The 140,405-nt window shown below is 44.6% G+C and overlaps 6 protein-coding genes across 11 annotated transcripts in view; 3 read left to right on the top strand and 3 right to left on the bottom strand.

Moving 5' to 3' along the window:
• The window catches only part of LOC128784728 (ovostatin-like), a 25,681-nt gene extending 5,075 nt beyond the window's left edge, over positions 1-20,606 (top strand). The window contains exons 7-36 of the mRNA XM_053936582.1: positions 20-104; positions 916-1,027; positions 1,385-1,499; positions 1,703-1,812; positions 2,939-3,097; positions 3,453-3,680; positions 4,002-4,059; positions 4,537-4,682; positions 5,815-5,964; positions 6,506-6,676; positions 6,978-7,110; positions 7,722-7,818; positions 8,330-8,558; positions 9,119-9,242; positions 9,587-9,705; positions 10,149-10,200; positions 10,989-11,072; positions 11,940-12,116; positions 13,084-13,165; positions 13,638-13,794; positions 14,210-14,284; positions 15,238-15,403; positions 15,657-15,877; positions 16,465-16,680; positions 17,243-17,367; positions 17,544-17,634; positions 18,188-18,256; positions 19,195-19,300; positions 19,646-19,719; positions 20,449-20,606. Coding sequence (XP_053792557.1) covers positions 20-104; positions 916-1,027; positions 1,385-1,499; positions 1,703-1,812; positions 2,939-3,097; positions 3,453-3,680; positions 4,002-4,059; positions 4,537-4,682; positions 5,815-5,964; positions 6,506-6,676; positions 6,978-7,110; positions 7,722-7,818; positions 8,330-8,558; positions 9,119-9,242; positions 9,587-9,705; positions 10,149-10,200; positions 10,989-11,072; positions 11,940-12,116; positions 13,084-13,165; positions 13,638-13,794; positions 14,210-14,284; positions 15,238-15,403; positions 15,657-15,877; positions 16,465-16,680; positions 17,243-17,367; positions 17,544-17,634; positions 18,188-18,256; positions 19,195-19,300; positions 19,646-19,686 — 3,698 coding nt within the window. The 3' untranslated portion in view covers positions 19,687-19,719; positions 20,449-20,606. The remainder of the gene's footprint in view (positions 1-19; positions 105-915; positions 1,028-1,384; positions 1,500-1,702; positions 1,813-2,938; positions 3,098-3,452; positions 3,681-4,001; positions 4,060-4,536; positions 4,683-5,814; positions 5,965-6,505; positions 6,677-6,977; positions 7,111-7,721; positions 7,819-8,329; positions 8,559-9,118; positions 9,243-9,586; positions 9,706-10,148; positions 10,201-10,988; positions 11,073-11,939; positions 12,117-13,083; positions 13,166-13,637; positions 13,795-14,209; positions 14,285-15,237; positions 15,404-15,656; positions 15,878-16,464; positions 16,681-17,242; positions 17,368-17,543; positions 17,635-18,187; positions 18,257-19,194; positions 19,301-19,645; positions 19,720-20,448) is intronic.
• Positions 20,607-28,247: 7,641 nt separating this feature from the next.
• Positions 28,248-65,402, top strand: LOC128784726 (alpha-2-macroglobulin-like). Of its 4 annotated transcripts, none has more exons than XM_053936578.1 (36): positions 28,248-28,398; positions 32,436-32,619; positions 33,316-33,472; positions 34,035-34,087; positions 34,785-34,805; positions 37,674-37,842; positions 39,742-39,826; positions 40,541-40,664; positions 41,395-41,509; positions 41,645-41,754; positions 42,160-42,321; positions 42,587-42,814; positions 44,114-44,177; positions 45,412-45,554; positions 45,899-46,048; positions 46,259-46,429; positions 47,161-47,251; positions 48,635-48,761; positions 49,039-49,267; positions 50,304-50,430; positions 51,025-51,146; positions 53,706-53,757; positions 54,395-54,478; positions 54,586-54,762; positions 55,640-55,724; positions 55,909-56,065; positions 56,355-56,429; positions 58,555-58,720; positions 59,527-59,750; positions 60,120-60,338; positions 60,690-60,817; positions 61,167-61,257; positions 61,825-61,899; positions 62,144-62,246; positions 62,828-62,869; positions 64,291-65,402. In XM_053936578.1, the coding sequence occupies exons 1-36, from the start codon at positions 28,310-28,312 to the stop codon at positions 64,314-64,316; spliced, it is 4,425 nt and encodes a 1,474-aa protein (XP_053792553.1). In that variant the 5' UTR covers positions 28,248-28,309; the 3' UTR covers positions 64,317-65,402. The 4 variants fall into 4 exon arrangements, with proteins under 4 accessions (XP_053792553.1, XP_053792552.1, XP_053792551.1 ...); XM_053936577.1 differs by having other exon boundaries at positions 47,161-47,254; XM_053936576.1 differs by having other exon boundaries at positions 47,161-47,260; positions 54,398-54,478.
• Positions 65,403-66,610: 1,208 nt separating this feature from the next.
• LOC128783642 (alpha-2-macroglobulin-like) lies at positions 66,611-95,888 on the bottom strand. The gene is given in 36 exon segments (XM_053934584.1): positions 66,611-66,791; positions 67,193-67,234; positions 67,816-67,918; positions 68,319-68,387; positions 69,602-69,692; positions 70,042-70,169; positions 70,521-70,739; positions 71,109-71,332; positions 72,139-72,304; positions 72,581-72,655; positions 72,964-73,120; positions 74,305-74,389; positions 74,862-75,038; positions 75,430-75,513; positions 76,020-76,071; positions 77,374-77,495; positions 78,134-78,260; positions 78,525-78,753; positions 79,068-79,176; positions 80,900-81,050; positions 81,676-81,846; positions 82,517-82,666; positions 83,331-83,473; positions 83,957-84,020; positions 84,354-84,581; positions 85,894-86,052; positions 86,549-86,658; positions 86,898-87,012; positions 88,467-88,590; positions 89,361-89,445; positions 90,673-90,841; positions 91,189-91,209; positions 91,718-91,770; positions 92,637-92,796; positions 93,798-93,981; positions 95,650-95,888. Coding segments are annotated over 36 exon segments (4,611 nt in total). The 3' UTR covers positions 66,611-66,765.
• A 2,668-nt stretch (positions 95,889-98,556) lies between these two features.
• KLRG1 (killer cell lectin like receptor G1) lies at positions 98,557-110,542 on the bottom strand. 2 transcript variants are annotated; one of them, XM_053934595.1, is made up of 6 exons: positions 110,367-110,542; positions 107,716-107,755; positions 102,949-103,041; positions 102,116-102,267; positions 100,146-100,249; positions 98,557-99,196 (listed from the first exon to the last, which is right to left on the bottom strand). In XM_053934595.1, exons 1-6 carry the CDS (start codon positions 110,376-110,378, stop codon positions 99,085-99,087), a joined length of 513 nt encoding a protein of 170 aa, XP_053790570.1. In that variant the 5' UTR covers positions 110,379-110,542; the 3' UTR covers positions 98,557-99,084. The 2 variants fall into 2 exon arrangements, with proteins under 2 accessions (XP_053790570.1, XP_053790569.1); XM_053934594.1 differs by lacking the exon at positions 110,367-110,542 and having other exon boundaries at positions 107,716-107,833.
• A 733-nt stretch (positions 110,543-111,275) lies between these two features.
• On the top strand, positions 111,276-116,931 carry M6PR (mannose-6-phosphate receptor, cation dependent). Its single transcript, XM_053934593.1, has 7 exons — positions 111,276-111,525; positions 112,952-113,122; positions 113,315-113,487; positions 113,578-113,687; positions 113,889-114,019; positions 114,532-114,658; positions 115,189-116,931. The coding sequence occupies exons 1-7, from the start codon at positions 111,461-111,463 to the stop codon at positions 115,309-115,311; spliced, it is 900 nt and encodes a 299-aa protein (XP_053790568.1). The 5' UTR covers positions 111,276-111,460; the 3' UTR covers positions 115,312-116,931.
• Positions 116,932-117,256: 325 nt separating this feature from the next.
• PHC1 (polyhomeotic homolog 1) lies at positions 117,257-135,176 on the bottom strand. Of its 2 annotated transcripts, XM_053934591.1 has the most exons (16): positions 135,095-135,176; positions 131,154-131,310; positions 130,444-130,554; positions 129,204-129,281; positions 128,672-128,713; positions 128,314-128,463; positions 127,246-127,401; positions 125,824-126,322; positions 124,772-125,502; positions 123,072-123,219; positions 122,771-122,979; positions 122,076-122,190; positions 121,358-121,466; positions 120,518-120,668; positions 119,760-119,991; positions 117,257-119,446 (listed from the first exon to the last, which is right to left on the bottom strand). In XM_053934591.1, the coding sequence occupies exons 2-16, from the start codon at positions 131,265-131,267 to the stop codon at positions 119,292-119,294; spliced, it is 3,000 nt and encodes a 999-aa protein (XP_053790566.1). In that variant the 5' UTR covers positions 131,268-131,310; positions 135,095-135,176; the 3' UTR covers positions 117,257-119,291. The 2 variants fall into 2 exon arrangements, with proteins under 2 accessions (XP_053790566.1, XP_053790567.1); XM_053934592.1 differs by lacking the exon at positions 128,672-128,713.
• Between the last annotated feature and the right edge of the window lie 5,229 nt (positions 135,177-140,405).

The following is a 140,405-nucleotide window of genomic DNA, read 5'->3' as shown; positions in this document are numbered from 1 at the left end:
TTTTCACTCTCTGTCCTAGTGTTGCCAAAGTTTGATGTCACAGTCACTGCGCCAGGAAGCCTTACAATCCTGGATTCGGAGTTCACAGTGAAAGTCTGTGGGTTGTAAGTACCACGTGCAAAGTTGTTAGGAAATATGCTGAAGTGGAAGAAATTCCCAAGGACTGGGGGAAGAGCCTGGGCTTAGAGAAGAAGCCAAACAATATGTAGGGCCCCAGAAGAGGTTGGTGAGGGTTGACTTGGTCTTTGGAGCTTTCATTTATTTGTGTGCTCATCTCATTTTATTGTATAAGTATTTGGTTCCACATGTTGTTGTACAAGGTAGATAAGTCCTTTGAGAGGTTCCCTGGTAAAGAAGGATGTGTCCACTCCCAAAAACCCACATCAGAGGGAGAACTTCATAAAGCAGAGCATCAGTAAATTCTAGTGGGGATCTTATGGTTCCAGCTGTCTAACTCCCCCTCCAAGCTTGGTCCTTCAGAAGGACCTTACTTACACCAACACCCAGATCTTGTAATTTGGAATCCAGAGTTGAAATCTCAATCCCCTAGCAGATATGAGGAGTTTTGCTTTGATTTCAGTGAGCCTGGAACTCCAGTTTAAGCTGAAGATTGGAAACAAGAGTCTTTGTTCAGTAGCCACATCTGTTCATTATGTTTCTGAAGGTATTTGTTTTTGCATTCAAAGTGTAGGTTTGTTTCATAGGTTTAGGTATGAAAAAGAACTGATTTTGAATTCTGAGTTGTATTTTCTATTTTGTTAAAGCAGGAGAGTTAGGAAAAACCTGTGAAATATTCCATGCTCTGGCTTCCCAGCTCACTGCTGTCCTGGATCTATTCCTGCACATATTAGCTTAAGATTGTTTTTCAAGCATTAGCTCACAGACCTCATCAGATCATATTTCCTCTTCCCCTAGGTACACCTATGGCCAGCCAATTGAAGGGAAAGTCAAGCTCAGTGTGTGCAGGGATTTTGATTCATACGGGAGGTGCAAGAAAAGCCCAGTTTGTCAATCATTTACCAAAAATGTATGATACATAATTATTATTCCTCTTCATGCTTGTCCTCTCTTATGTGTTCTTGTTTCTCTCCCTTTGCCCATCACACTTTGCTTTCTCTTTTTGATGCTTCTCTTCACCCTACTCATCTCTTTGCTTGTATGACTAGCTAGGAGCTCAGAACATCTCATTTCTCTTCTCAGCTTCCTGCAGGCCTAAAGGATTGACATGTTTCTTCTCCATGACTCAGTTTCCCATAAACATGTATAAATCATGTTTAAAGTATTGGTAAAAGGTTTCACTTACTAAAGAAGGGTCCTGTGTATTGTCATCACCCTTTGCAAGCTATGATCCTTGACAACAGGATTTGTTTTCTTCCCTGTCCAGCTGGAGACAGATGGTTGCCTCTCCCAGGTCTTCAGCTCCAACATCTTTGAGTTACATCGCACTGGTTACATGAGGAACCTTGATGTGAAAGCCACTGTGACAGAAAAAGGAACAGGTAATCCCTTCCAGACAGACAAAAACAGCAAAAGTGGTGTGGTCAAGAAGGAGAGTAGGAGATAGCTTCTGCTTGCTGAGTACAAGAATGTCTCCCTGAGGAAGGTCATTTTTACAAGCACAGTGACCATCTCCAGGCAAACTCTGCTGATGCTCTGAGCAGGACAAAGTGTATCTTCTCATGACGCTGGGCATGTCTTCCAGGCCTGCAATTTACAGCTGCTCGGGTTATTTCCATAACTCGGGTGATGAGCACCATACAGTTTGAGAACATGGATAGCCACTACAGAAGAGGAATTCCTTACTTTGGACAGGTAAACAAGAGCTTGGAGGGCTTGTATTGAAGATGATTGACAGGCAATCACATAACAACAATGATGGCAACATCTAGGGAACTCTTTGGGGTGGGGGTGTTCTCCCCAGTCTTCTTTCCTCACATGCAATGCCCTACTAGTAATTCTGAATACTGAAGACTATTAATTTATTCTGAGTTTGATTCTAACAGAAATACTTGAAATCAGAACAATTCATTAGCTAGCATTTCTCTAACTTGCATTTTAAACTTGCTATAAATCACTGCCTCTCCCTTCAGAACTGACCATCACATGCCAGCCAGACATGAATAAAAACACTGGTGGATGAGGGAAGAGGGAAAGGAATTTAGGGCACACACAAAAAAATCAAGGAAATAACAACAGTTTCTGTCTCAGAAAGGTTTTTCATTATTTTGTTTCATGACAATACCCATATAAATCTCTCTCCTTCAGTTCTTCTTTTGTGAATGAGGAAAGAATAAGGGGGACCAGTAACACTGAAAGGAGGCGAGACTGTCTTTCAAGGGTGGGGTTTTTTTCCCCTCAGTAAAGTCTATATAACTTTCTTATTTGATTCCCATTCCCACTCTGTTCTTTTTCTTTAAAAAAATAAAAACGAATGCTCATTTCTAGCAACATAGAATTTACTTAATGGGATCTGTTATTTGTTTGTTTGTTTAACACATAAACAGCAGAAGTAGTGTAGACAGAATCAGAAAAATGTTCAAAGCAAAGATGTGGAGAAAAGGTTTTCAGACACTGAAAATAGCAGCAGCAGATTCTCAAGACTAAGGAAGGAAAAAAGGAAGGGAGAAAAGAAAATATATTTTTAAACTGGAAATGTATAGTCAGAAGGGACTGATCAGGAAAGAGATGACACATGAAAGTTCTTGCTCCACAAAAGGACATTATCAATGATGCAGCAGATGCTGAGGAAGCTCCTGCTCCAAATCTCATAAGATAGCTCAGATAGTTGTCAGAAAGCGAAGACAGAAAATTCAGTTGTCAAGTATTGCTTTGAAGGAAGATGAAAAAGTGATTCTGCTGTTTGGAGAGAAAAAGAGTGCAAAATATCAGTATCTACATACAGAAATATGTTCAACGTATTTCACATTCCCTTTTACAGATCAAGCTGATAGACAGAGACAACTCTCCAATTTCCAATGAGGTTATTCAACTATTTGTCAATAACAAGAATACAGACAACTTCACCACGGATCATAATGGTGTTGCTGAGTTTAGCATTGACACATCTGAAATGTTTGAGCCTGAGATCAATCTGAAAGTGAGTACAAAACAAGGTTGAATAGAGACAAAGAGAGAGATAGCTGTTCTCAAACTGAACCCAAAAAAAGATGGGATGAGGTTTCAATTCTGGTAATAAAAATATGCTTTCTTCATCTTTCTTCATTGTGTAAAGGTCTCAAAAACTACTATAAGAGGAGTGAGGAAAATATCTGAGTTGTTGCAATGCAATGGCTTGCTACAAGGCTGCTCTTTTCTTACCAGTTCTACTTTAGATGCAGTTCTTATCTATATTCATTATATGAACTAATCATTCTGATGTCAGAATGTGATGATGATTTCCCTAGTGATATATGTTTGTTTTCCTTTCCTTCCCCACTCCCTCTCCTGTTCAGGCAGTTTATAAAACCAGTGACCACTGCCACTATGAAGGCTGGATAGAGCCTTACTACCCAGAAGCGTCTTTCTCCGTCCAGCGCTTCTACTCTTGGACCAGCAGTTTTGTGAGGATTGAACCTGTGTGGAAAGATCTGAAATGTGGGCAGAAGATGATGATCACTGTGCACTATGTCTTAAACACAGAAGGATACAAGGGAATCAACACTGTGAACTTCTACTATGTGGTGAGTATGAGGTTGTGGGTTAGTTTGCTGAAAGGGCTTTACTGGGCAGCTATCTGGCATTCCATCCACAGGAATTACAGCAGTGAGTGATCTTCATGGTATTCTGTGTCCCTCTTTTCCCTTCCTTTTGCTTCTGCTTTGTGACCAGCAACAAGGTCCCCAGCAGCAGCAGTGGGAATATTCAGCATGTCCTAAGGCTTATGTTTAAGCATTTGAGATCATCTCATTGTAGATTGTCCTGTCCATGCATAATGAACCTGATTGCTGCTTTTTCCGTCCAACTTCTGCCAACCCATACATGTCTTGATATTCTCTGCACAGGGCATGGCAAAAGGCAAGATTGTCCTTACAGGGGAAATTAAAGTTAATATCCAAGCTGGTAAGTTAAGTTGCCAATCCATATTTTTGCATTAAAACAACAAACCAAATGACCAAACACCCAAATGGCTGAATATAGCAGCAATAGGAAGGGCTGTATCTCTCTCCACCCATGAATGTGTCCATGACAGTAGCACTACCACTGAGATCACTATAAGTCAGGTTTAGTCCAGCAATTACTGAATTTGGTATTAGTCAAATAGTGCTCTCTAAAGATCTTTCCAAAGGATGACATAGGGAATGCAGAGTGTCTGCTTTAGAGTCCTATCTGAATATGGCCACATGTTCAAATCTACAATAAATCTGAGACCACCTGGATCAAACCCAGGCCTGTCACCTCCTGGAAAATTGTTCAATTTTTCATCTAAGACCAGATTGCTCCACTGACTGGTTCAGTTACATACCTGTTGAATTTGGCTACTACTACAGTAAATCTTTGATATTCCTTCCTTACTGGTGCCTTTATTTCTTCTAACAGGCCAAAATGGCACTTTCACCATTCCACTTGCGGTCAGTGAGAAAATGGCTCCAGCCCTTCGGTTGCTGGTGTATACCTTACACCCTGACAAGGAGCTGGTGGCAGACAGTGTTCAACTGCCAGTTGAGAAGTGCTTCAAAAACAAGGTGAGAGGCACTATGATATAGCAAGCCTTACCTGCAGTCAGATAAATACAAATTCTTTGTGTATACATCCACAAGAGATTTCCAGTTTTGTTTCTTGTTTCCTTCCCCTTCTCTCTACATTACTGCTTTTATTTCTCATTTTTCTCTTTGGCCTTATATCTTTCCTCTACCACTACCTCCTGACCTTATTGTCAGAAGATATATCTTCTTTTAACATTAAAAACTTTTCAGGAGACTCACATAAATCCCAAAGGAATCTTGCCTCACTTAAACACTACTAATATTCCATTCAGTTTTTAGACTTTCTATCCTTCAACACAGTGAAAACAATTTAGACTTATCCCACTTCATCATTCAATCTATTTTTTTACACTTTTTTGTTCAAAAATGCATTTTAGGTTTAGCAGAAGTAAATACACACAGAAAATAAAGCCAAAATAGCAGTCTAGGGTTTAGGTATTTCTTCCTCTTTCTTTTTATGGTACAATTTCATTCATCATTATAAACTCAGATTTCACCAGTAATATTTTTCTTATCTTTAGCTCCTAAAAGCTAAATTGAATGAAACTGTAGAATAAGACAAACCAAGTGACATTAAACAAAATGTTTCTAGTTGCCCCTCCTATTTTTTTTTCTTCTTATCTAAAACAAACATGAAACAGATTTTTTCCGAATAGATTCAAAATCTGTTTTATATGTTTGCTAACATGGGCCATGGACCTAGGAAAAATATGATTTGCTCACTGTAGGGATTATTACATGTAGTCAAGTCATAATAAGGTTCGATTTGACAGCAAAAGAATAATGATAATGACAGCAAAAGAATCACACTTTGTTTTAAATCACTTGAGGTAGGTTTCATTTAAGAAAGGATATAATGGAAGGGTAATTCCAGGAAGGAATATCCTTCCATAAAGGAAGGATAATTCCATTATCACAGGAATCTAAGGATGCTTATTGCCTAAGTCCCTGTTATAACAGAGGCCTGGTCAACAGCTACAGTGGAGACCAGACATTCTCCTCCAGGCAGATCTTCTGTGCTTTAATAGAAAATCCTTCCACTCACACACACAGTCAGAGCAGGCCCAGCAGCATGGGTTAGCCATGCCAACATCTGTTTGATGAATTTCAGGTCCATTTGGAATTCTCAGAAAAACAGATGCAGCCAGCTTCCAATGTCAGTTTGGTCATTGAAGCTGCTGCCAACTCCTTCTGTGCTGTGAGGGTAGTGGATCAGAGTGTGCTGCTCCTGAAGCCAGAGACAGAGCTGACCATGGAAATGGTAAGCTGCCAAATGCTTTATCTCTTTACACTTCTTCCTCTTCCTCCATTACAGTGTCTCTCCACTTGAGATCATTAGACTGAGTTAGAGTTTTACAGCTTCTGGCATGTGCTGGTCATAAGCCATCTCTAGTAGGCAATAAACAGATTTTGTTTCCTGTGGATTGTAAGACCTCTTCCATCTGACTGGTCTCTGGCAGCACAGCCCTCCAGCATACCCACTACTCCCAGTTTTGTGCTGTCAGCAAACTTGCTGGGGGTAGAGCCTTGCTGTAACATCCAGATCATCAAGGAAGATATTGAGCAAGATTAGACCCGGTACTGGAGTACCCTGGTACATCACTGGTTACTGACATCCAGCTAGACTTTGTGCCACTGATCACTGCCCTCTAATCCCAGCCATTCAGCCATTTTTTAGTCCAGGAAACAGAACATGGTTTCAAACAGGCTGTCATCTCAGTTCTGGCAATTTGTAGTATTTGCTGGTGTAAGCAAGGCGGATGTTTACATACACACAGTTCCTGTTTCCTTACCCCTCACAGGTATACAGCCTGCATCCCCTACAAGACTTTCAAGGCTACGTGTTCCATGGGTTCAATCTAGAAGAAGACTCCCAAGAGCCCTGTGTCTCATCTGACCACATCTTTCACAAAGGCTTGTATTACACACCTGTAATGTCTGGATTAGGCCCAGATGTGTATCAATTCATCAGGGTAAATGTCCTGTACATTACTTAAATATGCTTTAGTGAGTTTCTGCTTATGTAGTGTTAGATACTGCAAACAACCCTATTAGTAAAACTCATACGTGACAAACTCTCCTCTTAGACCTCTATTCTCAATTGATTCCAGTGCCTACTGTGATTTTCCAGCACACACAAAGCACCCAAAAGTCTCTGCATACATGTCTCTGGGCACTTCTGTGGTGGAAACACAGTAATGGGAAAGAGGGAAGAATGGAACAAACGTCAGCTACAGTGTGGTTACAGCTAACGCTGAAATCTGTTTTTTACAGGCTATGGGAATTAAATTTTTTACCAACTCAAAAGTTCGACAACCAGTTGTATGCACTGGTGAGACTGTAAGACGTCAACCATACGTAATGAATGCAGGGCACATGGCTTCTGCACACCATGTCAAATCATCAGGTAATACAGAGGACAGAAAAGAGATTTTACCTTTCTCCTTAAAGGAAGAGGTATTCTTGTTATACGGACATGCACAGTACTCATTAACCACTTTGTTTTTGATATTAAATATTGGCCTGGCATCAAATGAGATAGCTTAAGCTAATGGCCAATGTCCAAAAGAGTCTTTCAGGTCTACACTTCTGATTCATGTCCAGTTTCATGCAGGAAATTGTGGCAATTGGCAGTGTCACACAAAACTAACAGAGTTGACATTGATTCCCTTCTGACCAGAGCTAGTTGGAAAAGACTGTGCGACAGTGTGAACAGTAATCAGAGCTAAGAGCCAAGTGACCTGAGTTCTAGCCCTAGGTCTCATGCTCATGAGAGACCAAAGCAATGTTTTCTTTTTCCTTTGACATCAGGTTATACCTAACTGAGGGATGTATTAGTAACTTTTAATAATATTTGTGTGGCATATATGTATATGAATATTATATATTCTCAGTCAGAAGGTAATGGTAAAACACTTATTGTCCTTCATACTGGCCCATACACATTCAAACCTGTCCTTTCTGGGCATCTCCATTATATGAACCAGGCTTTACTAAATTCTCATTATCTCTTACCAGCTGAAGCTGCTAGGGAGGAACAAGAGAGGACACTCATCCTTGAGACTATTCGAGAATTCTTTCCTGAAGCTTGGATTTGGGATATAATTCCAATTAAGTGAGTACTGCTTCTTTCATATCTTTGCCTTGCTTTAGGAATTGCTAAATATGTTCTCTGATGTCCTGTAAGGTGGCAATCCCTTCCCAACTCTTCTTCATTTTTGGCCCAGAAGACCTAGTGTTTCAGTCATCAGCAGCCCATCTGCCCTTCTCTTTTCTATGATTAAATTACCAAATTTACCTCAAGACACCTGTTGCCACAATGTGTGTACCATGAGTCTTATTCCCTTCCTCAGAAGAAGGACACCTCTATTTAAAATACGGATTTGCAGAACAAGAATTCTGAGTCATCTTTTCAAACTCAAGGATATGATGGGCAGAGGAACATTTAAATGGTCAAAATTTTCTCAAATTTTAGTGATTAATTCCAGGGATTGTATGTGGGATTTCTGCAGGTAGAATAGGGGTAGTTCTGGTTCTCAAAACTTGTTGCATCTACTGAGAAGCAAGTTATCTGAAATTTACCCTTTCTGAAATTTACCCTTTCATCCTTTCTCCATTCCCATCAGCTCTACTGGAAAAGCCAGCATCTCATACACCATTCCTGACACCATCACCAAATGGAAAGCCAGTGCTTTCTGTGTGGAAGAGTTGACTGGATTTGGCATATCTGTGCCTGCCACCCTGACAGCCTTGCAGCCTTTCTTTGTTGACTTGACCTTGCCATACTCTATCATACGAGGAGAAGATTTCCTGCTTAGAGCCACTGTCTTCAACTACCTTGACCAGTGCATTAAGGTGCGTACTTCTGCACACATTCTTAAACCTTATCCCGTCTCCAAAGAAGCTGCAACAAAATGATTGGTGCAGGTGGTTGGATCTGCTCTTGACTGAGGTACTGCTCATTCTAGCTGACAACAGATTATCCTGACTGGATTTGTCCTCTGAAAACAGTACAGAGCAAAGGGAGATCTTGTGAACTGTGACTAGGGCAGATCTGTTAAGCAACTATATCAAGATCCATAGAGAAAGGAGGCAAGTGCTTTGCAGAGTATCATTCACCACCCACAGATATGCGAGCTATCAATTGTTTCTCTGGGGCCTTTTCCTCAAGAATCAGGTGTGCATAGGATGCTTAACATCCTATGTTAACAGTGACACTGTTGAGAGAAGCAAGAGGGAAAACTGTTCAGGTTACATCTGATGGATTATTAGTCAAACATCATCTTCCAAGGCCTTAAATCCACTCTACACTTAACTCTAGATGTAAGCAGAGTCTCACCCCCTCTAACAAAAAAGCACCATTTGCAATATGGTAAAAAAACGTCATCCCATTACATTGCTCTTTGTGTTCTCAGATTAATGTTTCACTGTCGGATTCCCTTGATTATCAAGCCAAACTCATCTCCCCAGAGGATGATGGATGTGTATGTGCCAAGCAAAGAAAGACCTATGTCTGGAATATTTTCCCCAAAGAAATTGGTAAGTGCTTTGAATCTACTTGGTTTTATGTTCCAAGACTGATACTAATTTATATCTCACCTGAAAAAACTTAATCCTTTTCCAACCCAGACAGCTTGGTCTACCACTGTCCTTTCCAGTTCTCTGGGTTAAAGAGCTTCTCCACAGCTTCAGTGTGTTTATCATTGCCATTTTTAGAGATCAGTTCTCTTCCTGTATGGCTCACCTACAGTGACTGACCATTCATTATATTGAACTACTTCATCTTATTAATCAGATTAAATTTCTTACTTTGTCAATCATCCTGCATGGTAAAGGTCCATTTCCCCCCCCCCTTTTTTTTTTTTTTTTTGCTGCTATTTAAGGTAATGTAGTGTTCAGCATTACTGCAGAGACCAAGGATGATGAAGCTTGTGGAGACAAAACTCCCAGGAACATCAGTATTGAGTACAGGGACACCCAGATCAGAACACTGCTGGTTGAGGTACTGCTGGCAGCTCTTACTGTTTGTCCTGCATTCCTTTTCATGAGGAAACTAAAACACAGTGCAACTACCAAAAGCAAGCAAAATTTTTTCAGGTTCCCTAAAGAACTCCTGGTATGGCTCCACCTTCATTTGGCTGGGGCAGGATCTGGCTGTTCAATCTAAGACCAAGTCCACTCTCATCTGATGTCCTCTTCCATGAGGATCAGGAGTGTTGACGTCTCCCTCATGCAGAGGAGAAACTGGAAATGAGGGGCTCCATCTGATGCGATCTCCCTTTTAGGATCAACTACATCATACATAATCTTGTAAACTGTTGCTTCAGTCCACCTGTTTTGTGATGTAGGAGGTTGGGGAAGGGGGTGGATTTTTTGTCACTGAATTTCTTCTGCATGCTTTTGTCTCATCCACTGCATGTGTCTCTTCTTCCCATCTCCTTGCAGCCTGAAGGAATCAGAAGGGAAAAGACTCAAAACTCCTTAATTTGTACAGAAGGTAAGGGTCTTATAAACCACTGTCTTGACAAGAACTGAAAGGAAGTTTGGAACCTGCACTCTTTCCTGCAGTGTTTGTTGATGTTTTGTCTTCCCTTTTCCCCAAAGTTGTCCATATGACAGCTAGTATGAGTGTAACAGTCCAGTTCCCTGCTACCAAATTCCTGTGTGGTATGGTGCATATCACTGAGGCAGCATGTGTGCCTTGCTCAGTTGTGCTCAGATGATGCAGGAAGGCTGCTATGAAGCTGTCAAAGGGAGATGACCTTTCTGTGCAAATTATGTCCTGTGTTTCTTTCACTCATGTTGAGTGCTGTCCTCTATTCCATGGATACCTGTAGCTTACGGCTTTCCACCTCTGGTGGGAATGGGAGAAGGAATGTAATGTTCCTTTCCACACCATCTCAGTGCTGACAGCAAACAGCTCCTAAGGTTTCCTGACTCACCTAAAACAGGCAAAAAATCTGTTCTGACCCTCACCAACCACCTCTACCAATTGTGCCACTGAGGGAATCCCCAAGGGTCACAGATACTACAACCTGTGAGTACCAACCTTACCCTGTTTTACTGTTTTCTATTGAGGAATGACAGTGACTACTCCACTTGATCTGTTTTTCACAATTTTGATTTTGCTGTGTCCCCTTCTCTCTTTGGGTTCTTGGTGAATGCTGTGAGTTTCACTTTATTGCTGTCACTTGTGTGCAATTTTGTACTGTGCAATTTGTACCAGGAGCATTTCACTGTTATAACTAGTATTCCTATACAAATGACAAATCTTTTTCTCCACAGATGATGTACTTATTCAAGATATATCTCTAGAGCTACCTACAAATGTTTTGGAAGGATCAGCCAGAGCCTCCTTTTCTGTTGTTGGTAAATATATAATTAATAAAATATTAAAAAAAAAGAAAATACAGAAAATGTAACATGAAAGCTCTTTCAGGATTCAAAATGTGAGTTTTCACTCCTAGTGTGGGAAACTTTTGAGAAAAGAGACTGATTCTCATCTTGTCCAGCAATGCTTTGCATCAGCAAGATGGAGTTTAAATATTAGTTGCATCTCTCTTCACTATTCTGTTTAAATTTAGTGCATTTGAAAGTCTTTCTCTGAAGCAGCAGCACACTTCTGACTTACGACCTCAGTCAGATTCATGCCAGTATGGCATTTTTCTACACACCCACCTACAAATCAGAGATGCCAGTAGAATCTATTCAGTCTTTTCATGACATGGATTTTGTTACATGACTCACTAGCCATAAAATCCTTGTTTGTTGATGTTGGTGACTTTTAGAAGCTCTTTCCAGAAATCCCTTGCTGGGTCTGTGCTACCTTTCCTAGAAATAACAACTAAGAGGTGGTCTGTGATACATCTGCATTATCAACATCCTTTTGCTGCATTAGCTGTTAATTTTGCAATAAATGTTTGCAATAAATTGCTCTGGCTATTCCCCTCCATCCTCTGGAAACAGAAGTTTCCTGTAAGTTCCTTTCATTTCTAGCAAGAAGTATCTGCTTGAAGTGGCACCAAAATAAAGAGTGTTTCTGCTAAGGGCAATTTAGACTATGTAAGGAAAGGCAGGGAAAGGATTCTTTGTTGGCTGCAAAGCAGAACAAAGTTCTGTTCGGAAGGCTCCCAACTCCTGCTAGGCTTTTATGACTCTGCCTGTGAAATGGAAATTACTGGTAATTTCAGTGGCCACGAGTTGTGCTGACCCCCCCTCTCATCTCCTCTTCCCCAGGTGACATCATGGGCACTGCCATGCAGAACTTGCACCAGCTCCTCCAGATGCCCTTTGGCTGTGGGGAGCAGAACATGGCCCTCTTTGCACCCAACATCTACGTCCTGGACTATCTGAACAAGACAGGGCAGCTGAGCAGGGAGGTCAAATCCAAGGCGACGGGATACTTAGTGAGCGGTGAGAGCTTTGTTCATCCCTTACAACGTGTGCTGAAATTCCTGTTGAGGGCCAGTGAACAGAAGCAGCAGCAGCAGCAGCATGTCTACCCTGGAAGATGGCATCACAGTTGTAGCACAGCCCAGCTGATGCCTCAGGTTTTATCTTTTATATTTTTCAGATTCTGTACTGCTTTAGTGTGTAGTTCTGAGCTTCATATTAAGAGATAGAAGCTCTTTTCACAGAGTAGGTAGACAAAATAATTATTTTTCTAGCTGGGGACTAAGGACAAATTATTTAAATCTCAGGCCCAAGAGCAGAAACAATGGCAGAATGAAGAGGAAAAAACAAGAAGGATGGGACTTCATAATCTAAAGCTATAATTAGACAATTAACTCTAATATGCTAATAGACTAGAATTTATAAAAGTGAGACACTTCGTGACTGGTCGTCCATTTTTGTGACTATTTTGGGTTCATCTTGGGTGGAGCCCTGGCTGGGCTCTTGTGCTGTCCAAGGTGTGTCCATTGAGGCCTTCTAATAAATTCCTATTTTGTTCTTTAACTCTGTCTAATCTCTGTTCTAGGTCAGCCTTCACAAGGCATCACAGCAACCCAAGAATTTGCCCTGAACAAGACATTTTTTACTTTCCTTTATCTTCTTATCTTATGCCTTTTTGCTGACATTCAACTGCCATGTTTCCTTTGAGGCTTTGTCTCTCAGCGCCTTTCTCTTTTCCCACTCAGGCACAGCATATATCCTGATCCTGTATGTTTAGTTGGAGCGTAGAGCTGCTAAAGCTCTGCCTATTCTCTCAGTGTTTCTGCAAGACATGTTCCATACTTCCATTCATAGGATCCCTCAGAGCTCCCCTTCTGCTTGTTAGATATACATTGCCTTTCCATTCTTTCCCAGAAAAATATGTCAGCAAACAAAATAGGATTGTGCTTTTACATCCAAGAACACTTCCTTTTCCATGTTCTTGCAGGCTACCAGAAGCAGCTGTCATACAAACGTCCTGATGGGTCCTACAGCATCTTTGGCACCAGAGATAGAGAAGGGAACACCTGGTGAGTGACTGAGAGCAAAATTGGTTCAGAGATGAATTTACACTCAATTATTATGGTGCAGGTAAGAGGCAGCTTTACTGGCTGAATCAGATGTACAGAGCTGTCTAGGACTGGGAGTTGGGAAGTACTAAAGAAAATGTCTCTCCATCCTCTGCCAGGCCAGGTGCATGAAAAGAAGTTGATCCCTAAAGACCCAGATGACCTTCTGATTCATACTCCTGCTGTCTCCAATGAAAGTCATTGCACTGTGGTGCTCTGTAGACAGGACCAGCCATAGAGTGTGCTGGACATCCTCCCCGTGTCCCATCTAGCTACTAGTCCTTTAACTCTTCTCTCTCTGAGGAGCACACAAAGAGAAAGCAAGCCACCAACATGCTGGCTGTAACTCTTCATACTCTTCGGCACGAATGGGAGGGCCGATTTCTTCTGTTTCTTCCAGTGCTTATCTCACAGCTTCATCTTTCCCTTGCAGGCTCACTGCCTTTGTGTACAGGTCATTTGCACAAGCTGGTCGCTTCATCTACATTGATGACCGTGTCCAGTCTCAAACCCTGGTGTGGCTGTCAAGCAAACAGAAGCTAGATGGCTGTTTCCAGAGTGTTGGGACACTCTTCAACAATGCCTTGAAGGTAGCAGAGAATTACTGCTTGGCCAAATTTATACTTTTTCATTAAGAGTATGTTCTCCTATTACTGCCAAAACCTATATTTCACTCCAAATGTCTGCCTTCTTCCAAGGACTAATTATCCACATCTTATAACGAGTATTTTCAGCTTAGTCAGCTTTCATACACCTACTTTGCATGTTATGTGCACCTGAGATAGGGTTCCAGGACAGTAAGCTTGAAGGAGTGATGTTGTTGGATTTAATAACAAAGGGTTTCTCTGGATTTGTGAGCTATTCAAGAGCTATGCAAATGCTCTCTTTCCCTTTGGGCTGCCTCCAGAACTGTCCATACTCTCTCAGCTGGGACATGGTAATTGATATTTAAAGGCTCTCATCTGTGGCATTTACAGATTATTCCTCCCTCCATGTTGTTTTCAGGGAGGAGTAGACGACGAGCTGTCACTTTCTGCCTACACCACCATTGCCATGCTGGAAGCTGGGCACTCCAGTTTGGTAAGGACACTTACCTGATATTCGGATGGAACTGGTCCCCAGTTGTTGCCTGGGGTCCAGCATCTGCTAAATTGTCTAGGTAGTAAAGAGAGAGAAAGAGAGGGAGAGAGCTCCCAGTGTAGGTGACCATGCTCTGTATCAGCACTTCTTGTTGTGATAGAGAAAATCCCCATCTCTACACCTCTTAAACCACCAGTCTTTGAGCAGAAACTGTACAAACCTCAGAGGGATTAGATCTTCTATTTGTGAGACACAAAATAGTGACACCCTTTAGTTCCAATAAAAAGACTAGACAGGTAGAAACCTACACATGACAGGTAGTAACCTACACACTATGGCTTAGCCTCAAAGACAGCCCAGTCAAGAAAATAAGTTGTTGCAGGTAAATCTATAAAATCTACAAATGCAACTAAAAGATATGTTGGAAAAACAAATGTCTATCAGAGCAAAAGCTGATCTGTCCTTTTCAAAAAGTTGGCAGTACAAAGGTGACCTCAGAGGAGATGTTAGACTTCAATACATGAGTTAGCCTCCACTTTTTCATATCCTTTCTGGGGACACAGAGTCAAACTGTACATTTTTTTGTGGGTGGAAGCCTAGTACAACATCGCAGAATTAAAGTTACACGAAAGTCAGTGAGGATAGAAACCACTAAGTTAGATTTGTTCAAGACAACAAACTCTTGACTATAGAAATACAGAGAAAATAATTATAATGGAGGTAAGCAGAAGGAATGATCTGTGAAATATGTAGACCAACCTTGTCAAGAACACCACTGAAAGCTACTTGATTTATTTGATGTATGCTCTCTCCTGAAGTCATTATACAAGCTGAAGTCCCACTCTTGTTGCTGTGATAGTGACAGGATGAGGAACGAGTTTAAAGAAAGTAAATTTTTGAGCAGGTGAAGACTACTGTCCTGAATTAAACCCACATGCTTTTTTGTTTTTAAGTACCCTGTAATCCGAAATGCCTTTTTTTGTCTGGAGACTGCATCTGAAAAACATATCAGTGAAGTTTACACTCAGGCACTCATGGCCTATGCTTTCTGCTTAGCTGGCAAGGCAGAAAAATGTGAATCATTCCTTGAAGAGTTACAGAAATCAGCAAAAGAAGTTGGTGAGTTTCAGTCACTTGGGGAATATGGGAAATGGGAAGATGGAACAGATCTTACTGATGGTCGAACCTTGACAATATTGAGAGAGTGGGCACATGGACCAAACCACACGAATGATCTGTGGAGTTAACCTGCAGTGCATTCATTGATGCAGGGAGTCCTTTTGAGGAAGAGGCCGGGACGCAGTGAGACTTCAAGGCAGAGTACAGAGCAGTGACACCTGTAATCAATACTGGTTCCTCTCTGTTTATTCAGATGGCTCACAGCACTGGGAGCAGGAGGAGAGGTCTCCATCAGACAAATCTCCCTCCTTCCTTGATCATGCCCCTTCAGCTGATGTTGAGATCACCAGTTATGTGTTGTTGGCATTGCTCTACAAACCCAACCGGAATAAAGAGGATCTCACAAAGGCCTCAGGGATTGTGCAGTGGATCACCAGGCAGCAGAATGCCTATGGAGGTTTCTCTTCAACCCAGGTGCCAAAACTACCTTCCACTCCACAGCTAGTCCTAGGAATCGGGGCACTATTTCAGGGTTCCAGCAGGACTCTGATTACTTAGTCCTGTTTCTCTTTTCTATTTGCTGTCTCTCAGAGAAACCAAACCTTTGTATTAGGAGACCAAAATACTTTTTTCCCCTCTCTTCTTAACTATAGAAAGGTTAAAACCATACAAGACGAATTTGACTAGCAATAAATACAGATATTTGTGTTGGGGATGAGCCTGGAAAACCCCGAGTCACATCTGTCAGATGACCCATGACTTCTCTGTAGCTTCCCAGAAAACACAGGATTCATCACTATGAAAAACTCTAGAAGTGCACTCTTGTGCTTCTCAGTGCTTCTCAGATTTTATGTTCTGAGACCCTTGTATCAGGAGAGAGATTCTTCTACCCTAAAGTATACATGAGAGAATGAAATGGTTCCTTTTGTATGGGAACTCTGGAATTATTCACAAATTCAGGAAGAAGCAACTGTGATGGGTATTGCAACAGTGACTTTGATCTCCTCTGCGCTGGTCATGCTGTGTAGCCAACTGTCTTTTATTATTTTTTTTTCCTTCAGGACACAGTCATCGCCCTTCAAGCACTCGCTGCTTATGGTGAGGCCACCTACAACTCTGCTTCACAAAATGGAGTCAAGATCACTTCCAAAAAGCCTTTTGAGAAGGTATTTTTTGTCAACAATGAAAACAGGCTCCTGGTGCAACAGACTTCCCTTCCAGAGGTCCCCGGGACATACAGCTTGACAATGAATGGCAGTGGTTGTGTATTTATGCAAGTAAATGTCTGCTTTTTTCTTCATTGTGTCTCACATTTTGCATACAAGATAGCCATTGTTTTGATGATGTTCTAGCTGACTTCTCTTTATTTTTCCTAATTGCTTGATTTCCCTAAACCATTTAAACACTCTTTTTCTCATCCCACATTCTGACTCCTGGGGAGTTCTGGCATGGAAAGAGTCTTTTCTGATCAACATCTGGTTTCTTTCTGAGAGGTGACTTTGGGTACAAGCACCTTCATTGTTAAAGAGTAGAAGTCTTATGTGTTCATCATTTATATAAGCAAGCATCTTCCACATAAAACCAAGTGCAACATTGACAGAAAATTCACTAAGTCTCATTGTTTTTTGGTTTCTTTTTGGGGTTTTTTTGTTTGTTTGTTTGTTTGTGGTTTTTTGTTTGTTTGGTTTTTGTTTGGTTTTGTTTTTTTGGGTTTTTTTGTGGTTTTTTTTGTTGTTTTTTTTTTTTTTGTTTGTTTGGTTGGTTGGTTGGTTGGTTTTTTTTTGGAATGCAAAGAAAATCTTTGGCATTCTTGAACAAAGGGTTTTTTTCCTCTTCCAGACAGCACTGAGATACAACATTCACCTTCCAGAGGGGTCCTTTGGATTTCTGCTTTCAGTACAGACATCAAATGCTTCCTGCTCACAGGACAGACCAGCAAATTTTGATATTGTCCTCATAAGCAGGTAATGTGCCATCAGCAAACCAGCTGCACAGATGACAAGGCACGCAGAGAACATTGCTGTGTGTTTTCACTTCAGCTTATGAAGTCAAGAACCCAGGCTGATCAATATGCTGATGGTATCAGCCTGTAAGACACAGTATCCCCAAAGACCGCTGACAGGGCCCTCTGTTGTTTCAGTTACACAGGGAAACGCAGCAGCTCCAACATGCTCATTATTGATGTGAAGATGCTCTCTGGCTTTGTTCCTGTTAAGTCTTCTCTGGATAAGGTAAACTTAGAGGAGTAAGGCGAAATTACTCCCCACAGGGACGGAGAAGAAAACCAGAGGCATGGTTAAGAAGCACTCAGCCACAGACCATGCGAGGCTGCACTGTTCATTACTGGGTGGAGGGAATGCCCTCCAGGGAGCTTTGGACACACAGATTTTCCTATACTTAAAACTAGGAAGGGTTTCATCTCAAGCCTGAGCAACTGGCAGCTGCAACTGGGAGCTGTCACTGCTCAGGTAGGGAAAGGGTGGGAAACCTCTCAGACTAGCTCTGAAACACAAATCACACCAGAGTCAGGCAGAATCCCCCAAGAGAGTTGCAGTGACTCGTGCATTTGGAAAGAGCTCATACCCCCAACTAAGTTAAGTGCTGCTTTTTTGTCCATCCTTTCAATCTATTCAACAATATTTGGACTCTAAAAGTCAACTACCAGCCCTTGAAACTTGACTAGGAGAAGAATGAATACCACAGACATGCAGCAGTAGGGTCTGAGGCAGCATTTGTTTTGTAATGTTTTACAAGTATATTTATCTCCATTTTCTTGTTTCAAAGCTCATTGACAGTCAAACAGTGATGCAAGTAGAAAACAAGAAAAATCACGTCCTCCTTTATCTGCAAAATGTAAGTTCTGGTCACTGTCTATTTGATTTTCACAAAGGATGGAAACAGCATGTAACAGGTATAACCACAATATGGATATACCCTATATGGTGCATTTATCACGTTCTCTTCCTCAACAGTTTTCTACTGTTATCACTAAGCTGCTTACTTCCCAAACTGCATGCAACTTCCCAACCTTTCAAACAGCTTCAAACAGCTTCAACTAGGCACCTATCCTACCAGCAATTAAAAAAATCAAAAAAGTTCATTGAAAAAAAAAGCACATTGAAATTAAACAAAATTCTTTCTTATTTCAGTAAAAAGCAACTAAACACCAGAAAAGTGGTTCCTTTGTGTGTATGTCTCTTTGGTAGGCTTCTTATAAACCTCAGTCTTTCCAACAGGGTAGGAAACACTGCTTTCATTATCCTCTGGAAAGATTTTCTTTGCTTCTCTTACACTAGATCATTGCAAAATTTTACTTGTAATCTAATCCCTGAATCAGAATTTAGTTAGTAAATAATTTGCTCAGGGCACTGTAGAACTAACAGAAGACAATACCCCAGTGTGATGGACACTGTAAATTGATTCACAGTTTCTTGGTGGCACATAATGTCCATATCTGAAATGGGAGGGATTGGAATGCCAGACTTTATCATCCTGACCATTGGATGGAAAATCAAACTGGAAAATTAAACTCAGTCCCTTTGGACAATTTTTCCACCTCTGGCAATAGGATATGTAATAATTACAGAATTAGGTGATACAAGCAGGACAATAAAATCTATTAACTTTTCAGTTCAATTTCACTTTGGACTTTCCAAACATGTTTGGATAATGGCTGTCCTATACCTGTAGTGGGATTTGGAATATGCAGCCTGTCAGTTGCCACCCTTGTCTGCTCTAGATGGTGCTGTACAAATAAAAAGACTGATGTGATCTCTGACCTTCCATTCCAGATCTCACAGAAGAAAAGGAAAGAAATTACTTTCTCGGTTGAGCAGGACTTTGTAGTGACCCACCCCAAGCCAGCACCTGTGCAGATCTATGACTACTATGAAACAGGTATGTCTTTGATTTTAAGCAGTGTGAAGTGTGGGGGAGGGACAGGGACAGCAGAAACAGTGTGCCTTAAGGGAGACCCAGAACCAGCCCTGCTGCAAACAGCACTCCTCTGGACTCCATCAGCACCTGAATCTAGGGCCAGGAGAGAGACTCATTTCACTTTATTGACCTTGGTCTCATGCCCAAGGTGATCAATGGACATGACTAGAAAAATAGGAAATTACATGCACCAGAATAAAGGATATTTCAAGGATCTCCATTTTAAGCATGCATAGGTTATATCCACCTCTGGGGAAAGGCACAAGTGTTCTCCAGGGTAACCAGAACCTTTCTCTTCTTCTCCAGAAGAGTATGCTGTTGCTCAGTACACATCACCTTGCAAATAGGTTGTTGAAGAAATGGACTAAGGATTCGAAAAGGTAAGTGAAAGCCAGAAAATAACCAAACAGGCAGATAAGACAGTGAACTATAAAGCAGTGAAAGCAGAGTGAGTAGAACAATAACCATTCTCAAAGAAATGAAGTGTCCATGAGGCTTCTCAGAGAGCAGACAGAGACAGTGGCCAGATCCTATCCCATGACACCAGTGGAATCCAAATGGAGACCACATTGCTGTTCATGGGAAGAGCTTAGCATCTAGAATGAAAGCTAAAGTGCAGAAAAAATGGAAAGATTGGGAAATTCCTTCAAATTTTCCTCAAAAAGCACAGATACATACCAAAGAACCATTTACCTATGGCCATCCTCGAAAGTCTTCCCTCTAGAGCCTATGCTTCCCACACCCAAGCAAGGTTTTCCACATGGACTAAGAGAAACTTTTTCTGGGACAGTAAATACATTATCTGAGGAGAACACGAGGTGACATGAATAATGGAGGCAGTGTATTAACTAGTCAGAGGCATGATGCTGCCTGGCTGTAGAGGAGGTCAGGTCTGCATCCTGCTCAGCACAAAAGTTCTGCTGGCTGTTGTCTCATGAGCAATTTCTCAGGAGTCCAGGAACAGTTTGCTGCAAGACCTTGGTCCATCTTTTGTCTATTTCACACAGAAAGAACTGTCTACCCTGTATCTTGAAAAAAATGCCTGTGTTTTGTAACCTGCAACTACTGGTTCTCACTGAGGTTATTTTCTTTTGGATTTTTACCTGCAGGAGCACCATAAATGTGAGCAAGTGGTCAAGTGCCCTATTTTCTTCTGTCATGAAGTCCTGGAAAGAGCCATTGCACCTTAGGAATCACAGTGGGACTGCATGACATTAATTGAGCTAGTGTCTGATTCTGTTTCCTTTCACAGCACATCTCTCCAGCTCTGTAGCATAATCATGTATACTTTTCCACCAATAAACCTCCCTTTTACATTGGGCATTGGCTTTTTCTCAGTGTCACAGAACAGACATTTTGATGATAGTCCACATGTCATGACTGCTGGCTGGGGGAGGATGAGGAGAGGAACACGCTTGTCCTGCCTCATCCCTCAGCTACAGCTGGTAACCACTGGCCACTACTGCAGTAGACATGGTGTTCGGTCCCCCCACATGCAGAGATGGCACCCACTGCTCATGGCTGCTGGACAGCCCCTCACCTTTCCCAGGCCAGTGAGAGCACTGCCTTTGCCCCTGTGGCATAAGAGTAAGGGTTTAGGTGTGGACATCACGGAGTGACTCTGCATCACGCTCAGCAGGGGACAGGGTGAGGAAAGGGGCAGCTTGCAGTCCAGGTCTGGTGAGTGCCTGGACCCAGATCCTCCATCTCACCCTGCCAGGCCCTCCAGTCCACAAGTCTAGCCAGAGTTTGTCCAAACCAGGCCACGACGGATCACGGTACCAGCCACCAGCAGAGAGCCCCTCCGTTTTCCCGCACCTCTTGTCATCCCCTACTTCGTCACGCTTGGAGTCGTGGTGGTTTACTGCAAACACTAACACACTAGCAGAGCAGCATCGGTAGGGCTGGGGAAAGAAACACGGATCCTGCTCCTCTCTCCCGGGAGCAGCAGCGGCGCCGCAGCCCTCGCCCATCCCGCAGGGCTCCCAGTGCCGCGGGTCCCCGCTCGCCGGCGCCCTCGCTCCGCTCCGCCGCATCCCGGGAGCGGGGATGGAGCGAGGCGGGCACCGGGCGTGGAGCCAGGGGGACAACGGGACCAGCCGCACCGGGGCCCCAGCAGGAATTTAAGTGCAAACTGCTCAGGTGCCGAGGGCTAGGATGTGTTTCGGCAGGATCCATTCCACAGGAAATTTACTAATAGCTGAGTGCGGACTTGCAATTTTTTCCCGGTGAAAATTAATCATCAGGTCAACGCAGGGTATTCCTCTCCCCAAAACTTTTTTTTTTTTTTCAAAGTGCACTAAACAATTTGCATTTTAGAACTCCACAGGGCTTGCAATGCGGGATATGCATGATATTGATGTTATTAAAAACCACTTTCTTAAATTCCACAGATGAAGAATCTGTGGGACATGAAATAGCTTTGGGTACATTTCTGATCTCCATGCATAATTCCAAAATTAAAACATCACTGGCAGTAGGAGAAAAAGGAGGAAAAAAAGAAAGGCTGTGAATTTTGCATTCCTGACAAAGGCCAGATTGTAGGAACTGACTTGATTTACATGAGCATCAGGCTGGACTAAAGCAAGAGAAATCAATAGTTACAGTAACAAGGTTGAAAAGGAGAGCAGACTGAGTGGATGTGGATACAGGGTGTATATCTTCCTGAGGAACGTAAGGCCAATTAAGTTAAGGTTTCAGCATCTCACATGGAACTCATAAAAATCCCCTCAGGTCTGGCCAAATATGCTATTCTGTTCTGCCGAACACAGTTTCCTGGGAAGAAACAAGGTCCTGGAAAAAAATAATAAAGTGCATTTTTATCATACTTTTGAAATCTTATCTTCCTGCTAGGCCAAACCTGACTATTAAAACATGCAATGCTCATTTCCCACTGCAATATCTTCCTTTGCATGCTGAAAATGTAATGTTTGTTACCCAATTTTATCCTTCAACTCAAACAGATAATTGCTGGTTGCATTCAGATCTAATAAATATCCCATGCTCACACTCTCCCTCCAGAGTTTTATATCTAGATCATGTCTCCCTGGCTTCCACTCCCACAGGGAACAGCAATATTTTTAAAACACATTCCAACATCTTCAAGATGTCTGGAACCTTGGCGTTGTGTTTCAGCTCTCCTTGGCTTCCAATCCCACAGGGAACAGCAATATTTTTAAAACACATTCCAACACCTTCAAGATGTCTGGAACCTTGGCATCCTGTTTCAGCTCTAGGTTTTGTGCCACACACCTGAAACTGAAGCAACTATATTAGCTGTGGGCTGAACAAGCCAGGGGCACCCACCAGACTGAATGTCATTTCTTCCTCTGTCATCTGATAATCCTGAAGTGCCAGGGACCTGGGGAGTGTTCCAGGCCTCAGAAGGCAGAATTTTTTAGACATACAGACTAAGCAAACCATGTTGTCCAAATGTGATAAAATCAGGCTCACTTGCCCAAGAGCTGCTACGAGGTACCATACTGCTGCCAACTCAAAGGCACATGCACTGGCTTACTGTGCTTGGTATTGCACATCTCAGTTTAAAAAAGCTGAAATTGTGCAGGATATTGGACTGAGTCAGCAACACTCCAATAAATGGGAAGCTCCCAGCTTCACTGTGGGTGTCTGCCAGTGTCCTTGTACCTGTTCTGAAGCTTCTGGGTGTCCTATGGGCCCATGCACAGCTCTGCTAGAAGTACATTAAAAGCTGTTCTGAAATGCAATTCTTATTAATAAAAAAGAGTTAACTAAGTATAATCATATCATAGTGTCTTTGACTGAAATGCTCTGTCAAGCTTACTTCCCTTTTGTGTTAAGTAATTCTTTGTACAGTTTAATTGTGCTGTGGGAATTGATTTGCTGCTCATGTGGAGTCCACACTCAAGGATCTGCAAAAGGCTGATGTTATGGCCTAGTTAAGAAGAAGACCTACAATGACCATACCTGCTTTGAAAAGTGAACATAAATGTTTTTACAGTAGAAGATGAGTGTCATCCATAGTGCAGGCAGCAGGATGCAAAATCTAGGGGAAAAAAATGGGTCTCTCCCGAAAAAATAAGCTCTAGTGTAGAAGCATTCTCTTGCTTAGGCCCCTCGAATGCTTAGCTAGGGTCAGACAAAGGAGTCCTCAGCCCAGGGAGTTTAGTTGCTCCCTCTTTTGACTCAAATCCTCTGTGACCCCTGCACTGTCACAGGTAATAGTGCCAAGCTATTAGACAATGGCACAGCACGACCCCGCCTGTATGATTTAGCTGTTCAGGTCTTCTTCTCAGCCAGCACCTGTGTCAAATATGGAGTGTGAGTAATGGCCAACCAATTCAATGATCAGAGAAGACCAGAAATGTGTCAGAAGACCCTTCAGCCAACAAATGACGAGGTCAAATTGCTCTGAGGAAACAACTCAGCCTTGTTCTCTGATTATTTCTTTGTTGTGTTCATTTGTGCCTGGTGGACAATTAGGGAGGTAGGGCTTTGTCTTCACTGAAGTGACCCCCACCATCTGATTCATCAGCCAGGTGACACAGAAGCGTGGTCACATCTCTGGCACCAATGACTGTGAAACACCAAGTGTCAGAGAATGGCTTCCTGAGGAACATCACTCATACATTTGAATTTTTTTTCTTCAGAGCACACTGAAAAGTTTCCTCAAATATTTGCCAAGTGGAAAAGCAACACAGTATAAGCTAATTCTGTAGCTCACAGCAAGAGAAAGCTTCTTTCTGCTTGACCTTGTAAAAGGTGACCTTTTGAGGGTCAAGAAAATCCTAAAAGCAAGGCATTATATTGAATACAGGATCTAATAGCCTCCTTCAAGGGAATGTCTCACTCTTCCCCTTTCTGATACTCCTGCAGCTCAGCACACTGGTCTCCTTTCTGGCACACTACTGCTCCTGCTGGGCAAACCAGGATCTCCCTTAAGAACATAATTTCAGCAGGGCTTCTGGACTCCATGTTGTCACGCTGTGTGTATATAACCTGGCAGCTGGGAGACTTAAAAAGTCCTGTTTGAAAGGGAAGAGAGAGTACATATGAACAAGGCAGTCAAAGTGAAGGGAATAAAAATCACCACTGGCTATGACACTGTGCATGCTGCTAAAGTGCTAACCTCACACATTTTTTCAGCCTCCTACCCTTTGACTCACTGCCCATAGGGAGGTTAAGGCTGGGTTATTACTGGAAGCAATTGCATAACTGTGCCAGATGTTTTCTACTTCACTTGTCTAGAAGTGATAAGCTCTAGGTATCACCAGTTCCCCTTGCTGTCTTGCTGTCAAAGCAAGGTGTGTCCTCAAGGTGTGTGCCAAGGTAAAGCACATCTGGGAAGTCCTGTGCATTGACTGTGGGATGCACAGCTGGCTCTCTCTTCAGAGCCTATGGCTGCTTAGTAGAGGTCTTGCCCTGTTCCCAAGACAGGCTCTGTAGCAGGACACTGTGTTAAAAAGGTTCCTAATAAATGGTGTATTCTCCAGCTGTGTTACACCGTCATGGCTCACACACTTCCTCTGACTGAAATGTCAGCTCTGCCCTGCCTAACAAGTTGGAACAGAACAAAGCAGAGGTGCAGGGGAAAGGATTAAATATGACAATATCTGATTTCCTTGCCTTATGCTCCACTAGGACTTTCTTGTTTGGCTTTCCTATAGCATCCTCTCTCTCAAAAATCCTGGACAAACACACCAGCTGAGCCCCAGCTCCTGTCTGCACTGGGAAAAGACTCATGTCTTGGGTATCAAACATCTGGCTCAGCTGTAGCACAGAGAGAGCCCGATGGCCTTGCATCATGTTACCCAGCAAGGCAGGAACAGAGCTAAGCACAAAGCCCTTCCCCTTGGCCGCCTCAGCTCCCACAAGAAGGCTCTGGGAGACAGGAGAGGAGCGAGAGCCCCTGCACACGTCTGCAGCAGGTGGGTGTTACACCACGGGGGTACAGCATGGGTACAGGGAGGTGGCATTGGCACAGCCTTCTGCTGTCTTCTTTGAGCAGCCTGCCAGAGGGAGGCAGTGATTTGTAGTTTTACTGCTTTATAGCTAGTGAACTTTAAATCTAAATGGAGAAATCTCTGGAATGCCTACACACTATGAGTATCAGGTTTTTTTTTCTACACTGGCACTTTTGCTCATGGCCTTGTGCTATGAAGTGTGGATGGTCTCTGGGGATGGATGTCTCATGGCACCTGTGGGTGCCTATTCTGTTGTTACATAGCCCTTGGGAGAAACACTTTTTCCTTCCATGTGCTCATCATTTCCCTGTATGAAGCACGGCCCATTGCCTTTGCTCCTGCCATTGTGCACCTCTGAGGAAAGCCTAGCTCTAATACTGTTCAACCTGACTTGAACATAACCTCAGGGCTAGCAGAAGCTCCTTCACAAGATGCCTGTACCTGAGGAGAGAGGTAGTCCAGACAATAATTTAACAGCCAAAGAAAACAGAAAGTCTATATGCATTTAATGTATCTTTTTATGTGGTAAAATTTTATCTGAAGAGTCATATGACTCAAAAAAAAGCATAGTTGGTTGTCCTGAGTGCTAATCAGAGACACATTTGTAAATGTTTGGCTTTTTCTACCCCTCTCCTTGGCAAAATTCTGAGTAGTACAAAAGCATAAATTAAAATAGCTTGTCATTTGTTACTGCATCAGGGATTATCTTCAATTCTCTGGAATATCCAATAATATCTGCTAACATGCGAGCAGTTTCCTGTTTACACATTTTAAAATTATTAAATATCGTTCACTAGTTACCTTAGATGGATTTTATAATGGGATTTCAACAATTTATCCTACTGTGTGTGTGCTGTGTACTGTTTCAAACAGACACACTATGGATTTCTCATGCCTGAGGGTAAACAACCCTTTTTATAGCCTTTTTTTACAGCACACTGTATAAATTTCTTCTAAGGCAAGACCAAGTTTGTTTGTTATAACATAGCTGAGAAAGACAGAAAACCTCTAAATACCTTGTATACGGCTTACCCTACAGATGGCCACCTCACATCACACAAAATATGGTTACAGGACCATTTATAAAATTCAGCTACCAATCTGGTTTGCAATTTAATCTACAAACTGTATTAAAATGAAAATAATTCATTGATGGTTTTGCCATGCCTGAATTTAGTCATTTGTTCATATGACACCTCAGAAATATGAGTTATATTTGACAGCCCAGCTGCCCACATCTGGGAAAGGCAGTTCATCTGCTGTCAGGCCCTTCTCTCAGGTTAAATTATTCAACAAGCAACTAAAGTGGATAATCTTTATTCATTCTGACATTTCCAGTTTCATTTGAAGTTTAGCTGGTGAAGCCATTTTATGGTATTTTATTTCATTGTGTATCTTCCTGTTCCTGCTTGGTGCAATTTGCAAAATGTTGATATTGTCTGAGGTTTTTTGATAGGTGACCTTCCTTTCACTGTGGTCTGTGAAGCATTTTGTCTCCTATACAATGAGAAACCCCTTTTTATGTCTTTGGGTGTTGCTATTATTCCTATTGATTTATCTAAGTACTTTTTCCTGTCATACTTTTTTGTCATATGAAATAAATTGCTTTGGGTTTGTTTGCTTTTGCTTTTTCTCAGGCTGGGAAAACTAATATCATAATTTGGATTTCCTTTAAAATAACAATACCGATGTTGGTTTTTTTCTTCTGTAGTATTTTTCTGCCTTTAGCTGAATAGCTAATACAATTTGTTAACTGGAGCTGTTCATATAAGTCTTGGGTTTTACAGTGGGTTTTTTCTCACTTGTCACCACACAAGGCTGATGTAGGCATTAAGGAGAGACATTCCTTTGCTAGAGCTGCTGGTCTCCAACAGGAGTTCTTAGGTGAAAGTGCATGGACCACCTTAGGCATGATACCAGTGTCTTCAAGAAATGTTTCCACAGCTTTTTCTTTTCACAAATGCCTGTTCTTCAAAGCCAAAGGTTAAAGTTCACTTTATTGCTTGGCTTTGGCCTTGAGGGTCGAGCATTGTGCTACAGTCCTTGAGGAGACTGAACAGGATCATACTAGAGAAACAAGTGTCTTTCTTGGGATTATTTACCTTTGGTGGCAGAGGTGCCAAAACTGTTTAAGGGTTCTGGAGCAGACAAGGATTCCCACATATACTACTGCTGTGATAGTACAGAGAGTATTTACACCCAACCACAGATACCTTTTCTTCCTGCAATTGCAGTCAGCAGCAAGCCACTCTGTTTTTGGACAATTGGAAGTTACCTACAAAGCTAAAAAATAGAAACTGAAAATAAATCAGAGGAAACTCTACCAGAACTGGGTTAAAGTTAGTAAAATTACACAGATCAATATCTTTGTTTTCAAGGGAAAATGTGTTTTCTATAGTGGTCATAAACTTGGAGGTGTAGGACACATCAAATTTTTGTGTCATCTTTGCCAGGCAAAGCAGTGAGGACTGTAAGGCTTGGAGGAAACTTTGCAGGACGGGGTATGCTGTGACTGGAATTTATCAATATTCATGATGACCGGTATTAACTTATTAATTCCATCTTCTCATGTCAGTCATTCCAACTCAAAACAATATATTTTAAAGTGCTGATGAAGAGGAATTGTGAAAGAAATATTGTGGAAATTTAAATCAGATTGCTGTGATTGGATGCTGCCCACAGCAAATATTACCATGTGCTGAAAACAGTTCACATCTCCAGCTGTGGATGGGTTAAGGAAAACAGAGTATGAATAATTCAAAGATTTCTAATATAAGCATTACCCAAATAAATACCCTTCCCCCACTTGCAGAGTCTCTGGCCAAACACTGTCCCTCTGTTCCAGCTCCTCCTTGCTGCGTCTCCCTGTTTCCGGATGGGCCCTGGCCCCCAGCCCTTATCTCCTCCAGCCCCTGGGCTGTTTGCAGAGAGGAGTTATAAAGAGGCTGACAGAGCAGGGAGTGGAGGAGAATTACAAGGTGCAGGAAAACAGCAGCACTGCTTGGCTCAGCACGACCTGCTCTGCACCATGGGGAAGGACAAGCTGCCCAGCAAACCAAATATCTTCCTCCTTCTTCTCTTCTTCCTTCCTGGAAATACTCCTCTCAACACAGAACCGTAAGCTACACGTGCGGAGGGGGGGAGGGAGGTCTAAGTTCTCCCTTTTTCCTGAAGTTTTCTTCCCACTAATAACCAAGCCCTGAGTTTCCTGCACAGCTCTGACAGTGCTCCCCACTCCCATCCTGTAATCCCCTGGATGTTCAGCCCTGGGACCCCTTCCCACCACTATCTCTGCCAGTGGCCTTCTTCCACCCCCCCAGTCTCTGCCCACAGTGCCCACAGTACTGCCCTGCAGCTGCCTGATAGTCCAAACCTGGATCCTCACAACATCTTTGCCCAGCTATGTTTCTGCCTAGAAACCTCTCAGGGCCTGGGATGTTGAGGGCATGATGCCGGGATCCAGGTGCTTACCTTTCCCAGAGTGTCCTTGTTTCAATCACTGAGTTACTTCTCCCCATTCTCCTGTTGCTTTCAAGGCAGTTTGTTCCCCTTTCTCCTGCCAGTTTGTTTCCCTTGGCAGCCTCAGATGTACTTGTTCTCAGAGAGGATCTGTGACCTAGATTCTCTTCCTCCGGCACAGAGGCTGGTGCCAGCGCTCTCCCTGGACACCCGCGCCAGGGCTGTGCAGCCCAGCAGCATGGCTGCAACTTGAGCTCTGCCGACGGCCCGGAGAGAGCGGCAGCCCGGCATGGCACAGGCAGGCTGGAGTTCGGCATGCCCACCCCCGCCTTGCCCACCAGTGTTGCTCTGAAGCCTCTTGTCTGGGTGGGAGCAGCCTCCCTCTTCAGACCTTGGCTGCCGTTCCTCTTGCAGTGCTGACAGAGGCGCAGCTCTCACCAACACGGGTGAGATAATAATGCTTGCTGCAGAGATTTCATGCCCAGGAGCACTGCCACAGCGCTGGCAGAAGGTGCAGCACTACTGCTGCCATTTGCTGTGTGGTCAGAGATAAAGTTGCAATTGAAGGACCTTTGACTCACGCTGTACCATCAGTCCCTCAGTTGTCTGCCCTGTTTGGGTGCTTCTGGGGTAGATCAGCCAAGCAAGTCTGCTTTGGGGTCAGGCAGAGCTCTCTGGTCCCCCTACGGTAATCTGATGTAACTAAGTAATTAAGTAATCCTAGTTCATTCTTGCCCAATATCAGGGGGAAAGGGAATGAAACCATGCTGCTCAGACCTATGGGCAACACAGAATCATAGAATGGCCTGGGCTGGAAGGGACCTTAAAGATCACTCAGTTCCAAACCCCCTGCCGTGGACAGGGACACCTTTCTCTAGACCAGGCTGCTCAGAGTTCCATTCAACCTGGCTTTAAACACTTCAGATTAGGGAAGCCACAGCTTGTCTGGGCAATCTCTGACAGTGCCTCACCACCCCCACTGTGAAGAAATGTTCTCCCTAATATCTAATCTAAACCTACTCTCTTTCAGTTTGAATCCTTTCCCCCTTGTCCTGTCCCTTGGCAATAGCCTCTCTCCATCTTTCTTGTACGCTGCTTTTTGTCCCTTAACTGAACCCTGTTCTGGGAGGGAAGAACAAAGAAAGGCTGAGAGGTGGGAGAAAGTGGGAGGGTTGTTGGGGTCCCTAGAATGAAGACAGGAGCCCAGTAGGGAGGCAGTTCTGAGCAGTGAACTGCTAGGTAGCATAAGGGTAGTGGTTTTGCTGTGGGTGCAGGATAGATTAGATGCTGTATACGATGCAGAAAGGAAGCAACCCTTGAACTGAAGACAAAAATTAAACTTCCAACCAAGACTTACTTACTGTATCCTATGCAAGTAGGGGTATCATTTCTTTGAGCAGAAATAGCTACTGCTATTTCTGTTTCAGATGTGACCAGCTGGACAGGGGACACAATCAAGGCTCAGATTACATAGTACAAAAAAACATATTCATCAGGTTAGTGCAGCACTGGAACAGGTGACCTAGATAGATGGTAGAAACTTCATCTGTGGTGTCCTTTGCAAAAGTCCTGTTCCAGGAGGGAAGGTGGGTTTGAGACATCCAGAGGTCCTTTGTAACCAAAACTTCTATGATTTTGGAAGGATGCAGCCAAAGATATTGTTCTCCTACTCTGGTTATGCATGTAAGCTGTTTTACAGTGCAGTGGACAATGCTTGGGAGTATTGTGCATTTGGTCATAAGTGTGAGGCCATAATAACATTTGAACTGGCAAGTATGGATTTGGGCTGATGAAGTTAGCTGCCTTCTTTGGCTGGGTGCTTGTTCCAGTAAGCAGCTGAGAGTCAATACACAGACAGACATTATTGCACCTTAAGCTACAGTATTACCTTCCCTGCATAGACAAACTCACCATTTTTGCCTCAGCCACCATCTCTAGGGTCTCCTATTCCTCCTTGATGCATGTCTCTGTCAGAGTCATTGCCTCTCTTGTCAGAATATCTCGTTGCATGCTGAGGTCTCTTTTGTCAATCCAGATGCTTTTTGTCCTGGAATGTCTATACATGGGGCTTGTGACCACAGTTGCTTAAAACTCTCAAGGTAATTTAATTCATCTGTCTCTTGTAAACAACACATCCCAAAACACCTAAAGAAAAGTCTATAAACAGCATGGTTTATATCTTTGTTTCAAAGGCAGGGAAGCCAGCCTAAGGGGAAGTTCTGCAAGTTGGCCAAAATTTCAGCAGAACAGTGAAGAGGAAGAGAAATGAGGCCAAATTCCCCACAAACTAGGTCATGGTGTCCTTTCTGTAGACTGGAAGTTATTGTCACGTTGCCAGTGCCACTGACAGGGGACAGGGGGAATGGGGGAATGGCATTAGGGAAGTAGCATGGGCTGAAGCTGTGGTAAGAAGGTTGTGGAAGAAAGGAAATGCTGGAGAAAGCAGAGAGTCACAAGTTGTAACTCACTCTCTGGGAGGCTGGAGTTCCCTCCTTTCACAGCTTCTGCAGCAGCATGGCTGAGCAGAGTTGCCAGCAGGCTCCTTGCTACATTTCATCAATGTGATGCCTCGTGGTGAAGGAAATGCAGGTACTGCCTGGAACCCACTGCCTCCACAACAGCTTTAGGACTCCCCAGAAACCTCAGAGCCCAGGCAAAAATGTAGCTCTGGATGGACGTATCTGTATTTTTCCTCTATTCCTTTCTGAACACTTCCAGACAGTCTGTTTGTTACTTATTACTGATGGAGAATTTTCCAAGGCTGACCACCAGTGGTCAAGTCTGAGTGGTAGGAGCTCACTTATTATTTTCCTTTTATGAACAGTTCATTTGCTAGTTTGGTTACTCAGTTCTATCATACAAAAAATCTTTTCCACAAATATCTAAGTCAATTTTTAGAATTTCCTTATCCTGCACAATTATGAGAAAATTGTACTTCTGAGATCACTTAGGTATGTACTGAAGAACAGGGGTCTCAACAAACTCTGGAGGTTTTCACTAGTTCTTACCCCTTCTGTCCTATCTTTCAACCAATTAATCCAGGACAGAATTAATAATTTGATTTATTAGTAAAATGATCCCTTTTATTGAATGGCAGCTTAGTTTAAGGGTCCTCTGTGAGGGACTTTTGTCAAAAGGTCTTTGAAGATGCAAGTACACTTGAGTTGCAATAAAACACTACACCCCAAAATCCTTTGTGTGCTTGTATTAATAAGGTCCCAAAGTGCAAGCATTCACATCTTTGCTCAGCAAGTGAAAGATTTGGAAACCTGGATAGGCAAAGACTGGAGCAGCCAGACAAGTGGGTGGGTTTTTCCCTCAACTGTTTTTAGCTAATGCCTTTGACTCTCAAAAGGAGATTGTGGGATATACAAAATTCAATTAACAGGCTGAAACTTTTCAAACCATCCTTACTCCCTGCTGTGAAACCAAACAAAATATCCCTTGTAAAGTGCTCTCTATTAGCATAGAAATTGTTCCTTCTACTGCAAGCATTTTCCTGCTTTTAGGCTAATTAGTTAGACCATTTAATATGTATAAACCCAAAATAAAATGAATGCTCATGTTATATGCACTGCAATTCACAGGCATGGCAATAGATTAGGCATGCTGATTTGTTAATTTCCCTTCACTTAATACTGTTGCCTTAAAACTGTTTCACATTTCCGATCTTTCTTGCTTCCCTCTCTTCACAGGCAGTACATGGTGCTGGTGCCCTTTCTGATACACACAAATTCTCATGAGAAAATCTGCGTTCAGCTGACCTACCTGAACGAGTCTGTGACGCTGAGTGCCACACTCGAGTACCATGGGGAGAACAGGAGCTTGATTGATGATGTGGTGTCAGAGAAAGATGTGTTCACCTGCATCCCTTTCTCTGTGAGTATCTCATCCTTGTGGGATGCTCTCTTGTTTTTATTGATGTGGCATAGTAGATCCAAACAATCCAGAAATGGGAAATAAGACACACTACAATCAGAGACCCCTAAGCTAAGTCAAACAAAAAATTAATTCAATGTGGATAACTGACAGTGGTAATCTTACGAGGACTAATTTTCCCCCATTATCAAATTCTGTGTCCCACATGATACTTCTCTGCATGCATATGTTAAGAGAAGTCTTTTGGAACTTTGACTGACAGAATGTGTCCCATGTTTGTTTGATATGTGTAAGCCTGAGATGAAAAATGTCAGCGTGGAGTGAAAACTTTAGAAGCTGGGGGATTGTTAAAGACAGTGAGGTCCATGAAGTCATATGGCTGCTTCTGGAGCTTATTCCCAATTTTTTACTGCAGAAGGCTGGTTGGTGAGTAATGAAAGCAACAGATTCATACCCTAATTAATGAATCTAGGTTAATTTTCTTTTTTGATAAATTATGTGATGGAATAAGATCAGGTTCAGTATTTATCTAAGAAAAGTATATAAATGATGGAAGGTAACAGTTTTTTTCTTGCTCCCTGCACTGAGTCTTTTTGTCCCTTTAGGGAACTTTCTGACCCAGCTAGCACTTCTTCCTTCAACACTCAGTGCAATGGGGTGAATCAGTAAAGCATTTATCCTCTTCCTCCTCCTTAGCTTCCAAAATCCAATAGCACATCAGTGGCGTTTCTCACGGTGATGGTGACAGGGGACACACTGCAGTTCAAGAGCCGCAAGTCAGTGCTGGTCAAGAATTCTGAAAGCTTGGTCTTCGTCCAGACAGACAAACCCATCTACAAGCCCGGACAGACAGGTACCAGGAATTGGGCTGGTATTGACTCTGACAGCAAAAAATCTTAAGGGCTCCATTCTACAGAGGTGCCATACTTGTATTAAAGTTTTCAGGTTTCTTCATCGGGGGGAGGATCTAAGGTATTCAGTAAATCTTATTTCTGTCAGCTGAGGTCTAGTTCATGGCACTTTCATCATTCCTAATCTTCATTCTCCAGGCACAGCATCTCAGCCAGATGTAGGCACAGGCTCCAATTCATTTTACTCAAGTAGAGGCACAAAACTGGGATGACTGCAAAGCATAGTCTCCCTTGGCTGCACCAGAATCAACAAAGCAGGACAGGCACTCCCAAGAGATAATTCAATTCAGCCAAGACCTGATTATCCTTCTAAATTTATCTGCCCCTCACTGTCTGCAAGAGAAAGAGCCTGAAGTAATTGTTTCTATTACTTAGAGATCTCAATTCAGAGCCTGTTGATCCATGCAATAAATCTGAGTAATAAATTATTGAAACATTGTCATTTCCCGGTGATGGCTACAAATTTAACAGTGGAATTTCCTTTTTTTCTGTGACACTCTTCAGTTCAGTTTCGGATCGTCTCTCTGGACAAAGACTTCTACCCGCTGAATGAGAAGGTAGAGCCTCAATTCCTTGTTGTTAGCCAGGAGATTTAATTCTTAAATTAACACCATTGTTGTCATCATCCAGAACCACTGAAGACAGCCTTTAAAGCATATGATACTCTCTCACACCATGCTTTTCCTGTTCCATATTCTATCCTAGGACACATTCCACCTGTCTCTAATGGCTGAAAAAAAAAATCCTCCTTTTCAGAAGCATATAAATGTTTAAAACCAGATTTGCAAATCAATGTATCTGGCTAAGCATGTGGGCAGGGCTGTCATTACTGAAAAAAATGTGTGGGACAAGTTTCCATTGGTAGTGACAAGTGTGCAGTTGTTTCTGGCAGTGGGTGAAATCCCACACTTAGAGAGCAGCATGACAAGAACTCTATTTTATGGAACTGGTCAGGGGTGCAAGACCACCTTTTATTTTATTTGACAATCAGTTCCTCGTGCAGACAAGTTCTTTGAAAACTTGTACTTCATCACATCTTCATACAGTGGTAAGACAAAAGGTCAGGGCCCTAAAATAGTATAGAAAAGATTCCTTTAGCCATCAAGAACCAAGGAAAAAGAGCAAGTACAGAAAGGGAACAACCCAAAGAACTTCTAAGAAGTTTGTTCTTCTGCCCTTCAGTCCAAATCTGGAAATTACTTCCCTATGATTAATAGTTCTAACATTGATTTTTCTTTTGCTCTTTCCCCACAGTTTCCCTTTGTCTACGTTCAGGTGAGTGGATAACTACATTATTATTTGCAGAAGAATGTGCAGGCACAGAGCAACCAGTCCCCAGCAGTGGTGTTTTCAGGCTGAGGGGCAAGAGAAAAATCACAGGCATGTGACCCTTTCTCTTTGGTTGAAGGAAGGCTGAGTAGCTGAGCATCAAAATAAGTTCCAATAATGGTTCTTTGATCACAGAATGAGCTGTAGGAGAAAACTAATTAACCATTACAAGCCATGCTGTGAACAGAACTACACTTGGCTAGAGGTCATCAAAATGGTTTATTCCTCTTCCAGTCAGAACTAAGTGTTTCTATCTGCCAAGTGTGGTTGAAATTAGAGACCAGTGTTAAATAAGCTACCAAAACCAAAGAAACAAAATTAGGTAAGTAGATATCCCCTGTCCTCCCAAGCATGTTCTTTTTGTCTGTTTGGTTTGTTTGTTTTTTTGGGGTTTTTTTGTTTGTTTGTTTGTTTGTTTTTTTATGGTTTAACTTCAGTGGCAGGCAAAAGTTAATAGGAAGGATGTTTCAATAATTCAAGCTCTCACTTTTTCAGATGAGAACCCAAAATTTACAAAATTATTTGGGATATCCTCTTTTGAAAAAATTTATGATGACATAGACAGACCCTGAAATTAGTGTGCACAAAATTTATTTTGGTTTACATGATTAATGAGTCCTGTGTAGTCAGTCCTTTTACTGTTCCTTGCTGTGTGGGGTTGCTGTCTCCATTCTGCACCATCTCTGTCTAGAGCTGGAGAGTCATCACAACAGAGGAGGCATAAGGTAGGCCAAAACCAGGCTGTGCTGCTTTTTTGTATACTCTTTTCAGAGTGCTGTCATTCTCCCTTCCCATCAACAACTTCCAAAAAAGAGCTGCAGAGCTGGTGGGCCACTGATGATCTGTGAATATTGGAGAAAGAAGAGTAAGACAGTGGGAGGTCAGGTGGATTCGCAGGCCAAGGGAGCATCTCAGAGTTACCTTGTACTAGAGATGTCTCATGGAGTCTCTTCCCTTTCAGTGAGATGATACTTTACTGACTACAGGAATTTAATGAAAGGAGCAAGAACAAATACATCTTCTGCAGACATACACCTCCAGAAATATGTCTTTGCCTAATAAGCTGAATAATTTCATAACCTTTGTATGTATGTGTCAATGCCATGAAAGCCTTCACTTTTAAATCCCAGGAAGGCCATCTGTGTTTTCAGCTCTAGCCTATAAAGTGTGGTGTTTGTCCATGCTGTTTAAGCCAGCTTATGTAGGCCTTGTCCTTCATCCTCACCATCCCTTCTCCCTTCCTCAATGCTCCTTCTCAGCCCAGTACTGCCCTTTGTTTGGATTTTACAGTTTGGATTTTACAAGGCATTCTTGTAGAGTGGGCAACTCCTGTGGCAGAAAATTCACTGGTTTACTCTAGAGTACTTTCTTCAGCCAGATCAGATCTGTCAGTACAGTTTAGCACATGATTACATGAAATTTGGACTGGACCAAAGGAAAGAGTGACAGGAGTGAAGAAAGGTGACAGCCTAAGCATTAGCACTTCTAATAGGAAGGAAATAAATGTCCATCAATCCACACCCTGGATGTCACTAATTTATCTTAGTGAAGCACAAAGGCAGAAGTTTGTATGAGTCTGCTACTTCTGAACGATTATCCTGACCTATTGCTTATGGAATTTTTTAAAAAATAGAACACCTTTCTGAAGAAGAAAGCAAACTGGTTTTCAGGCCTTCCCTATAGGTACATCACAGGAATGTTCAACAAGTTCACAAGCCCAGCTTGAAATGCAAACATTTACTGTAAGCATTTTCTTGAATTCCTTTTCCAAGGAAGCTCAGTGGTGTCCCTCACAATAAGAGGTGAGCTTTTCAGCAGGGTTGAAACATGATGATGAAGAGGATTTGGTCAGAGCCATGGGATGCATTTTACTGACTGTGCCACCCTCCCAGGTGTCTTCTTGGGCACACGGCCCCCTCTTCTGCCCCCTGACTGATGACCTCCAACTGGGAGAATATCATTCACATCTCCATTTTCCCTAAGCCCTGAGATAATATCTCAGTGAAGTAAATGCACATAGTCACATACCTTGAGTCACACACCTATCTAGAGTAAATAAACTTTTGGTGACAGCCAAGGTACAAGGATGCATTAAACTACGCAGAACCACTGTGCTATTTCAGTGACTTCTACAAGAAATTTGGGGCTGAGAGGGTTAGTTATTGATGGTCAATAATGAGCAATACACAAATGTTGTAGTGGTGAGACTTCAGCTCCAGCATTAGGAGCATGGAGATACAAGGGAGGATCAGCTGGATGCCTATATGTGGAAGTATACTTTCCTCTGTTCCTGTCACCACTCCCCCACCTGACCACTAGCTTAGGACTCTTATACATGTACATTTCTCAGTCCCATAGATAAGTCAGGTGTCTGATTCCTCAGCAGATTGTATACTGGTACTTCAGCAGTCTTCATTCCAGACAGGGGTAAACCAAAACTTTTGCATGCTGTATGGCCAGTCAAAGAAGCTGAATCTTCCCCCTTTTCTCCATGTGCTTCACTTACTTCTGATATCAATTCTGTTCCCTTCTGTTACCCTGCCAGACTGTCTTGCCTAGCTTCTTGGCCCCATCCTTTGTAGGTACAGCTGAGGGGGAGACAACACAAAAGTGTTTAAAAGTTTTCTTGCATGCAAGTTATGCAGAATTGGCAGGTAAGTACTTTCAGAACCTCACAGATTGTTAAATAATTACAGATTGTTAAATAAATAGATAGGTATTTCCCAGCTGGGATGTGCATGCACTGGGCACTGCACTGCTCTGTCCCTGGCACTCTCCTGTACTGTCTTGTGACACTGTTACCCTCACCTGCAGGATCCCCAGAGGAACCGTGTGTACCAGTGGCAAGGGGTGGAACTAGAAACAGGCTTTATACAGCTCTCCTTCCCCCTCACCTCGGATCCCATCCAAGGCTTCTACAAAATAGTTGTGCAGAAGAGCTTCTCATCCCATGTGGAGCACTCCTTCAGTGTGGAGGAATTTGGTAAGGAGAGGAATTTGGCAGTAATGCCTTTTACTGTGACCACTCAATTTGGAATTTCCTGGGAACAACATGGAGAAGGGAGGGATGGAATATAGCAGGCAATGGGGTTCATAGGGACTGAGCCAGAAAGCACTAAGTATCAGAAGTGGTTGCTGAATTTATGGCATCTCTGCAACCTGCTCAAGCTTGTATTTGCTCAAAGTGCTCTGGGGAGCACAAGACATGCCAGAATTCCTGTGTATGGCTTGTGGCATCAATTTCAGCTGGCTTTGTCTCAGTTGATTCCAGTCCAGCAGCTTGTTGCAAGCAGCACTAGATATGAACATAAGAGGTGACAATATTTTGGTGGCTCTATTTTGCTTCTCTCATCATCTGCATAAGGTCTCTTTCTCCATTTGTAGTCCTCTCTATTTTTGCTCTTCCTTGTTTCTGTGAAAGCTTAGAAAACATGTTTGGTAGAAAACTTGTGATTGAAAACAATCCATGAATGTTACAAAGAGACTGCTAGGAGAGACTGAGTAAGGAGAAATATGCTGCTGCACGGAGCCTTTTAACCCTCAGCTCTCTAACAAAGCTTCTTGGGTGATCGTAGATGTGTATTCTGACTGTAGTGCACATTTGAGAAGGCTGATTGGCCAGTGCTTCACACTCCCAGGCTCCTCACTGACTCTGCATGAAGACCAGATGTTTATTCCAGAAACAGCAGATCCATTGATCAGGACCTGCTGTTTCTGGAATATGCAGCTCATAGATTGCCATTGAAGTCCATGGGAGATGGCTTATTTGGCTTCGTGTCAGACATGGTAAATAATTTGACCACAAACCAGGCTATAGGCTTCAACCTGCCATGGTGACAGATGGCCTGTTCCTCGTCCCACAAAGACTATTCTGAATGCCCCAAAATCAAAGATGTTATGTCCCTTTGTTAGCCTCTTCCTAAACTGATTTTTCTTTCCTTTGTCCTTTAGTCTTTTTCTTATGAGTCTCTCCCATTGCTATTTCTCTTACCGTCTTTTGAGGAAATGCACCCTGGGGTTGAAACACTGAGCCTTGCCTCCCATCTTAGAGGCAAATTTATGCCTAAACTGTATAACCCAGGGTTATTTTCCATTTCGTGGATGTGCACCCACTCTGCTGTTATTTCCTTGCACTGTGAAGAAACCCTCAGCTGCACCACCTGGAAGCAGGACATGACATGCTTCATTCCAGTCCTGGGCATGAGGAGTTGGAGATGTAGGGCTGTAGGATGCAATATGGGAAGAGGGATGTAACATAATGCTCAGGAACAAAATATGTATTTTACTTGTGCCCCTTTATATTGAGCTCTAATGCTGCCTTTTCCACTTGAAAATATAGATCTGAGAGTCTGTGGCTAGATTCACTTGAACTCTCTGGGTATGCAGGACAATATCCCACAGTGATATCATCTTAGTGAGCTTAGGAGCAACTCTGGATCTCCAGAACAATAAGAATCAGCCAAGAGAATCAATGATTTGGAGCATTTCAATGTGGTAAATTACAAAGGTGGTAATTTAAGGTGGTAAACTACAAAGGTGGAACGTGCTGCTCCAAGTCCCACCTGCAAATTATGCATTGTGAAGACATCACACAGGACCAGTGTGTTCTTGTGAATGGACACAGGTGAGGGATCTGCTCAGCTGTCAGGTGCCACGTAAGCCTGTGCTGCCAATAAGGCAAGGTAAGGACTACAAACTTCCTTAATTACCTTTGAACCCAAACAGTGGTGAAGGCTGAGAAAACCTATGGAAGGGGTAGAGATCTATACTGAAGACCACAGAGAGGTTCATATGAAGATGATCCTGCTCTATGCTTAGGTTGCTGTGTAGTACACAGCTCCTATTCACTCTTCTCACACCAGACTTTCTCTCTTCCATATAGTGCTGCCCAGGTTTGAGGTCCTGGTGAAGGTTCCAGAGATGATCACTATTAAGGACAACGAGCTTCCAGTGTCTGTCTGTGGTCTGTGAGTCACAGAGCTCCAGTAAATCTCTCTTGCTTATCCTTCACTCTGCCTTTTTGCTGAGGACCAAAAGAAGTGCTCGGGAAGGTTTTTAAACTTTTTCCAGGCATATAGTGAACACTTATTTCATTCTGTCAGTCCTGAACATGTGTTGCTTGACCTGAACAGTCAAAGTGAAGGGTCTTCCCTTTGTTCCCTAAAAGATTATGTCAAACAAATCTGCATCTTCCTCTTCCCAGTTTATTTCACATTTTCTCTTTCTGTCTTTACACTTCTTTAGTTAGAGCTTCTCTGCCAATACTGAACCCTCAAATACTCCAAGATGTCAGATCAGACATCATTTAAATTGGTGATGCTAACCCAGTGTTCTCATTTTTAACTCTCTCATAAATCGCTCCTTCTGATTACCTGGTTGCCTTTCTATTTCTTCATTGAACCCTGAGCAGATTGTAATACACAAATGCTCCTGGCTGAAATAATTTTCTGAAGTCAACCTTTTCTGCAGAGATGTACCACCTAGAACAGGGTGAATGTATCTTCCATGGATGATGGAAGAATCTCACTATGGAAGTGATGGAAATTATTAAAATGTCAGATTAGTCATCCTTTAAGAAGTATTAGGAAATCATCCACAGAGGTCTTTAAGGAGATGTGTCTGAGGGTGACTGTGACTGATTGTCTCCCTATCTGATACATTGTTTAACACACTGTGATTAGGTACACCTATGGGAAGCCTGTTCCTGGCTTGGTGAATGTCCAAGTATGCCGGAAATTTTCCCAGTCTGCTTCAAGTTGTTATGGAAAGGAAGCAGAATCTGTGTGTGAAGAATTCACTAGGCGGGTGAGTCCCAAGATCAAAATGTAGTGTTTTTTCTGAAGGTTAATGGGCAATGTTGTCTCAAGAAAGACCAAATATGTTTGGAGATAGTAGGGCATCAGAGATAGCATTCTCTCCAGGGAAAAGCAGAGAATCTCAGAGGAAGGCATTCTTAACAGAAAGATCATTAAACTGGAAACAAAACCGATGATGAAAGCCTGACCCCACTGAAACTAGTGACAAACCACCAGCTGCCAGCCATGAGGTCTTTGCTATTGTTCCACAAACTGAGAAAAGAATCTTTGAAGGAATTTTTTAACTGTGAGAGGGACTGACTGTGAGCAAGGAGCAAAGATGAGGAGAAAACAAGAAGGCTGTATAGAGAACAAGGAACAAAGATAAGGTGGTATTGTATATGGGTCAAGTACAGGAGAAAGAGCAACAAGATAAAGAGAGAAGACAATGGAAGAAACAGGAAGAAAATCAAATCTAAGGCAGGAAGGAATTAACAAGGAAACCAGTGTGGCCCTTGGAAAACTGTGTGTCAGGTACCACATGGAACACAGAAAATATGTGGACGAAACACTAGGAAACAGGGTGAACACAAGTTCTGGTTTTGGAGACAACCCTTGCAGAAATTCTGGAATTTCATGAACAGAAGTTAAGCATGTTGGTTTTGGGGTATCTATTCTCATTCCTCAATGCACAAACTTTGTTCACAGAATTCCGATTTTCTCTCCAATCGCTCACTTAGGCAGATGCTCGTGGGTGTGTTTCTGGTGTGGTGAGGACCAAGGTGTTTCAGCTCCTACGCAAGGGATATGAGATGAGCATTGAGGTACAAGGCAAGATCACAGAAGATGGCACAGGTATGTAGGACATGAAGAAGGCAAAATGATGGCAGGCCATAACAGGAGCAAACATGTGGAAGGCAAACATGTGGAAGGTGGAGTAACATAACTAGAAATTCATTAATAATCCCTCTTTACTGTGCTCCGTCTCAGGAATAGAGATGACTGGAACAGGCTCCTGTGGTATCACATCCACCATGAGCAAAATCCACTTTGACCTGTTGGACTACGTGTACAAACCAGGGATCCCACTCTTTGGGACGGTAGGGAACTTCTGAGACCATGGGCAATGAGTGGCACAGCAAACACACATGTGCACAATCCCATCAGATGGAGTAGTGGGTGTGTGGGTTACATGGTTCAAGAGGCAGCTGATACATGGTGGATCTCCCAAATGAAGCTGGCCGGGGGAGTTAAAACTACTGAGAAACTTAGGATCCTAATAGATCATTTCCATAGGCTGACTGGTTTGTTTTGCTGAGAATTTTCTCAGTTGTTCCCTCAGACAATTCAGGGCATGCCTCACACATTTCCACATCTTTTTCCTTTGTTCTTCTCTATCAAGAAATATTCTGCTGACAAGTAGGAAAAAAGGGAAGAGGATGTATTACTTGGGAATTGTTTTCTGTTGCTAGTCTAAAACCTGAAGTTTGTTATTGCTTTGTTAGGTGAAGCTGGTCGATGGTACTGATACTCCACTTGCCAATGAAACCATCACGATTACTGTGGGTGGAAACAAATACAGAGGGAATTACACTACAGATGAGCAAGGACAATCCTGGTTTTCCATAGACACCACCAGCTTCACAGAACTCTCCCTGGAAATCCGAGTGAGTGGCAGAGACAGGGGTAGGCCTCTGTCTTTCTCTTCAACAGGGGAAATGTCTGTCCATGGGTTATCAGTCTTTTCTGCCAATTGGAAAGTAAGGCAAGTTTCTTGGTGGGTCACCTCACTTCTCTGTGTCTTCTCTGCATGTTATCCACAATCTCCTAAGAATGTGAAATATAGAACATATCCAATTTTTTTCTGTGGACTTTTATGTGACTTTATAGCTGATTTTGTTTGGCTATGAAACTTTTGTTTTTCCTTCTCAGGCAGATCATAAACCTGAACTAAACTGTTATGACAGCGACTGGATGACACCATCCTACGAGCATACCACGCGCAGAGTAACTCGCTCTTACTCCCTCAGTAAGAGCTTCCTCAAAATTGAGCCAAAGCCCGGGACATTAAGTTGTGGCTCCTCAACAGAGGTCCAGGTGCACTATATCTTCACACCAGAGGCCATAGGGGAGCAGAAGAAAATTGTAATTTATTATTTGGTAAGACCTATTTGGGGTTACTTTGATCTACAGTCACAGAAAGTACTGTGTAACCTCTAGCTATGTTCCATGATGAGCAACCAGAGCACTGCTAGATGGCCAGTAATGATGGAGAGCATTTGAAATGGAAAGTGTGGCCTGCAACACTGCAATCTAAATAAGCTCCGCTAATCTTTCTCTTTTCTCTGTCTTCTATGTGCAGAATTTTGGGAGACCACAGTAATTGGAACAGACTGTAACATTCTGGCATTAAGAACGATGAATTTGTTCATTCTGGGGATCAAAGAAAAGAGAGACTAATTGAACTGTGACCAAACAATGACATGTCAGTCTCTCTTGGGAGAACAGGAAGATTCAAATGAATATCCAAATAGAATGTCTTTCTCCTTAAATTTGTTTTTCTGGTTATCCCATTTAATGACAGTAGCAGAGAAGATGAGAGTAGCTTTGGAGAACAATAAAAATATCAGTGGAACAGACACTACAGTTCCGGTGGATTGCACAGAACATCAGGGGACTTAGGCTGATATGCAAAAAAAGAAATAGAAACCTATGCTAGAGATGTCTATGTGCTTATTTTCAAGACTTCTAACAATTCATGGAAGGACAAGATACATGTTTATCCCAGTTGCCTGGGAAAAGTGATTTTAATTAAGTACATACAGTGGGTAAACAAACAGTAAAAGAATTTCCATTTTTACAGATGTGGATGCCACATCTTGAAATTCAAATATAGTGTTATGGAATAAATATTCCATATCAAAAGTAACTGAATAAAAAACATTTTTGACTGTGCAAAAGGAATCTTCTTCTAGAAATGAGGGAATTACAGGAAGCATTTAGGCGACTGCTTACTGCCTGACTCCAGGTACCTTGTTCAAGCTCTTATTCTTTGCATCCTGTGGTCTTCTGTCCCAACTTTGTGCATGTATAAAACTAATCCTGGTGAAATTTTTCTTCATATTGTTTCATGATGCAACTGAGAGCGGAATGAGGAAACTTTCTGACCTCCAGTCTGTTCCAAATCGTTAGAAATTTGCAGATGACTCCAAGAGTTACGTGTGGTTAGAGGCAAAATGCATTTGAACCTGATCTATATATGTAATATGTACAAAAGCAGAGATAAGTATGATCCTCCTGGGAAAAAATATTTTTGTCTCCAGAGACCCAGTAAATTCCAGCCTGGCACTTGTTTAGCATCTTCTTGGTGTTGCTCACACTCTTACAATTAACCCAGTGAACATTCCTTTTCTTTTCAACACTGGGAACAACAATTCCAGGAAGATTTCTCTGTTACAGGTGATGGCCAAGGGACAAATCGTATTAGCTGACACCCATGATCTGACTGTGAATCCTGGAGATGGTGAGCAGATCTATGCCTTTTTAGTGTTTCTGATGGTAATTTGGGGCAGGGGGGATATAGATAAATTACTTCAATTCAAACACTGAATTTAACATTTCATTCAAACTTTGCATGTAATGTTTGAATTTTCAAAATTACGTCTTTTTAGATTAAGTGTCTTTGGTAAGTTTTGTTTTCTCTGAGTTCTAACAGGTGCTACTTTTTAATGATAAAATGTTAGAAAATTCAACCAAAAATAAGTATAACGTTTTAGCCTAAAAACAGCACTTTCTGATGGCCACTCTACCCTATTCTGATTGTGGATGCTTACCACTGTTGTGAGACACACTTGTACAACAAGTAGGAAAAATGTGTCTCCATTTCTTTGTCTCCCTCACTACCCCTAATTTTTTTTGTATTGTTCCTGCCTTGTACACATGCAAACACATGCATACCTATATTCTAATCAAGACATTTAAATTTATTCACATAAATATCCAAGGATTACACATTTTAGTAAGAGAGACAGGCTGTGATGCAACTTTAAATGTATTTTGAAAATGAGAAGAGGGAAGACATTTTGTAAGTCTGTGAGAAGGAGTTGCACTGCAGTGGATATAAGCAGATTATGGCAGTAAAAGATCTCATGTGCTGTACAAAGTTCAGTATCTTCACTAGTAGCAGTGACTGAACTCCCACCTGGGCTAGTACCAAGGGATGTTCTGTCACCTTGTCTAGATTGTGACATAAAGTTCAGGCCCTGATAGAGTTTTCCAGCACAGAGGGGCATTTTCTACTGTGTTTGGAGCAGTAGTTTGGTGTTCCAGATAAGTGCTTGCTTAGCAGTAACTTTGCCAAGTTATTCTTTCAGCCATTCTTTGCATTTCTTCTGCCACCCTTTGCAACAAAAGGGTGCCATATTTTTTTTATGCCTCAACTATTTTTTGTAGGTCTTAGAGCTTGAGGGGAAAAAGAGGCTTAGGAGCATAAAGAAATTATGCCACATGTTAACTGGGGAGAATCTAGAAGGCAGGTAGAGGCCCTCCAAACTTGTGTGTTTTGTCAATTCACAATCAGTCTTTGGATGCAGGTGTCTTCAGCAGTAGCCATAAATTTTAGTTATGTGACAGTTGGCCAGCCCCTGATAACTAAAAATGTTCATCAGGAGTGAACTTGACTTTTTTTTATCTGGGGAAAGCAAATGCATATACTGGAACCTCTTACATATTGAATAGCCTTTTGTTCTCTCTGTTAGCTTACGGGACATTTCGGTTGAGCTTCTCTGTCGAGGCAGCAATTGCTCCCGTGGCACAGATGCTTGTGTACACGACTTCACCCAGTGGGGAAGTCATTGCCAGTTCACAGGATTTCCAGGTTGAAATGTGCCTCCCCAATAAAGTAAGTACAAGTCATGGTTTGTGCAACCCATGTTTGTCTTATGGACAGCAGCTCAGTTTAGATTTGCAGAATAAAGGCAGAATTCACAATGGGTTCATGAAACATTCTGACCAGATGTTGGCTGAGGAGTGGTGGCCAGAATAAGCTACAAAGCTATGAAAATAAAAAAAAGGGGAGCAAGATAGAAACAAAAAGATAATCACTCATCCTTATTAATTACATTGATCAAAGATGAATATCCTTTAGACACTAGCTGACCTCAGTTCACACAGCTAGAAGTGTCAGAATAATAATGTAACAATGTCTGGAAAAGTGGTTACTTGAACTTCCTTTTGGATTTGCAGGTGAGATTGAGTTTTGCACCCAAGGAAGGTCTTCCGGCTTCCAACACACATCTGCAACTCCACACCTCTCCAAGATCCCTGTGTGCCCTCCGTGCAGTGGACAAGAGTGTTCTCCTTATGAAGCCTGAAAATGAGCTTTCTCCCAGTTCTGTGAGTCTTGGCTACTTTTGGTAATAAGCAAGTACAAGAACGAAGCAAGCACTCACTAACAGCACTATAGACATGGGGCTATGTATTTTTACACTTGTATTCCTTACACTTGGTTTTTAGAAGGTGGCATTTACCAGTGGACTTTAGGCTGTGTCTGTCCCTGTAAGTGGTGACCTGCTGCATTGTTCCCTGTTATTTGCATTTCCCCAGGTATATAATCTTCTCCCACTGAAGGAAAGCCAGGGTTATAGCTTCAGGGAGTACTACTTGGAAGAAGACAATGTCAATCCATGTGTGTCACTTGACAATCTGTCATTAAATGGATTTCTCTACGTACCCATTTCTTCTGATGGTGAAGGGGATGCCTACGACATTCTCAAAGTAAGCACCAGCCTTTCATTTTTCTCTTTTGTTCCCTTTTTGAATTCCCTCCTCTCTTCTTCTCCTGTGCCCTGAAGGGCTTTTTAATAAAAAAAAAAAAAAGTTCATTTGCTATAAACTTGCTTATGTTTGTATGCAAGAAAATAACCAGGCCCAAATCCCACATCTACTTATCCCATACATAGTTACTGAGTGCTTCTCTAAACCTTTAAAACTTTGAAAGGTCTCCTCATAGTAGACACAGCTGCAAATGGTCTTGGGTAGGGAAACAGTCCTGAGAAGTTACCTCTAGTGCCATAATATTAGAAACTCCTCATTCACTTTTTTGTGAAACCTTTCTCTGGTTTAAATAGGTCTTCATTAAAGCATCAGTTAATTAGATAACCCACAAATCCATGCATACCCACCCAAAGAGTCCTGCACAAAGTTTTTTGGGTACCCTCACTCCAGTACATTTGACACATGCCATTTTCATGCAGGCAGCTGTCCCCAAGGTAGGCCTGTGGCCTTACCTTTCCATCTGATCTTGCCAGGATTTGGCCTTAGTATGAGAATAAGATGATAGATACTCCACATCTGTGTCAAACCAGCCTATCTGAAATTTACATACAAGCCTTTGTTATTCTAATCAACACCAGACTTAGGTACATCCATTCTTGACATACTAAATAAAGTTTATTTTCAAACCATTTTTTGCATATCTTTTGTTCTTCTTTCTCTTTGTTTACTAGGAATTGGGCTTAAAAGTCTTCACTAGCAGCAAGATCCATAAGCCTGAACTCTGCGAGCATTACCCAGAACACATGATGGAAAGGAGTTACAGTGGTTCTAGTACCTTCTTGGTTTTACCTCTCACACAACCTCCTAAAATTTACCACCCTGCTTCTTTCCTTCCCTCTTTGAATATTAATTACACAGGCAGATCAGACTGTGTCCAGATATGCTGACCTAATTCAGGATCCCTCCCTTCTGGTCCTAGTCCTGCCATATGAAACTGATTCACCTCTGCCTACATCTTCCCAGGCAGCCAGATGTGCCTGGCTAGAACTGTGTGTGCTTGGTGACTCCCATGCCAGCCCCTACAGCAGCAGAGGGCTTGTAGGCACTAAAGGAGTCTTTCAGCACAAAGTAATGGAGGTTTTTTCCCATCAGATCTGAGTTCAGCTATGAAAGCCTAAAAAAGGAGCATCTGCTTCTAGGCAGCCACATTCTAGCAATAGCTAGAGGAACAACTAGGGCGAAAGTGGGCCAAGACAAATTAGAAAGTGGTACAATTTCATGGGTTGATATTTTACCACTGAGGGCTGAGAAATTTGGCTCTGTTCCCAGTTTCCCCATTTACATGACTATAAGGGGCTAGGTAGGTCATGTCACTTCTCTGCAGATTCAGTGACTGTGAAGACATAGAGAATGATACTGCTTTTTTTTGCTTGCTTTCTTAAACAGATCTGAGATTATAAAGACTATATAAAAGACTCACCTATATTGCTTCCAGTTACTGACTTTTATGCTGCAGTATCCCAGCTCCAATTAAATAATTGTAGCTTTTGGTCCAATGACAGCTTCTAGCCTCCTACTCATAAGGATCAGATCTTTGGTTTTGAAATGAAGGACTTGTCATCAGACTATGGCTCAAGACAGCTGTCTGCTTTGACAAGATGTAAAGTCTTCTAAGGCTGATGGAAAAGTCTTTCATAAGGCACAGCAGCATGCAACACTGTGAGATGGCCAGAGATGTAAAGACCCATTTTCATTTTTTAAAAATTCCTAGATGGAGGGCTAAGTGTGGCTTCTGTTTCTGGTCACGTATAAATGCAATCAGTTCTTCAACCAGATTATTAAACTGTGTGCCACGGTAACACTGGGGACAGTAAGTTTCACATTTGGTTCTGTATTGCTATAGAAATATGCCCTCATATTGTCATGCATGGTTCTTTTGGCACTGAGGGGTTTGCTGACAGTGGGGGAAGAATGCTTAACTTCATCCAATCTCTGTAAGAAGAGTAGCAACATTAAGAAAAATTAATTACTGAGATGGCAACAGAGAATTTTATATTTCCAGTGGCCAAGATGTCAAAGCTATTCTTTCAGTTTTAAAATTTGACCTAAGTATAACAGCTACCTGGAGGGGAAGTAGTTGTCCTGGTTTAGAATGGAGTTTGACACATCTTTTCCTTTCTTCCTGTCATTGAATAAATTTGCTAGTCTCTGCAATGAATCTGCATGGAGAATTGAGTTATGGCATGGCAGAAGATATGGTTGATGGCAATCCGATGGAGACTGTCCGGAAGTACTTCCCTGAGACATGGATCTGGGACATCGTTTCAGTGAAGTAAGTGTTCAAGAGAATGTAGAATGTGGTCAATAGGCCAAAACCTTGGACTAGGTTAAAGCCTCGGTGGATGTAATGGTATTTCAGTGAGAGAAGTATTTCTAGTAGACAAAGGGATTTTTAAAGGAGATTAAGTATAGGATGCTTTAGAGGAACATGTAAAAGCCAGTGCCTATATCCCAGCTGGGCAAGGGTTTGCTGTCAGCAGATGTTGCTCAGCAGGAGAATAGATGAATACCAGAATACAACTGAAATCTTGTTCTCTGTCCCTCACCAGCTCTGAGGGAAAAGCTGATCTAGAAGTGACCATCCCTGACACCATCACTGAGTGGAAAGCCAATGCATTCTGCACTTCAGCAGACACGGGCTTTGGCCTGTCCCCAACAGTGTCCCTCAAAGCCTTCCAGCCCTTCTTTGTCGAGCTCACCATGCCCTACTCTGTGGTGCGTGGGGAGTCCTTCACGCTGAAAGCCACCATTTTCAACTATCTGCCTGCCTGCATCAGGGTAAGGGAGGTTCACGGCTTTGCTCAGTCTAACAGCCATGGGGAGACTCCAGCAGGTCATTTTTAACAAGGTGTACCAAGCCAGATGACTGATCTGCAAATGTAATTTTATATAGGTGTACATATGTATGAATCCTTGTTGTATTCAATGAAGAGGGAGTTTGTTTTCCTGCCAAAGTTTTGAAAGCTCCATTTGATTCAAAGATTGAAGCTCTTCTTCTGAGACCCCCAGCCTTGTCATCACAAATTTATGTCACTGTTCTACAGAAATAGAGAACCTGGGTTCTTCACAGATCACAGAATCATTGCATACCCAACTGGAAATTCCAGGTTCACCTGGGCAGATATTTGTGTTCAGCCTTTAGTCTCACAAAACTTCACAGAAGATTTGCTGGAATGTGCAGACTTCCAGTAATTTGTGGCTTCTGTCCCTAAAACACTGAGGACAGCTATATAGCTTCACCATTCTTACCTGCATTTTTTTCTAATAAAAAGACAAGAGAAAATTTGGGAAGGGATTAGTACATAATCTCAATCACCTTTGCTTAGTTTTTTTATAAATACAGATTTTTATTCTAAAATCAATGAAGCTGAAACAATCCAGTCATTCCAATGCACTCTCACTTATGTCCCTGTATTTCCTATTTTGCTTGCTATTTTCAGGCTCTTTACTCCACTTTTCCTGGTTCCCTTATTTTGCTTTTATTTGTTCCCTTACTAGCTTTCCCACTGCTGGTATTTTATCTCTTCACCTAACTAATCGTGAGGGAGATCTTTAATTCATGGCACAACTGGCCTGTGCTATTCATTTTCCCAGAATCAATTTCCTTTCCAGACATGCTGTTCTCTACACTTACCTCCCTGATCTCCTACAATTGTATAAATTTCAATAATTTCCTCTTTTATCAGGCAGTTCTTGCTCTGCAATACCCATAATAGGTAGCGCCACTGCCCATTTCCATGTACTGCATTGTCTGCAATAACTCCAGCTTCTCTGCAAGTCCAGACCTCATAACCCTTCTCTGTACAACTGGCAGGTCAGCGTGTCTGTGGCCGAATCTACGGATTTCCTGGCAGTACCAGTGGGGAAACAGGAGGAATCCTACTGCATCTGTGTGAATGAAAGAAAAACTGTTGCTTGGGCAGTAACACCAAGATCTCTAGGTAAGAGACCAGATGACAAGAAAATACTGGGATCAGATAGCAGTGTATGGCACCAGATCTCTGGTGTGAGGAGCTAGGTGAAAGGATCTTTTCTATGTCAGAAGTCCAGCCCTGAGGTTGAGACACTACACTGGGTGTAGTGTTTCCAGGTTCTAAACAAATGATGTGTTACAGGCCACGGCTTTCCCAACATTTTAATAGAAATCACAAATTCCCTTAAGGCATGCAAAGAACTCAAACATTCCAATTGTGGAGCTAAGAATGTCTTGTCTTAATGTGTTTGGGTCTGAAATTATTTAATGAAAGCTTACTTTCTCTGAAGCCTCCCTGAAAAAGACCATTTGATTTATGAGACCTTCCCCATCACTACTCTTCATGCTGATGGACTAACACCTGCTTGGGTGGCCATCACAAAGGAGCTGCATGGATCTGGATCTGGAAGGCTGCGTCTGGATCAAGACAAAACCCTGTCTCAAATTTAGTTCTCCTCTTGGAAAAGCTTCTCTGTAATGCATCACAGAGTTCCCAGCACAAACACAAACTTGTATTCCCTGGCTCTGCCTGGCAGAGCTGACTGACCCCTGTTTCCTCCAGGGCAGGTGGAGTTCTCAGTGACCACTGAGGCCCTACAAAACCAACAGCCCTGTGGGAACTACATTGTGGAGACCCCTGAGAAAGGGCGGAAGGACACGGTCATCAGACAGCTGCTGGTGGAGGTACGTGGGCTGCTTGTTCTGGTGGCACAGAAAAGTAGCAATAGTAACAGCCAGAGCTGCTGTGTGATAAAGGTTTTCTGGTTTAGCCATGAGAGCAGCAATAATGGCTTGTGGGACTCTTATTCTGCAAGCCCTTACAAAAGAAGCACTGATAAATCTAACACAGGCCAATAGAGCCCATATCTCATAATGCTGCCATCTCACAGTCAAAGAAGGGTCTTACATTACATAGAGGGACAGGAATAATAAGGCAGGCAATAATGACAGGTTTTTCCGAGACATGTCATATCAGAGATAAATGAGAAATCCTTGGGTTTGCCTGTAATAAATCACAGGGAAAGGCTGTGAATTGAACACTAGCCAGAAAGCTTATGCTTCTCCTCCAGCCCATGGCCAGTACTCTGGAATATGGAACAGTCACTACAATCTACAAATATTTCTAAACAAAACTACCATCACTATTTTGAATTGTTTTTATTACACCTCTAAGAATGTTTAAAACAGTGTAACTAACCTTTCATTTTTACATTCATTTGTACACTTCTTTTCTTAAGTAGTGTTCTGCAATGATAAAAATACAGCTTTTCACATGCTATGTTGCCAGTCATAAAATTAATCCTCAGTATAAGATTCATAGTTATGCTATTAGCAAACAAAAAGTAACAGCTTGTTGTATAGGGAAATTTATATAACAATAAGTCCTCCTTACATTGCAAACATTCCAGTTTTCAGTAAGGCAGAGCTGGGATTCATGGAGCTTCAGGAAATGTTTTGTTAACTGGAATGTAATGATGGAACAACAGTCCTATCTGCTGGGTGGCTTTTTTTTGTTTGTTTGTTTAGTTTTGGGGTTTTGTTGTTGTTGTTGTTTTGGGGGGTTTTGTTTTTTGTTTTTGTTTTGGTTTTGGTTTTTGTTTGTTTGTTTTGGGTTTGTTATTTTTTGTTTATTTTGTTTTTTGGGGTTTTTGTTTGTTTGTTTGTTTGTTTGTTTGTTTGTTTGTTTGTTTTTACAAATGGATTTGTATGTATAATACATTAACAACTGTTTAACATTTCAGGAAATTTTGCTAATTTCACATACCCCTTCAGGAAAAAGACTGTTTGCTTAGTTCTTTGAAGATACAGGAAGATAGAGCACTGTAAAATCTTTTCTCACAGGTGTCAGGAGAATGTAAATTATTGAACAAGTATTAGAGTTACTTCTGTCAGGGTGTCAGAGATTGCTCATCCTATCCTCTTATTGTAATGTGGCAATTAATCTACAGCAAGCCCTGACAGGATGGAATTGGAGATTAGCATCCAAGGCTGAACAATTAATTAGCAGAGATGGATTCAGTGTAAAATGATTGGGGTGAAGCTGAATTCTCTTGAGCACATGGATAGCAATATTCCCTGCAGCAGGCAGTGCATCCCAGAGAGAGAGAGAAGTGAGTGTGCCAGAGGCCCCAGGGCATCTTCCTGCCCCTCGAGAAACCAAGCCTCATTGAGAGCTCCTTGGGAAAAGGGATTTTTTTCACCCAGGAATTTCTCATCTGGAAAGGAAAATCTTTCAAACAATTACAGTCTGTACATTTTCATTTCCTGTTGGAAATCAAACAAAACAATGGATTTCTCATTTAGCTGCATGTCAGAATGACATACTGAAACAAACTAGATGGTGCCTTTTCAAACAAAAGCATTTGTTTGTCACAGTTTATCCAAAAAACTTTTTCTTTTTTTTCTTTTGTTTTTTTCCTGCTCTTTCAATACTTTTCTGTCTTTTCATACTGAAGAATGAGAGACAATGTATTCTGATTGTGAGAAAGTGAAGACAATAACACCATTGTTTACATGCTGGGAAAAAATATCAGCTGGCAAAAGCTGGAAACCAGTAGTGAAACAATGGGAACTCTTCTATTTAGAGGTTAAAAATTGGTGCAGGGATCACACAAAAATAAATTCTGACAAAAAACAGTTTTCTAGTAAACATTTGATTCCTGAGTTTTCTGCAAAATATTTTCACCCATCTCAACAGAAAAGATGGATTCTTTTCTGACTTTCAAAGACTAGACTAGAACTTATAAACTGGTTGACTATGGCACACATTTATATTTTGGTTGCTGTAGCACGCCACTTGTAGGTGCATTGGAGTGCTCTAGCTGCCACCAGCCAAAGTTCTTGCATACATATTCTCCCAGTGTGCCAGGCACTCAGCCATCACCACAGCCTGGAGAGCTCTGCTATACTGGGTCACAGGGAGTGGCATCTTGGATGACCAGGTCCATGTCCCTGTTGGTAACATCACCTTGCATATTATCTCCACCACAACCTGTGAAGCTGCAGGGCCTCTCTCAGTAACAGGAAAGAAAAGAAAATGTATTACATTTCATACTTATAATTAGCCAGTATGTTGCAGTTCTCAATTATCCTCAGTTTAGCACATGGAGGAGAAAAATTTCTAGGCAATTTTCTAAGAGCGCCTTTTACTTTCCCTTTTGACATTTCTTCCTTTTCTTTGTTGGTGTTGTTTCTCATTTTTTTCTTTTTTTTTTTTTTTTTCCCCTTGCCCTTTTCCCCAAGCCGGAAGGGACTGAAGTGGAAACCACATACAACTCTGTGCTCTGTCCATCTGGTAAGAGCCATTTTTTTCCAAAACTTTCTTTGCTGAGGTAGAAACTAAAGACAAAGGGGAAATAAAAGGTTTGTGAGTGCCCCACTCTGAGAAGAAATGTGTAGGGATCTGATAAAATTGAACAAACTAGATATACGTCCTACTGTTAGTGAAAACAATTCTTCCTGTAGAAGAAGAGCTGAGGATGTAACAATGTCTACAATTAGAGAGGGGGAAGCACATCTTTTAGGAAATGAGGCTGGCCAGGTCAATGCAAGAAGAAAGTATTTCGGATTTGATACAGTTATCTCTAATGCCTTTCATTTAATTGATGTAAAATCAAAAACAGGACTCTGCGGTAAGTCAGGTCTGCCCACCAAAGCAGAAAAGGCTAGACAAATAGGCTGGAAAAGGTGTATTTGTCACTCAGAACTGGTTGATGGTGCCATGTAGAAGACCATGACAACCTGTATGTGAGGGTGTTGCAGGCCCAATACAAAATTTGCAGGATGGGAAACTTCATCAACAAAATTACAGATTAATGGATTTGTTGAAGTCAGGAAACCCTTCTTCAGGTGTCTCACCCATGGATAGCTGCTACCCATGCATTGTAGATACATCTGGAAGTGTAACCAAATTAATGTGCTTTTTATCCCAGAAGAGTCAGTGTTGCAGACATTCTCCTTGGCTCTCCCAGAGACTGTGGTGGATGGCTCAGCCAGAGCATATTTCTCAGTGCTAGGTAAGTGAAACCTCCTCAAAGTGTCACATGCTATTTTGAAACATTGACGCTTCAGCCTGTGCTCAGTCTAATGGCCAATTTACACTGTGAATTGTCCCATTGCCCAGGTGACATCATGGGCACTGCCATGCAGAACCTGCACCAGCTCCTCCAGATGCCCTTTGGCTGTGGGGAGCAGAACATGGTCCTGTTTGCACCCAACATCTACGTCCTGGACTATCTGAACAAGACAGGGCAGCTGAGTAAGGAGATCAAGTCCAAGGCCACAGGATACTTAGTGAGCGGTAAGCTTTTGCCTTTGTTCATCCCTTCCCTTGGCTACTGGATAAGGAGACTGTTGGCCACTGGCCTGGATGATCTGTTGGAGGCTGTCTCTAGAACAGGGTACTTGCAGGTTAGGGGTATACAATACAATATCTTTAAAAAGGAATCCTATATTCATTTGGAGGTACAGTGTAAGAGACAGCAGCATCCAAACAGGAACACAGAAAAAGTCCAGGGCTGGCAATAACTCAGGATTTCCTTCTGAAGAAAAGGGTTATATGAACTACATAAATCAGAGTATAACCATTAATCATAAGTAGATCTTGAATTCTCCTTAGGATTGAGGTGTGAAAGTATTGCTCACCTTTGACCAGGGCAGAATTTTACCACATTAGCTAAGGCATGATGACAGACACAACATCAGTACATATGCACATGGTGGGCATCTGTCGACTAGCAAGGGGTGGTTGTGACTCAGTTATTTTTGCAGAAAAATTGCATTTCCTCCAAAGAAAATTATCCTGTTTCCTGAATTCCTATCCTGTGTAGGACTCACGTTTTTAATCAATTCTCCTCTGGGAACCATTCTCCCATTTCTCTCAAGTCTGGGATGTATTTACCTCTTCTCATGAAGTCTTGGGCAGAGAGCAGCAATGACCACAGATAGCCAGCTTCCAGGTGTTTTTGGAGAGAGGAAGAGCCCAAGAACAAAGATATTCAGAACTGGGGGTTTTCCCTGAACTTCCTTTGTGATACTGAACAGCACAGGTCACATTTGTGCCATAGCCAAGGGGGACAGTGTGTCCCGTGTCTGCTGCATTTCCCTTGCATGGCTCCTTGAAAAGCACTGAAATATACTGTGTGGCAACTGAAATATATTTTCACTCTTCATTTCAGGGTATCAAAGGCAATTGAAGTACAAACACCGGGATGGTTCTTATAGCACCTTTGGGCCAGGTTATGGGCAAGTTGGAAATACCTGGTAAGACTTCAGCACCTCTGGCTTTTTGCTTCTGTTTTTCATGCCCTCTTATTCCTCAGTGTTCTCTTGTACTTGGCCATTGTGGGGTTTGGAATGGAGGTGGAGATTAAGTTAAATGGGCCCTATGACCTCTGATGGATACAGGGCCTACTCAGGATGTCTTGGTTCCCTCTATCACTTTCAGGCTCACAGCCTTTGTCCTCAAGTCCTTTGCTCAGGCCCGGCATCACATCTTCATAGAGGAGAAGCACATCCAGGATGCTTTGCACTGGCTTACTCAAAAGCAGAAGGAGAATGGCTGTTTCCGGAGTTCTGGGATGCTCCTGAACAATGCCATGAAGGTAACAAGTCTGCCTGGTTGGCTGCACATGGGCTTTGTCAGGCTGGAACTTGACCATAAGTCACTCTGGCATCAACAGAGTTATTTCAGCACTTGGGGTGTGGGAAAGAGTGAAGAGTTATATATGTGGGCTATCACAGAAGCAGGCAGAAGTCAGCACCATCTTCTGAAGGACTCAGTATGAAAAGGAAGCCAGGGAGAATTTGTCCTTGCAGGATGTAGGTATGTATCACAGGGAGAAGCCAGTGGTGCTGTGTGAGATCAACAAGTACTTGTGTGTTTCTCTGCAGGGTGGAGTGAATGACGAGGTCACACTGGCAGCCTACATCACTATTGCACTGCTGGAGATTCCTCTGCCTGTAACCGTACGTGTCTGCACCCCAACCTGAGCCACAGATGGTACTAACCTGCCCTTCTAGTGTCCCCACGCCCAGATTATCTGGTCTCTTTACTTTTGGAAAGAAGAAATCCTGTCTGAATAGTCTTTTCATTTAAGCCTAGACTGAAGGAACATCTTCCTCCATTTTCCTCCCCTGTCCCATCCTATATACACATTTCACTTAACATTTTTCTGAGTTCTTTTGTGGATGATAATGGATTTGCTCCATACAGCTTGGATTGACAGTGAGTTAAATAATATTTAATTCTCTGAAGTATGCCAAATAGGTTTTCTACACCCACAGAAATCTCCTCTTGTTTCTTAGAATAGTACAATCTTTTTGAACCACTCTTTGGCCTATTGGGCAGATATAACACCACAGGTCTGTATAAAAGGATAGCACACTCAGGTATTCATTGTCATTTTCTCTACTTCTTCTGGATGGTTTTGTGGGAAATCCCCATCCTTAGGGCTTGAAGAATAAGGCACACCTATAGGGAATACCATCACGGCACTCTGTGGAAAGCCTAAGGCCTATTTAAGAGCAGTGTGGGTTTGGTCATTCTGCTCCCCTCACTTTGAGACAAGGTGGTGGTGCAGGTAAAACTGGGATATGAACCACAGCAGAAGGACTGCTGAGCCAGTGTGGTTGCCAGGCTGTTGCAATCCCTCTGCTCCAAATGTAGTAGGGAATGTTCTGTGTCCAAAGTTTTTTCCTCTGTAGCAAGAACAAGCAGAAGGAATTATTTTGTCAGTAAGGTGACATGGATGGCACTAACTTCCCTAGAAGAGCATTATTTCTTTGTTATGTGTTGTGTTTAGAAGCCAAGCTCTTAGGCAGAACCATATTGGATAACAAAGATGTTTTCCAGCTCCCTGTCTGAGTCCAAAACTGCCACTGAATGTGAAGGAAGGGGTTTACCACAATCTGAGTGGGATATGGGGGCATTTCAAGTTAAGCTGCATGAACTAAGATTAGCACAGTCCTTAACTAATTAAGGTTCATACAGAGTATTTCTATAAGTAAAATAAGCCATATTAAATCCTGATAAAAACCTTAATAGCACTGTCCTTAGTATATGTGTCCACTGTCACATCCTGTCATTAGACTGCACTCATCCCCAGCACTTACCTTACAAACAGTAGTAGGCACAGACACAACCAATATTAGTTTTATTCTTTGCTTTCTTAAAACCAGCTGAACTGCTTCTCCAAAGGGGATCACAAAAGATTTCATCTTCCAGTACATACACAATGAAATTCAAAGCACAAAGTAACAGAAAAATATGTCTTTTCCTTCTAGACCCTTTATTAAGCTCTAAATGTGCTGTTTGCTTTCAGGTCATGGCATGCTCTCCCTGCAGAGCTACTTTTTCAATTTTATAGCAGCTTTTCCATCACAAATGAGGAGTAGTTGTGTCTTGCTGAAAGGTTGTGGCATAACAGTGTCTGTAAGTCTTAACAGCATGTAAAGTAGCTACATTTTACTTTGCTGTAGTGATTGCACTCTTAAAACAATACATGCATTGCTAACGTGAACATCACAAAAAACATTCCAGAAAAGACAAAAAAAAATGCTCTCTTGTGCAGAGATAGAGTCCACCAGCAAACTAGAATCTATATCATTTTCAGCAAGTGATTTTTTTTGAAAATGCCCTGGAAAAGAGAAAACAAACAAAAAGGAGAGGATAGAGCAGAGGGTGAAAGCACAGAACAGTTTCAGGGTGATAGCTGGAGGAGGAAAGCAAGTATTCAGTACACCTAAAGCAAGGAAATATTTCAGAGAACTCTTACCCCAGAGCACAACCAGGCCAATAATTCTTCTCAAGGAAGAATAATTGGAGCCCTGCTTCACAGTCTTCAAATCAAACTGGGAAAAACGATTACAACAAGACATGTTAAAGAAAAGTAGATTCAAGATAAGTATCAGCCTTTGGCTGTCCATTTGTTCTAGGAATTATTAGGCCTGGAGAGAAGGGAAACATAATGGTAAAATCTTTGTCAGGCCAGAGAATGGGATGCTAAGGGTCCACAGCTAACATCCCTATTCCTATTGTTCCAAGATGGAGCTCACTATGATCACCTTTAGCTCAGTCTTTCTCTCCTTCTAGCACTCAGTGGTGCGGAATGCTCTGTTCTGCCTGGAAACAGCAGCAAATCAGAAAGAAAACCATGTGTACACCAAGGCACTGCTGGCATACGCCTTTGCCCTGGCAGGGAACAGGGAGAAGCGGAAGGCATTGCTTGACTCACTCGAAAAGGAAGCTGTGAGAAAGGGTGAGTGTTCCTGGTGGGACGTGGCTCTCACCAGCATTACACCTTCCCTTGGTGGAATGGCTTTTGTTGATGGAGCTTTTGTTGGTGGGGCAGGCCCTGGCCTCTGTGGGTAGGGAGAGGTGGAGGGAGAGGAAAGACTTGTGCAAAGGGATTACTTTTCTGAGAAGTCCCTCTCAGGGCCCAGTCCTTCTTCTCTGCTCCGTGGGAGCTCGCCAGGGAGCACCAGGCACCATCCCCTTGGTGCTGAGCTCCTGGGTGGCTCTGCTCCCATCTCTCCTCAGCCCACTCCTCTCGCCACGCCAGGCACTGCTTAGCAAAGGCTTGGCAATGCCCAGGGCCATTCCTTTCTTCCTTCCAGGGCGTGGGCTCAACACAGAACAAAGGTGACCTTGCACAGCACAAGGCATGCCAGTCAGAGAAGAGATGGGTGTCTTGAGAGAGAAAATGAGCATACAGGGCATTTTGGAGGCTGCAGCACAAGTTCTGAGTCGTCAGGAAAAATCCTGTAATCACTTGGAACTAATCTGGCTAAGTCAGGCTGGACAGAGGGTTTGGCCAAGCAGTGGACTGTAGCCCATAAACGTGTATGTGGAGGACAAAGTGGTGTCTAGGCCTGAGGCTCAGCAGTCTTGTACTCATTGTAAACCTGCAAAATGTGTAAACCTGACCCTTCCCACTTCACCCTGCATGACAGACACATGCTGGAGGCTCTGTCCTCCCAGCTGGATCAAGCAGCAGGTCAGGAAGTCCCTTGCAATATTTACTGGTAACAGCTGATGTTGTCTCTCTCCCTGCCTCCTGTGAAGATGGCTCTGTTCACTGGCAGCGGCCTGGGAAGGAGCCCGAGGCCGATCTCCCGTTCCATCGCTACCGAGCTCCCTCTGCGGAAGTGGAGATGACGGCCTACGTGCTCCTGGCTCACCTCACCTCGCAGCCAGCCCCTGCCCAGGAGGAGCTGGCATTTGCATCCCTTATTGCAAAGTGGATCAGCAGCCAGCAGAATCCCAATGGAGGCTTCTCCTCTACCCAGGTGAGCTGCTTCCCTCCGGCCACCTCACACATCCAGGTCAGAAGATGGGACATGTCAGAGAGCCAGGTGGGAGCACAGGAAGTTTTGTCAAGAAGGTGGGAACTGTAGCCCTGCAATAGATCCATGCAGTACCTCCCATGGTTGCCCGGTTTCTGAGAGGCTACAGACAAATATGTCAGGTAGTGCCCCTGGGAAGGGAAATGTGCTGAAGCTGCTCTTTCCCTGTGTCTTTTCTTCTTAACACTGGAGAAAGTGAGCATGGAGGGGAGGGGAGGATGCCAGCTGGCAGAAAGGGCAGGCTGTAGGAGGACAGGCTGTGGAGAGGCTAATTGCATCTCCTGCTGGGATGCTGGGACTCATCTCTTTCAGGACACAGTGGTGGCTCTCCAAGCCTTGTCCCTGTATGGAGCTGCCACCTATGCCAGGAGCGGGGCAGCTTCCAAAGTGGCCCTGCGATCTGGAGGGGACTTCCAGCAAGACTTCCAAGTGGATCCCAGCAACCGGCTGCTGCTCCAGCGCGTGCCCCTTCCCCAGGTGCCGGGGGAGTACAGCGTGGAGGTGTCTGGTGAAGGATGCGTCTACCTGCAGGTGAGGGTGATGGGGACAGCTGGCATCCTGGGAGGGGAGCCCCTGGCCGGGCTGGAGAGGACAGAATCATAGGATCATCCAGGCTGGAAAAGAGCCTGAGATCCTTGAGTCCTTCCATCGAAGTAGAGGGGAGTAAAGAACAGGAGAGAAGGGAGAAGTGGATGGCTGTGGGTAAAGGGAAGAGGATAGAAAGAGTAGAGGAATGTGGAAGAGAGAGTGAGAGAGGAGGTGGAAGGCTGTGCAGTGTGGAGGAGCTGTGAGAAGTGGGGAGGCTGGGTGTGAGGGGGTCCCCTCTCTCCCACGTTGAGCACGCTCACACACGCTCACACAGAGCTGCTGGCTGTCCCCTAGACAAGCCTGAGGTACAACGTGCAGCCCACGCAGGAGGAGGCGCCCTTCGTGCTTCATGTGCACACAGTCCCAGAGGCGTGTGTGGACTCCAAGGCTCACAAGGTCTTTGACATTGGCATAAATGTCAGGTGAGTCTGTGTTTTGGTCTGAGCTTTCCTCTGGAGCCTTGGGAGCTGGGGGAGGTCTGGTTGGTCCCAGGGTGAGGCAGTGTGAGAGTGCAGCACATTCCTGGGTAGTTGGGCAGGAGGCAGCTGTTCTGCAAGGAGGAGCTCTGGAGGAAGAACTTGTCCTGCTGTGTGGGCAGCCCAGGGCTGGGCTCGTGGGAGGCTGCGTAGATGACTAGGAGAACCTGGCACAGCTGGAGAAGAAGGTGCTGGACTGCCAGGACTTAGTGGGGTGCCAAGTGTTATGGAAAAGCTGGAAATGTGCCCAGCCCTGAGCTGATGTGCACTGGATCTTTGTTGCTTGGTTTCTCAGTTACACAGGGGAGCGCAATGTCTCCAACATGGTGATTGTTGATGTGAAGATGCTGTCAGGATTTGTCCCCTTGAAGTCCTCAGTGGGGAAGGTAGGGTGAAGCATTTCTTTGAGTATTTCTGTTTTTAATATGAGGCATCAATTTCTTTTTATATAAATTAGCATTTAATTATTTTCCTGGTACCTTCTTTACTCTTAGACCTGTACATCTTTTCCTCCAGGTCTTCCACCCTTCAGCTCTGGAGTAGGGGTGCATGAGGGATGCCAGTAGCAGCATTCCCTTTGCACTCTCAAGCTCTTGTGGTAGCTTGCAGTTATATGTGCTGTTTAGCCCCAGATCGAAAGATGGAAGGAGACCATCAGGTCTAATATCTGGGACTCAGGAGCCTTGGGAGATATGTGACAGCCATGACAATGCTGGTCCCTCAATTCATTTTTGTGTCAAGAAGTTGAAAGAGCCTGAGATGGTGGGAGCTGGGGGAAGTCTTAGTATGTGGGGCTTCATAGAAGAGTGTTTGACAAGTCCCCTGGGAAGGACACTTCCTGTGCTTTACTTCTCAGCATCTACATAGTGAGATTTTAGTGGTGGGGAGAAACTGAGGAGGATTGATTAACTTCCCTTCAGATCATCAACCTCCTCTACATCTCCTTCTTCCAGCTCTCAAACACACGGTTTCACCAGATCCAGCGAACAGAAGTGAACACAAACCATGTTTTGCTGTACATCGAACAGGTGAGGACTGACCCCGGGCTGCCTGGGGCACACACTGAGCTCTGCAGCACAATGGCAATAGCACAAAATGGAGATGGAGAGCACTGCTAAAATCCCTGGAGCATGGGTGTCCGAGGAGAGTATCGGTGATCCTCCAGAGCATGGGTGGCCAGGGAGAGCGTGGGAACCTGGGGTCAGTGCAGAGGCACAGGGGAGCCCCTGCAGTGCACAGCCCCCCTGAGCCTCTACTGCTTCCCTTCCCCAGCTGGGCAGGGAGACCCTCAGTGTCTCCTTCACGGTGGAGCGGGACATCCCCGTGCGGGGCCTGAAGCCGGCCCAGGTGAAGGTCTATGACTACTATGAGACAGGTGAGTGCCAGCAGTGACCATGGGAGAGAGGCTGGACAGGGGGTCACACGGAGAGGCACGGGAGCTGTGGGGACCCACAGCTGACCCAGCCTGGCACCGGCACCCCCTGTCCCTGCCCTGAGCTCTGGGAGTGCAGAGGGACTGGGGTAGAGCCATGGATGCTGGGGGTCCTGTGTTCATTTCTGGCCCTGCAGTGTGACTGTGCCTGTGCTTCCAGGCAGACCTGCTGCTCCTTGTGCCTCTGCTGTCCTGGCTGCTGTGGCAGGGTGGCAGTGCCAGAGCTGTTTGTCCCCACCTCAGCCCAGTGTGCTGGGAGGACGTGTCTGAGCAGCCCTTGGCTACACCGGGGTGGAGACCTGCTGGAGCTGCCTGTGCGGGTGGCTCTGCCTTGCTTCCACTGCCCCCAGACAGGGCTGGGACTGGGGTTGCCTCCATCCCAGCTGGGATCTCTGGGGGAAACTGGGGATGGAGGCACCAGCCTGCTCTGGGGGTCTGGGAAAAGCATCTCTGTGGCACCCATCCCTCTGCCAGCAGTGCCAGGGGTCATGACAGCTCACTCTCCTTTCCCTTCTGTTTTCCAGATGAGTTTGCCACACAGGAATACAGTGCTCCCTGCACCTCAGGTAGGGTACTGCTTCCTTCTCTGCTCTCTGCATCTTCTTCATTATATTTTTGGTCTTCCAGCCAGCACTTGTCTCTTCCTGTTTGTATTTGGATGACATTGGCCCAACTTACAGGCACAGATCTTGTGTGTAAAACAGAGACCCTGGGAGTTACAGAGATGGCTAGTTTGCCTTTAGCTGCTACTATCTGGAGGAACAGCTCCTTCCTGCTAAGGTTTTTACTGCCCCAGGTCCTCTCAGGAGACAGCTGTGCCTCATAACCCTGGGCAGGCAGCCCTCAGTCTTGATTTGGAGTCTCAGCTGTCAGGACAGAATACTGTCGTCTTTGGGGGCTTCTCTGCAATGCAAGGCCATGCGTATTTGGCTTAGGAGCACAGGTAATTTAGGAGCTCTGACCAAGGTTATTTCCCCTGTCCTATATGGAGTCTTCCAGTATGAAGATTGGCAGGTCTTGCTTTCCATCAATTGCCCAGTTTCAGGTGTTTGGAATACAGAGGCTTCTGGAAAGCAGAGTTCCTGGGAAATGGTTTTTCACAGGACCTGATTGTGACAGCTGAGAATAGATTTGGAAAAAGTTATTTGGACTTGGAGAGGGCTGGTTGGTGGTAAATGGTGGCATTTATCTCCTTTTTTTTTTAACTGAAAAAGCAGAAGAGAGCCTGAACTCCCACACTTCTATTCCATAGTGCTTGTTAATCTGAGCTGTGTCCATAGGTACAGCTGTTTTCTGCTCATTCTGGACCTACAGCCTCCCTTCATGGAAAAAAGTCCAAACATTGAGTGGACAGTAGAGCATTTCCAAAGGGTGTTTTGGTGTGGTCTGGTCTGCCAGTGTGAGACTCATGGGGAAACCTTAGATTCTAGGCTACTTTTCCCCAGTTCTGTTAAAAGGCAGAGATTTTATCTTCCTTGGAAAGGGGGATGGGGAATTGCTACTTAAGAGGCTCATCCACTAGTCTAAATGTACAGAGGTGGCCTGCACTGACTAGAAGGCAGATCTCAGTTGCCAAGCTTCCTTCCCTGCCCTATATAGTAGGCAAATAGAGTGCAGCAGATTTCTTCCACTCTTTGCAGAGAAATAAACAGAACATGTCTCACTGCTACACCCACCAGCTTTTCCTGTTTGCACTGTGCTCCTGTGTACATTTCAGTTGTGACAAATCCCTCTGCTTATCTCTCCCAGTGGGTCAGGGAGAATTTCAGCCCTCTCTCAACCTCACACTCCCTTGAAGGTGACACAAGTAATAAGTGCTGTGGATGACCCTCCATCCTGGTAAAACAGCAACTCTTTCCCGTACTGTGCTTCACACACAATCTGGCTTCCACATCCATATCTTGCTCACACCATCTCTCAACCTTAGAAAGCAGATAGACATATCTCTCTGACTCCTGTTCCCTCCCATCTTCTTTCATCCTTGCAGAGGAAGTAGACCAGAGAAATTATTGAAGAACACTCCCAGATGCTGGAACCTGCCTGCCTCACCACCACCACCACCACCACAGCCATTAATAATGCCTGCATGGAATGGAAAGTGAACTTTACAAATAAATTAACTGTATTCACCAATGATTTTTGAACAGTCTGTTCCCTGTTCTGATTTTTCCTGCTCATCTTTCAGTCACAGCTTTAATCTCCCTGGCTCCTTAGGTTAAAGAGTAACCCATCTAACAATGCCTGTGTGCAGGGAAATAAGGCTAACAAGTGAGGGGAAAAAAAAGAAGCCAAGGGGTCAGCCTTTCTAATGTATCTGTCTCTGTGTTATGTTCTCTGAATTTATCATCTGAGATGCAGTCTAATCAATGGAGAAGGATAGGTAGTTCTTGGGAGCAATTTCTCTCCCCTGGCTTACAAACCAATTGAATTGGTCTCTACAGAGGCCTGTCCATGTCTCCCACCATTAGGCAGTGTAGAAGATCAACTAATGTTACATGAAATTCAGCTTCTGTGATCCTTCCAGTAGACACCCCTCCTGGGATTGTTTCTTGTTTGTAGAAGAGTGGGAGGAGACAGTCTGCCCTCTTCAATGATTAGAGAGTGCCATGGGGGCAGGAGGGATGTGTGCATGCATTATGGCCTCAGCTGCTGACTTACAATGGCTTGTTCTCCACTTGAAGCTTGAGCTTTCTTGTGGAAGTTTCCATTATCTCATGTCTGCTACTTTTGGGAGATTCCCAAGGAGAAGCTAATGGCATTTGCCACTAACCTACCTGCCTATGCCTAATTTAAATGGCACATTCATTTAAATCACATAGCTGCTTTGATGAAACTGTCTATAGGCCTCTTAGACACCTCCAGGAATTGATCCCTCTTTCTTCATTTTGTCTCATGAATTTGTGATTTTAACTTTTGAATGCAAAAAAATCTTATGTCACTGTTTATTCTCATGAAATGCTTATTGTTAGGTATCATGGCATGTTGTGTATCCAAAGTGTGCACAGTTGGCTGTTCCATCCAATTTTTGGTTTAGTATGCCTGTACAAACAGTGTCATTGAGAATAAATAAAATTCTTCATCTATTTTGCTAGATATTAATATTATGTCACTTTGTCTTCTGTGATGTTTGGGGTTTAGACACTCAAAGCCTTTTGATACCTCATATTCAGATGAGACTGTGGAATGAACCAGCTTCAGTGACATCTGAGCAAAATTTCTAATAGAGCTAAATTGCATTTTGGTTTGAATTAGAAATAATATAGCCATCCATTTTTTCTACCATGAGGCAATTGTTTTTCCAGAGAAAGGAGGGTCTGTATTTGTGAAATAAGGTGTTGACACAATTTCCCACAGCATTCTGGAAAAACTGACTGCCCATTGCTTGGAGAGGTGCACTGTTTGCTGGGCACAAAACTGTCTGGATAGCCAGACCCAGGCAGAGCTGGTGAATGGAGTTACATCCAGCTGGTCACCAGGGGGGTCCCCCAGGGCTCAGTGTTGGGGCCACTCCTGCTTAATTATCAACTAATTGAGGGGATCAAGTGTACCGTCCATCAGTAAGTTTGAAGGAAACACCAAGCTGGGTGGGAGTGTGGATCTGCTGGAGGGCAGGAGGGCTCTGCAGAGGGATCTGGACAGGCTGGATCCATGGGTCAAGGCCAGTGGTGTGAGGCCAAGTGCTGGGTCCTACACTTGTGTCACAACAGCCCCATGCAACCCTACATGGTTTAGCAGTGGACTGAGCAATTCTGGGTTAATGGTAGGACTTGACTTTAAAGCCTTCTCCAACCTAAAAAAAAAAAAAAAAAAAAATCTATGAATGACACTCTAAAGGTCCCAGTCCCTCTCTGATTTCACTTTAGCTGTTTAGAAACAAGCAGACCCCAATAGAATGGGAAAGTCCACAGGTCTTCACTTCTATCTGGGCTGCTGCAAAAGATCAGATTGGACAGGTTCACAGTGTCCTTGCACCTCACAGCAGTGATTTCACAGTGCAATCAAAGGCAATATGTGATAAGAGGTTTATGTCCAAGGATCACCTTGCAGAAAACACCTGTAAAGGCAGAGTGACAAACTTCCAGTGCATAATGGATGAGATATGATGTCCTCTCTCCTTAGAGAACTGGCAAGTATGGAGAAAAATCTCCCAACTCCCAGTCTCCCAAAAGCTGTCTGCCTTCTGGTATTCCTGAGGAGTTCCCAAACACCACCTTGCCATGGATGGCTCTGGATTGAAATCTCAGGCCATGACCTGGATAGGAAGCGAGACAAGCGTAACAGTAACAGAAAACAAGGCCAGAGACATCTGATGAGAAACAAGAATTAATTTATTTATGGTGTTGCTTCTTTTTTTGCTTTTGAGGTGTCCTCCTCCAATATTTCAATAACTCTCCCTTAACAAGATCTTCTAGGGCCAGACATACACGAGCTGATACAGCAAGGCTCCAACAAGATGCATTCTTCAGGAATTTCCTTGTTCAGCCTTGTCTGGAGGTGGGAAAAGGACAAAGTGAGATAAATATTCTGATGAGTGGTATCCAGAGCCCTGGATATCACTGTGTTCTGGTGGCTTTGTGAGTTCAAGCCTGTTAAACTATAAGAAACTCCTTCACCTAAAAAATGCCGATAGTTGCAGACAGATTACAGAATGGGAATGACTGGACACATTCAAAATATCTATGCTACAGAAAGGGGAGGCAGATTTGTCCTGGAGATACATGAGCTATCCAAGCACACATTCTCTCTCAGCAATTGCCCAGTAGGGGCAGTGAAGAAAATGTTGAGAGTACACACAGGCCAAGGAAACACAAGGAAACAAGAAAGGCTCTAGTTCAAGACAACCTGCAACAGTCCCTGCCAGACCATCTCAGTTCTTTGTGTGCACCTACCTGAGGTGCAGGGAGCACTGTATTCCTGTGTGGCAAACTCATCTGGAAAACAGAAGGGAAAGGAGAGTGAGCTGTCATGACCCCTGGCACTGCTGGCAGAGGGATGGGTGCCACAGAGATGCTTTTCCCAGACCCCCAGAGCAGGCTGGTGCCTCCATCCCCAGTTTCCCCCAGAGATCCCAGCTGGGATGGAGGCAGCCCCAGTCCCAGCCCTGTCTGGGGGCAGTGGAAGCAAGGCAGAGCCACCCGCACAGGCAGCTCCAGCAGGTCTCCACCCTGGTGTAGCCAAGGGCTGCTCAGACACGTCCTCCCAGCACACTGGGCTGAGGTGAGGACAAACAGCTCTGGCACTGCCACCCTGCCACAGCAGCCAGGACAGCAGAGGCACAAGGAGCAGCAGGTCTGCCTGGAAGCACAGGCACAGTCACACTGCAGGGCCAGAAATGAACACAGGACCCCCAGCATCCATGGCTCTACCCCAGTCCCTCTGCACTCCCAGAGCTCAGGGCAGGGACAGGGGGTGCCGGTGCCAGGCTGGGTCAGCTGTGGGTCCCCACAGCTCCCGTGCCTCTCCGTGTGACCCCCTGTCCAGCCTCTCTCCCATGGTCACTGCTGGCACTCACCTGTCTCATAGTAGTCATAGACCTTCACCTGGGCCGGCTTCAGGCCCCGCACGGGGATGTCCCGCTCCACCGTGAAGGAGACACTGAGGGTCTCCCTGCCCAGCTGGGGAAGGGAAGCAGTAGAGGCTCAGGGGGGCTGTGCACTGCAGGGGCTCCCCTGTGCCTCTGCACTGACCCCAGGTTCCCACGCTCTCCCTGGCCACCCATGCTCCGGGGGGACACAGGGCTCTAGGGCTGGCTGAGGGGCAGGGGCAAACCCTAGAACCATTCCCAACCCTCGAGGAGGCTCTGCTTGTGGGGAAATCTGAGCACAGGGTGCAGGGAATGCTAGCTGAGGGCTGGGAGAGAACTACCATTAAGTCTAAAAACTTAGAGTTTGTAGTCAGAAAAAGACAGTAAAATATTCAGTCCCATTCTTAGCAGAGCCATGGTATTTTTGAATCCCAGATTTTTGCTGTATGCTGCCAAATTTACCAATGCCTGTGTTTCTGCCTCATCCTCACCTTTTCCAGGTACAGTAGAACATGGTTGGTATTCAGCTCTGTACGCTCAATAATAGGGTGGACTTCCAGCTGAAGAAAGAAGACCAAGATTTTACTGCATTGAAGGTGGTCTCCCTGTGCCCCTTGCACAGCCCCGTGGGTGGGATGTACTCTGGATGAAATACTGCAGTACTCAGGGAACTAAGTACTGGCAGCACAGAACTGCCACCTGGGTGTGGTCTCCAGCCCTCCCTTCACCAGGCTGGCTGAAGAAGTACAACCTGGCTCCAGAAGAGCCTCAGCACTGGATCAAACACAGTGATGGATCAATTAAATGAAAATATGTTCCTTCTGGCTTGTTAGTTATGCACCACCTTTATTTTCCAGTTCATGCACCTAATCACCATCTCAAACAGTTACCCAACACCTAAAGAGTCACAATGTTATGTTTTTAGATCAGCAAAGGGAAAAAGGGAAACAACACTATTTTTGAATGTAGACACAGACAATGTTTATGGGGAGCTGTTGGGACACAGTGAAAATAAAAGTGCCCATCATCAGGCTAAAGAAAAAATTACTCATTCTATTTTTTCTTAGACTGATCACGTCTTCTCCCCTTGTGCTAGCCTTAAGCCATGTATGAAAAGAGAATACCGTACACGTCAAACGTGCAAATGACAGTGACAAAATCAAGCTGAAGCTTTGTCGTGTGCTACAGATATTTGAAAGGTGTCTTGAATATAAGAAAGTGGATGTTTTTTCTTTGTATTCAGCACTGGTGATGCTGCACATTGAATTCTGCACTCAGTTTTGGACCCTCACTTCAGACCTTGGAGCAACTCCAAAGAAAGACAATGATCTGGAAAAGGGACTGGAATGTAAGTCTTATGAGGAGCGGCTGAGGTTATTGAGATTGTTTAGTCTGAAGAAAAGGAGGCTCGGGGGAACCTTATTGCTCTCTACAACTCCCTGGAAGGAGGTTGCAGCGCGGCGAGCGACAGTGTCTCCTCCCAGGCAAATAGTAATAGAACAAGAGGAAATGTCCTCAAGTTGTGGCAGGGGAGATTGATGTTGAATATTAGGAGAAATTGATTCACTGAAAGAGGGATTAAGCATTGGAACAGGCTTTGTGGGAAAGATGTGAAGTCACTATTCCCGGAAAAATTTAAAAAAAGAGTAGATGGGGCATTTTGTGATATAATAAGTAGTAAGGTGGTATTTGGTGGAAGGCTGCACAAGGAGAACTTTTCCAACCTTAATGACTCTATGATTCAATGTTGGTTGTATGACAAACAGGCTCCTACCTTCCTCACTGAGGACTTCAAGGGGACAAATCCTGACAGCATCTTCACATCAACAATCACCATGTTGGAGACATTGCGCTCCCCTGTGTAACTGAGAAACCAAGCAACAAAGATCCAGTGCACATCAGCTCAGGGCTGGGCACATTTCCAGCTTTTCCATAACACTTGGCACCCCACTAAGTCCTGGCAGTCCAGCACCTTCTTCTCCAGCTGTGCCAGGTTCTCCTAGTCATCTACGCAGCCTCCCACGAGCCCAGCCCTGGGCTGCCCACACAGCAGGACAAGTTCTTCCTCCAGAGCTCCTCCTTGCAGAACAGCTGCCTCCTGCCCAACTACCCAGGAATGTGCTGCACTCTCACACTGCCTCACCCTGGGACCAACCAGACCTCCCCCAGCTCCCAAGGCTCCAGAGGAAAGCTCAGACCAAAACGCAGACTCACCTGACATTTATGCCAATGTCAAAGACCTTGTGAGCCTTGGAGTCCACACACGCCTCTGGGACTGTGTGCACATGAAGCACGAAGGGCGCCTCCTCCTGCGTGGGCTGCACGTTGTACCTCAGGCTTGTCTAGGGGACAGCCAGCAGCTCTGTGTGAGCGTGTGTGAGCGTGCTCAACGTGGGAGAGAGGGGACCCCCTCACACCCAGCCTCCCCACTTCTCACAGCTCCTCCACACTGCACAGCCTTCCACCTCCTCTCTCACTCTCTCTTCCACATTCCTCTACTCTTTCTATCCTCTTCCCTTTACCCACAGCCATCCACTTCTCCCTTCTCTCCTGTTCTTTACTCCCCTCTACTTCGATGGAAGGACTCAAGGATCTCAGGCTCTTTTCCAGCCTGGATGATCCTATGATTCTGTCCTCTCCAGCCCGGCCAGGGGCTCCCCTCCCAGGATGCCAGCTGTCCCCATCACCCTCACCTGCAGGTAGACGCATCCTTCACCAGACACCTCCACGCTGTACTCCCCCGGCACCTGGGGAAGGGGCACGCGCTGGAGCAGCAGCCGGTTGCTGGGATCCACTTGGAAGTCTTGCTGGAAGTCCCCTCCAGATCGCAGGGCCACTTTGGAAGCTGCCCCGCTCCTGGCATAGGTGGCAGCTCCATACAGGGACAAGGCTTGGAGAGCCACCACTGTGTCCTGAAAGAGATGAGTCCCAGCATCCCAGCAGGAGATGCAATTAGCCTCTCCACAGCCTGTCCTCCTACAGCCTGCCCTTTCTGCCAGCTGGCATCCTCCCCTCCCCTCCATGCTCACTTTCTCCAGTGTTAAGAAGAAAAGACACAGGGAAAGAGCAGCTTCAGCACATTTCCCTTCCCAGGGGCACTACCTGACATATTTGTCTGTAGCCTCTCAGAAACCGGGCAACCATGGGAGGTACTGCATGGATCTATTGCAGGGCTACAGTTCCCACCTTCCTGACAAAACTTCCTGTGCTCCCACCTGGCTCTCTGACATGTCCCATCTTCTGACCTGGATGTGTGAGGTGGCCGGAGGGAAGCAGCTCACCTGGGTAGAGGAGAAGCCTCCATTGGGATTCTGCTGGCTGCTGATCCACTTTGCAATAAGGGATGCAAATGCCAGCTCCTCCTGGGCAGGGGCTGGCTGCGAGGTGAGGTGAGCCAGGAGCACGTAGGCCGTCATCTCCACTTCCGCAGAGGGAGCTCGGTAGCGATGGAACGGGAGATCGGCCTCGGGCTCCTTCCCAGGCCGCTGCCAGTGAACAGAGCCATCTTCACAGGAGGCAGGGAGAGAGACAACATCAGCTGTTACCAGTAAATATTGCAAAGGACTTCCTGACCTGCTGCTTGATCCAGCTGGGAGGACAGAGCCTCCAGCATGTGTCTGTCATGCAGGGTGAAGTGGGAAGGGTCAGGTTTACACATTTTGCAGGTTTACAATGAGTACGAGACTGCTGAGCCTCAGGCCTAGACACCACTTTGTCCTCCACATACACGTTTATGGGCTACAGTCCACTGCTTGGCCAAACCCTCTGTCCAGCCTGACTTAGCCAGATTAGTTTCAAGTGATTACAGGATTTTTCCTGACGACTCAGAACTTGTGCTGCAGCCTCCAAAATGCCCTGTATGCTCATTTTCTCTCTCAAGACACCCATCTCTTCTCTGACTGGCATGCCTTGTGCTGTGCAAGGTCACCTTTGTTCTGTGTTGAGCCCACGCCCTGGAAGGAAGAAAGGAATGGCCCTGGGCATTGCCAAGCCTTTGCTAAGCAGTGCCTGGCGTGGCGAGAGGAGTGGGCTGAGGAGAGATGGGAGCAGAGCCACCCAGGAGCTCAGCACCAAGGGGATGGTGCCTGGTGCTCCCTGGCGAGCTCCCACGGAGCAGAGAAGAAGGACTGGGCCCTGAGAGGGACTTCTCAGAAAAGTAATCCCTTTGCACAAGTCTTTCCTCTCCCTCCACCTCTCCCTACCCACAGAGGCCAGGGCCTGCCCCACCAACAAAAGCTCCATCAACAAAAGCCATTCCACCAAGGGAAGGTGTAATGCTGGTGAGAGCCATGTCCCACCAGGAACACTCACCCTTTCTCACAGCTTCCTTTTCGAGTGAGTCAAGCAATGCCTTCCGCTTCTCCCTGTTCCCTGCCAGGGCAAAGGCGTATGCCAGCAGTGCCTTGGTGTACACATGGTTTTCTTTCTGATTTGCTGCTGTTTCCAGGCAGAACAGAGCATTCCGCACCACTGAGTGCTAGAAGGAGAGAAAGCCAGTGATTAGAAGCGTCAGGAGAAACGAGGCTTTTGCCTTACTAAAATCACATCATTCTACTGAACTTTCACTAGGGGATTGCTGGAAGGAGCTCTAGAAACAAGTAGGGTACAATGTCTCCCAGACATAGCAAATATGATAGTTCTTATACCACAGGGCTCAACAACCAAGTCATTTTTCCAATCTGGAGCAAATTCTGGTCAGGACTGTGTTGACTGACACAGCACAACTGGCTCAAGTTGGGATGCAGACACATACAGTCATGGGCAGTGGAATCTCCAGCAATGCAATAGTGATGTAGGCTGTCAGCGTGGCTTCGTTGTCCACTCCACCCTACAGGGAAACACAAAGGTAGATTCTGACCTCACCCACCTTCATATCTTCAGTCTTTTCCCCCACTCCAGTAGGAGCAATGCTCTATTTTGCATTGCAGTCCTTTAGCTTGCCTCCTTCCTCTTGCAGCTGATGAGAAGGTATCACCAACAAGTACAGATTGGTGCGTGGCTCCCTCCCCAGTGCTTGCCCTTGGTATGGGAATATCCCATCTCCCTATGTGCTCAAGAAGCTCACCTGGCCCCATCTGACTTCTGACTCATGGCTAAGTTCTAGCCTCACAAGAAACAACCAGGCAGACTTGTTACCTTCATGGCATTGTTCAGGAGCGTCCCAGAACTCTGGAAACAGCCATTTGCCTTCTGTTTGTAGTACAGCCAGTGCAAAGCATCCTGGATGTGCTTCTCCTCTATGAAGATGTGATGCCGGGCCTGGGCAAAGGCCTTGAGGACAAAGGCTGTGAGCCTGAAAGGGAGAAGAAGAAAGGGACTGAGCAGGTCTGCTGCCCATTTCAATTGAGAGGGCCCATGTGCACTTCAGCTACCTGAAAACAGGCAAGAAGGCCTGAGAAACCAATAAGTCAGACCATATGTATATTATATCCTCACCCCAAAAAATTCTGTCCAAAAATTGCTTTCCTCTTTGATTTTTGTCTCTCATTTTTGTCTCTCATTTGGCTCAAAAACCCTGTGATCTCTTTGTGTTGAGGCTACAGTTTGAAGGACAATGATTGTTGATCTATCTTTGAAAATAGCTCTTTGAAAAATATCGGTAATTGCATGCCAATTAGCTAAATATGCATAACAGAAGTCCTCAAAATTACAAGGAAGAGTAATTAAATTCCCACGAGCTCATGGTCTGCTGGTAGAACTCTTAAACTGTAAATCCATGCTTCCTGGGTTTCCCAGAACTCCCCTAGAATTTTAAAGTAAAGCAGAACATGTTAAAAGAGTTTTTGTTAAGAGCTGTTGCAAGCAGTCATGGAAAAGAAGCAGGCATGTGGTAAGACGCCAACATGCTGTCAAAAGCCAATTACCATTTCAGAAACTAAAAGCAAACTGAGGGTGATGAGTTCTTCCATTACTATCCTGACTTAAAATTGAAAACACATGACAATGATATACAGGAGCAAGTCAAAACTTTAGAATAAGTCAAAATGGCAACACACATGCTCCTCCAGCCTGTCTTTGCTTAGTAGCGTACAAACACATGGAAAAAAAAAAAAAAAAAACCATTCAGCACTGCTCTTGGATTATCAACCTTTCCACTTGTGTTTCCTCATATGTTTCCATATAGAACCATGTTTTCCAGCAGACTTCTCAGCAGATGCTAGTCTAGAAGAACTGACACTGCAGCTTTTCAGCCTTCTTCACTCAGGGTGAAGGTGCTCCCTTCTTACCCAATTTGTCTCTATTTCCTTTTTGTTGGTAATGGTCCTCGGAGCTGCTGGTGGGAGGAAGTACTTCAGCCATAAGCTGGCCGATGTAGCCTATTTATTAAGAAGGAGGCAGCATAGGGACTACACCAGCTCTGGAATGCCTGCTGGTCTACAACAGCATTTCCTATTTACTGTCAGGCAGTATTTACTATAAATGTGTGGTGAGAAAGAGAAGCATATTGGAGGGGCATAGGTGACATTGAAATCTCACCAGGTATTCCCTGGCTGGCCATAACGTTGTCCAAAGGTACTGTAGGAGCCATCTTGGTGCTTGTAGTTCAGCTGCCTCTGGTAACCTGCAATGGAAAGATAAGGCAAGATTCAGATGCAAGAAAGAGTCTGCTGAGAGATGGGGAAATAGAAAAATAGCTCCATCAGCAAAAGCAAATTAGAGAGGCATAGGTCAGTCCTAATCTAACCAATATGAACTACTGGTACATGTCCAACTCGCTTAAACGAGGAAAAGCAACCCCTGCCTTTCTTCAGAAGGATGGCAGGACCTATAAATGACAATGAATAAGTCACTGTAGCAGTGACAACTCTGCACTGCATTGCCACCCCATGAGAAAAGTACTTGCAATGATCAGGTACAGTAATGATTAAACAACACAAAATAATAAAGAAAAAAGCAGCAAAGGGCCCCCTCAGGCATACAGCAGAGACATCTGTGTATGAGAGAAGACCTCTCTGGCCAGCATCTGACAGACCCACTCCAGGCAGGATCTGGAAAAAAGCCAAAGCAGAAGCAAAATCCATGTCTCAGCTCACCGCTCACTAAGTATTCCGTGGCCTTGGATTTGATCTCCTCACTCAGCTGCCCTGTCTTGTTCAGATAGTCCAGGACGTAGATGTTGGGTGCAAACAGGACCATGTTCTGCTCCCCACAGCCAAAGGGCATCTGGAGGAGCTGGTGCAAGTTCTGCATAGCAGTGCCCATGATGTCACCTGAGGAGCAGGAGATACCAGAGAGATGCTAACAATATTTAGGGTGGGCTATCAGAATCAGAGGAAGCTACTGAATGACAGATGCAGGAGATATCAGAGAAGAACAAAAGATAATCTGGCTTGATAAAGATCCTGGACCAAAACATAGAGCAGCAGATAAAAAGAAAAATGGGAAATGAGAGAAAGGTTAGGGCATTGTGAGAAGACTGAGAAAAAGGCTTGCAGAAAGGGAAAAGGAACAGCACAAACAGAAGGGAAAGCGCTCATGGACAGAAGAGATTAAAGACAAGAATGAGCTGTGCTAGAAACCAAGAGAAAAAGCTGTGAGGTAGGAGGTCAGCACAAGGAGTCAGAAATAGCATACATTTCTACTGTCAGGCTGTTAACTCACCCAGCACCGAGAAATATGCTCTGCTTGAGTCTTGTACCACATTTTCAGGCAGCAACAGGGAAAACTCCTCTTTCACAAGGACTCCTGAGAAAGAAACAAGGCCCAAACAGTTTCCGTGCAGTTCCAAGAAATGGCTAATGGAAGGGGAGGGGGTCTCAGTGCAACAATAGGAACTCTTCCTATTAGAAATGCCCTGATTTCAGTTACTTCATATTTCCCTGGCTGTAACACAATCTCTGCATGAAACCACTCCCAGCCACTTCTAGGCACTGCAGATCATGTGTCTACAACTTCCTCCTGAGTGTGCAAGAAAATAAGAGGACTTGTAACTCCAGTGCCAGAAACTAAAGAGAGCAGGGATGCAAACATCCATGCTAAATCTGTCCTAGCTCATACCTCGATGCTTAGGCAGGATGGTCATTTCTTTAGGACTTTTTTCTGTCTTATGTATCAAACTCCCTGCCAATGGGGCGTGTTTAGACTACCCAAAAATGTCAGACTACATGGAATATTATAGAGGAAGGCCTCCAACATCCCACCCATCAAACCACACAGGAACAAATAGAGAGTGTGCAAAAAGTGGGCTTTACCTTTTACACAGAGCACAGAATTCTGGGTTGTTTCCTTCTCAACTCCTTCAGGCTTGGATGGGATGAAGGAAAACAAGAGAGGTGAAAAATTAGTGAGACAGGAAATACAGTCAGGAATTCTCATAAGGACAGAGGGATATGTAAAAAGAAAAGTGAGGGAACTGAAGAAGGAGAGACAGTCACAAACATTCCCTGAAATACAGAGCTCTGAAATAATTTAAGCAAATAAAAGAAATGTGATCCTAAATGACTGGTGTTGTATGTGGAGGAAGGACATCAAATGGATGACCTGCAGGTCATCCATCAAATGGACCATCAAATGGATGACCTGCAACTATTGCACACAGTGAGAGTCACTTAACATCCTTGTGACAAAGGAACTGCAGCATTACAGGGGGCTGTGCTGAAAAGAAGTCTGCAGTGATATTTATTGTAATGCTGCAGATGCTTTAGGGGAAAAAAATTGTGTATGTAAGCAATAGAAAGGGAGGATGTAGTACACTGTAGTATCTGGTGACACTACTGATGGCATGTGGTGGGCAAACATTAGGGGGTTTTATGATACAGAGGAAAGCTCAGAATATAGAACCTAACTGCCAGATTACCACCCTCAGTATATGATAAATTATTTCCTATAAAGTTTCCTATAGCAGTTTCCTATAAAGACTATCCAATACTGCCTATAATATTTCCTTCTGTTCCACATCACATCAACTCTTCCTGCAACAGGAAATGGATAAGCTGTAAAATTTCAACATGTTTTCATGTGTAGTTTTAAGGGGATTTCTCTACAGTCATCAAATTCCCATAGGTGCTTGTGAATTCCTCACCTTCATCCTGGTGCAAGTCTTTGTTACCAAACCGTAATGGCAAAACACTCAGCTTAAGAGGCAGTTTACTTGGCCGCTGTGAAGCAGAAAGGCAGCCTCTGCTGACTGGCACATTTACTGAGGGTGTGTCAAAAGAAGGAGAGAGGCTGTAAAGACAGTGTATTGAAATAGCAGGTGACAGATGGGAGCTAAAGGGAAGGATGGATTGCAGTAGGAGTCCTGTTACAGCAGAAGACTGGGAAAGTTAATTCCACCAGGAGACACAAGGCACATTATTAAGCCGAAGTCTTTATGCAGCCCTGTTGAAATACAATGATGATGTAAAACCATCATATTGCCATGCTGCATAGCAATGCGTAAAATCATGGACCAGACCAGGTTAGAAGCGATCTCAAACTATCATCTGGTCCAACCTTTAACAGAAAGGGAGCTAGATGAGATTATCTAGTATCTATCCAGTTGTACCACTGTGTAAGCTTAAGCCCAGTGGAAAGCTCAGTCCTCCCTTCCCACGGCCCACGTACCTCCACCAGCAGCTGTCTGATGACCGTGTCCTTCCGCCCCTTCTCAGGGGTCTCCACAATGTAGTTCCCACAGGGCTGTTGGTTCTCTAGGGCCTCAGTGGTCACTGAGAACTCCACCTGCCCTGGAGGAAACAGGGGTCAGTCAGCTCTGCCAGGCAGAGCCATGCAACAGGATTCACTGCTACTTTCACGAGTTTCACCTTGCAGGCTAATGGGTGGAAATTTCTGTCACAGCTGGGTCCTGCTTCTTTCCCACAAAAACCAAGCTCTCTACACGAGCTGTGCTGTCATTGAAAGGTGACTCTGTTTTGGGGACTCTTTCACAGAACCTAGGACACCACAGTGCTGAGTGTGACCAGCCCCATTGCTGTTCAGCCCATTGCTGCCCTGCATGCACACCACAGCTGCTACCACACCAACAGTGAAAATAAAGTGTGAAGATCCCATGGGGAAGACATCTAATCTCCAGGAGCAATGAAGCTAGCAGAACATCTCTGCTGGCCAGCAGTGTCTCTGGCCTCAGGAGATGCTGTCCAAGGGCTATAAGGCTTGATGATACTGCATGTGATGCCAGACACACACTTGGATCCTATGAATCCCCCAGTCTTTGCTTCCCAAATATCAGTCGTTACCCCCCAGATCAGACACACTCGACTGAAGCGCTTCCCAGGAAAATATGTTGCTCTAATATCCAATACTGAACAGGGAGAACAGCACAAAGAAACTCTTCCTGCAGTTTTCAGCACCCTGAGACCTTTACCTAGAGATTTGGGAGTCACCAGCCAAGCCACGGTTTTCCTCACATTCTCACAGAGACAATGAGATTCTTTCTCGTTTTCCACCAGAGTAGCCAGGAAATGAGTAGACTGAGCCAGAGTCACACTGACCTGCCAGTTGTAGAGAGAGATGCAATTAAGAAAGGGTGATCATGAGAAACAGGGAGCTAGGAAGCCATAGAAACAGCTATTTCTTCAGTAGCAAAGGAGGAGGGAATTGGAGTTGTGGGTTCTGCATTTGGAGTGTATAGGAGAAATAAAAAGTCTGGGGCAAAGGGTCTAGGGCTACTGAGAGATAAGGTAGAAGGAGTAGGTGAAGGCAAGGGGTGCACAAGAAGGTACACAGCTACAGAGAATGATTTAAACCTCCCTTACCCTGATGCAGGCAGGCAGATAGTTGAAAACGGTGGCTTTCAGCGTGAAGGACTCCCCACGCACCACAGAGTAGGGCATGGTGAGCTCGACAAAGAAGGGCTGGAAGGCTTTGAGGGACACTGTTGGGGACAGGCCAAAGCCCGTGTCTGCTGAAGTGCAGAATGCATTGGCTTTCCACTCAGTGATGGTGTCAGGGATGGTCACTTCTAGATCAGCTTTTCCCTCAGAGCTGGTAAGGCACAGACAACAAGGACAGAGGGATCAATGTTACAGCATTTTGGTGACTACCTGCACCCCTTTTGGCCTACTGAACAGTATTTGCTGTGTGAATGATGGGGCACAGTACATTTGCTACTGTGGGACCTCTCTACATCTTCCAGTCCACTCTTTGGACAAACCTAACAATGGCTTAAAAGTAATTTCATCTCAGAGGATTGCCAAATAGTCTCTGCAAACAATGATGGACAAACACTTTGGGATTCATGTTTTCATCTTATAAACCCAGCTTTATTAAAAAGAAATTAGGTAGCCCAAGGTACTCACCTTATAGGTACTAAACTCCAAATCCAGGTTTCTGGGAAATACTTTCGGACAGTCTCTGTCACCTCTTCAGGAGTGCTTAACTGGTTAGAACTTATATCTGACAGAATTTCTGAATGTGGTGAGATGAAAAAGAAATCAACTATTGATAATTCCAAACAAGCAAAACTTATATCAGCATCATGCTTCAGTCTGAGAAAGTGTCAATTAGAAGCAGATGCTTGTCGCTGTAGTGAGGTATGGTACCAACAGCAGTGGAGTTTCAGGGTCAGGGCTTATTGGCAACAAGAGCTAGCCTTCCATTATTTTCTGCTGGTATCCAGCAGACCTCAAAGTTTGGAAGCCAGCACTTCATAAACTAAAAAAAAAAAAAAAAAAGGATTTAGAGCAAAAAACCTATTTAGAACCTTCTATGCAAGCAGCCTTTTCTCTTTCAGGTGCAAGCCTTCATGTGATGTTCTTCTCCATCCTAATCAGGCCAGCCAGCAATGGAACATCCCTCTGTTTAACTGTTTTATGTAGGGTCATTGTGACTCAGAGTACCAACTTCCTGTCAAAGCTATGGCCTCCTCAAAAGCTAGGCTGAAAATGCTCAAAACAAAAAACATGCAGCTGGAATATGAGAAGGGTAGAAAGAGCCATTTTGACTAAAACAAAGTTTTCACGTATAAAATTTATTCCCAATAAAATATTCTGTGCTTGGGATGAAATTTGTTTAAACATTTTGTTTTACTTTACTTTTCAATAGCTGGAAAACAAAGATGGGGTGAGTGGGACTTGGTTTGCTTGGCTTTCGCAAACAGAAAGAGAAATGCATCCAAGCAGAAAAAGAAGTTCTTAAGGAAATTCTAATTTTCATCATCATTACTTTGGCTAATTGAATTTCTGCATTTGGACAACAATTGAGTAGCCAACAAGTATTCATACTAACTGTGGAACGGGCATCTCCAGAGCCTGAGAAGGTCTCAGGGACTGGTGAAAAATGCTATTAGAGCTATATCACATTGCTCCTGGCAAAAGTGGCAGGCGGCTTGCTTGTGTTTTTCTATTGTGGTATTTCAGTCTTCTTAGTGATGCTTATTTTAGTTTAAAATAATTAAAAGGCATCTATCCTTCATCTTAGCAACTTCTATCAGAAGCTGAAATTGTTTTCAAACTGGACACATACAAAAGCACAGGTTCTAGTGCCAAAGGAAAACTCTCTGAAACAGCTGTTGAGCTAGAACAACTTTAAATTTCTAAGATATTTTCCTTAATATGAGACTGAAGGATGATAGGGCCAATTCTGTTGCCCTAACTGTTACAGTATAAGAGTTAAGATAGCCCTTAAAAATAGGATAATAGGATGGATCCATTTCAGACTGGACTTCTATCGTGGATGTCTTACCATGCTAAGTTCCCAAAGTCTACCAACTCATCACTGAAAAATTTGTTACCTACTTCATGGTTTTGACCATACATAAGACTGGTTGAGTCAATGAAAACAGCCTGAAAATGGTATTGGAGACTCTGTAAGCAATAAACTAGGAATAGAAGTCTACTGGTAAAAGCCTAATGAACAGAGAATTTATCAGCAGGATAATATCCTCTGCTCTGCCAGTCTTTGAACTGGCAGAGTTCACTGTCTGGTTCTGCTGATTTCTTATGTGGAGTTACCAAAGCTTGTCTGTAGACCTACACAACCCATTCAGAAGCTGAAATCTGCGAACCCATCAGCTCAGTACTGCTTCCAGGGTTCCAATTCACAATCCCACCTCTCGTTTAAGTATTCACCCCAAAATACAAACAGGATCTCTGTTGAGAATAGAAGCAATAACAAAGCTGAGTTCCCTTACCGCTTGACCTCATTGCATACATGGGTGGTGCAGCCATGGCTGCGGGTACTCCCATGCCAGCTGATGGATGGCCTGGATAGATGTGATGACTTGGGTTGCAAAACCAAGGTTTCTTCACGTTGGTATTTGTGAAAACCTTTAAACCCATTTCCTATGGGAGAAAAACCAAACTTTTTTTTATTTATGAATCCTGTTCAGGTTTACACAGCAGACTTGATTGGCATTTTACTGCCTCAAAATGGAGAAGCTGTTACTGTGTATGGATTGGACCTTGAGATGATCCCCTGATCCTTGGGTCTGAGTGCCTGGGTGGCTCAGAGAGACCAAAGGATATATCCCCTCTTTTTCTAGGACACTGGTTCCAGTCCAATTTCAGTCTAGGAGTCAGGATTAGCCAGGAAGTAGATATAAAGCTTTCTCTCTGGAATGAAATATCTGTGGCTACAATGCAGCTCAAGAACATACTGATTTATTTGTGGTAACTATAATGGCATGGGATTATTTACCTCCAATTAGATCCTCACTTCAACTCAACCTCAAAGCTTTTCCTGTAAGAAAACTTTGAGACTGATCCCTTTTCCACCAAGTGTGAAGCATATCTGACAAGACAAGTAAAGCTTATGACCCTCACTGAATATGCCTCTGGATAAAAAGAAGTGTCAGATCATTCATATGCAGAAAACCTTCCCTTGTTAAGTTTCATGATGCCACAGAAGGCTTAAGCATTCTCAAACATTCTCCCACTCCACTCCCTAACCAGGCCAGGGGGGCTGTACCTTTAGGATGCTGTAAGTGTCCTCTTCATTCACCCCCATTACTGGAACATAGGTGATCCCATCCCGAACTATTGGCTCCACAGTCACGCAATTCCACATGGGCTCCTCCAAGGGTACGTTCGAATCATAGACATAGCCATGGAATTCCTTCACTGGAAGTAAGTCATACACCTTTGCAGAAAGAGAGAGAGTATTTGGCATTTTAGTGTCCACTGTTATGAAACACAACTGAGGGAGTTGGATGCAAGCACCATAACAGTCACATCACCAGCTCATACATCCACGTTGCCATGGTCCTCCCTGTGCTGAGAGCAATAAGAGTTTGGGAATCAAAAAAGGGATCAAAATTTGGAGATACTGCCTCTTTTTTTTTAATGCTCTGCATGTTACTCTGGTTATTATGGCTCAAATATGTAAAAAATTACATTGGTCAAACCATCTGTAATACCTTGTCCCTACTCAGGGACTGTCATTTTCTGCTTGGCAAAAGGCAAATAAACTCTTAGACACTTCCAGATGCTACTCCAAGAAAATTAATCCATGCATGAGGAGAATAACTGAAAAGTTATAATCAAACACACAGCAGCATTTGGCTCTGGCCAAGACAAGCAGGCCCCTTAAAAGGGCTTTCTAATTGCCATCCCTAAAATCACACAAAACCCCTAAGAAACAACTGCTGCCCAGTTCTCATCTTTTTGCCCACTGGAGGAAGATGAGAAGCAGCACAGGTGAGCTTCCCTGTGTCAGCTCTGACAAGAGGGACTGTTCCCTGTTTCCACTCCAGCACTGGCTGCTTTTGCTCTGAGCAGGCTCCGACTTGCTCCAGAGAGCAAGAACTTACAGAGCTGGGTGACAGGTCAGCTTCTGGCTTCATGAGGAGCACACTCTTGTCCACAGCACGCACAGCACAGAGGGAGTTCGGGGAGGCTCGGAACTGCAAGTGAGCATCCGAGGAAGGCAGGCCTTCCGAAGGGGAGAAGTTTAAGTCCACCTGTAACCACAGGAAAAGCTATGTCACAGATGCCCTACTCTCACAGGACTTTTCCTTCCAGTTGATCAGCATTCCGTTCTAACTTGACAAGGCCCCCATATGCATGCACACTTCCCTCTCCATTTCCTCTGGGCTACTGCTCCCTTCCAGCAGTGCCAGGGGAATCAGCACCAAGAATTCTCGGCAACTTCAAGCATCACAATTGCTCATAAAATTTTTAAGGTGGTTGTGGGTTTTGTGGTCATTGTGAATGTGATGAGGCAATCCCACATAGGGGCTATATGTGATCAGACAGTGGAGCTTGTCCTTGAACTAGGACCAGTCACTGTACCACACCCAGAAACTGCATGTGGAGAGAAAATCAGCTTGAAAAGACCTTGCTGTTCTCTTTTTCTTAGCCAGGACCATCTGCAGGATCAGCAGCTTTGACCAGTTGCAAAAGGGGGTTTTATCAGTTTAGCCCCTGCTAACACTTTTTTTCCAGCAGTTGATCTCCTCCAGGTTAGCACAAACCAGTAAGCAGTAAAGCTACCTACAACAATTGATATGTTGTTTGTCCAGTGTTAGTGTATACAAAAAATTAGCTTAACCAGGCTGAATCTAAATAAGTGAGCTTGAACACACTGCAGTCTGGTGGCTGCTCCTTCAGGAAGTGGACACTTACCTTATTGTCGAAACATAATTCTGTGTAGAACTTGGCTGAATCAGCAATCACCTCCTTGCTGGAGACCGTGGTGTAGACAAGCACTTGGGCCACTGGAGCAATATCAGCTTGTACAGACAGCTGTAGTGAGAAGACACCATTGTCTAGCAAACAAAACAACAGCAAAAAGTTAAGGTGCAAAAATCTTTCTCATTGAGCAGCCAAAATTCTAGGTTTGACTTTATGCTGAAATTTATCCTGGCCATTATGAAATTCCAGGCATCCAAGTCAGATGAATTGGTGCTCACAGCAATGTGTAAGTCTTCCTGTCTGACTGAAAAGGCCTGTTTTCCAAGGCATAAGTATGCTGAATTTTGCTTCAGCTTCTAAAAACAGACTATCAGACATATCTCTGAGGAGCACTGGAGCCCCAGAAAATGCAGTGTCAGGTGAAAGACAGTGGCACAGGGGATTAGAGCAAATCTGTGAAAAGCCTAAAAGCAGAGAAAAGAAAGGTCAAACTTTTCCCAGATGTTGGAGGACATGCAGATGTCAATCCCTGCATTTACATGGAAGCAGAATGTATGTCTGCCACAGTTGCTTAGTCCCCCATAAGAGTGAAAATTTGGTGGGGGAGAGGAACTCACCACTTTCCTGGTCCAAATCCAAAATGTGAGTGCCTCCTTGCTTAATATTTCCCTTGGCCATCACCTGAATGGAAGGAGAAACTTTGTTGTGATTGTGGTTTTGCTTTGGCCAAACCTGAAAGTGAGGGACCCTGCAAAGAGAGCAAGTGAGCTCTATGTCTGCTGCTCACACCCAGCTCTCTGCCTCCCTGTAGCAGAATTCCTGTGTTCACCCAGGGGGTACAGGGACATCCTTACTTTTTTACTCCCAAATCAGACCCTCCTTTTTGTTTCTAAAGAACATGTGAAGGATGACAAGAAAGTGTTTAAAGAATGCTGCCACAAACTACAGCTTTTTATTTCTAATCCCCCTATAATTGCCAGTGACAACCTCACTGTATGGCAGGTGCAAACTTACCAGGTAGTAAAAGGTGATTTTCTTCTGCTCTCCTATAGCCGCTGGAGTAAGGATATAATGTACCCGGATCTCTGTGGAGGAGCCACAGCTTAGTGGCTTGGACTTGGGCTCAATTTTGAGGAAGCTATTACTGGGAGAGTAAAAGCGCTTTAGTTGGAGATAACGTTCTCCATAAGATGGAACAACCCAGGAATGTTCATAGCAGAAGGTGTTTCTTTTATGAACTGCCTGGAAAAGGAGAAAATACATACAACATCAAACACAGATGGCCAAACTGGAGACAAAAATTCATGGCCTAATATTAAATCTTTAGTATTTTTTTGGTAGTGAAATAATAAGGATGTCTACAAAATAAAAAAAAAATTAAAAAAACAAATCCCAACACATGAGTTTGGAAAGTGCAAGATAGGATGGTGGTATCTTTAGCAAATCATTGGAAATTATCTCACTCCCACAGAAGCTGGAGTTTGTGTCAAACAAGCTGAATCATATCAGATTTTTTTTTACTAGCAGTGTCACTTTAAGGGCTTTTTACACTAATGCCTTGCCCTCTCTATTATTCTAGTTAGTCTAAAGGGAAAAAAAGCCAATTTTCATTTCTTTTCTTATCATCGGCATTGAAGGGATAGTGCTGTTCAGTTCAGATACTACCAGTGCCAATATCAAGCTACAAATGCTATAGAAAAGAAGGACAATCTCCAACTAATAATTCAAAACTTAAACCGAATAGAAGTTTAGGAGGAGTTTGGGTCCTCTTAAAAATGAGAGCAAGGGGAAGATCTTTCACACTTAGAAGGGTGCTTCAGCATTTGATGTGCCTCACATGCCCTTTTTTCTTTATCTTTCTCATTACTTGGGAATTCTTGCCTTTTCTTTATCCTGCAAAAATCTGAAAACTTCAGCTATCTAGTAGTAACTTCTGGAAAATTTTTAATGGTTTTAGTCGATGACAAGGGAATTGTAGGGACTAGAGCAAATATAATTCTAGACACAAATATTCTCCTCTGCTCTAGGATGTGATAGTAAAAATATGCATATTACACAACAAATTGCATTTCCCACTAACAAAAATATGCTCAGCAGCACCTGTTTGTCCCAGACAAATTCCACAACAAACCAAAACAAAGCAAAAACCAATGAACAAACAAAAAAACCCAACACCCCCCCTCCCCCAAAAGAAAAAAAAAAGCCCCAGGAACTGTACTTAGAGACTTGAAATGCTAAATTAAACTCTGAGATGTGCAGGTGGGAGAGACCCACCCTTGACTAGATAGGGCTGGTGATCCCTTGGAGCAGAATGGACTATTATGATCTCTTGATGTTCCTTCTAACCCTGTATTGCAATTGCCAAGCAGAAATCAAGTATTTATAAGGTAAGTGCAATTGTGACCTAGAACCTCAGTCTGCTGTATGACTATTTCCACCAAACTGGTGTCAAGGTTCACACAAACTACTTTTGCATATATAGTAGAAATTTTAGCACTTCCCCTCCAGCCCTGGGCGGGGGGGCTTCATTATCTTCTCTGCCCAAAGGACTTACCCTAATTCCAACATTTTCAAAGGCCAATGAGGAAGTGTTTAGGGCAAACTCTGCAATGCCCTCTTCATTTGTTGTATAGTTCTGTTCCTCTCCTCCTTGAAGAGAAATTCTCACAGTTTCATTGGCGATTGGAGCATTAGACCCATCCACTAGTTTCACCTGGAAGAGCAAAACCAGTTCAGTTTAGAAGGAGAGGGATGGCTGCCACCTGAACAAGACTGGTAGAACACCAAGGTAAAGACATTGAGCTCATGTCAGACAAGGAAGCCTCAACAGCACTTTACATGTATCTCTTTCAGAGACAGCTGCAAACTTTCTGAACACTTTTTCTATGCCTCTTTCTTATCTCTGCCTCTGGGTCAGAGGAGAGGATGTGGAGAATGACATGCACTCACACACCTAAGGCCTCCAATTAAACAGGTGACTAGGAGGAGAATTTTAGTGGACTGGAGAGGCAGAAGCACGAGGACAGCATGAAGGCTGTGCTCTCAGCTGCTGTTCCCCAGTTTGAGAGACTTCAGAGGAAAGGAGACCCACAGGGATTAGCAGCACTGACGTCCAGCAACCTTGCAGAGTTTGGGCATACATCTAACCGGAAGGTTAAGTAACATCATTGCTTGGCACTCATGGCATTCCATTCTCATGGTTTCCCTACCTGCCCAAAGAAGGGGACTCCTCGCTTGTAGTAAGTATCTGAAAGCTCAAATATGACTCTGCTAATGGTGGTTGTGATCTCAGAGAAGCTTGTTCCAGTCAACTCCACTCCTGCAGAAAGAAGCATGAAGAACTAATTTGCCTCTGCCTGACCAGAATTCCTTTTACTCTAGGCCAACCCTCCTTTGCTGAACAAACTCTTTTCTTGATGGTCCTGGACTAGAGGCAGGAAAATTCTAAGATTCCAGAAGAGCAAGAGTCTGCTTTTATCCCTCGTTCCTACTGGGCAGGCCCCTCTACTGGTCTCTCCTAGGCCCATTACACAGCTCTTTCATCCAGATGATACATACCTGTATCCTCCTCTTTAATCTTAGCCTCTACATGGAGCTTATTCTTATATCCACTTCTCTTGAGCTGGAATAATTTGGTCTTTACCACTTCAGAAATGCAGCCATAGATGTCCGTCTGTTGGAGGAAATCAAACAAAAACATTATATTCTCATTTATACAATGCTTATTCAACTTAATGAATCCATCACTGTGTGTTGTTCTGAACTGAAAGAGAAGACCATAACCTCACAGATAATGTACCTCTGTTGTTTTTATCAAAACTGGAAAAAGACATAAATAACTTGGCAAAAAGCATATTGAGATATTCCAACAAGATTAGAGAAACAAAGTTTGCAAACTAGACAATTTTTGTGTATGTTTGTGAAGCGTGAAGCTGCCAACACTTGGTACGAGTGCATAGGGAATTAGTCAATGTGCGCCGCATAAGAAATGTTTGTCAGGCATCAGGCTCGTTAGAAAATAAAGCTGCTTACTTAAAATGTATAAGCCATATGAGTGATACATAAACCAAAGCCTGTGTATTTGTAGAAAGCGGATGACAGCTGGAAAAGTATTTTCAAAGCTTGACACCTCTCTTCAGCAAACTCATGTACAAGGCCAGTCTCCACAGAAGAGATGCCTGGAAGAGAGGTTAGCACCACAGTATTTATATTTTCTTTTGACACTTGTAACAATGGTAGTGGAAGAGGTAGCTGTAGACTCATGTGGCTCATGCTGTAGCAGAGTCCAGGGACCACAAGAACACCTTCCATATGCTTTCTTCTTCTGGTGTATTTCCACAATTGCTATTACTCCAACTTCTGTCAATTAAGCCAGTATTGTTGCACTTGTCTGTGCTCCAAACACCTTTCAGTTTCACTCTTGCCAGTTAAAAGGTGAATAAAGTGGTTTTTTTTCCTGTCTGTCTTAACCACTGCTGCTAAACTCATATTTATTTCCTTCTTGCTCAAAATGCATCAGCCTCTTTCCTGGTTTCCGCTCCTTTCCTTCCTCTAACACGAGCTTCTGGCCCCACACATTGTCTCCAGTGTAAGCCAACTCCAACTCTGCTCTCATTGCTCATGGCTATTCTATATTTGCTCTTACAGTCTCTACACTCCATATGACTTTTCTGTTATTTCTTTCACCTCTTAATTCTCCATCAGATTCCGGCCTTTACACAGATTGCTCTTACTGCTCAGACCTTCCCCCTTATTTTTACCTTTCACATTTCATCTTGCACCCAATCTTCTGTCATCCTTCAGCTTTCCTTAAAATACATGGATTTTCACAGAATCATAGAGTGACAGAACGGTTTTGGTTGGAATGTGGCTTAAAGGCCATCTAAGTTCCAATACCCCTGCCATAGGAAGGGCCATCTCCCAGTAGACCAGATTGCTCAAAACCCCATCCAGCCTGGCCTTGAACACTTCCAGGGATGCGGCATCCAGAGCTTCCCTGGGCAACCTGTGCCAGTGCCTCACCACACTTTAACACTAAGTTTGTACTCAGAGCAAACCTGTGCCTACAAGGCATGCTCAGTAACATTTTATCCAATCACTCTTCCCACCAGCGTAATCCTGACTCACCTGTCCAGAGAACTCCTCACAGACTGCTCTAGACTCTTCACCATAACAGGACATGGCTGCATGTTCATAGTTCCGGCAGACACGGAAGTTCACGAGGCCGGGAACAGGCTTCCCAAATGTGTATCTACAAGTACGGAGGATTGAAAGGGAAACAGAGACATTAGGAATGTAAGAGGGATGTAGAAAAATTACAGGCTCATCCCCATTGATGCCAGCTGTCTTCCCTAGAGCTGCCTCCAGGATACACAGGATCATCATAGGAAGTAAAAAGCAGAAATGAATCTGGTACCATATGCTAATGCTGATTTTGTTGTGAGTCCCCCTCATCCTGGAGAACATGTTGCAAGCATCTACCCAACCACCCAATTGTGACAGAACTGGTTTGTGTATGTATGAGCACTAAGCCTTTACTCTCACTCTTCAGCCCGAGCCATGGCTCTCCCTACAGGGTGTATGGAACACTGCAAGGCGGAATCCAGTGAGGTGGCCCAAAGGAAAGAGGGCAGCTGCATCCCTTAGGGTTTCCTCTCCACAATAACAAGCAGAAGATACAGCTAAAACATCATTCCTGGGTAAACTGAACTAAAGACCTCATTGCTAGTACTGTAGCTGGTGTGAAATCCTCAATGACTCAAAAAATATGTAAGAAACACTCTCACAAAAAAAAAAAAAAAAAAACCAGATCAAAAATATGTTTCTGTATGTTACACACAATGTGCATCAAACAGTAACTGTTGCCTTTTGTCTAATATTAGATACAGTCTGATTGGTCCTGGGACCCCAAAAGGATTGAAAAATATAATAATGTCTCATCTCTCAGCCTCCCAACTGAACTTTCATCAGCAACTCAAGAAAACACTGAAACCAAGCAGAAATTGAAAGAATGACACTCACAGTCCACAAACTGTCACCTTCAGCTCCTCATCAAAAATGCTGATCACCTTGGGCATTTTCACTGTCACTTCAAATTTTGGCAGCACTGCAGCAGAACCAAAGGAAAACAGTCTATGTGGCAGGGAATAACATCAGAATGACACATGAAGGTGCTCAGAGGCTGTTCTTACAAATTACCTAAAAACCTTTTACATCTAAACGGTCAGATTTTAGAGGCTTCTGTCACCTGCACATCCCACTGAAGTCATTGAAAACCCCTCAGCCAAGCATTGTGCCAGGTAAGAAGACAAGATTATTACACTAGCTATTAAAATACAGCAGCTTCATGGGTAACACATGGGTTATCAGTCCCACAGCAGTAGGATACAATAAAACAGATAAATCAGTAGAAGTTTCCCACAAATATGCAGATTGCAGCCTGCTCTCTGCATTTTCAGGGCATGTAGATCTTATCAATGTTCAAAACAGGAAGACACCCTGGCTTCTCCAGTGATACAGCACAGGTTGACATCCCATCCACACCCAGTTGCAGGAGGGGAAGTGGATGGTGACTGTCTTAGGAGAACTAGGAGGGGATTCAGGGCACAGAACAGAGCACAGTCTTGCAACTGGAAGAGGTCAAAGCACTTCAAGACTCATCTACCAGAACACCTCTCTGCTGCATGAGCCAGGTCATGCCAGACCATGTAACGAGGGCTGCAGCTGACTTGCTGGGGTGGGAAGATATGCTGGTTGTTATCATGTGCTGGTGTGTACTGGGATACCATTTTTCCAGCCAAGCAGATGGAAGTGCTATAGAGGTGAGATCACCAAAGGGAGGTTAAGGCACTACAATATCACACAAGCTACAGTCTTAGCTTGTGGGGCAGAAAAGGCAAGATCTTAATTTACAGCTTAGATTGCCCCAGCCTAGACCCAGACTTATGGTGTGACATTTGACATGTATGCAGCCAACTGGAGATGAGGCTGTGGCCTAAAAACACCTCTGAAAGGAGGTAAGGCTTGTGGTTGTCAGCACAGACTGATCCAAGCACTTGGCTCCTCCTGATAGGAACCTTGCTGAGGTGGGCGCTCTGAAGAGCTGCATTCCATGGTCTAGGGCTTAGGGAGGAGTGGAGATAGGTCACCCAAGTCCTTCCTCCTTCCTCCAAGTCTTCTCCTCCTAAAGAGATGATTCTTGGGAGGGAAAGGACACGGAAACAAATTTCCAGCGATTCTAGAACATCCTGGTCAGATCTGCTACACTGCTCAATTAAGATTTCATGTCCCATGGGACTAGCTGTTAGGAACTTGAAATTGCAGTGACAGCTACCATACTCCTCCACAGAGAAAGAATGCTGAACTTTCTTCCCAGAGGCCTTCTGTGCCACCACGGTGTAGGTCCCTTGGATAGGTTCAGAGGTGAGATTGAAGAACAGCTGTATAAATCCCATCTCTAACTCTGCGTTTGTCCACTGGTACAGACGATTTTTCTTTGGATCCTACAGATAATGAGGCCACAAGGAGATTGTGAGAACAATGGGAGTCTGCAACGAGGTCTAGCAAAAGCAGTGCAGGGAGAGACAGCCCTGTGTTTCTGGAGGCTGCAGGCCAGAGTGGAGGGCACTAGCAAAGTTTTGGGGGAAGTACACAGCAGGATGACAGAGGAGCTACAACCTGGGCCCAGGTACATGGTAGCCACCATATGAGTTAAAATTCTGTATAGTTGAATTAACATAATGGACCAACTTAATACAAAAAATAAACAAGAATCATGTTGAGGCAATTGTTTACTCTGCCCATGTTGAGGTGCAATAGATGTGAATGTGAATTAAATGTTTGTACATACCTCAATATACACCAGTGGAATCTAGAAAAAGAAGAAAGGAAACAGCATGTTTAGACAGAGTGCAAGCAACACAGTCAAATGACTAGGGCTATGACTACATTTCAGGGTAAAAGCTAATCCAATGGGGTAAGGAAAAAAGTTGCTGGTATGGATCATCAGAGCATTTTGGGTGTGAGAAGATGGGGACAATCCTTTGTCTCAGGCAGAAAAGACAGCCAAAATTACTAATTACTAACTTTGGATGATCTGCAGTGCTAATAAGAACAGGTGCACACTGTGGTAATGGCAGATTGCTCACTGTTTATACCAGCACTGTCCATTTGCAGTTTGTCTAACCTTTCCAAGAATGCAGAAGGCAGCTTTGTGCAGAAATTTGACAACAGATCCTGTTAAAAAGATTTGCGGTGACCCAGAGTTTTCACTGTTATCTCAGTGTACTGAGAGCTCTCCCCAGCAGAGACTATTTTTCCTCCCTTTACTCACATTTGACTTAAGGCCAAATCAGTTGAAAAACAAGTATCATGCTTACCATTTCATCCACAGGTCGGAACTCTTCATCCAGGGAAACAATTCTGAACAGGACTGATGGAGAAAGACAGTGAGGTTCCACAGTGCCCAGAAAAAATCAGTTGCAAAAACAAATGGTATAACAGACAAAAGGGGTGTTCTCTTCTAAGAAAATTCCATTTACTAGAATACTAGGCCATGCTAGAAGGTTACCCATCTACTATGGTTACATGAATAAGAGGATGTTAAGAGCAAATCCATGGCAGTGTGAACATCTTACTGATCACAGGCATCAGAATCTCATTGATCGGGACCAAAGTTAAATTTAAGTTGCCTTTGTCTACTTTGTAATGAGGCATTTTTATGCCAGAATTCACATGGGTCTTCTAATTTTGTTATAAGTAGACTGACTTCCTAGGAAGCATGAATGCAAGAAAATTACTTCAGCACTTGGCTGCAGGTTTGTGTTGGCTCTAAATGGAGAGAGACTTCAGTACCTCTTTTAGGACATTTGTTTTTATTTAGGCCAAATTTAGGAGATCACTGGCCCAGAAGAAAGCTTACATAATTCTTTCTGTCTTCATTGAGCAAAATCAGCTGCTGCTTTGGAAGCTATTTCATGACTTAGTCTGAGTTTTGGCACTGTTCTCTATAGGATAAATATCCAGTCTTTCTCTGGTTTTAATGCAGACCTCCTAACTGCATGGACCACAACAACAGAGTCCACAGTGAGAGAGGGAGAGTGTGCAGGTTCCCCATATATGTGCATGCACCTAAAGATTCCCCAAATTTTCCCTTTATGGAGCAATAAAACATAAGTCTCAGCCATGAGGTTGGAGTTCTGACCCCCACTGAAAGCAACCGATATCTGACCAGCATGATCCGACAGTTTTAGTACAAATGTTTGTTTCAAATGCAAATCTCCATCCCTCTCCTGGTACCTGTCTGTCCGGGTTTGTAGATGGGTTTGTCTGTCTGGATGAAGACCAAGCTCTCGGAGTTCTGGACCATCACTAATTTGCGGCTGCTGAACTGCAGCGTGGCCCCCTTCACCATCACAGTGAGATACACGAAGGATAATGGGAGTCTTGGTTTTGGAAGCTGGAAAATAAGAAGGAAATCATGTAACAGACCACCTTTAAAGGCTTCCTGAACTGAACTAGCCTTCAAGAAATAAGAGATCTAATATAATCATGATGGACCCAACACAGAGGTGAGAGGAACTATAAACAGGAACAAGAGACTGATTTTTATTTGTCCAGTATTCCTACCCATTCCTCCTGCTGTGCAGTGATTGTGGAAGGATTGAGCAGCAAAGGAACTAGCTAGCTCTCCTAGCTCTTTTCCTTTTAACATTTACAAGCAGAATGGAATAGTCTGTCTTCTCTTTCAGGTTATGTCCCTAGTCCTTGCAGAACATTTCCTTTTCCAAACCAGACATGCGAGACATCTATACCTCTCTTTCACAAGTGACCAAGTCAGTCTTCAGCCTACATCTGACAAACCAAGACAAAATGCCAACCTTTTCAGCGTCCTGAAGACCAATTCTTCACTCTTCAGGCCAAAGACATAATCTAGGCTCTGAGATAAATGATCAGGTTTTCCTAGTTGCCTACAACTTGTTATAGTCCCTGGGGCTTCCAATTACATGAAATTATAAATTACTTGCTTTGCTGGTTTTTTTTTTTCAGATACAGTCAATCACAGCTCTATGTTCTTACATTAATTCAGTATATACCAGGTGAAGAGTATCTGAGGTCCAAAAGCTCTACTACAATTTGAAGGCACTGAAGTGACAGATTGAGGGTGTAGAAGGATGATGTGGAAAGCTATTTCACCAAACAGCTATCAGGAGTGTCAATATACTAAACCCACTTTCTTCTCCTGTCCTAGAAAGGGGATGGCTTTCTAGGATTCAGCATCTCACAGTCATTTAGCACACTAAGATCTCAGCAGTAAGAGGGCGTTGAGGATGGACAGAACACAACTTTAACCAAGAGGTAAGTGAATATCTAGATAGTGTTACTCTGGTCATTACTTCTCAGTGCCTTTACATCTTATGCCTGGCACAAAGGATCATCCCACAAGGATGAGATACTCACAGAGAAAGGGATGCAGGTGAACACATCTTTCTCTGACACCACATCATCAATCAAGTTCTCGTTCCCCCACAGGTACTCGAGCCTGGCACTCAGCGTCACAGACTCATTCAGGTGAGTCATCTGAATGCAGATTTTCTCTTGAGAATCCGTGTGTATCAGATAGGGCACCAGCACCAGGTACTGCCTAGGAACAAGGGAGAATGATAGGTCAGAGGAGCAGGAACAGGTAACAGAGCTATATATAAAGAACAAACAAACCAATCGGATGACACCCAGCTCACAGGGAGAAGGGTGCATTTTCTAAGCATATAACAAGATTTCCAGCATGTCTGTAGGAGCAGGGGAAAGCAGAGAGGCCAGTCTCAAATGTAAAATACCAGAGGAAATCCTCCACACAAACATCTGGAAAGGATATGTTTTTCTAGGTTCTGGCACAACAGCAGCACTTCTTCCTGGGATCCTGAAGTAAGGTGGGGGGAATGAAATTGTCACCTTTGCTAGACACTGTTAGGAGCATTCAGGAGCCACACAAATGCCAGTACCCAGTGAATAAATTCCATTGACTACACACTGTGAAACGTCTGTAGCATTACTCTCATTCCTCACAGAGATTCAAAACTGCCACAGCGTGGTGCCAGATCTTAAGCAAAAACACAAACAAGTTTCAGGTTTTCAGGGAAGTAAGGCCCTCTGTCTTAGCTTAACAGGGGATCCCTGCTCAGCCTTGAGCAGCCTCCTTCCTTCCCAGGGCAGCAACTTGCCAACTTGCTGGTGGTGTCCCGGTGCCCAGCACTGCATCTGGGAATCAAGCCCAATCCACCTAATGCTAACCGTGCTCCCATTTTTGTGGATGAGGACTGGCCTCCAGTGGGCATACTCAGAGCTGTGAGCAGATGGGAGAAGAGTCCTCAATACCTCAGCAGTAAGGCAAGGCATTCCCTTCAGCAGTAGCAGAAGCTCTGGCACTCTTTTGTCCCACAGTTGGTCTGCAGGGATCAAGCTCTGACCCCTCAGATCCCACTGTCTGTCCCCTCCATTTGATGAAAGCACTACAGCACAGCCTTGCTCAGAAATTCCCCTGCACCCCTTGTGATGGGCTCTGTGATGGGTGAGGTGCTCTGTGCTTTGCAGGGGAGGAAGAGACATTGCCAAAAAGCCAAAGTCTTTGGGATGTCAGGACCCTTCATGTGCTGCTCCTACCACATAAGTACACACATGCACACACATGCACAAACACAAATGCCCTTCACATACCAACGGGGCAAAAGGGGGTGAAGAAGGGAGGCAGGACAATATACCCTCACAAACCTGGACAGTCACAGTCTTACAGTGTCACATTACCTTCTGTGAGAAGGGAATTTTCATTCCTCTGGCTGAGCTGAAAAATGTGAATTAAAAAATAAAGCCATTTCCGAGCATGCTAGATGAGATATTTGTTCCTTTTCTTCTCATAATCATTTTTCAAAAGACACTCCCATCTCCTGGGCATTTCAACCTGGGAGCAGGACAGTCAACCCAAAATTAAACCTTTCATTGTCCTTTCAAAACAGTTTGTCTCTTAAGAAGACCTCATTGCACAAACATTTATGAAAAGTTGTCTTTCAAAAGAACTAATTTTGTACATAAAACTTTGTTGAAATCCTGTCAATCCCCTAAAGTTTTACTGATATCTCAGTTTCACGGCTTGTTTTGCATCTCTCTCAAGCACTAGAGTTCCTGTTTGTAGAAGGCACTTTACCCAGCCCTGGTATCTTTACTCCTGGATAAAAGAAGTTAGCTAGAAGACAAGGGACAAAGAAATAGACCCAGCCAAGGTCTTCTGCCTGCCCAGAGACCCCCCAGCATAGCTTACGGCTCTGTGATGGGTGAGGTGTCTCCTGGAAGGAAGAAGAAGAGGAGGAAGATGCTTGATTTGATAAGCAGCCCATTCATTCCCATGGTACACAGCAGGACGTGGTGAGTCAAGCAGACACTCAGTGTGGTCCAGTGCTGCTTTTACTCCCTCTCTGCTCTCCCAGTCAGCCCCTTTATACTCTCCTCTGCAAACAGCCCAGGGGCTGGAGGAGATAAGGGCTGGGGGCCAGGGCCCATCTGGAAACAGGGAGAGGCAGCAAGGAGGAGCTGGAACTAGCAGCTCCAAGTCCGGGCAGAAGGCCAGTGCTGGGGGGAGAGGGAGGGGAGGGTTCCTGGCAGGCTGAAGCTGTGTCTCTTTTGGGGCAGGACAGAGGCAATGGAAGAGGAAAGGCTGTAGCAAAGGAAAGAAGGGCTAACAGCAGAGCATGAGAGGAAGGCCTCCATTTCTGGAAGGGTTCTCTGTATAGACATGGCACTGGTCATGGAAGTGGCTGGAAGAAAAAGAGCTGTTTGATTTCCTTCAAACTGGGAGCAGGAGACTGAGCTAGGATTTGGGAAACAAGCCTGGGTGTGTCTAACTTCCATTAACAGGTTGCGAAAACAGGGAATGAAAATTGAAAAAAAGCTTCCCTCTCCACCCACGCTGTTCCCTTTTGCTCTCTGTTCCTGGTCCCATCAAAGCTAATGCCAGGAAAAGAGGCCACAAAATGCCTGGAAAATCGAGTCAACTAAAATGATCTGGCCTTCACCCTGACAGAAACAGGGCCAGTGACATGATGGGAAGCTGCCAAAAGTTCAACCCATTAACAGCAGGTAACACATTAACCAACTGCCCAGAGCAGCAGCTACCCTCACACAGCAGAACATATGTGGCCTGGGTCTTACTTTGCTTCTACTGGTTCTAGTTCTAGGTCAAGTTATAGGTACATCTAGATCAAATTGCTGTTTGATGGAGTCATCCTGGTTTAATTACGTGCAAATTCATGTAATGCACTGTGATGGGCAATGTTGTATCATAGAGGGAAATGTGGTCTTTAGACCACTGTTTTTTACTTGGCCTGCAGCAAGAGGATCAATAGCTCTGGTAATTATTACCCTTGCAAGTGGCAGTAGAGTATCTGTCTTACTTATAGTTCTAATGCAAACTCCAAAGAATGGAGATCTATGTTAGAGGATGTAAAGTATAATTTTCAGATTAAAAAGTATGCAGGATAAAATGGTTTTCTGTCTGCCCTACCCTTCTCCTGATATAATCATCAAAATTTTGGTAAGCTGAGTAACTCTGGAGTTAAGAAATCCAAGTGCAGTGCAATAACAAACCTTCATTACAGACCTTATTCTGCCCTGCGGTGACCTGCATAGGAAAAAAGAGGATAGTACTGAAAGTGCAACTTCCTTGGGGACTGCACAAAAGACATCCCAGATCTGTGCTCTTCCTTCTGCATCTGATACCTAAAGATGACTTTGCTTGCCCAAAAGAAATGTAACCCAGGAAAGTCTGCCTCACCCACAGAGGAGAGGATTTGTACATATGGGCTGGTCAAAGCCTTTTTGAAGATGACAATTTACAGTGGTAAAGGTCAGGAGCTGGACTGATGGAACACAAACCCAACAGGACGAGATGGAGAACTGTACATGGCAGAGGGATCTCTATAGAGATCTACCCTTTTTGTCAAATAGCCAAACAGCTCATACGGCTCCCAAGCCTGCTCCTGATCATTAGGACCTTGGTCAAAAATGTGGTCTATAGCCAAAAACTGAAGAGAAATGTCTTCAATCCATTCAGGCAAGGTAAACTAGGCAAGCTCAGAGACATGCTCATCTCACCTACATATCATGATAATATGAGAAGCTGTTTCTTCAGTGGTATTCTCTGGTAAGGTAACTGGTAGGTTCCCTTCTACAGGTGCTACCACCATTTTGACAAAGCAAGCAAAGTGTTCAGCATTATTTCATAGTGTCTGGCAACTTTCTAGGACTCAGGAACAACTATCTTTTGGTAGCTGAATGGACTCTGGCACAGATAAAATGTCTCACCCAAAGTAACCCAAACAACCCAAGATGAAAATTCTAAAGTTTTGAGCTCCTACTACGCTGCAGTTTCCCCAGGTCTGGCTGCTGCAGTCATGGTTATTAAAAAGCAGACTCCCTCTTGCTGTAAAACATTCTCACATGAGACCCTCATCTCAGTGAACTCCATATGAGGCTCAGTAGATATCCACTTAGCTAAGTATGTTAAGATCTGTAATTTTGTCTTTATCCACCTTGATACCTTCATGTGTAGCATCCTGTTAAGCAGGTAGAAGATAATGCCACTCGTAGCTGGTAAGGATTTCCTGCAATTATAATAAAAATATGAAGCAAATACATGTACTCTGAATTGAAATGCTGAAGTTGGTTATTGTGCTCCTATGATTGTAAGAATAAGATCTCTCCTCAGCCTTCTCTGCTTTAGAATAAACCATCCCAGCTGTCTCAGCCTCTCCACATAGGGGAGATGCTCCAGTCCTTTTGTTATATTTGAGTCCTTGTGGACTCTCCAGTCAGTATGTCCATGTCTCTCTTGTACTGAGCAGCCCAGAACTGAAAACAGTACTCCCAAATATTCAGTGTGTTTTTATAGCATTCAAACTCTGAGCCTCTCTCTGCTCTACTTGAACTGAAAGATCGTTGCATTAAGGGTTTGTCCACTGCTTCCTCTATCTGCAGTATGAAAATGCACAGGTGGGGAGGAAAACAGGTTCTCGGTGGATTAAATAATTAGCTGCATTCCTTTGACTCCAGAAGTCCAGTTTCTTGACTAGCTTGGTTAAACCTGCCTAATTCCTTCCAACAGAGAGAAGAAGTGGCACAGGTACACACTTTTGGTCCAGTGCAGTCCTGGAGATTTATTTTCCTTGCTGGATTTACAGAAGCTGCAGTTTCATTTCACCCTCTTCTCTCCCACTCATACCACTGGGATGCAAAAGGAGAAGCTGCCACTGGGAGAAATACAGTTTCTGTCAGTGAACAGTAGGCCTCATCTTCCTGGTCCTTCTGATACCAGACAATGGAGTTGCAGGGGATGGAAATGAAATATGATACTTAAAAGTGAGGGAAAAATGACTAGGTCCCCCTCAGAGGTCTGAAGACACCTGTTGTAAGAAAGCTTTTATTTGCCTTTATGGGATAAATAAGGGAAAGAGTAGGCCAGGGAATATGTCCCAGGTCTCATCTGATCACAAACAGCAGTAATCTAACACTTGTGGACTGAGAATAGATCTATTGCTGGGAGTAATTCACCCTTACAGACAACAAACCTGTCCTTGTAAAACACTTTAGTGAGGGTATGGAAAAGGCGAGTCCTTGCTCTTGTGTGAAGCTTCAGTTTGCAGGACAATGATCAACTAAGACCACTGATGAGGTCGTTGTGAGATGAAAAAGCACATAGGATTTATCTAAGTGCTTTCTCACAGATCCATGGAGCTAAAACTTCACAGCTGGAGGCATAAAACTGATGTTTCATCAGGACAGCACAATTTTGCACAGGGCTGTTAGAGTGGACCCTGCAAGAGACATGGAACAGTAGTGAGAATGAAAGAAAATACTGAGATTGTTTCCTGGAGACAAGGAATTAAAAACATCTGATTTTGAAGGGTGTAGCCCAGAGGAAGAGAAACAACCTGACCTCCAAAAGGCAGCTGTTAGAAAATAAAATGTACACACCAAAGAACCTATCTACCTGCCACAGCTAAGTAATTTTGCCATCATAGAACCCAAATCAGACCCAAACGCAGACATAATTCCCTGCAGTGGCAGTGATATCCACCAGCATGTGAGTGGCAATGATGAAAGTCTCATGGAATGATCACTGCCTTCAAGGAGTTTGTAGGAAAGAAAGCTGGATTTATTCAGGGAACTAAGCCAAGTGCTCAGAGTACTGACCTGCTGACAGTGAGATCTTGGGCAAGTTTTGCTTGTTGGAGAGGCTTTAGAAACTTAACTGTCATAAAAAGGAAAGGGCCAAGCAAACTCACCAGATAAAAAAATGTTTTCCCTCATGGAAAGCACTGACTTTTGTCCAAGTAAAGACTGAGATAAAATTAAGGTTCTGACTTAGGTTGGCACCAGCAGGAAAGGGTTGGGTTCTTGCACCCAGTGACACCAGCATTCTACAGAATGGGTGCAAGGTGGCTACACCCAGTAAAGCCATATGCCTTTCTGACCATGCATCTGTGTGCTGGTGCAGGTATATAAAGTCCTTGGTCTGAGCAGCTGGAGGGAAGCAGAGAGTGAGATACTAATACTTGACCTGCTTTTCACAGGTACATGCCTTTACAAGGTGCAGGGCAGTGAAACGTAAACCCTATTGAGCTTAGTGCAGTACAGGTGACAGCAAGAAGAAAATCTGCCCAGGAAGAAAGCTCCTGACATCTGGAGGAGGAACTCTGGGTGTTCTGGAACACCAAGCAATCTGAATAAGCACTATTGTTTTTAAAATAGAATGGAACTCACCTGGCATCACTTAATACAGAGCCATCCTCCCAAATCCATCCAGAGCTTGTACTGTTCCTCAGTCCAATCCAGAAACATTCTGCTTGAATAATCTTGAACAGATCCTAGAAATGATGATGAATTACAAAGTGACTAATGAAAGCCAGCTTGAAAATGGAGATAAGGATAAGTAAAGAGAAGAGAGAGCAAGATACACCCCCTCACCTCACTGTTCCTTAAGTGACTGACAATACTGCTTCCCCACACCTTCTAATGACAGGGCCAGGAGCTGGACTCAGTGATCCTAATGGGTCCCTTCCTACTCTGCATATTCTGTGATTATATGATTCTATAACTGCACCCCTGGAGTCTCCTGGAGTTTCCTGCACAGAGTTTTATGTAGGAAGGTATGCTATTAATATTAATATCAACACCTACTATACAGCTAACTAGCAAGCAATATGAAGTATTAACAATTAAAGGTAAAATCAGGGCAGGGAAGGGCAGGAAGTACAGGCACTGACAGATATGTGTGACAAGCCCAGTATGAAAACTTTTAAAATTTCATACACATTTTCCTCCTATGTGTTTTCAGTGTTCATTTCCTTTTAGCTAACTTTTAACCTCTGATTATTGTTAAAAGGTGAAGTCTGCAACAGAAATTCAGCCCTGAAGTAAATTCCCCATCCCTAACCCTCGTCCCCACAAAAAAGACAAAGCCAGGAAAAATAAGTTTGTCTTGTCCACCTTTGCAACCAAATAACAGCAACATTTCAGGGGTATGGCTGGGTTCCATCCTTATCTCCTGCTGCCATAAACAAAGCTTCAGAGAAGATATCTTCAGAGAGAAGCATTAACAAAGCTGATTTGGTAAAGTTGTGGGAATAGGAACAGCTTGAGGAATCACTGGAGTGTTGCTGGTTGTTTGGAGATGATTGTGCTTCCCTAGCACTTGGAGGTCGAGCAATCACAGCCTTCACAGTACAAGGCATGGATAGCTATGTAAGTCTTGTTTAGATGGGTGAGTCTAAACCCCAAATCTAACCCTAACCCTATCCCTGAGCAGGGATAATGGGTAACACTGTAGTAGCTGAGATGGTAGTAAGAAAGCAGCAGGAGCAGGAAGGCCTTCTTCATGCCAAAGAAATGGGTAATGGGGAAGATACCTATTTCTCAAGGAGACAGGATTTGTCTAAGCAAATGTGAGAGACTGGGACATACTACCAATCAAGCAGAGACTTGGCTTTGTAATCCTCCAGAGGACATCACACAATGCAACTTCTGTCCGCGGACTGGAAGCTGTTCGCGTTCATTGGAGCTGAGCTAATAAGCCCTGGCTTGAGCAAAACCAGATCAAGGTTTCTGCTCTACTTAAGCAGATGTGCCTCAGCACCCCAGTAATCAGCACTACCCATTTCTCTAGTGACCATACATGCCCCTGCCCCCAGAGAGCACCTGCAGTGGAACACGTGGTTCCTTATTTCACCAGCACAGCTGAGGTATTTCGGCAGAGGGAGGAAGTAAGCACTGAAAAGAGGCTGAGAAAGAAATATCTAAGCATGAACACAGGGAATGGCATGGGTCACTGAGCAGAAGTTGGAGCACTCACAGGGAGGAGAAGTATCGCTTTTGCAAAGGAAGCACTCCTTGAGAGTGGGGACATATCAGTTTGTAGGCAACAAATACAATGACTGCTCTGTGCCACTGTAATCATTCACATCAGTCTTATTGGGAATAGGAGAGGAGGTGGAGAGGAACAGTGGAGAAGGCTGTCTCCTACCATCCTTCATAGGGTGATTCTGAGTACCTGACAGTGACCCTCATCTCTCCGTTCTCCCCTTTGCTTCTCTGCTTCCTGCAAACTTTGTGATGTGTAACACCACAGTCATAAATCCTTACTCTCCTTTAAAACTAAAACATTGCTGAAGTGACAGCACTGTTTGTATGCCATTCACTTAGGTATCTGCAAGGAAGCCAAAGAAAACCATTACCATCTCCAAGGCATCACTGATCACCAGGAGGTGAGCTCCCTGTGCCCTGCAAGATTCCTGGCTGGAATTCCAGTCCTTCTTCTCTGTGGAGAAGGAGTAGCAGCTCCCTCTGTAGGCCACCCACTGTTGAGGGCAGTGTGGGTGGCAATCACCTGTAAAAAAGTCAAAATACTCATACTCTTCTCTACCACTAATCAACAGAAACACTTGTCAGCAAGGACCTACTGAGGAACAACTCATTTGGATAGTTGAAATGCAGAAAACTCAAATCAGGACAGGATTCTGAAAATAACAGTGCAATTTCAAAATATTACAATAGTCACATGCACTGTGATGCTGGTGGCAAGCATGCACACACTCACCCTGCCCCCAGGTTTCCACTGAACCACTCAGATACCAAATAATACCCAACTGGCTATCTGAAAACAGATCACACTCTGTGGGTATGGTGTGATCACGTCCCACTTTGGGTGGATCTGTTTTAAGCAACTAACAGGAAGCCCCTCCAAATAGGCTAGCACCATCTGCATGTGTGCAAAAATATTACAGACCTATTTGTTCTACCATTTACCACTACATTTACCAGGCAAGTCTACAAAGACTTTTCAATATGTTTAACTGTTCTTTGCCACAGGATCTGAAATGGGTTTCCTGGAGTCTGCATGAGGAATATAGTCTTCAAAATATTCTGGATAGACAGTGGGTACATAAGGCTGGTAGAAACCTAGAAGAGCTTCTAGTTTTAACTCCATACAATGGAGTTTCTGTGGTTAGATATGTTGCTGGTCCTTTGCTGTTGGTTGCTCATGCTCAGCAGCCCTTTGTGTACTTACTCATCTTCCAAATCAAAACAATTGCCAGGAAGATGCTCAGTGTCCCAAAGCCTATGGCCAAGCCCTTCAGAACTGCTGACCACAGGTGGGGAACTGTAAAAGAGAAAAGAAACCATAGTGAACAGAAGCCACATGAAAACTGACTGTAGTTTTACATAGTTTGCTTGTGTCCTGCACTATTTAGAGTATTGTGTCTGTATACATTCTGACATGGTGGACATCACTGTCCCTGCCCAGCCAAACTGGGGCCTCCCCATCAGCCCAGGGCCCCATTTCAGCTGGGTTTGGGGCCACCAGTTCCTGTCTGAACTTCCCAGGGGGTACCTTTCTCCACATCAGCCACAGCTCTGCCCCTGCCTGGCCAGTGACTGACCCCACCACAGGAAGCACCTACCAGAAGTAAGCTGGAGCCACCTAGGCACCATGAGACACCTTGTGCTGGCAGAAACCTCCCAACAAATCCACCCCTGCCTCAGCATTGAAGCTTGGGATGGAAACCAAAGAGCTGCATTGCTACAGCCACCATGTTCCAGCTTACATGTGAAAAAAGAAATCCAAAGATTTTCCCCCAGCTCTCCCAGCAATAACAACAGGTTTAATCTCAGCATCCTGTTCACAGGCTGAGACACCTGGTCATGCTACATCTTCCCAGGATACTCCCAAGGCAGTTCTACATTTTCATCTTCCATGGTGGGGTTGCAGGATGAGGGAGCCAGCCTTGAAGACCTTGGAACATCTCCCCCTTCACACTTTTACCACCACTGCTGTTCACTGGCAGTGGCAGAGGGCAACTTCCACTGTAGCCCAGCACAGCTTACTTCCAAAGGGCTGGTCAGGACTGGTCTGTAGAAGTCTGCTTTCATACAGCACAACATGTTAACCTCCAGGCTACATGTTGCTTTTCCATTGCTATCTCCTGGAGCTGTGTTTGACCTGAGAGGCATTCGCTTTGCATAAAACATTTGAAATCTCAGCACTAAAATCTTCTTTCTCCAAGACAGAAGAGAGGATGACACTTACTGGCACAGATGAGCTCCAGGGAGTTTGGTTTGCTTGTTTTATTAATCTCAGTACAACAGTACACAGATAACAGCACTTGCTAAAAAGCAGTAAATGTGCAGCTAATTTATGTAACACATCCTGCTCTTGTGATGTTCCAGAGCCTTCTGCCCAAATCTAGCAACAAAATCCCTATGGATCTCATGAAATTTGAGGTGCTTCTCTCTTGGTCATGTCATGAGACTCAAAGAAACACATTTGATCTCTTGGGTGAGGTTGAAAACAAAGGCAGATCACATATGAAGACTATTGTGAGAAAGACAAAGACAGTGCTCAAACAGAAGGTGAAGGGACTCCACTTAAAAACAAGAACACATCCTTTACGCATTGGAAGCTTTGTGCAAATACAGAAAGTAGACCAGATCAGTAAATTAATAAAAATTAATTAATTTTGATCTTGAGCAGTTTGCAGGCTCACTTATGTTAAGGCCAGTTTCTCATCTATAGCAACACACTTAGGCCTGTGGTTTTACCTAGAAGAAGTTTCTAAGATAACAAGGGAGATCATGAGGAAGCGCTGTTGTAAGCATCATTCTTCTGGTAGAAAGATCTTTTCTAAGATAGAGGTTTTCTCATGCTTCCTGAAGCTTGTAAGATCTTCTAGATGTCCCAAACATAGTTTAAAGTTAGTAACATTTCTTATTTCTAAAAATCATTATTACATAACAAAACCCCATCTCTTTTCATAGACAAGATACAGAAAGACTTTTCAGTTACAACCTATTCATCAGCTTTGCACAAAGAGCCAGCGGGAGAACTGAAGGACTTGGACTGGGTCTGGAACTTAAACATGACTGTGCTCCCTATTCCTCTTGTTTGTATCCCTGGCAGCTTGGGGTTTGTCATCAGATTAGGCCTCAAGAGAATGATGTCAGCCCAAGGTTAAGGGGTAGGGTGGAGGTTTTTCTCTGCAAATTACAACTGAAAACTTGGCAGAAGGGGATAAACATTGGATGAAACATAACTCCTGGTTCTGAGATCACATCTGGACTTTTGTTTTCCTTCCTCTCTTGCCTCTCCAAAGAAGCTGTCTTCTGCATCCTTCTGATCACTCTTGGGTTTTAGGGAAAGCTGCCAAGCAAGGCAACCAGAATGGCAGTCTTTGAAACAGTTAATCCTTAAATGTCAGCACCAGGCACGGAGCTGGTGCCTCCTGGCAATTAATAGAGCAATTCACTCTCCATTGTTTCAAACCAACTGCAGAAAAAAAGGGAATGATTCATCATCAAAACAAAATCCCAGGGGACCTCCACAACCCCAGCAGTCACTAAAGTTCGTAAAAATGAAAAAAATATGGCATTAGATAATTTTGGAAGAAAAAAAAGAAAAAACCAAAGTGAAGTGGGAAAACAGGAAGTGTTTGAGGTGATTTAAGCTGCACTCGAACTGCAGAGATCAATCCAGAGAAGTGGAATAAAGTATTTCACAAATCAGGATTTTTACCTGCTGCAAAAAGGAGTCCCTGCAGTGGTCACACTTTTTAAAACAGGTTCAAGGGTTTCTGTTTGATCCTCAGCCACCGAACTACATGTGAAGCTCTTGTAGGAGTGGATGGGAGAAGTACCTAAGATGAGTTTGAAACAGGAGGTAAATCTGAATGGAGCATCCAGAAATATTTCCATGTAGTTGTCTGATGGCCTGATGAACTGTGGAAGAGTCTATCCAAGGGGGGAAGTAGACTGGTGGGCATTTAATGTAAATATCCAGTGTTTTCACTTTTGGTGTGCAAAACACCCCAACAAGTCTCTCAGTACTCTGGAGAAATGACTCTGATACTCTCCATTCATTTGCAAGCAACATGACCCAATATTTTTAGGTTTGTGAGTCCAGATTCAGTTCAAAAACTGAAAGCTGTTAGCATTTTACAATTCAACTAATCTACGACAATCTGAAGAACGTCATGGCACTGTCCCAAATAGCTCCCTTCTGCTCCTGCCTACCTCAGTATTGGAGCAGCATGACTACCTCGAGCCGAGGAGGAGAATTTGAGATACAAGGATTCTGTTCTTGTCTGTGGCACAGACCTGGTTATTTTTGTTAGTACAAGCACAATACACAGGCTAGCACTGTCTTAAGTGACTGCTGTACTGATATTTTGGTAGTGCAGCATATCTAACCCTCTCTGGAAACCAAAGAGAAGAAACAACCAGGGCAACTTTTCATTTTTGAGAAGTCCATAAGCACCAAAACCTATTTGTTTGACCAGAGGACTGATCTACACACCCGTGATACTGTGCCTGCAAAGTCAGCAAGAGCGTGCATTTGAACAGAGGAAAAATACCTGAGAGCACATCTCTCAGAAGTGATGGAGGCAGGAACAGAGTTGAACATAAAGACCTTCAGAAGAAAGGTACTTAAAATGAGCTCCTTAGGGATCTCTTTCATGATGAGAAAAGATGAGAAATAATCAAATAATATGCACAAAAAAAAATGTGTTCAAATATCAGCTACCTTATTTTCGGTTGTCTGACCATAGCTCAAAAAGATGAGTTTCCATAAAATTATGTAGAGAGATGTTAAAAAGAAAAATGCAAACATCTAAAGAGGGCATTGGTTAATCCCCTTTCTGCGGGGTGGGGGTGAACAGGAATGGCACGGAATGAAAGATGCTACTGTGCTTTCCGATGCAACAGAAAACATAATTTCTGGTGAAAATGTATTCAAAAGCAAGACTGACCTCCAAACAGATGGAGTGTGAGTACCAGATAGGAACTGGGGAGTTTCTGTCCTGGCTTTGTTTCCACAGTGAAACAAATGACCAGGCAGCAGTAAACACCACAGGTATACAAAATTATTCTGATCAGAGTATAGAAATCTTCCCACAATGAGAGTCCCCTTTGCTGTAACACCTCTGAAAATTTAAAGTTAACAATTAGTGTTGCAGCCAATGCAACAGAACTCATTTAAAGCTCACTGACATTTAATAGAATAATAGAATGATTTGGGTTGGAAAGGACCCTAAAGCTCATCTAGTTCCAACCCCTCCACCATTTTGCATGAAGGAAATATTTACAAAGAATGATCACCAATCCAAAGTTTGACTCTTTGAAGGTAGTATTTCTCAACTAAGCTGCCAGAGGAATTGTTTGGTGTGACATCTGCAAGTCTAATAAGGGATAATGAAGAGGAAATAAGGAAAGAAAAAAATTAAGGAAAGCGCTGAGAAAATCTTCCTTATAGTAAAGCGCTCTGAATAACTGCTTCGCAGCAAAAGTTGAGAATTTGCTCACTAGGAGGTATGTAACACTAGAACACAGAAAACAGGAAAAAAACACAAAAGAGTCCTACATAGCCCCACAGGAGAGAGGCTGGATGATCTCATATGCTTTCTCTGTCTCTGATCTCTGATTAGCATGCGCCTCTAATTTATCTGGATTCACATCTTGCCTGCCCTTCAAAGAATTATTGCTCACAACCTCTTGCTGTTGACAAGCAGACAACTTTAAACCAGTTTTGAAGAAAAGGATGTCTGGGTTGAATGCCCAGGAGTAGACACTGAAGGAGGTTGGTAAGAGGGAGGGAAAAGTGCTGGGTCTCTAACTCATCAGCTTTAATCACATTAAAATATCCACAGTAATTTTAGAACCAAAGCAACAGCTCTCTAAGCTGGCAGTCAGAATCACTTGCCAGTTCAGAGTGTTTCTGTTGAATCTTGCTTTCCCTCAAAGTAAAATTTTTGGTTGACCTACCTCATCCTTCTTTCCTCACCTCTTTTTGCCTGTGGAGCTTTGGTCCTTGGTGGAGGAATCTGAGAGAATTTGACAGAAATATACGTTACTTCCTCACTCTTATCAGCTGCAGAAATTTCTGATCTGCTTGCCTCCATGCCAAAGCAAGGAGTGTGCACAAAAGGATGTTTCGATCAGGCTGTTGAACAACAGGGCTCAATGCCGGTGAAACAGGAAGCCTGATGCTATATTCAGAAAACAAGAAATATGAAGCTGCTACCTCTATCTCCAGCTGCTAAGATAACCAAATTTACAACGGAGAGCGGTGAAACTGCAGCAGCTTTCATTTTCTAACCTGATGGAGGATGTCTCAAGAACAGCTGCTAATGGAAAAGGTGATTAATGATAAACTTCAGGGGCAATCTAATTTTTGCTAATGCAAGAGGGTGTGGTGACACCGATGCAGCAATTGGGAGGATTCGTGCTGCTCTGAGGAGCTCCCTTCAGGGCAGAAGCAGTGGGATGGTGACAGCACAAGGTAAAAAAGGTGAATAGTGAGAGTACAAGGTGAAAAGTGGGACAAGCAATGGCTATGGCAAACTGGCAGCCAAACTGCTGTCAAACAGGAAGTAGAGGTGGACAGCACAGCTTTGAAAAGGAAGCCTTGTGAGCTTTGGACAATTCCACTTCAAACTGGGAACTCTGTCTATACCCAATACCGGTGTGACTGTGCTTGAGACACAAGGCAGGCACTGAGAGCTGGCATTCCTCAAGTACCTCCAAATCAACATCTCAACAGCATCAGTACAAGGGAGACAGGGACATATTGAGGAGAATCTACCAAAGGGGCACAAAGAGGATAAAGGGAGCAGACCTTCTGTCCTGGGAGGAAAGACTGAGAGCTCCGGTACTATTTGGCCTGGAGAAAAGACTTCTTGGTTAGGATCCAATTAATGTATATAATTACCTGAAGGGAGGGTACAAGAAGAGTCAAACTCTTCAGTGGTGCCCAGTGACAGGACAAGAGGTCATGGGCACAAACTGAAAGACAGAAGGTGTTGCCTCTGAACATCAAGAAACACTTTTTTACTCTGAGGGTGGCTGAAACCTGACATAGGTTGGCCAGAGAGGTTGTGGTGTGTCCCTCAGTGGGGAGTGGCCTGGACACAGGCCTGGGTTGTAGGTGGACCAGGTTGAAGATGGTGTGGCTTGAGCAGGGGGTGGGACCAGATGACATTAAAAGGTCCCTTCCCAGCTCAACCATTTAGTGATTCTATGGTCAGCAACAACAGGAAAAGCTACTTTTCTTTTGAAGTATTGACCATTGATGAGAAGAGTTCAAGTTGTGCCAGGGGAGGTTTAGATTGGATATCAGCAAAATTTTCTTCACCAAAAAGGATATCAAGCACTGGGACAGGCTGGACAGAGAAGTGGTTGAGTCACCATCCCAGAAAGTATTTTTAAAAGATGCAGATGTGGAGCTTAGCGACATGGTTTAGTGCTGGGCTTGCCTAATGATCTTCAGGGTCTTTTCCAACCTAAAAGATTCTGTCACTCTGTGGTGGGGAGTACAGATGTTTCCAGCACCTCGAGAAATCTCTTAGCTGCACAGTTGGCTGGTTTTTGTTTTAATCCACATTCTGATCCCTTCCGTTTTGTGCTCAGAATGGGGATATTGGTCAGGCTCAGGCTGCACTTCTTCAGCACAGTACACTACAGTTAATTTCCAATCATTGTTTGGGCATGCTCAACTAAGGAGTTTGGGATGACTGGTATCTCCAGCTGGGATGATTGTTCCCCCTTCTGGTGACACGTTCTAAATTCGAAAAATTACTGCATGGGATTTGCCATTGTTACAATGCACATGGTGGGGAAGGGACTGGATATTTCCGCAAACTTCTTCACTTGCTTGTAAGGGTGTCATATTGCACCCACAAAATTCCTTCCAATCATAGGTAGGGCCTGTGGACAGCAAGATAGGGAGTGTGTGCTTGAAAGGATGGGGAAGGGGCAAGACAAGAGGCAGAATGTCTCTCCTAAATGCTTCCAATGAATAATAGAGAAGTCTAAAGAGAGCTCTCAAGCTCAGAGAGACAGATTTTGCTATAGTCACAAGAGAGTTTAGCTGGGAATACAGTCTGTATAGCTGAAAAGTAACTAATAGGATTCAGACACAGCTTAAGTGTCCAAATCTGATTTTATCCCTGCTTCGTGTTTCTTTGGTAGATTCTCTCCAGTATGTCCATGTTCTCTCATACTTTGGAAAAAGGTGTCTCTTCTCCCAGCTCCTGCCAGTTTTGTCACTTTTTAACTGGCCAGGCTGCCTGCTGGCCCAGAGTGACTACAAAGACAGGGCTATTTGTGAAGAACTGGAGAAGTGAAAGCTGGTGGGAAAGAATTAAGAGCTCTGTTTTAATGTGGTTTACCTTTTTTTTTTTTCCTAATATCAGCAGGACAGGAAGTAGAGGGGGAGGGATCACACTGTAGAAGGTGTAAAGGCAACTCTCAGTTATTATGTAAGTGTGAATAAATAAATTTTACTAATGCAGCTGTGCCATACTGTCAGTATGGAGTCACAGCAGGACTAAACTGATCCGTTTTCCAGGAGCCAGCAGCACTTCTTCCCTAGTTCTTTACTACTGAAGCAGCACACCAGAGGGGGAACCTCCCAGATTTCTCTCAGACACATACCTTTTCCAGCATGTTGGTACGTTCACTAACTGCAGCATTTCTTTCTTAACTAGAGGATGCAAAAGCCTCAGAACTCTGATGAAGAAGATGTGTCCCTTCCAGTAACAGATTCCTGGAAAGTGGGACGTGCTCTGGGAACACATCATAAGGAGAGAGATGTCCTTTGAACAGGCCAGTCTCACATCTCATTTATAGCTTTATTAATGACATCCAAGATGCTCAAGCACACTAACCTTGTGTGCTGGACCTGGAATTCCTCAGTGGTAAATCTGCAGGAGCTGGGGGAGGCGCCTTTATTCCACAGTACAAGAACAAAACACTGAGAGAATCCACCAGAGACACAAAGTGGGGACAAAATCAGAAGGATCATGGCCACAAATCAGTTTTGTGAAGCGGTCGAGACGCCTTGCTCCTGCAACACAAGTCACTCTGGAGGCACCTGGTGGGGATGGCAAAGCCCAGCGACAGAGGGACTGCTACCGGCCCCGGCAGCGGGAGCGAGGGGAAGGGTGATGCCGAGCAGCCCTTCATTCCTGCTGATACGGCCACCTGCCTGCGGCTGCTCCGAACCCGTGCGGGACACAGCAGAGGGCAGAGCGCGACTTCAGCGAGGGACAGTCATAGAGCACTTGTGGGAGCTGATCTGCAGCCGGGAGCGCGGCGATCCGCATCCCGCGGGGCTGTTTCCCGCTGCTCCCCGCCGCCTCGGCAGCGCAGGCGCGGCTCGCTCCGGCACCGCGCTCCGCGCTGCGAGGGCTCCTCCTCTCTGCCCGCCCTCGTCGCTCATTGGTAGAAAGGCGAGTGAGGGCGGGGCCTCCGCGCTAAAGCTCATCGCCCATTGGTTGAAAGAGAGGAAGTGGGTGTGCCCCGGTGCGCCCCCGGCCCGGCCCGCCTTTCCTCCGCCGCGCATCATTCGCTCCGCAGCGCTCCTGGGCGGGCGATCCCGGCCGCTCCCGCGCTCCCATTGGAGCCGGGCTTCAGTTCCGCCACGCTCTTCCCGGCTTCCGGCTCGCGGGGCGGGCGAGGGAGCCGGTCGGGACGCGGAGGAGGCCGGTGCCTCCTGTGCCTGTGGTCCCCGCGCCGTCCATCATGGGATGCTCGTGAGCCGCGGGTCTCTCTTCCCTGGGGGCGGCGGTGCCTGGTCCCGGGGCGGCCGCAGGTGGGTGCTTGGCGCTGGGCAGGTGGGGGGCGGGCACAGCGAGGCCGCGGGGCGAAGCCGCGCTCCGTCCCGGGCGAGTCTGGGCCAGGGGCCTCCGGCTGGGGGAGCCCCCAGCGAGGCGCAGCAAGCTGCCGGGAGAAGCCATGTCTAGGGCTGAGGGCAGGTCCTGCGTTTGGCCTCGGGAAAGAGCAGTCACGAGTCCTCGTGTCATGGGCTTCCTCATTTCGGTGACCGCGCACTGGAACAGATTACCCGTGGAGGCTGTGGAGTCTCCCTCACTGGAGATATTCCAGAACCGTCTGTACACAATCCTGTGCCATGTGCTCTAGGATGACCCTGTTTGAGCAGGGAAGTTGGACCAAGTGACCCACTTTGGTCCTTTCCAGCCTTACCCACTCCGTGATTTCTGCGTTCCTAACCTTCTTTTGGTGCCCCATGGCGAGCAGAGCCCGCTCAGCAGCTGTGAGCTGTCGCGGTGGACTCCGCGGGGCTCTGGGGAAATCACTAGGTTCACTCAAACGGGCTCTGTCTCCAGGTGCTTATTTAATGGAGGCCCTGCCTTCCATCAGCAACTGGCGCTTTACCAAAATCTGCCGCACAAGAAGCAGAGGGGGATCTGTTGCACTGCTTTGTTTGGCTGGTGCCATCATTGAGTGTTTGATTTGTGATTTTAGCATGAACCTGAAAGCCAAATCTTATAGATTATTATTGTTGTTGTTATTATTATTGCTATTATTATTGCTGTTATTATCTTCATTACTGCCTTGTTGATTGGATCTTACATAGGATGCCTCTCTTTCCTCCTTCCCTTCCCTAGTCGAAACTGGGAAGGAAAGGAAGAAAGAAACTGTTCCGTAAAGTTGTAGTTTAGCATTATTAATGTTTTTCAGATTTTCAGCTAAAGGAATACTGGGAAGATCATTATAAAGATTAAGGCACTTGAACGAACAGAGCCTGACTAATCACAGTGGCTCTTCCCTGTGATTCTCGTCTCTTGTAAAGAGAAGAGAGCTGTGAAGATGATTGATTAGAGGCTTCATAAATAATTTTCTGCTGACTGGCTTCTCAGTGCAACGCCATAACAAACAATGGATTATGCCTGAAATTCACTCCAGCGTTCAGTCTGCTGCACTCTACTCCGGCAGCTAATTAATGTGCTCAGCAGCAAAACTTTTTGTGGTCTCAAGGCAAATTCAGAAGAGAGCCCCAGATCAGCCCAGTGAATTGTCTTTGGCTGCGCAAGAGATTCAGATTTAGTGTCTTTTGTGACCTGTGAGTTGTTTCTAGATTTCAGCTTCTCCTTTTTGCAGTCAGGACTGAGGAAGTGGCTAATCATTGACTCCATGACCCTGAAGTTAGTTTGCAGGGGGCTGAAACTAATCCTTTGTGAAGTTAATCCTCTGTGTCCTCTGTGGCATGTGTCCAGGATGTCACCACCTTGCTATACCTCTGCCTTGCTGCTGGTCTTTGTGGCCCTGGCTGTAGCGGGGGCTGAGCAGTCAGAAGAGAGGAGCTGTGATGTGGTTGGTGATGAGAGCAGTGAGTCGCAGATGGAGAGAGCCCTGCTGAAGAAACTGGAGCCCTTGAGCCACATGAGGTACAGCACAACACCCTGCAGGCCTCGGGGCTGCGCAGTGGGCCAAGGGGAAGGGAGGATTTGGGTCAGACTGCAGAATGGCTTCCCCCTGTTAGTGTTGTTTCTGATGGGTTGCTGGGTCTGGAGTGCCCACTGCTCCGAGTGTTCTTTGTAATCCAATGGGCTGTCTCTTCTGTCCTCTCCCTGCTGCAGGTTTAACGTGACTGTGGAGAAGGGCAAAACAGAAAACTACGTCTACCATTTCAGGGTGTGCAGGGAGGTCAACAGCACCTCGCACGACTTCGGTGGCCTGGTGCAAACAGATAGACAGAATGGAAAGACCACGGTGATAGGAAGAATAAATGAAACCCAGGTCTTCAATGGAAGTACGATTCCACTCGATACTTGGCTTACTCAGTAGCTGCCTTTCGCCTCCTGATCTGGATTTGTAGCCTGTATTGTTTCTCTCCTGGCAGGTGACTGGATCATGCTGATTTATAAAGGAGGTGATTCATACGGCAGGCACTGCAGTGGTGAGAAGAGGCGAGCTGTGATAATGATTTCTTGCAAGCGGGGAGTTACAGCGGTGAGTGATACCTGGGGTGAGAGAGCATCAGGGGGCCACCAGACTAATGGTTGGTTGTGAGCAGAAGGGTTTTGGGGGAACAGTGAGCTGGCCTCCAGTGTCTGGTGCCCAGCTGCCCCAACAGTGATAAAACTGTCTCCTGGTGAAGTTCAGTGTGCATGGGCATGTTTTCACATGACTTCACTTTTTCCCAAATTGCAGAGTTCATTCAGCATTATTTCTGAAGAGCGGGAAAAGGAGCAGGAGTGTTTCTACCTCTTTGAAATGGACAGTAGTGTGGCTTGTCCAGCTGAGAATTCCCACCTCAGCGTTGGCTCCATTCTGCTGATCACGTGAGTCATTTGAAGAGCTGTTTGTGCCTGAGTCATAATCTCCAGTGCTATTTAGAAATGTAGCAAATGCTATAGTAAGACTAAATTACTGCAGTGTACCTTCCCACAGCCACCATTAGATGTTACTATGCCTCTGAGCTTTTTGGACAAAGGCTCTTGCTCAAGGCGTGATGCTGGGCTGGTCTGTTCCCAGTAAACACTTTCCTTCATAGCTTACAGACAAGTGCACTGAAGCATGAGAGATTTGACTTCCTAAAATTATTTGATGGCTCTTTGCCAGAGCTGGGAACTCAGACCAGGAGTCTTGACTCATTTTCTGTGTTTGTGCTTAGAGGCACTACTTCACATAATGCTGCTAAAAGATTTATAAAAGCAGACTGATAACTTGGAGACCTTTTATAGTCTGGTTTCTGTTTACAGCTCTGTTCTTGAGTGGTGCTATCTTGGAAAAGATTTTCTATAGGATTTCCTCAGCTTTGATTTTCCTTTTTTTTTTTAATTCTGCCTCTTAGGTTTGTGTCACTGATTGCAGTCTACATTATTGGTGGGTTCCTCTACCAGCGCCTCATTGTGGGAGCAAAGGGCATGGAGCAGATTCCTCACTTTGCCTTCTGGCAAGATCTGGGCAATTTGGTGGCAGTGAGTAAAAATTCTTACATATTCTCAGCCTGGCCCATGTTAGGAGAAAAAGGCATTGACTTTGTGTTTTGGGTAGACCTACAACCAGTGTAGAGTACTTTGAAGCAGAAGAAGAGGGCATCTGTTTCCTTTTTCTTGAGTATGCCATTTTTTAATCCTTGCTGAGACCAATTCCCTGCCTCTGTCCTGCAACTGCTCCATAACAAACTAGAACATGTGCTCCTCAGGAGTTCAAACTTTCCAGGTAGAAATGTTCACCTGGGGACTGTGAAATGCTTACTTCTGACTGTGAATTGTAGGCAGTGCTATTTATCCTTCATACTTGCCTTGGCCTGATGTTGCTGCATAACTGTCCAGAGCTTTTAAGACTGAGTAGGATGTTTTTTATCCCCAAGTTTTGGGGAGATGTTTAGGTAGCACAAGGATAGGCATAATCCCTTAGCAAAAGACAAATCACAGGAGCTGCTTTGGTTTGGATGCTGAGTCAATTGCAAACAGTCTGATGCTGGTGCTATGTCCTGTGCTCGTAGGATGGCTGTGACTTTGTGTGCCGATCCAAGCCTCGGAACGCGCCAGCTGCGTACCGTGGCGTGGGGGATGACCAGCTGGGAGAGGAGTCAGAAGAACGGGATGACCACTTGCTGCCCATGTGATAGGCTTTCCACACCAAGATCTTTTCTCCCCATCTCCCCAGTGCTTGTTTAGCCAGGTGCCTCCCAGCCAGTTCTCCTCTCACTTTGATTTTCTTTACACTGTTTGCTTCCGCTGTCTCCAGTGTGTCAAGTCCCATGGATGCCTCTGGATGAGAACAGCACTGGTTCCTAATGGCATGTCTTATAAATATAATGCTGGGTTGGGTTTTAAAAGTGCAGCAGAGCTCAGGGGAGAAGTGTTGACAGTTGAGCAGAAAACAGCAATATGAGTGTTCAGCACTGAGCAGGAATGGGAGATGAATCACTAAGAGGAAAAAAGGGGCTTGGATGGGTGCAGAAAGGGAAAAAGGCTACGGGTTAACAGCTGACACTGTAAAAGGGATATTCTGTGTCTTTTTAATTTTTTTCCTAGGGTTTACAGGATCTTTAAGACACTGAAATTATTTTTCTTTGAATGCATTTTCAGCTTTTCTAGCTTCTGCACTGTTACACAATTTCTGCCAGCATAACTGGCACAGAATGCTCTATGCTAGACTCTGGGGGTGAACAGGCATTAGCACCTCTGTAGTCTTTTGTTTCCCTAATGGCAGTGGTGTGAACTTCTCCACAGTTTCCTTCAACAGCTGTAAAGGGAAGCATGCCATCCTCTCAGACTGGAGACGGGCAATGCTGAAAAACCATAGGAGTTAAATGGAGTCAAAATATTGACTTCAGTCTAAGTATTGACTCAATCTTCTCAATCAGTGAGAAGCAAAAGGAAAAGATGTGCTGCTAAGGAAAAGGAACATTTGCTGAAAGTGACATTAAGACAAAATGAGACAGGTAGCTGCCACTTGAGTTCTGGCTCAGGCTTCCTGAGGTGACTGCCCACACACACCTCAGTCACTGTCAGCATTGTGATTTCATGCTCCCCAGAAGTTCCTTGTTTTGCAGAGGGTTTTCCTATGAAGCTGTCAGAATTTATTTTTATATCAAAGGAACCATGGAAGTCCTGGCTAAGAATGCTAACACACTGAGAACTACATAAGGGACTCTTATATGGTCAGCTTTCATAAATCACTGTCCTCTTAAGCATGGTGCATGCAGGCCAGGCTTAAGACACTTGCCCTGCACAGATGGTACTTAACATACTGCCACTGGCTGGGAGTGAGAAAGACCTTCTCTGTGGGCCCTGGTGAAAAGCAGGTACACTTGAGTTCTGGACTTAATGGGAACCTTCAGGAACTCCACACCTTGATTCTAAATTGCTTTTTATTTGAGAGGCTAGACTCTGAGCAATCCCATTCTACCCTACTGTGTGGACTGGCTGAGAACTGCCCCCAGTCTGGGGGACAGAGACTGTGAATAAGCAAGCCACCACTGTGCTAACAGCAGAGTACAGACAAGGTTGATGTATTTTTAAGACATTGAGAGAAAAGGGATGGCCCTGCTTTCTTTCTGGGTTTGGAGTGGGCAAGCAATTCCTGCTTTCTTTGACTTTTGTTACAGTCTCAATCTTTCTCATAACATGGGAAAAATAGGAAGTCAGTAAGTCCGTTACTGTTTTCATGGTGGTGTCTAAGGTAATTTTTGTACAAAACACAACTTTCAAAAATAAAGTGACCAAAAAAACCCGGTGAAGTGTTGTGCTGACGTAGTAAGTGCTTGCTTTTGTGCCAGAGCACCTTTTTTCTCACCCAAAAGTAAAGGGTCCTTAGTGTGTGGTACCTTGTGTCTGAACTCTTGCCAGTGATGAATGTGTTCTTGTTAGCTCATGGTTTTTGCTGCCGCCTTGTTTCACTCCTACAAGCGAAGGCTATCCACATCTTTCAAAACCGAAACTTTGGAGGCTCAGGTAGTGATGGATGGATGAATTATGCTCTGTATTTTTCTGCAGAAATAACTTAGTGATGAGGTTTGTACTTTCCAAACACTCAGGGGTTAAGAAGCAGCCAGACCTGCAAAGCCTGATCAAGCATTTTTTTATTAAGAACACTGAACATGAAATGAAGAAGTGAAGCCTTCCCATTTGACTGAAATAAAATCCAGTCCTCAGGAGTAGCTGGTAACAGCGTCAGGCTACCTGCCTGCCTACCCTGCCAAGGGTCAAACTAAGCAGGAGTTGTACCACACCCAGCCTGCTAAGGATAAAATGGTTTAAGGGCAGCCTTCCTCTGCTCACTGCTGATTCTAACCTTCCCCTCCCCTGTCCCCAGCTTACATCAGACCAAACCATGTAGCAGGGTGCAAGCAAGCATGGGCAGCTTCCTTTGGGCCTATTTACATTCACAAAGCCTCAGAAGTCTTCTCACATGAAAAAGGATGTCACAAAAGTGAGATTCAGCAGCACAGTTAAGACTAGGAAGCTACTGCCACATTTTATCCATCTACTAAGCACTTTCCTTCCTCTTTTTCTAACATGGGTCAATAAAGAGCCCATTTTAAAGATCTCTAATGTTTTCCTACCTATGCTATTAGGCTTTCTCCCATGCCACTACAGCTTTCCTGCAACAGTGCTTAACACAGAGCACAGTCTTATGTTTCACTCAAATATTCATGTGAAACTTCTGAAAACAGAAAAGCTGAGATACATGGTTCATAACACCATCTTGCTTTCAGGTATTTGGCTCTAGAGAGCACTTACTTCTTCACAGTTTGTGTAATGCCTTCAGGTGTTTTGCCTGTTTGAAGCAGAGGTGCTTGTGGAAGAGAATAACTGCCCAGGTTTTCACCTTTGGCAATTTGGCTACAAAACAGCAGAATACCATATTTGGTCCTTAAAAAAATAAAACAACCAAAGAACCCCTAAGCAAACCTGGAGGGCTGAGTAGGAGAAAATCAGCCTGTAACATAAACTCTACCCTTTAGGAATGAGAAGCCATATTAAAAGACTAGTATTCAGTTATTGTAGGGTGTGTGTTTGGTTTCTTGTAACTGAGAAATACTTGTTTTACAACACCAAAAAAAAAAAAAAAAAACCTAAACAAAAAAAAAATGCCTGAGGCAAGCAGTACAATCCTGTCAGCCTAAATTTTGTCCTGTAAGCTCTCCTGAGGATAACAAAGACAGACACGAAAAGGAAAGAATACAAACTGGTAAGAAAACACACAAAACAAAACCCCAGCCCATTTCACAAAGAGCCTTGGTGCTTCTGGAGACTGCTTTGGATCTGTAAATTATGCTCTAACAAAATGGGAAGACAAACCTCGTGCTGCAAGGTTCCCTAATGTAAAACAATCCCCTCCCCTTTGAGTTTCCCATCACTTTGTCATAAGTACTCAGGAAAAATCCTCTGACTGGTTCTGAGAGGAGCACCTGGAGTAAATAGCTGCCACAACACTTTAGCTTTACTGTCTCCTGTAGACATGCAGAGCGAAGACAAGACAGCTCCTATTGCCACAGGCCTTCAAGTTTGGTATGCATGCTGGAATGGCTATTAAACCCAGTTCATGAGCAGCCTAGGTATTTTTAAAAGTGGAAAAGCAGGAGCCCCTTTTGCTCAAATTCTTGTTTGTCACCTCTGTCAATTGCAATTTGTTAGTTCCCCTTCACAAAAGCCCCAAGCACAGGTGCTCCCAATGTGCATGTGGGGCCAGCTCTTCCTATGCCTCAAGTTCTGGCAATGATATTCAAAGCTAAGATCTACCAGACCTGCTGTGGCAGAAAGGGTTGAGGGCAGTTCCCTTTCAGAAGTCTTAAGACAGAAAGAGATCCCCTTAACATCTTAATGTGGTGTATACAGGGGAGGCATATTCAAAATCAGGAACAAGGAAAGTTGTTTAAAGGCCCCAGGTGGCAGTTTTCCTCAACCTTGTAGCACCATTAAGAGACCAAGAGATGGGCTTGTGCATGACAGTTTCAATCAGTTAAATTCCTTCTCATTCTTCTTGAATGCAAGACCACAGGGGACTGTCCCATTCTTTCCTGCCCCAGCAGGACACTCCAAAACTGGCAGCTGCCCTGAGGTCAGAGCAAAAGTGAGACTTCTGGCTTCAGAGTTCTTAGGTCTCCTTGAGGACATTGATCTTGGCACAGATCTTGAGAGCTGGTCCCAGCTTGATGTTCATGGCACTCATGAGATGTTCCTCCTTCAGAAGCAACAGGGCCTGACCATCAATTTCCTGTGACCGAAATTCCTCAGCAATTTCTTGACACCCTGTGAAGCAAACAAAAAAAAGTAGTGAGAAACACGTGCATTGGGCACTCCCCTCATTCCTCCTGCATCTCTGGCAGGTACAGAAAAGCAAGCTAGGAATCTAACCAACCCCTTTCCCTACTCTAGTCCACAGTCTCCTTGAGCACACAGGCTACTTGAGAAATAAATCTTGATAATCCATCTCTATGATCTACTCCAATTCAGAAACATGTTCAAAAGCAGTAGGCACCACTGAGACCATTTTCTTTCCAGAAAGAGAGCCCAATCTCCCCATGCTACTGGATCACAGGAATGCAGATGATCCTGACTTCACCTTGCAATGATGCAATGAACTCGCACACTTCCTCCACACTCCAACGACTAGGATTGCTGGACAGGAAGACTGGGTTGATGCCATGTAGATCTGGGGTAGGGGGGGCCATATTAGAGTTTGCCAGGTCTCTCTCTCCATGATTGGCCCTTACTGACAGGGGTCCTGGAGATGTAGGGGACAAAGCTTCATCATAGCTGGAGTTATCAGAGCCTCGACTCGAGTCTTCCTGGCCCTACAAGCCCACAGGAAAGAAAGAAAATAAAATAAAAAAGGGGTTTTGTAAGAAATTCACAATTACAAGCTGCAAAACAAGACATTTAGGAGCAGCAGAAGTTGTCCCAACAGTCTGGAATAACTGTCTCAGGCTGTTGGTCCAGGGGCAGCTGACACAAGAGCTCCCTCGCATCAGAACTGAGGCTCATTCAATTCATCTATAGCCCAATTCAAATCATTAATGTGGAAGATTGCTAATCAAATGGGAAAAGTGGATAGGTTTCTGCCAAGGCTGTCAGCTGGTCTCACTCACTGAGACCTTCAAGATGCACACGGGAGCGAAAACAGAGTGCACAGTACAAGTACAAATGTGAATACACTTCCTGCAGTCCATGAGGGATTAGAACAGCTCCCTGTGCCTTGTGTAACAAATGTGTCAGCATGCCCACGGCACATCCTGCACGACTGCATCCACTGTGACAAAGAGGTACAGCCAGAAGGAACAAACCCTACACAGACCTGCCTTGACAGGTGTGTGTCCTTACCCTGTGGCGCTTGCCCTGGATCTTTGTTCGAGCAATTTCGGAGCTGCTGCGCCGTGGTCCCCGTTGGCGCACACGGGCGTAGTTGGCTTCCTGGAATTCCTTCATCTTCTTTCTCTGCAGCCGGAACTGATGACTGCAGCTGACATTGTACCTCAAGTAAGCAGAAACAGAGCAGCAGTTAGAAAGCAGCAACTATCTAAACCTACTACTGCTCCTTGCTCTAGATGGGGATAAGACTCCTCTTTACCATCAAGTTCTGTTCCTCCTCCTTCTAAGACTTCCCCTTGGAAGGAACCAGTCCAGACTTCTGACACAAGCAATATTTGGACACCAGATTCTTGATCTAACATCTGAAGGGTCAATTAAGTCATTCCCCTAAGGGAAAAAAGACCCATAACAAGCACTCTGCTATCAACAGGAGGCAGCAATGACTAGTCTAACTTCTCTCCAGTTTTTTCCCCAATGCTCCCTTGTGTCTTTGTCTAGTACCAATGCATGAGACCACTACCAGTATGCATTTATTTAGTCAGTCAAATGTACATTTCTCTGAAGAGAGGTTCTTTATAGCCCCAGAATTTCCCCCTTCCCAGTTCATTTTCTGAGCAAGCCAGAAATCCTATTTATAGTCAGCATCACATCCACCTTTCCAGACCTAGAAGCATTTGCAAATCATTTAGAGTGGTAAAGGATCTCTGTGGCCAGTACATGCCACAGAGAGAGGATCAGATGTACTGAAAGGTGGTACACTACTTGGAGAAGGGGCACTGGATGACTGATGCTCATCCAGTTCCAGCAAACGTGTAGTCAGGGATAAGGAATATTACATCTTGCTGTTATTACCTTTTAGCACAGGTCATGGAACAAAACCTCTTGGAGCCACGGAACTGGCTTGCTGGGGCATACTTCCCACAATATTCACACTTCAACAAGTCTGCCTTCTTGTCAAGCTCTAGTGAGATACGGAGACACACACCAGTTGGTGATCTGAACTGAAGCACATCACACACCCATTGATTCCCCATTCCACTGCTCTTCTTCTGAGCAGTCAGAGCTGCTCAATTCCAAGCACTATGCCAAGCTTCCAAGCACTATTTTCTACTGAATCTAGTAAGTAGTTAGCTTGGGGAAGCAACTGGGAAAAAAGAAGCACAAGCTCAGCTAATTAGGACCCCAGCATATCGAACAGAGCAGTTCTTTTCTCCTGGTCAACTACTTCATGGAACAAACAAAAAATAGTGTATTCCTCACATCCTACAAGGCTGTGGCGGAAATCTCCATCACTCTGCTCTGTCCACATCCTTCACAGCCTACAGTCATTAAAGACAGGTACAGTTCAGAATCTCCTGCTTACTGCTGACACAGGATGTGTTAGATCATATTTACAACAAAAAAAGCATTGTCAGTCTTCTGGCACTCAAAAAAAGCAAGATCCTAGTTCCATAGATCAAGTCTTTAAAGAGCTGGCAGGAAGAGCTACAAGTCCATAATGCATTAAGCTGGTAATATAGAGCAGAGACTTTCAGTAACTCTAGCTAGTCCTCATGGTCTTGAAACTCACCCATGGAAGCACTATCCTCTCCCAGAGAATTGCTGGATATGTTTTCATGCTGACCAGAAGGAGCCTCTCCCTGCAGTGGTTTCTCAGATTCTTTCAGCAGCTGAGAACAACCCACCTGAATAAGGAGAGAATGAGTTGGACCCACCAGTAAAGGATTCCCTGTGTCCACCACCCTCTGCCAAGGTATGTGCAGCTCAGAATTTAACTAAGAAGAATTTCTCTGCCTAATAGGGAAGGAGAGATACTGAAAAAAGTCATTACTGCTTCCTGACTCACAGGCTTGGTTGTTCATTTAAAGATCCCCAAGCACTATCTACCTTGAATAATGTCCAATTCCATGTAACTCCATTTCCCCTTCTTTACTTCAACTTCACTTGTTCAAAATACATCTTTCCCTCACAGAGAGGAGAGCCTCCCTACAATTCCTGCATTAATTATTGTTTTAGTGACAACTGAGTAAGCAGTTGCTGCAACAGTTGTTTTACTCCTTCAAACCTCTTCTCTTTAATGACACCTCTTGATGCCTTGCTTCATTCATGACACCTCCCTCCCTTCCCTTCCTCTTTACTGTCTGTGTCTCAGGCTAAAAAAGCTGAATTGGAATATGGGGAAAGATATTCCTATGCAAAATGGAAGCCCACCACCCTCCCAAGAAAGTGCTACACCTCCTTCCCCCACAACAAAAAAATCCCTACTGGAAAGGGCTCTGCTCCCTCCTGGATGACAAAGCCTTCAATGATGTGTGTGAGGATCTGGGGTTTGACGATGGCTTGAGGAGGTTTGGAGTCTCCCATCTGACGAGACACTAATGCCAGGTTTGGGGTGGAAGCAGAGGTGGGGGTGGCCGAGACTCCTTCACTTGATGTGGCATTTGGGGTTGCAATGGCAGCAGTATCAGAATTATCTGGAAAGTTAACAGCACAGGAGTGAGCTAACTTTGCTCTACCAACTTCAGATCATTAGCACGCACAGGCAAAGCTCTCCTTTGTACCTCACCTCCAAGGCCACTCTTCTCCTCCATGTTTTTGGGGCTGTCTGTTACGGGAGAGGACCTGGCAGGCAGGAGTGCGGTGACACTGGCTGGCTCCTCCTTCTCCTCCTCTGACTCTGCCTTGCGCTTTACTGCCAAGGTCTGAGATTTGCCCTGTAAGAATAAAGAGGAACATGTAAGCAGATAGAAAAGCTCCAAAGCAAAGAACAAGCCAGATCAAAACAAAACAAAACAAAACAAAAAAAGAAAAAAAAAAAAGCATCCTGCTCCATCACACTTGATTTCCAGCCTCTAGCTCCCTCAGTACATACCTCTACTTGGGAGCATTTGCTAGCAAGGAACAAAGCTTGAGGAGACTCACTACCATGCCAGACTAGGACCTAATGTCCCAAGTCATGCTGATACACTGGTATAAGACCAAGACACTGTGTGAACCTCAAAGGATTATTGCATGAAGAAATGGAATGACATTCACTTAGCAGTTTCCAAACAGGTTTTTTGGATAAATCAGATCGGTTTCAATGAAGAGTCGAAAGAGTAGGGGACACACATTCACCAGGAGCAGAACTGACTCCCTGCTCTAAAATCAAGACAAATCCTGCAACACCTTCCTGAAGAAGCAGACAAGAGATTAGAAAGAGTCTCAGCAAATGGCTAAGGAGGTGCTCAAGGCAAGGTTGGATGGAGCAACCTAGTCTACTGAAAGGTGTTGGAATTATATGATCTTTAAGATTCTTTTTAACTCAAATTATTTATGATTCCATGATCCGAGCTGGCTAAGTGCTGTTGTCTCAGGGATTTAGGTGGGCCCTAGCTGGACAATTCACAACAGCGTGGACCTAGAGGCCTAGGTCAGTGGCTGGTACTACACACCAAGGGATCTGTAACCCAGAAATATCCATCCACACTGGAACAGTTAATGAAAACCTACAGCCTGTGGGAAAGTCTCACACTGGAGAAGGACTTTATGAAGGACTGTATCCTTTGTGAAGGACTGTATTCCATGGGAAGGATACCCCCATGCTAAAGCAAGGGAAAAGCATGAGGGAGAGACAAAACCTTATGAGCTGACCACAGATCCCATTTCTTGTCCTCCTGAACCATTCAGGGAGAGAAGGTAGAAGAGTCAGGAGTGAAGCTGATCCTGTGAAGAAGGGGGAGGTGTTTTTTGCATTTGTTCTTATTTCCAATTATCCTACACTAAATTGGCAGTAAAATAAATAGTTTCCACAAACTGATTTTGTTTTACCCATGATGGTCATTGGAAAGTGATCTCCACATCCTTATCTCAATCCACAAGCTTTTCACTGTATTTTTCTCCCCCTGTCATGTTGTGAAGGGAGAGTGATGGAGCAACAACTTGGTGGTCATCCAGCAGGCAACCAAGGTCAACCAAACCCCATTGTTAAATGGGATACTCAATATGTGATGTGGACACCCACCCCATCTGGGGCAGGCTCTGAGTCTCACCTATTAACTTCATGCAAGCCTTTGAATGATAATGTGGAAGAGAAACACTTGTAGTCAGTAACCCCAGGGGTTGGATTGGAATTAGTGTTTTTGAGGGTAAAAAAGTCTCCACATCCCTTTCCCCAAACCCCTTACCCATCCCATCCCACTGACCTGGGCCTGGACTGCGCTTGGTGTCCTAGGAATGAACAAAGAGAATCCATATGCTATTCTCCTTCTCAATGGTATCACTTACTGGCAACTGGACAGACTGCATGTAGAATGCTGCTGGCATCTGAGCCACAACTGGAGAGGAAGCTGGGCTCTTCACCATGTGGGCTGTGCCTTGAACTTGTGCCAAATTCACCCCAGTGGTGAGAGGGGGAGCTTCCTGTGAGGATGCCGGAGCTGAAGATGATGATGGGGAAGCAGCATGAGTTTGGGAAACAGGCTGGACTACAGCTGGCATTCCCCGGGATGTCGGCACTGCTGCAGCAATCTGAGCCAAGCCCAGTGCCTGGGCTTGGCCTGCGCTCTGCTGCCGAGTGCCCACTACCTGCACTGGGATGTGTGGTGGAGGCTGCTGTGCTGCTGACATTTTGGCAGGCCCAAGCTGAGGGGGTTTGATGGGGGTGACCAGAGATTTTGACTGGATAGGAACAGGTGACTTGGTGGCTGCCTGGCACGGACTGTCCTGCTGGAGCTGTAAATGCTGTGGCTGGGACTGCAACATAGGTTGCACCACAAGGGTCTGTGCCTGCTGCTGGTTTTGAGAGGGAGCCTGCTGCTGCGGAGGCTGGGCTTGCTGCTGTTGCTGCTGTTGAGCCAGTTGGAGATGGGTGGCTGTGTGAAGGAGCTGGGACTGGCGGTGCTGGAACTGCTGCTGGTGATGAATGGCTATCTGCTGCTGGATCACCACCTGCTTCTGCAGATGGATCTGCTGCTGCTGTTGGATCAGCGAGTGTGGCTGGATCTGTGTATATGTTGCTATACAAAAACAGAGCAGGAAGAAACAGAGCACAAAAGTTAGCAACAATGCAGCTGGGAACAACAAAAAAAAAATAGTGCACCATCCACTGCACTGGTTTGAGGCATTAGATTCCAAAATGACTGACAGCTTACTTGCAGAGGACATGAGGGATTAAATCAACTTCCTGTGCTAATAGAAAGGGATAACCCCTCGAAACAATTCTCTGGGAGGACAGAAGTTGGGAGATGTGTTGGAAAACCTTTTATCACCAGGCTTCCAAATGTCATTCTTGTGAAGGCCCAATAATTTTGAAGAGAAAAAAACAGATGAGTTTTTACCTGAGCTGATGAGCGTCTGGCTGGGTGCTGGTGTAGCGGTCCTGGTGAGGTTCATGCCCACTGTTTGCTGTCCACCACTGTCTGTGTCACCCTTCTTTGCAGCTGCATTCTCCGTCTCTGTCTGGCTCCCCTGGCTGACAGTCACAGCCTGGGCAGCCGCCACCGGTAACGGCTGAACCACCCCGGTGCCTTTCCTCTGGCAACTGCCAGCGGCACCTGCTGAGGAGCCCTGGCTCAGTCCCATTGAGGGCTGGCTCCCACCACTGGCCACCACACCCCCGGAGACACCATTGCTGCCTGCTGCTCCCTGGCTCAGGTTGAGGGACTGGCCTGCCCCGCTGGAGGAGGCCTGGGCCACTGCCATGGTCTGGCCCGTGCTGGTGGCCTGCGGTAGGCCCGAAGCCTGGGAGCTTCCTGGCAGGGCTGTCTTCTGAGCAGAGCCTTGGAGCTGGGCGTTAGTGGCAGAGGTCTGCTGGCTCCTCACAGCCAAGTTCTGCACCTAGAGACACACACACCAAACAGAATCCATGCGCTTTATACACGGCACTTGCCAGGAGTGTGACAGAGCAGACATAAGCAACACACTCTGCTGGGATGCAGGCTGAGATGATGCCTCGGGTCTCATGTGAGGAGCTGCTAACACTGCTGGGCAGAGCTCAGCACAGCCCTCCCCAGGAAGCACATTGTCCTGAACTCTCTCCTGCCCAATCTCTGATGGAAATTAAAGATCTCGTGGCACTTTGTGAACAGGATCTGGGGACACAATCTTTCTCCAAGGCGTGGGACAGACTTCAGACCTGCCTGCCATACCCTGGCATTGGTAGGACCCAGCTCAGCAAGGCTCTAGAAGCACTGAGTTACCCCTTTAAAGACCAGTCATTAATTTTCAATTTTTGTGCCACCTGCCTGCCCCAGGCCCACAGATCTACTTGTGGCCCACACCCTTTCCAACTTCACTCTGGATTTTTGTGTCATCCTCTGTATTTACTTCCGCTCCAAATGCCACGTTATCGCCAAAATTTGATCACAGATGACTTTTCTTCAAAAAAATTGCTTCAGACAATTATTTGGCATCTTTACAACAATGAACCAACTGGATGAAGGAATACTACCTCTGGCAAAGACTCTTAATTGCAGTGTGACTGAAAACTGTACATAGAACTCAAGAGTTCTTTTCATACAAGAACAACCAAGAAACTGTGAAGATGGGATTGATCTAGCCTGTGCTCACCTCAGAAATTTTAACAAGAAATTAATTTCACCTCTGGAGGCAGAAAACAAACATGAAAACATGGTAGCAAAATCTCCTGCCTGCACAAGGACAAGGGTTGGGGATAAAATAGCTCTGATCTGTTATACAGGGACAGCTTGAGACAAAGACCAGAGTGTGGTGTGGCAGAAGCAGGGGAAAGGGTCACTGACCTGGTCTGTGTCTGCGTGGACCCCAGGAGACTGAGTGGGTGGTACCTCCTGCTGGACAGCAGCCACAGCCCCATTGGGCATCAGGATGAGCTGGGAGGCGAGAGGCACATTGCGGCCCAAGGTCCGGTTCACCTGCAACAGGTTCCCCAGCTGCGGCTGTTGAGGATCAGGTGATGGGGAATGAAAGGAACAGAGGTACAAGAGAGAAAGGAAGACAAAAAAAAACACAGGCAAACAGATCATAAAGGAACATTAGGCTACAATGTCACACACTGCAAAACCACCAACCCTCCCTGCACTATAACACTGAACATAATCCTCCAAAGCAGGAAACTGCGAACAGTTTCCTTATGGAAACAAGCACTCTTCTATCTAACATAGGCCTGGGCTAACTCCCACAGACTGCCCAAGGCTGTGTATCTAGAACTGGATGAACAACTGTGATAAAAAACATACATCCAAGATTAGTGCTGCTTGAAAAGAAGGGATTACAATCTGTATCTGAAGTCAACTGGAAAACAGAAAATATTTTGCAATAAAACATTGCAAATAAAACCCAAACCTCAGACTTGACTCCATGGAGAAGCCTAATGCTTTCTACCTAGCAGCACTGCAAAGCAATTAAAAGGATGACATTTGTTCACATTGATTTATTTGTCTAGGCTTACTTGAATTCTGACTTACATCCCTGATCTCAGCAAGCAGTAGAAGAGTAATTTACCATGCATCTGCTCCAGCATTGAACCAGAAGAGTAGCTTTATTTCTGTGAGCTACATTCAAGTCTAGGACATGTATTTCACATTTACACTCTAGTGAGAAATGCTATGGAACCTTTAACATCTATGCAGAGCAGAGACACACAGAGCTGTTAACATTCTTGAAGGCTGAGCCCAAAATCAAACTTGTGGTTTCAGGGAGGAGACCTTCCCCATGCAATTTTAAAATATACTGCAACATCCTTAAAGCTAGGTTAGTCTGCAGGTGTTGGTAATCCCAAGCAGTGAAACTCTGCAGTGGCTGCTAAGTGGGGCTCATGGTCAGGACACGATTTGATGCACATCTCTTACCCGAAGGTACATCTGTGCCTGTGACTGGTTGAGAGGCGGTGAGGTGGTGTTCCCGAGGAGCACAGACTGCGTCAGCGTTGTGGCACTCGGGGAGCTCACGCTCTGGGACCGACTGATCAGCTGAGCAGCTGAGGTGGTGGCAAGGTTGATCTTAGGAGAGAAAAAAGCTTCAAATCACATATGAAGAGATGGAGGCCAAGAAATAAGTACAAATACACTTAGTGGGGTACAGTCAGAACAGACATTTTACATTTTTTTCCTGTATCCCACAGGGGACCAAGAAGAAGAAAGTTCTTGTCTTAGAGGGCTTGTCCTACAGGCTACACAATCTATATTAGCCAGAGCCCTGGATACTGACCTCATTTGTATGCTGAGCTTGAGAATCACTGTTAGCATGCAACTGCAATAAGAGATCCAAAAAAATACATCATTTTCTCCAGCCTCCCAAGTAAAGGTAAAAAACCCACAAAACCTTCTCTACCAATTCATCTACTCTCTGAGCAAATCCAAGCTCCTCAACACTCACTACAAAACCAAACATCCTCTCATTCAACAAACTCCTGTCTGCCTAAGACAAAAGCTGCTCACAACTCCTTCTTACAGCTCCTGATCCTTTTCTAATCCATGACAATGTATCCCCAAAGCCTCAGCAAACAGAGATCCATGTCTACCTTTCCACCTATGAGGCCTCTCCCACCCAAAAACCTTATCTGGTTTCCTCAAGTACCACCAATAATGAGAGCACCCCAAATCCTCAAAGCTGTCTGCATCTTGTTGATTCCCAGGATTCTTAGAAGCTGTGTGCATCCTAAAACACAAGGAGGAGACAGAACAAAGTGGGGAGGGGGAGGGAGGCTTTGATATGTATGTGAGGTAGCAGTTTTACTTACAGAAGCCTGGGTGGTGGTGGTCTGTTGTGAGGTGCTAGTGTTGGGGGAGCTGGCCTGTCTACTGGCTGCAATTGTAGCCTGCAGAAGAGATTGGCAGAAGAATGAGTGCCTGAACAAATTTTTCAATCCAGCCCAATTTTTTGGCTCTGTCAGAACACCTAGCCCCTTACCCTCGGAGTAAATGACCTCCAGTCCTTCCACCCATGGGTACATGCACTACTCTTGCCCAGCTTATCATACTACACACTGCAACCCAACCCTCAGCCCGATGCTGGAATCCACTGTTAACACCCAGGCATTCCCCACAATATTAGCAATTTGTTGGGTTAATTAGGCAGTTTAGCAGCAATGCAATGATAGCACTCCAAGTAACAAAATTCAGATTAGAGAGCATATGGTTTGTGGAAGAACATAAATATTGATAGAATTATTTCTCCCTCTCTGATGCCAGGGGAATTCCCCTGCATGAGTTTAGTTCGTTTTGTAACTAAGATTTGTGCAAAACTGATGAGAAGATTCTGTTTCTTCTATACTACAAGACCGCAGTCAGGGATTTTGAGAACAACGACATGCTGGACTAACTGCCAAGGAGTACAGCTACCGAGGCATTGTTACACAAACAGAATGTATTCATGTCACACATAATCCATTTTGAACTGATAAGTCTAGTAGGTGAGCAAAGTTGATAAAGAAAAAAAGTCACTCAACAATTATACATCATAAAATACATTGATTTATATTGATCTGTATATGTCTCAATTAGAGACAGCTTCCTGGCTGGACAGGTTTACCCTCCTGCTGGCAAAGAAAACATGGCTACGAAGTTCCAAGACAGACATTTCAGAGGATGCTGCCTGAAATTTCATGCAAACACAAATGTTTATTCTCAGAGAAGCAACAACCCACTGTTCCTTTTAATGCAGTTTTTAAGTACTACTGCATTCAGTGCTGATTTAACCACACATCTTTTATTTAAAGAAGGTGTAGGGGGTACTAATAGGCCTCTCAAGTGCAAGTTCCTTGATGGTGATGCCCAATTTTATCTTCTGCTCTGTACCCAAAAACCCAAATTAATCTTTGCTTCAGGCTTCCAGTTGACTGGCTGTTTGTATTAACTCTAAGCATTGTCTCATCAGGGATCAGGATGACTTGGTGCACAAGACACTGTATAAAAACAGAACCTCTGGATCTTCCCCAGAGAATGATCCAACTTCTCTCCTTCTGCCTCTTGGCAACTCACCTGCTGGACAGCAGCCAGGCTGTGAAGTTGGGCACTATTGAACTGCTGCTGGAGCATAAACTGATGGAAGTACTGGGCTGCATTGGGCTGTCTCTGGAGTGCCTGCAGGGCCTAGATAAAGAAGAAAACTCAATTGTCAAAAATTGCATGCCGTTGAAATGTGATTGAAGAGAGCAATGATGAAATAAGTAAGCCATGAGAACATCCCTAGAGCACATGAAAAAGCAGGCACCAGATTAGCACATCCAAATCCATAATACAATTACAAATTTGATGACACACTGAATCACAGGTGTATTCCAGGACAGTGGGAATCACACTTGCAAGACTTTAATAAACTTCAGGAAGCTGGGGATGTGCATGCTCACACAGGCAGACAAGTGTTCCTGTGTAGTATGTGCATGGAAGGCATAGAGGAACTGGGATGGCAAACTGATTTGCTCTAGAACAGCAGGCTAAAACCAATCTATTGGATCACAGTACAGATTATATCTAGGAAGCTGGACACTGAAGGGGTAACCTATAAAACACGAAGCCTCAGACTACAAGAACTAAACATCAGGCCTAACATAAGAATTTCTAAATCTGAAAGGATGACAGTCCTCTAAGCATGGTCCCACCTTGACACACAACAATGCAGAGGAACACAAAAGGGCTCACCACCACCTTCCAGTGATGGCCTGCCATCCCAAAGCACACCCATGTCTCACCTGTACTGCCTGTCGCTCATAGAGAGACATCTGCGAGATCTGAGGTCGGGTGCTTCCTCCAGAACTGGAGCTCCCGCTGGTGGAGTTGGAGTTCTGCTCACTTTCAGTCTCCATGGCGACAGGATCCCACGAGCTCAGGCTGAGATGGACTCCAGATCTACATTGAAAGAACTGGAAACTAAGTCAGGCTGCAAAATGAACCAAACTGTACTTCACTACATTACACAGCTTTTGTACTAGAATATCTCAATATCAGTCTCCCTGCACAGCTTTGCTACACCGCAAGGACCGGGGAAGCTGAGATTCTAAAATCACCCAGAAATCTTACTCACAGTTTAAATCTTTTATTACCACCATCAGAAATGTAATGTGCATATTCTTTTATTGCCATGCTATAGTTGCAAGCTACAGTATCCTGAACTCTTAAAAACATAGTGAAGTGAAGAAGCAGCTGCAGCTCATTAAAACAATTCTGGTTACAGACCTGACCACCTCTCCTTTCAATAGAAACTAATAAACTGAGGCAAATTGCACTGTGCTTCCATCCTCCAATGCAGTTTGGCAATTTCTGATCCTCTCTGCCTCCAGTCCCTCAGCTCCAATGCCCTACTGATACCAACTCAGTCCCTCTTTCTCCCAGCTTAGCCCACAGCCCTCGACTCTTTCTTCTTCTGATCACACAAACTTTCCAGCTACTTGTTGCTCCCAACAGATCTTAACTTGAATACTATATTAGAAGCTGGTATCTGTGGTGGCAAGTTACTTTCAGGAGGAACAAAGTCAGAAAGAGAATGGATGAAGTGTTCACTGGCAACGCTTGTGAGAAAAAGCTGCTGAAGAGGTCATGCAGAACCAGGGAGATCTTCCAGCAGCAGAAAGATGAGTTGCAGTGAATTGCAGGACTGAAAAAGGACTGAAGAAGGCTTTCATCAGCTAAGAGGAAGAGAAGTGAGACTGAAGAGAGTGCTTAGCAGAAGAGTAGCACATTGAGATGATCAGGGAGTTTCCTGCAGCAAGAAACATGAGCTACACAGGGAGTAGCAGCAGGAGGGGCTAGAATCAGAAAAGGGAGAAAAAGTGATAATACAACAGAATTCCACTAGAAAAAAAGAAATTCAACCTGACTTTTTAGAAGGTTAAAAATTCATGCAAGATTTAAAAAAAAAATATTTCTGGTAAGTCTTATTATCACCGAGACAGCCTATTTGTTTCCAAAGTACCAGCTGGTTCCTCTGTAGTGTATCTGAGACCTCTAAATGAGACCCATGTAAATGAGCTTCCAGGAGCCAGAGCACCAACACAGCCCCTTCATCTACCCCTTTTTAAATCCAGAGATTCTGAACTTCACAACCTTCACCAAACATTTTCCTGGTGTATAAGCAAACAGACCTGTGCAGCAGAAAAGGAGGTGCAACAATACTCTCAGCCAGACAACTTTTTAAACTCTGAAATGGTGCTAAGGGCAGCAGATGACTTTAAAGTAGGACAACAGCATTAACTGCAGAGGAAGGGTGGCTAAATCTGGGAACTGCTGCTTCAAACCTGCTCCTAAAAACCTGGAAAATTCTTTAACCAGCAAGCAGAGTGCTGCTGCTCCAGTCTGGTCTTCCAAATACCTCTTCACCTCTGCCCAGGCATCTCCCTGCTGATGCAAAACTGGCTTCCTGCACTGCTTCAGCAGTGGCCACCTTCTCCTCAACTGAGACACACCTCCTCCTAACTGGCCACTGCTGTCTTCAGGCACAACCCTATTTCAGCTAGAAACCGCTTGTCAATAAACCTACCTAGAATATAAAAGCTCTTGGAGAAGCAACTGCCTTAAAGATCTTCCCCAGAGAGGAAAAATTAAATGAAGCCTGAAAGTAAACACTGAGATGGGAGAGAATACAGACTTTTTGAAAGAATGAAACTGTGGTGGATAAATAAAGTACTTTGAGAGGGGTTAAAATGCACATGAAGCTACACACATTGCACCAAGTTCTCCAGCAGCTCAGATGCTATTAGGAGACAATTTATGTTCCCTTGCCCACCTCAACTTCCCAATGCAGACCCTCCTCCTTCAACCCGCTTCTGGTGCTCATTAGATCAACTTGGTGGCTGCAGAAAAGGTACCCTAAACCCCTATTTTCTGCCAGAGCACTGAGATGAATTACCTTACTTGTGATGCCACAAGTGCCCACGAGAGAGGAAAGGATGTAACTGATGTTCACCTTAGCTACAGCAAATACCCTTGCCCTCAACATCTTCACCAGGAGAAGCCAGGCTTCTGCCTTGGTATTCTGCTCCACCAATCTGTGTTTCCTCAGTAAGCAGCACCACCAATTCCTAAGATTTCCAGCATTTTTGAGAGCTCCATATTGATCTAGAACTTATTAAAACAAGGTCCTAGCATAAACAGAATCTTACTGAAACACCTCTGGCATGAGGCATAGAAAAATGTTGGTCTCTCTGCAGGCAGAAGGCTTTTTGGAGACGTGGACAGAGAAGCATACACTCGCTTTGGAGAAGGGCTGTAAGAATTTTAAGTCAATTACAGAAAGGAGAATTATCCAGCAAAACTCTTTCCAAACACAAAAGTGAAAAGGCACAGCATTTCCCAAGCAAGTTCATCTAAGGATGCATCTCCATGTTAGTGTAATCCGATCCAAACACAGGCCATTTCCACACAAAATAGGAGAATTACACACTCTCCCCTCCTCCAACTGCATCCCCAAGCACTTTCCTCTCACAAAAATCTAGTGATCACTGGGCTATCACATCACTTGACTCAGCTAGCTGCTCCGTGAGATGGATAACCTGCTAAAAATTATTAAACCATGGATTTTCCATACAAATGAACAAAAAAAAAAAGAAAACCAACACACACTTAACAACGTGGCCATTACTGGAAATTAACCTTTGAACAATAGCTAGAACTGCACCCCTAAAAGGCAGACACAGAAGGATACAAAAGCTTTTTAGCACCATGGCAGGAATGACCACACAGCAAAAAGGACGGGAAGGAGAAGGGAGAAAACTGGCTCAGGCAGCAGTACAAGCATGAGAGCATGGGCCACTCCAGAGCCTAACCCACACTTGCTGATCTCAGCACACACCGAGAACACCACAGGTGGCCCATCTAAAAGTTCCTGACCTTTCTCAAGCACAAGGGCAGACAAAAGTCAAGCCAAACAATTCTCTAATCACTAAGCACTAGTTAGAAGGTTGAAAAGTTTTACTTGCTCACCCTATCCATTCCCCTGGGACATGACTGCTGCCTGCACGACATTTTCTAACTTTCCTTAGTGGTTTTGTCACTTCATCATTGAGAAACTAAGTTAGGAAACACGTAAGATTTACGCCACACGTTTGGAGGAGCAAAATTAGCACCCAGTACTACAGCATATTCGCTGCTGCTACTATGTTTCTACAACAGTTTCCAAGCCACACAAGCAGAGGCGTAGAACTGCCGGGACAAGATGACTCCTCTGGGATGCTCTGGAAGCAGCAGTGCGTACGACGCTCTAGCACTGCAGGACTTTCGCACCACCTGGTCCCCACCCCTCGGTGCCCAGCCCGCCTTTCCCCGCCAAGCGCCTCGCCCGGCCGGCGGCGGGAGAGAGGGAGGGAAGGAAGGATGGAAGGAGAGGAGGATGGAAGGGGACAGCGCGGCGGCAGCCACCCAGGCCGCCGGCAACTCCGGCGGCAAAGTTCATCCGACACGGCGTGCGGGCGCCCGTGCCGTGCCCGCAGCCCCGCCGCGGCGGGAGGCGGGATGCGCCGCAGGATGCCCGAAGCCGGGCGGCGGCTGCCCGGGGGAGGGAGCGGGGCTGCGCGGGGGAGCTGCTCGGGGCCGGGCCGGGCAGACAATGGCTGCTCCGCCGCCGCTGTCAACTTCCATCCCGCGCCGACCCCGGGGAACTCTCCCCGCCGCGGTCGTCCGCGCCCCGGGCCCGCCTCACCTGCAGCCGCCGCGGTCCTGCTCCGCTCCGCTCCGCCGCCCCCGCCCGCCCGCGGGACCCGCGCTGCCGCCGCCGCACCGGAGCCCCCGCACCGCCGCCGCTGCCGCGCCCGACACGCCCCCCGCGCGCGGGCAGCCGGGCCCGGCCGAGCGGGCGGGGCGGGGCGGCAGCTCCGGTGTCGGGGCGGGCGGGGCCGGGGGCGGGACCTGGCGGCGGCTCCGGCGGGGCCGTGGTCTGGCGGGGCGGCCCCGAAGGGGCGGGACCCGTGCCCGCTCCGCCCGCCCCTCTCCCCGTATGCCTCTTTTTTAATCCCTTTTTTCTTTTTCTTATTTTGATGGTTTTGTTGGTTTTTCCTTTTTTTTTTCTTTTTTTTTTCTTTTTTTTTTTTTAATCTCGGCCTTTGGGGCTCCCCCGGCGCTCCGTCACTTCCTCCCTCGAGGCGCTTCCGGGCACGTGGTGCCTTCCCTGGGCGCCGCTTGCCCGTTGCCCGGGTGACGGGAGCGGAGCCCGGCGGGACGCGGTCCGGCGGCGGCGGGAACGGCGGGACCAGCGCCCGGCCCTGCCCCGAGCCCGCGGCTGCTTGCTGTGCCTGCGGGGCTGGCACCGAGGCATCACGGTGCTGATGAGAGTCACAGCCCGGGTGCTCGGCGGGCGCACAGCACTCTTCGCCAGCCTGAGCGGGTGTCCCCTCTGCTGTCCCCTCTGCTGGGTCTCGCTTTACCGTCCGTCCTTCTGGAGACTGATAATCTTGTTAAATGTTAGTCGTTTCACAGAATGAATTCGGTTGGAAAAGACCTCTGAGATCATCGAGTCCAACCTGTGACCGAACACCACCATGGCAATAGACCATAGAACTGAGTGCCACATCCAGTCTTTCCTTAAACACCTCCAGGGATAGTGACTCCACCACCTCTCTGGGCAGTCCGTTCCAATGTCTAATCATGCTTTCTATGAAGAAATTCCTCCTGTTGTCCAGCCTACACCTCCCCTGGCACAGGAGCTAAAGACTATGTCCTCTCGTCCTGTTGCTAGTTGCCTGGGAGAAGAATGTAGGTTGTAAACTGTTTGTGTTGGTACTTGCAACAAGCTTTGATGAACAAACAGGACACAGCAGGTTTTCTGCCTTCTACATGTGTACACATGTAGAGGTGCACAGTGGAAACCTGCATGAACAGGATAAAAAAAACCACAGTGCCAGAGCTCACTGGCAGCTTTTAGAAGAGGAGCTGCGCTGTGCAGGCACTTGCACCTTGCTTCTCTTGATTACTCTCAAAGAGCATCAGTTTGTTGCCTGTCAGTTGCCTGGTCTAGGGTATGAGTGGTTGATTATGGCAAACGCATGAATTTTTAACTGTAATGTTGTCATCTTTAGATGGTAAGTGGAGAGGAAGTATGTATGCATGCATTGACAGGACAAGGGGCCATGGCTCCAAAATGAAGAGCATGTTTAGATTAATTATTAGGAATAAATTCTTTCCTCTGAGGGTGGTGAGGCACTGGCACAGGTTGCCCAGAGAAGCTGTGTATGCCCCATCCCTGGAAGTGTTCGAGTCCAGGTTGGATGGGACTTTGATCAACCCAGTCTAGTGGATGGTGTCTCTGCCCATGTCCTCTTGGTTTGGAACTAGATGATCTTTAGTTGTCCCTTGCAACCCAAAGCATTCTATTATTTTATGACCAACATATTTGTTTCTAGGAAAATAAATGCCCATCAGGTCAGACCAGTGGCTCATCTTGGTGAGGGCTGGTGAGATTCCTTTCAGAACGCCATCACGTGCACCAAGGACAAGTGGGATGTAGCAAAAGACAAACAGGAATAAGTCATGCTCTATCTACAAGGTGCAGAAGCTCAAGCACCACTGAGGCTATAAGCACCATAAATACTCTTGCAAATGGCATCTTTTAGCTTTATGTTGCAAGAAAGTTGCACCTGGCTCTGTAATGACAGTGCTGGGCTATCAGTTCACAGGAAAAAAAAAAATCCCATTATGAATTATTGTCAATTCCCATTGACTTAGAATCACAGAATGATATTTGCTGCTGCCTAAAAATCAGCAAAACACACCGGTACAGGAGGGCATTTGGGCTGTTACCAAACATACTTGCTCTAAATGCTGAGGGTTCTTTTTCAATTCAGATGGAAAACTGTCTGGCTGATTTTCAAGGAGATATTTAAGGTTATTCAAAACAAAAGGTCAGACAAGGAACAAAGAAACAATGACAAGGCAGGAAACCCAGCAAACAGTAATCCCTGTGAATCAACCACGCCTAAAAGCCCCAACAACTGGATGAACGACTAAGCCATTTGTCTCACTTGCAAAACCCACTGAAGTGGATTCAAAGGAGGAAACACTCTGGAATGTATGCAAACGAAGGGCAGTTACTGCAATACGAGTAGAGGGAAATACTGCAATAAAGAGGCTTTAGGACTTACGAGGGGGAGTAGTTAGCAGCTGTGGGGGGATGTTGGGACCGATAAAGAGAATTTTAAGGTTTTCAAAACTGCACTGGTATGCTTGGGGTAAAAATTACAGGCAGGGAAATGGTACGATCACGGTGGATCAAATGGAGAAAAGGTAGGTATAAACAAAGTCAGTCATATGCAATCAGTATGTTTGTCTGCACAAGGTTCGTATCTGATCACCGGAGCCTGCATTACATTTTTAATAAATTATTTGAATTCTTTCCCGTGTTATTGTGCTCTTTGTTTTGCGCATGTGGTCTGTCTAGTCAGCAAGAAGGATGAAAGGTTTATAGGGCCAAAAACCTGAGACCTATGAAAATGCATTTATCTTGAGTGCTGATCCTTAAGAACGGGTTCAGGCCAGTGACACTGTACTGATGGGGGTGTCTCTGAAGTATTGTCTCCTGTCAACGTTAACCTATGCGTACATGTCTTTTTGTGGACTTGCACAAGACTCTGCTACTGCTGGGGTGTGAAACAAGTAAGCTTCCACTCACCTCCACTGACCCAGGAAAAAAGGAAGCCACCGGACCTTTCAGTTCACCAGGTTCAGCTGCCCTTAATACTTTCAGGGAAAGCAGGTGCACCTGGCCAATATCTATTCTGCTCATTCTGCGCCCCAAATGGTGAGATCCCAACCTTTTTAGTGTCTCCCGATAAAGCACTTGCTCAGTCCCATAATTCTTGTCTCTAAGGATCATGTTGCAAATTGTAAGACTGGCTTAGAGGGTCTGGCTGGAAACCTGTCAAATGCTTTGCCTGCACATAAGGCAGAATTCATTGCGGAGATAGCTCACGTTTTAGGTGCAGCTCTTCCCAGCTCCGGGAAAAAAGAAGAAGCAGCCCATTTTCATATGATTTTTTTTTTTTTTTTTTTTTTTACCCATTCCAGCCCGTTTTAGAAAAGGAGGTTTAGTCCCTGGAGAAACGGCATCTTGCAGAGCAAGCCACGGAGCGATGGTGACACTTAGTGGCCGTGCAGGAAAAGTGCACCTTCCGAGCTCACGGGGTTTTTTTTCCAATTTATCAGAAAGACAGTGGTAGTAAATGAACCTTATTCACAGGTGAATAAACAGCGCGTAGCATAAGCATGGGCCTGCATACTGTGCCGTACACATTCTTATAGTATAGGCATGCAAACAGACATGTAATCTATGTAACTGCATTTGTGTTCTTTCCCTTTTCCACGCCCATTTACTCACTTCAGCCTGGAAGTGAGACCATCACCTTCAGGTACCTCTGAAGGAGAAGGAACACCCTGTCTCTTGTGGTGGACTGTTCATTGTACAGACTACCTTTTTCATGTACAGATTTTTAATATGCCATTTATTTTTATCATAGTGCCCTAACAAGGTCAGAATCCATTTGGGGCCATCTTGTGTGCTTACAGTCATCCTCCTTTCAAGGGGCCTACTTCGCACTCTTTTTAAAAGCTTCTTTTTGCAGAAAAATCCCTTGCTGTCTGACATGCTGGTGAGCAGCATGTTAGCTACTGCCTACACTATGCTCTTCTGGACCTTGTTTTTTTACAGATTAAAGCAGCAAAACTTTGCAGGAAATTCCCCAGTTGCCTCCAGACTATTTGGGCAACCAAGACCCACACAGCTGCTTGTAGTGAGGTGGTGGAAGGAAGTCTCCTGGCCACCAGCCCTACCTTTGCTTACACATTACAAAGGTTCTTTTCTTGCTCTGGAAGGTATTTCCTATGGATGTCACCAAGGACAGATAGCACTTTTCAACAGCCACAGAACTGAGCAAGCATCAAATTGCCCATCCAGCACAGACTAGCCACTTATTGCATTCCCTAATATTTAATTCAAGAGACAAAAACCTCACTGATTTCTACTGTACATTCCTATCTTATGGGAGCTTGCCACACAGCAGCTTTTTTTCAGCTCTCTGTTTTGCCAGCTTCCTCAGCCCTTCATCTGCAGCTGAATAACATCTATCTGATTTGAAACCACAGTCTGGAAATATCTGTTTGTATTCATATTTCACACACTTGTTTTTCTCACTTATCTGCCCCACACAGGTACAAGGTACCAAGATATCCTATCATCAGAAGCAGAGGAATATTGGTGGACTGCTTCTATTGGGATCTAATTTCATGGCAATCTGACAATGCTAGGGCAAAAATCCTTGGAGGCTTGTCCCTTCATATTTTTGCTTCCTTGAACTCAACCCTGTCCGCCTTTTGCATCAGCTGTCCACAGAATGTATCACTTGGTTCCTCTGGTTTTCTGCCTCCCCTAAATGCTTGTTAAGCACTGCTGTGAGACTTTTATTTTCCTTTTGTCCCCGTGTGGAAGGGACTGGTTTGCCCATTTTCTGGACCAATTGTTCTGAATCGTCAGAGAAAAAAATACAGGTCCTGTCCTTTTGCAAGATGTATTGATCAGGCAAAGGGCTACTACACAGGGATAACCCAAGCAATCCTTGTCACATGACCTGCTTCATTTCATGTTCCTTTTCCCCCTTTTTTTTTTTTTTTCTCTTAAAGTACTTCCTGTTTAGAAGCTTATCTTGTTCACTTCTTTTCCATTGGCCCTGGGCTTTTTGACTTCATACTTTACTTCAAATTTTTTGTATGACTGTCCTGGTAATTTCTCTTTTGGCAATCAGCTCTGTAAAACTAGTACCCGTTTTTTCTTATCTAATGTCCCCCTTTTTCTGAGTGCTGTCTCCCTAATGGCACTGCATATCCCCCTGGGCCATCTGCATACACTCTGTTGTCTTGTTGCATGTGCTGCATCCTGAAATTCCTCAGATTGTTGTCTTTTTTAGGTAGTGCCACAGGTAAGGATTAGTCATTTGAGTTAATGTCTTGACAGGATGGGACAACGTGTT

This window comes from Vidua chalybeata, chromosome 2 (assembly GCF_026979565.1).
Source record: "Vidua chalybeata isolate OUT-0048 chromosome 2, bVidCha1 merged haplotype, whole genome shotgun sequence".
Classification (NCBI taxonomy): domain Eukaryota; kingdom Metazoa; phylum Chordata; class Aves; order Passeriformes; family Viduidae; genus Vidua; species Vidua chalybeata.
This window is presented reverse-complemented; position numbering and strand designations above follow the sequence as displayed.

What these genes read in the sequence shown, in the direction of transcription:
- LOC128784726 (XM_053936575.1), top strand. Translation starts at nt 28,310, where the DNA reads ATGGGGAAGGACAAGCTGCCCAGCAAACCAAATATCTTCCTCCTTCTT. An exon ending in ACTCCTCTCAACACAGAACC is followed by an intron (nt 28,399 to 32,435) that starts GTAAGCTACACG and finishes CTCTCTTCACAG; the next exon opens with GCAGTACATGGTGCTGGTGC. An exon ending in CCAGTGTCTGTCTGTGGTCT is followed by an intron (nt 39,827 to 40,540) that starts GTGAGTCACAGA and finishes CACTGTGATTAG; the next exon opens with GTACACCTATGGGAAGCCTG.
- KLRG1 (XM_053934594.1), bottom strand. Translation starts at nt 107,833, where the DNA reads ATGGAGGCAAGCAGATCAGAAATTTCTGCAGCTGATAAGAGTGAGGAA. An exon ending in AGCTCCACAGGCAAAAAGAG is followed by an intron (nt 103,042 to 107,715) that starts GTGAGGAAAGAA and finishes TCTCTTTTACAG; the next exon opens with TTCCCCACCTGTGGTCAGCA. An exon ending in TCAGTGATGCCTTGGAGATG is followed by an intron (nt 100,250 to 102,115) that starts GTAATGGTTTTC and finishes CATCATTTCTAG; the next exon opens with GATCTGTTCAAGATTATTCA.
- M6PR (XM_053934593.1), top strand. Translation starts at nt 111,461, where the DNA reads ATGCTCGTGAGCCGCGGGTCTCTCTTCCCTGGGGGCGGCGGTGCCTGG. An exon ending in AACCCAGGTCTTCAATGGAA is followed by an intron (nt 113,488 to 113,577) that starts GTACGATTCCAC and finishes CTCTCCTGGCAG; the next exon opens with GTGACTGGATCATGCTGATT. An exon ending in ATCTGGGCAATTTGGTGGCA is followed by an intron (nt 114,659 to 115,188) that starts GTGAGTAAAAAT and finishes CTGTGCTCGTAG; the next exon opens with GATGGCTGTGACTTTGTGTG.
- PHC1 (XM_053934591.1), bottom strand. Translation starts at nt 131,267, where the DNA reads ATGGAGACTGAAAGTGAGCAGAACTCCAACTCCACCAGCGGGAGCTCC. An exon ending in AGGCACAGATGTACCTTCGG is followed by an intron (nt 127,402 to 128,313) that starts GTAAGAGATGTG and finishes GATCCTCAACAG; the next exon opens with CCGCAGCTGGGGAACCTGTT. An exon ending in TCCATGACCTGTGCTAAAAG is followed by an intron (nt 120,669 to 121,357) that starts GTAATAACAGCA and finishes TGCTTACTTGAG; the next exon opens with GTACAATGTCAGCTGCAGTC.